General features: G+C 41.2%; 2 protein-coding genes across 6 annotated transcripts in view; one reads left to right on the top strand and one right to left on the bottom strand.

The window, feature by feature from the left end:
* si:ch211-127i16.2 (amine oxidase [flavin-containing] B) overlaps nucleotides 1-24882 on the top strand; it is a 51801-nt gene extending 26919 nt beyond the window's left edge. Inside the window, exons 6-11 of one of the 4 annotated variants that reach the window (XM_047805185.1) lie at nucleotides 1-27; nucleotides 4747-4905; nucleotides 8525-8611; nucleotides 18088-18188; nucleotides 22819-23111; nucleotides 23945-24878. The exon at nucleotides 1-27 is cut by the window's left edge and continues 74 nt beyond it. In XM_047805185.1, coding sequence (XP_047661141.1) covers nucleotides 1-27; nucleotides 4747-4905; nucleotides 8525-8611; nucleotides 18088-18188; nucleotides 22819-23111; nucleotides 23945-24354 — 1077 coding nt within the window. In that variant the 3' untranslated portion in view covers nucleotides 24355-24878. Of the gene's footprint in view, nucleotides 28-4746; nucleotides 4906-8524; nucleotides 8612-18087; nucleotides 18189-22818; nucleotides 23306-23944 lie in introns of those variants that run through there. The other 3 variants (XM_047805182.1, XM_047805183.1, XM_047805184.1) reach the window with 3 other exon arrangements.
* Nucleotides 24883-48005: 23123 nt separating this feature from the next.
* On the bottom strand, nucleotides 48006-102599 carry lrrtm4l1 (leucine rich repeat transmembrane neuronal 4 like 1). Of its 2 annotated transcripts, none has more exons than XR_007138741.1 (3): nucleotides 101927-102599; nucleotides 80736-82437; nucleotides 48006-48750 (listed from the first exon to the last, which is right to left on the bottom strand). XR_007138741.1 is itself a non-coding variant. In XM_047804449.1 (3 exons), the coding sequence occupies exons 1-3, from the start codon at nucleotides 101928-101930 to the stop codon at nucleotides 48685-48687; spliced, it is 1701 nt and encodes a 566-aa protein (XP_047660405.1). In that variant the 5' UTR covers nucleotides 101931-102599; the 3' UTR covers nucleotides 48006-48684. The 2 variants fall into 2 exon arrangements, 1 of the variants encoding a protein (XP_047660405.1); XM_047804449.1 differs by having other exon boundaries at nucleotides 80807-82437.
* Between the last annotated feature and the right edge of the window lie 41580 nt (nucleotides 102600-144179).

Below are 144179 nucleotides of genomic sequence, written 5' to 3'. Positions count from 1 at the left end.
ACCAAGTTTATCATCACGTATCCTACAGTGAGTGACATCCGTCTTCTCTAAGCCTTTCATATCGTTTAAAACTGTCTGTCCTCTGGGACAACTGTCTAAAACATCGATCGCAAACTGTCTGTCCGTCCATCCGTCCATCTTTTCTTCTCTCCTTTCCTTTGACTCGGCACCGTACTGGATCACGTTGCCTCTTGCCTTTTATTTGTACAGTATACACAAATTTAGAGGTGAGTGTACAAAGAAAAGAAAAAGTCTACACGCCCTCTCCCCCTCCCCCAACCTGCTGTGAAAACCGCAAGATTTTGTGATGTAATAAAATGAACCTGGGATAAATCACATCAGAAATAAATCACCTCCGTGTGTAATTACGACGTATAAAAATGAAGTGAAAAACAATAATAATAAAAAAAAGTCACAGTAACCTGGTTGCAAAAGTATGCACACCCCTAAACAGCCTTTTGACTTTTTATTGCACCATTCAGAGTTTTTTTTGGAGAGTTTTTTTTCTTGTTTGCTTAGATATACAATATATCACGTATCATAGAAATGACCAGCTTCTGTCTTTTTCTTCTGTTTAGTTAATGTCTAAAGTCTATTATTTCTTATATTAATTATATTATACAATTAGATTTATATATAAAAAAGGATATATTTATATTAATTAATTTCTTAAAAAACATTTAAAAAAATACATTATTTATCTATCTATCTATCTATCTATCTATCTATCTATCTATCTATCTATCTATCTATCTATCTATCTATCTATCTATCTATCTATCTATTTATTTTCCACATCGGTTGTCAGTATAACTCGATTAGAATTGACTGTCGCTTATTTATTTATTTTTCTTTTATTTGTTAAGTTCTTTTTGTAGACTGTAATTACAAAATATAATAATGAAACTTAATTCATTTTATACTTATTAATTGTATTTATTTTTTTTAATAATCTTTTATAGCTTTACTTTATATTAATATTATATAATAAACTTATCCGTATGTCACTTCACTTTAAATAAAAAAAAAAAAAAAAAAAAAAAAAACGAGTGGGGGAAGTCGTGGCCTAATGGTTAAAGAGTCTGACTTGTAACCCGAAGGTTGTGGGTTCGAGTCTCGGGCCGGCCACGACTGAAGTGCCCGTGAGCAAGGCACCGAACCCCCCCAACTGCTCCCCGGGCGCCGAAGCATAAATGGCTGCCCACTGCTCTGTGTGTGTGTGTGTGTGTGTGTGTGTGTATATGTTCACTGCTGTGTGTGTGCACTTTGGATTGGTTAAATGCAGAGCACAAACTCACAAATGAGTATGGGTCACCGTACTTAGCCGTATGTCACTTCACTTTAAATATTTTCATTTGCTTAGCAAACTTTCATATCGTTTGATGTCAAAACGTCATAAAATACCGTGATATGATATTTTTGTCATCCAGTTTAGCTCCACCATTAATTTAAATATGAAACCATACTATAAGAGTGAGTCGTGCTCGAGGGGGTCAAATTCGTTCTGAAAGCATTTTCATTTTTTTTAATAGTTTAGCGTTTAATAGGCTGTAAATGTTCTTTACCCTACATTAGTCATTTCCCATTAAAGTCGGATTACATGAGTGTTTATCAGAGAAGCTTAGCACGTTTATGACTCATCAGTAATTTATTAAGGTTTTTCCTGCGTTAATGGTTGAAGGAAGCTGCAGAGAAGGAAAAGAAACATGCTCTGATTTTAATAACGGTTCCTTTTATCTCAGACAGATCGAACCTTGCTGAGACGCCGAGAGTAGCAGCGTTCTTTCGTGTTAAATGTACACGGCTCTGACTTTAGGGAAAGGGATTTAACATTGTTTAGAAAGTAACAAGTAATGGAAAGATTTACGTGGTTATGTAACGAGCTCAGCACACATTGTGTATCCGCAGACTGAGATAATGAGAACGAATAATTTTAAATGCATGGATTTATGCAAAATTGCACATTTATGAAAGGATTGCTGAGAACGTTCTCTCTGGTGCCACTTCACCAACACTCCATATAGAGAGGAGAAAACTTTTAGCTGTCCTTAAAGGGACAGTGCAGAGAAAAATCGACACAAATTTCCTCTCACTCTGAATCAGCCAACTGCCAGGAATCTCATTCATTTATTCATCTTCTACCGCTTATCCGAACTTCTCGGGTCACGGGGAGTCTGTACCTATCTCAGGCGTCATCGGGCATCGAGGCAGGATACACCCTGGACGGAGTGCCAACCTATCACAGGGCACACACACACACACACTCTCATTCACTCACACACACACACACTACGGACAATTTTCCAGAGATGCCAATCAACCTACCATGCATGTCTTTGGACCGGGGGAGGAAACCGGAGTACCCGGAGGAAACCCCCGAGGCACGGGGAGAACATGCAAACTCCACACACACAAGGTGGAGGTGGGAATCGAACCCCCAACCCTGGAGGTGTGAGGCGAACGTGCTAACCACTAAGCCACCGTGCTCCCGTGTCAGGAATGTGTTCGACCTGAAATATTCTTATAAACGTGTGTTTGAATCTTCAGTTCCAGGTTGTTCCTTTAGTGCCTCCTTTCCACCAGAAAGAACCGGGTACTGGTTCAGAGCTAGTGCTGGTGCTGGTTCCACTGGCGAGCCTTCTAAGAACCGGTTTGCCTTTCCATGAGCCATCACAGAGCCGAGTCTTACGTCACTGTATACGTCTCATCTTTCCTGGCAAACACAAACACAACATCAACAATGCCGGATGTTGCCGTACGGTTAATGCTAATGGCTTTCCGAACATACATTGGCATCCAAACGCGGCGAATCCAACGCGTACGTGCAGCTCGAAGACTTTGTTTGGAAGCTAAGAAGGCTTAACTATCCTGTGAAGTCCTGAAGAACCCCTGAAGAACTTATGCTCTTTAATAGTCTGTGTATTAAGTGGGTATGTCGTGAAACAAGTCACATTTTTTTAATCATCATTGTCTTCACAATGTCTTGAAGCCTTATGAAGCCAAAGTTAAACTTTACAGGTCCAACATGAACCCCTACGACAGGAAACAAATCAACCTCTCAGTTTTTTTTTGGAAGCTACGAATCTCTAATTATTAAGGGCACCCTTCAAGGACCAGTGAAGAACTCCACGAGTGTACTGTAGGTCAGAAAAAGAAAATAATGCCCCATAACTTGGAGTTTGTACCACAGATTATTGTACCCAGTTATTTCATATGCAAGGGTTCTTAGCTTCCAAACATGGTTCTACATGAAACCTAAAACAAAATGTTTCCCTCTTGAACCAGATTCAGTTTTAACTAACTAATGAATCCTCTTTTTTTTGACTAAGAGTGAAGGGTTCTTCAGTCATCTATCTGCAGGAACCTACTGCAGGTGTTTACTTCTTCTGAAATACTCAAACCAGCTTATCCGGTGCCATGGAGATCTCGTTTTTTCCTTAATTCTCGTGTGAACATTATATGAAGCTCTTGACCTTAATCTGCGGGATCTTCAAACTAATAAAATAAACAACAGACAACAAATGATGTCTTAGCAGATTGCAGTAAGTGCGGAAAAGGGGTGCCGATACTTACGGTAACCCATTGCAATATGTAAGACGTGTGAAAAAGGCGGCTTTTTGGTTTCACGGCACATTTAGATATTCTTTGACAGGAAAATTAGCTACTGGAAAAAGAATGACTGAAGGTGGAAAGGACTCATTATGTGATCTGTCTTGTCAGCCAATAGAAGACAAGGGGGCGGGGCTACAGTATCTGATCTGTAACAGTGATAGTGTTGTATATAAGTAGTTATGGACATACAGTAGGAGTTTAACTATACATTCGAGTGTGTGTAATGAGGATATTGTTTGCTAAATAAATTAGATTTGTAAAGTTTGTCGCAACAAACTTTGATGTTGGCTTTGATGATGCAAGTATTTGCAACGGATCAAGGGTTTGTGTTGCTTTTGGAGGCAAGTGGACATAAGGGTTAGTGTTGCTTTTGGAGGCAAGTGGACATAAGGGTTAGTGTTGCTTTTGGAGGCAAGTGGACAGAACGCTAGGTTGCCAAACCATTTGGAGGTAAGCAGAGACAAGCATGTGACATCATACTCCTGAGGAAGTTCCGCACATTGGGCTGATCGTTTCGATATGTCCATGTTGTGCTAATTATTGATTTTCACGTGACATCACGTGACGTCATCAGAATACACGTGAGGCAGTTCCCCTCATTGTCCTGAGTGTTTTGATATGTCACATCCACTGTGCCAGACGCTGGCGCTTCAGAGGCAACGCAGGACGGTACTCGATCTGAGCTGGAAGTGACAGAAAGGGGGCGGAGTCAAGGGTTAGGGCTTTGTTTACAAAAAAACACTCATTAAATGCAGACTTTAAGCATTCAGTCGAGACACGTTTAGCAAAGTTTCCTCGATGTTCTATAAACGTAAAGAATCACCTCTTTCTGGAGGCGGAGCCTAAATGTTTTTGCTTTTTCATATATTGGGGGTGGGGCTGCAGGAGTATCGCCCTAAGGGAGCTGGCCGAGTTTGCTGTAGATAGTTCGAAAGCTTTCCAAACAAACTTCAGACCAGGGTCTACAACATCTCCGAATTTGGTGCATGTGGCTCGAAAGCTCTAGGAGGAGTTACTCTTTATAAATTTCTGCCTAAGCTTAAATAGGAAAACAGAATGTTTATGATAATGAGTAATTAGTAACGAGTTTCTTTCCCTAAATTATGTAAATTAGGCATCTGTTCAATTTCGCAGGCATTCTGGAAGCAAAAAGGCTTCTCCGGAGAGATCGTGGCACATCCCTCTCTAAGTTGCCCTTTCGGGGTCACCTTTGACGCCAGCAGTCCCCGCGGGAGCCCGGCGCTGGTGGGCTTTATCGCCGGAGTCCAGGACTGTTACTGGAACAGCCGAGAGGTGAGAGACTGAGAGACGGAGTGGGGGAGAAGGTGAAAATGTGAGAGTGATGGTGTAAGAGAGAGCAGGAATGGCAGAGTTGCAGAAACAGCACTGGGGAATTTGACGGTTTGTCCCAGAGGTTCGCAGCTTCGTACACTTCAGAGCTACAGAGCAATATTTACATGACGAGGCGAAAATGGAGGCTGTCAGGAGACGTCCCAGAACAGGTGACTTTCAGCTCCTTCTGCGTATGTTTACTGCTCCATGATTTGTAAGCTACATCAGCATTGTATCCAGAATGCAGAATTAGAGATGGAAATGTCTCGGTTTCTCTCTCTCCTGAAAAGTACAGATAGACAGGAAGGATAGAGACTGAAAGACAGTGAGAGTAGGAAAGTAAGTGAGAGAGAGAGAGAGAGAGAGAGAGAGAGAGAGAGAGTATAAAGCAGACACATATACACAGAAAGAGGGAAAGACAGACAAAAAGACAGAATTTCAGAGTAAGGGAAGCAGACAGACAGACAGACAGACAGACAGACAAAGAGGCACACACATACATAAATAGACTGAGGGAGTGAGAGAGAAAGAGACAGAGAGAGAGAGAGAGAGAGAGATACAGAGAGAGACAGAGAGAGAGAGAAAAACAGAGAGAAAGAGAGACAGAGAGAGAGAAACAGAGTGTGTGTGTGTGTGTGTGAAAGAGAGAGAGAGAGAGACAGGGAGACAGAGAGAGAGAAAAACAGAGAGAAAGAAACAGTGTGTGTGTGTGTGTGTGTGTGTGTGTGTGTGTGTGTGTGTGTGTGTGTGTGTGTGATAGAGAGAGAGAGACAGGGAGACAGAGAGAGAGAGAGAGAGACACAGAGAGAGAAACAGTGTGTGTGTGTGTGTGTGTGTGTGTGTGTGTGTGTGTGTGTGTGTGTGTGTGTGTGTGTGAAAGAGAGAGAGAGACAGGGAGACAGAGAGAGAGAGAAAAAGAGAGAGAGAAACAGAGTGTGTGTGTGTGTGTGAGAGAGAGAGAGAGAGAGAGAGAGAGAGAGAGAAACAGAGAGAGAGAAACAGAGAGTGTGTGTGTGTGTGTGTGTGTGTGAGAGAGAGAGAGAGAGAGAGAGAGAGAGAGAGAGAGAGAGAGAGAGAGGTGCAGTATGAGAACATTAGGGCGTACGGTGTATAAGAACAGTTTACTAAAGCGTGCTAAATTAATCTGCCATTTTATCACACCTCATTCTCCAACCTCGTCATCTGCAGAAAAGAGTCGGAGGTTAGAAGGTTAAAGCTTCTCAGCTCGGGTCGGTTAAGACCAGACATAAAACTTTACTCTAATCACATCAATTTTTTCACACGTGAAATGTTTCCCCTGGGTCCTAGTAAACCCCGTGTAAAGAGAATCACACCGCTCCTACTTTCCCCGGTGTGAACACTGAATCCTGACTCTTCATCATCTCACCTTCTTCCTCACTCTACGTTACTAAACCCTGCTGCAACCTTCTGCAGTCTCGGGAACTTCGGTGGAACCAAATTGGAGTGAAGTTCAACAAACTTTGTTGTATTAATCATTAGTGCAGGAAACTTCAGTGTGTGTGTTCTGACTGAGTGTGATATTGCTTCATCTGTTTCTCATCACCCACACACACACACACACACACACACACACACACAGTACTGCCCAAACTCTGACACACCATAACACAATCTCCTCTGGAGCCTTCATTCAAATTCAGCCGCATGACGGTGTTTTTAAAGACGTGCGCCGCGCTCTGATCTCCCCAACCGTTTGTTTGTCCTCCGTTACTGTTTAGCACACTGCGGCTAATCGACATTCGGCTCACCTGCGAGCGCCGGCAGCTTTACAGAGTGGATCCGCAGGGGGATTTGTTCTTTTTGTGACGCGTTTTAATCTTCGTTGTTGCCTCGATCTCCTCTCTGCAGTTGTGATCACGTGAAGAGTTTAAATGTCGACCGATCGGACGTCTTAGCATTCGCGTCGAAATGCATTTCGCATCTTGTTTGAATTTTCATAGCATTCTAGGGCAGCAAATAATCCACATTCTTTTTAAAGGTTTAAGGGGCTTTTTACACCTGGTCACTTCATGAGTTTTCTGTGATCAGATATCTACCTAATGGTAAAAAGACCAGGTCTAAATGCCCTCCGAAACGTTTTGGAGACGGATATAAATCCGATGGTACAAACCCCTTCAGGAGGAGGTCTGGGACGCGTTTCAGATGTAACTGGACAGGTGTAAATGAATGTGGTTGTTTAAGCCACATATGTCAGCGCTATACTCCTCCCAAACGGAACTACGTCACTCGCAGGTGATCTTTCACCCAGGCGTCTCGTCGGGGCTTAAAACGCGCTGCTGCCGCAAACAGTAAACGCTGTTTTTTTGTAGCATAAACGTCATAATGAGTTTTTTCGTCTTCTTTTTGATCGCGTTCTGAAAACCGCTTACACCAAAGTGTGTTCTATTTCAATTACCCCGGAAATTAGGTCAAATATATCAGCATTTTGGGGGGAGTAAAAAGATCGGATCGATATCCGATTCGCCGAGACGCGTTTATGTTTAACAAATCAGATAGCTATCGGATCAGAGACAACACACGAAGTGACCGGGTGTAAAAAGGCCCTGAGATGTTCATAGCAGACTATAAGAAATCTACGATAATTAATAAACATTTTTATTACATCCTTAATCGAAACTGTGCAACCTTTCTGCTAATTAAATATAATAATTATCTGCATTAAATCTAAGTAACTAGCAGTAAACAGTAAGAAGCCACTTTTTTAATAAGCTTCTGGTATAAATCTAAAATAATTCTGTAGGTAAGGAGTAAAACTTTTATAGTAAGTAAATCTTTTGTAGCGCAAAATATATTTTATTCCTCTCAGCCTTCAGCAATCTACCTGTGATTATCAGAAGGACATTAAAGAGCCACACGTTGTACTGTTGTTGTTTTTTTTTTATCTTTTTCTAGTCGCGTCGTAGATCATCCGCAAAAAAAATCTCACCGATGTATTAGACGAAGGAAAACCTTCACCAGATATTCGTTTTTTTTCTCGCTAGAAGAAAAAAAACGAAGGAAGCACAAACTCCCGTGTCCTCGTCCGGAAAGGTGGAACGGAGGCGGAGTTTATTATGATGAAGGAAAGCAAACAGATTCAAATTTAAATTAGGCAGAAAAAAAATGATGAGATGTTCAGAGATATGACAAATCTGGCCTTTAATATCCTAAACAAAACAACAAAATAGAGACATATTAGTGTGTGTGTGTGTGTGTGTGTGTGTGTGTGTGTGTGTGTGTGTGTGTGTAAAACATCGAACGTTGGACTTTTCATGTTTCAAGACATTTCCTGGAGGCCAAGTTTGAAGGCGTCCAGTTCCAGCTTTACCTCAGACAGGTACAAAGCCCCAAGACTCCATACGTAAATGTTTTTTCTCCGTACGGAAAACTTCACCACGTCAACGATTTTAAGAATCGGTTTATCATCACTGATAATCCGCTGTTACTATAGCAACTAGTTACTATATCGATGTTTTTCGACCGATCGGAATCCAGAATTCCGCCTCCCTGTCGTCGTTTCTTTCTATTTCTCCGTCAACGTCGTTAAATAAAGCTGCTCTCTATTCTTGCTTCCTTTCAGTTTGAAGACAGACGAGACGCCGTCGTTAGCAGCCTGGTGAAGTATCTGGGCCCCGAAGCGGCCTCCTACATTCACTACGAGGAGAAAGTAAGTGACACAAACTTCTGAGTCACCGGTACAGTCGCAGTCACCATCGCTTCATCTCCAGACCGCAGCGTCTCGTCCCCTGTTCGTTAGTCTGCTGCATAATAATCGATCGGTAAAAAAAAGCTCTCAATGAAGCAGGATTGCCGTGGAGACGTCTGGCTCGAACGCAGGTGTTAAATTTGGTAGAAAATGAGAAGGAAGAAGAGGAGGAGGAGGAGGAGGAGGAGGAAGAGTGTTTGGGTTTGGTTGCATGGCTCAGACCACATACTGGCATTTTTGACAGGGTGTTAAAAAAAATGAGTCAGAGAGCTACAGGTGAGGATCTAAAAAAAACAATGTTTTCTAGGACTGTTTTTCTCCTCATGCTTCAGGCGATCATGCTACCTGATGCATCATAGAAACATTTCTTTATTTTTTTATTTTTTTATATTTACAGTCTGATGCAACAAAATACAAGATAAGACTCAAATCTCTGGTTCCTAACATGTTCCTCAGAGCTGGCAGGATGCCAATGCTACAGTTTTAGTAAAAAATAAAAATAGCAACAAAACAGGTTCATGTTCGTTTGAGATTTGAACTCAACTTTGCAGACAATTTCAAGGTCATTGAACGCACCCACGGCTCAGAGCTCGAAGTTCTGTGGAATTATCTAAAACTTCTTACTGAAGTTTTTACACAGAATATTCATTCATTCATTCATTCATTCATTCATTCCCTACCACTTTATCTGAACTTCTCGGGTCACGGGGAGCCTGTGCCTATCTCAGGCGTCATCGGGCATCGAGGCAGGATACACCCTGGACGGAGTGCCAACCCATCACAGGGCACACACACACACTCATTCACTCACACACTCACACACTACGGACAATTTTCCAGAGATGTCAATCAACCTACCATGCATGTCTTTGGACCGGGGGAGGAAACCGGAGTACCCGGAGGAAACCCCCGAGGCATGGGGAGAACATGCAAACTCCACACACACGAGGCGGAGGTGGGAATCGAACCCCCAACCCTGGAGGTGTGAGGCGGACATGCTAACCACTAAGCCACCGTGTCCCCCATACACAGAATATAAAAAGAAATTTTTCTTTTATTCTGTTTGTACAGTTTAAAGCCAAGAATTTAATAAAAGAAAATTAAATTAAAAAGAGAATTTTAAGGCAAAGGTTTTTTTTGTAATTATAAAACACTATTTAATTTAAATAAATAGAAAAAGTAAAAGCGAGTGAACACATGACATACTCCCAAAATTGGCCCTGAAGATTTATAATATTGCATAAAACTCCTCGGGTTTCTCACAGAACATAAAGGAAATAAAATGACAATTTTAAAGTGATTGAACGAACCACATGCTTTCATTGTTCCTGACGTGATCTAATAGTTTATAAACCTCCTTGTAGTTTCTCTTTCATTTGTTCTGTATGAAGGCAAGAATTCGATTAGGAAAAAAAATTCACAGAGAATTTTAAGGCAATTGAAGGCACCTCTGGCTCTGAGCTTGTCCCTGGTGTTATATTTATATTTATATAAAACTCCTTCTAGATCTAATGGATGATTTTTTTAAAATTATTATAAAAGCACAGATTTTAAAAAATATATTTAATAAATGTTAAAAAAATAAATTTAATTTAATATTAAAGGTGGGGTCTCCGTTGTTTGAAAGCCAATGTTGACATTTGTAATCACCAAAACAAACACGCCCCTAACCCAAACGGGTCCCACCCCTGTATCGATAGCTCCGCCCACACATACATACGTAACCCAGGCGACTAACAGAAAGAAACGTGTCTTTATCATAGCTGAAGGGAAGAACAATACGATTGTAGATAAACAAACAAGCAAAAATGCCACACAAGCATAATGATGTAAAGGACAAAGGCATATATTAGTTCTGTGTAACAAAGCAAAACCAACGTTACTCACCTATCGAGAAGGAAAAAAGCGCCTCGGCGTCTCAAGTAAAGTCGGCCACATATTCACAGGTCGGAGTTTCCCGAGTCGATAACTCCTGAGCTAAACGCTGTTACTACACAAAACGCGGTTGTAGCTGCCTCTCTACATTACTACGATAGAAAAGAGGTGTTATTTGTGTAGTAACAGCGTTTAGCTCAGGAGTTATTGACTCGGGAAACTCCAACCTGTGAATATGTGGCCGACTTCCTGCTCCTTCAGTTCTCTCCAGCGCTGGAAAGCTGATCCTATATTAACACGTCCTACTTCTTGCCTTATCATAAGTCTTTCTTCTCTTTCTTTCTTTGTTTTTATCCTCCATGTCAATGTTAAAACCGCTTTCTGCTAACGTCACACACGCGCACTGAACACTCTCTCCGCCCGTATCGACAAGACACGCCCCTTTCCGCTTTCTGTTTGTCGTCCCGACTCAGTTTTCTGAAGCGTTTCTCAAACAACGGAGACCCCACCTTTAAGGCCCTGGTGATTTATAATATTGAATAAAATGCCTCATAGTTCTCATTAATGATGTTTTTACACAGAATATAAAAAATAAATTAAATTCCTGGACAATTTTAAGGCAAGTGAACGCACCTCATGCTGTATAACTGCTCTCGATTTGTACTCTATAAAGGCAAAAGTTTACTTTAAAAAACTGAACACAATTTTAGAAAGAAATTGATCACATCTTTGGTAAATATCATAAAACTCTTCTTAGATTTTTTTTTTTACAGCATAAATCTCAGACTCAGACAAAAGAAAAGCATCTAATTTGCAGACAATTTTAAGGCGAGCGAACGCACCACATGAGCCAAGATTGCCCCTGGTGTGATGTGATATTATATAAAGCACCTTGTAGATCTCGCTGAAGAAGGTTTTACGGTATAAATCATAGAATTAAAGGGCGCTCCTGCTGAAGCGTGCGGCAGAAACGTCTGGTCCTGACCGAGGTCTGATGGCGAAGATACCCGAGATGATTACTTATGCTCCGTTTCTCCGTACGGTGTTTGCCGAGCCTCGATTCAAACGGCTCACATTAAAGCATGTGAAATCACTCGCCGGTGCAGAGCTTGACATCTCAGTGAGAGTCGGATGAGGAGCGCAGAGAGCCGTTAAGGACAAGCCGTGTTCGTCACCTCGCTCCTGACGCCCTCAGAGCGTGAACTCGACAGAACTCTCAAGATCTCTCAAGATGACATGAAACTCGTTCGTTCCTCTTCTCTCCCTCTCTTCTCGGGCTCAAGGCGCTAAAGCCTGGTTCGTCGACTCATTCTGAGGAGGAACTTCTGATATCCTGCATCACTCGCACGAAGTTGTTGAGGCTATTATTCAGAGAAACTTAGCCAGCTATGCTACAGCTACATCGCAACAGGAGCAGCCATGAGAAAGACTCCTAAAGCGTTTTAATCTCAGTTATTAACATTCAGTTAAATTGTTCTTTCTACATAAACCAAACAAATTAATTAATTTTTTTTTCCAAAAAATCTTTTGTTTATTTTTTTTATTTAAATAGTGTTGTTTTGGGGGAGATTTTTTTTAGTTCTTACATTTTTTTATAAAATGTTTTATACTGCATACGTTCTTATGTTCAGAAATTATTCATTCATTCATTCATTCATTTATTTTCTACCGCTTATCCGAACTTCTCGGGTCACGGGGAGCCTGTGCCTATCTCAGGCGTCATCGGGCATCGAGGCAGGATACACCCTGGACGGAGTGCCAACCCATCACAGGGCACACACACACTCTCATTCACTCACACACTCACACACTACGGACAATTTTCCAGAGATGCCAATCAACCTACCATGCATGTCTTTGGACTGGGGGAGGAAACCGGAGTACCCGGAGGAAACCCCCGAGGCACGGGGAGGACATGCAAACTCCACACACACAAGGCGGAGGCGGGAATCGAACCCCCAACCCTAGAGATGTGAGGCGAACGTGCTAACCGCTAAGCCACCGTGTCCCCCACCAATTTCAATTTTTTTTTACTTCAGGCATAATGTTTTATCTTACTGTTTAAAATATCATTTTATTTTGTTTTTTAAATATAACATATTATTTAGACTTTGAATTAAAATACATAAATCATGCAACATAAGATTTTTATTCAATTATTATTAAAGTAGTATAATAGGGAGACCGGTTTATGTATTTATTTACTGGCCAATCAGATTGGAGAACTCAAGCGTGCAGGAATCACATGACTACAGCTTTGTGATTGCTTGATGATGTTAATGAGTCAGAGACAAACACAGTGAACTTTGCTTTGATTGTCGTGGTGATGATGGTAACGGTGCGAGCACACGGACTCACGCTGTGTTAAATACGCTCGTTAGCAACATGGCACCAGCGTGACGCCCCTTCGTCATTAACCAGCACCTCCTGTGGTGAGGACGAAGACGAGATCATGACATGTGCGAACTGTGTGGAAGCATCACCGGGTTCTGCCTGTGTTGTCATGATGCCTTCAACTTTTAATAGAACTTATTTTGATGTAGAATCGAAATTTAATGCTCATGCAGTTTTAAGTGAACGAATCTAAATATGTGTCTAAATAAATAACGGATTTATTGTTCAAGTTCTACTCTTTTTAGCAATTTATTAAAATGACTTTTTAATCATTTTCCCGAAGTATCCAAAGATTTTTTTTCAGTCGTTATGTTTCAGACCAGTGAATAATGAATACTATTTTAGCCCCGCCCCCTACACCTTCATTCACCAGTTCATTTGTGCATTAAAACAATACAGCGTCGACTCGTGTACATACTGTATAATCTATAGTACATGTGCAAAGATACTGGAATGAGAAGAGTGTGTGTGAGGGGTGTGTGGGGTGAAGAGTGTGTGTGAGGGAAGAAGAGTGTATGTGAGGGGTGTGTGTGGGGGGAGAAGAGTGTGTGTGAGGGGTGTTTGGGGTAAAGAGTGTGTGCGAGGGGAGATGAGTGTGTTTGGGGTGAAGAGTGTGTGAGGGGAGAAGAGTGTGTGTGAGGGGTGTGTAGAGTAAAGAGTGTGTGTGAGGTGTGTGTGAAGTCCACAATGCTGTTGGCTTTGCGGATGTAGCGTGTGGTGTAGATCTCCATGATAGAGGGAAGAGAGACTCCAATGATCTTCTCAGCTGTCCTCACTCTCCACTACAGGGTCTTGTGATGGTGCAGTTCCCAAAGCAGACAGTGATGCAGCTGCTCAGGATGATCTCAATGGTCCTTCTGTACTGTAGAACGTAGTCAGGAGGGGGTGGGGGGTGGGGGGTGGGGGGTGGAGATGGGCTTCATAAGAAGTAGAGACGCTGCTGGGCTTTCTTGGTGATGGAGCTGGTGTTGAGTCACCAGATGAAGTTCTCCACCAGATAAACACCATGAAATTTGATGCTCTTGACGATCTCTACAGATGATCCGTCGATGTTCAACAAACTGATGCTGATGCTGATGCTGAAAAGATTAGAACCTGACACTTCAAAATATTTTAGGTTTAACCTTAAGACAAATTGAACAGGATGATCGATGCCTGAAGGATTCTCTGTGTTAAGAAGAGATCGAGTCGAACCTTTAATTGTTTCTTTTACACTTTTGAAAACGTTCTCGCACGATTAACGTGAGAATGCAGCAAGAACAACTCACCGATCAGAGAAATGTTCAGACCATGTTTACGGATTTTTCCGAAGCACCTCGACACTCGCGCACCTCGTTACGGAGCCCAGACGAGGCGTCACGTATCTAATCGTCACCTTGTCGTCTCTGGCGGCGGTCAATTGGAGGCGAACGATATTAATTACGGCCTCCGTGCTTTGTTTATTAAACAGATTAGAAAGCGTTCACCTTTAGCTGCTCGTGGTCCGTTGACGTCTGTTACCGAATCGTAGCCCTTCATTTACACAGATGATCAACTTTAATTATTTACACTACATCGTTTATCTAAAAGTATTCCAGCACAGAAAATTCACTGAAATTCAGTATTTATGAAACCAAACGTTCGGATGTTTTGCACAAAATTCTTTCAGTAGATGTGTAAACAGAATAGAAAATGTTTAAAAAAAAATTCTCCAAATTCATATAAGAATTTATTCATGAATTTGGTGAATTTTGTCAAACAAACAAACAAACAAACAAACAAACAAACAAACAAACAAACCAAAACCTGATTTACGAACATTTCCTTAACATTCCACAACATTAAACACAGCTACACTCTTTAAATAACGGTTCTTTATAGAACCCAAACTGGTTTTATCACTTACTTTATATATTGAATCCCTTTTTTTTATATATAAAACCATTTTGAAGGGTCAATTGCAATTATTATTTTTTTTAAATACAAGTTAAATGCCTTCTGTAAGATTTTTTTTTTTATTAAGTTATTATTATTATAAGTAGTAGTAGTGGTAGTAGTAGTAAATATATAAATAAACAAATAGACAAATAAATAAATAAATAAATAAATAAATAAATAAATAAATGCAAAACTAGAAAAAAAAAACGTATGGCAAAATTTAACGTTAAATTTAATTTAATCGACTTTTTGATGTTTTTACTTTTGCGAAACCGTGACGTGCTCATCTTCCGAAAATATCGCCGACGACCCGCTACGGTGGCTGGTTTAGTCCAAAATATGCAATACTTTTTGCAGTTAGGTCTATTCGATCTCGGACCGTGTTCTCACCACAAACGAACCGTACCAGAGTTTGTTTGAAAGCGTACCGAGACCACCTCTTCAAGGAGGTCTCGGTACGCTTGTTCGGTCAGCTTTTGGTGCGCACGAGAGTTCGATCGCTGCGTTCTCACCTGCCCAAACGAACCGCACCGAACGAGCGATCGAACTCTATGTACGATTCGACCGAACTAAACAAGGCAGGTGTGAAAGCACCCTTAGGCTTTTTTTTTTAAAAAAAAAATTCTGACTGAATGGAAAGAATCACTGAAAGATGTTGTCGTGGTTACAAAAGTCTGAATTTTCCACTTTTTTTTCCTGCACTTATAAACTTTTCAGTGCAGTAACAAGTCCTTCACAACATGGAACAAAGAAGCGTGAATGCGGCGGAATGTTCAGACTTCACTGCCGTACCCAAAAGGAATTGAAAAAATCTGTCAGTCACTTATAATACAAAACCTCAATAACGAATGAAGATTATTTATTTATTTAAATCCAGCCCTATTTAAATCCAGATCTTCTACAGTTATGTGAGATATAAGCTGATCTGATAGGAGATAAAGGAGAAAATGGTGCTGAAGCTAATCAAGGATGAAGCTAGTTAATGGTGAAGCTAGTCAGTGGTGAAGTTAGTCAATTGTAAAGCTAGTAGAAAGCTATTCGCTGGTAAAGCTAGTTGCTGAAAAAGCTAATCATTGGGTAGTGGTGAAGCTAGTCAATGGTAAAGCTGGTAGAAAGCTAGTCAGTAGTGAAGCTAGTCAATGGTGAAGCTAGTTAGTGATGTAGCTATTCAGTAATGAAGCTAGTAAGTGGTGAAGCTTGTCATTGGTGAAGCTATTGGGAAACTAGTCAGTTATGAAGCTAGTCAATGGTGAAGCTAGGTGCTGGTGAAGCTAGTCATTGGTGAAGCTAGTCACTGGTGAAGCTAGTCAATGGTGACGCTAGTTAGTGGTGAAGCTAGTCACTGGTGAAGCTAGTTAGTGGTGAAGCTAGTCACTGGTGAAGCTAGTCAATGGTCACGCTAGTTAGTGGTGAAGCTAGTCACTGGTGAAGCTAGTTAGTGGTGAAGCTAGTCACTGGTGAAGCTAGTCAATGGTCACGCTAGTTAGTGGTGAAGCTAGTCACTGGTGAAGCTAGTTAGTGGTGAAGCTAGTCACTGGTGAAGCTAGTTAGTGGTGAAGCTAGTCACTGGTGAAGCTAGTTAGTGGTGACGCTAGTCAGTGGTGAAGCTAGTTAGTGGTGACGCTAGTCAGTGGTGAAGCTAGTTAGTGGTGATGCTAGTCAGTGGTGAAGCTAGTCAGTGGTGAAGCTAGTTAGTGGTGAAGCTAGTCAATGGTAAAACTAATTAGTGGTGAAGCTAGTCAATGGTAAAGGTAGTAGAAAGCTATTCGCTGGTAAAGCTAGTTGCTGGAGAACCTAATCATTGGTGAAGTTAGTCACTTGTGAAGCTAGTTAGTGGTGAAGCTAGTCAATGGTAAACCTAGTAGAATGCTTGTCAATGGTGAAGCTAGTTAGTGATATAGCTACTCAGTAATGAAGCTAGTAAGTGGTGAAGCTTGTCATTGGTGAAGCTAGTGGGAAACTAGTCATTTATGAAGCTAGTAGAAAGCTAGTCAATGGTGAAGCTAGGTGCTGGTGAAGCTAATCACTGGTGAAGCTAGTCAGTGGTGAAGCTAGTCAGTGATGAAGCTAGTCAGTGGTGAAGCTAGTCAGTGGTGAAGCTAGTCAGTGGTGAAGCTAGTCAGTGGTGAAGCTAGTCAGTGGTGAAGCTAATGGTGAAGCTACTCATAAAATATATCAAAATGAGCAGAAATCTTGAGGAAGTATGTTTGGAAATTGAAAAGATAGAATGTGTGTGTGTGTGTGTGTGTGTGTGTGTGTGTGTGTGTGTGTGTGTGTGTGTGTGTGTGTGTATTTGTATTTCTTCGGGTTGGGGTTGGCTCACAGTGTCAGCCCTCATACAGCTTCCATCTGCAGTAAAGTGGAGTAAATGTGTTTACAGCTGATGGTGAGACTCTCTCCTGCTGAAACTGATAACATCCCTGACATGAGGAGCTTATTCAGTGTGAGTCCTGAGATCATCTCAACTCTCTCACTCACACACACACACACACACACACACACACACACACACACACACACACACACACACACACACACACACACACACACAGAGAGACAGAGACAGAGACAGAGAGAGAGAGAGAGAGAGAGAGAGAGAGAGAGAGAGAGAGAGAGTACAGTCTTTTGATGGGGAGTTTTTTTGTTAAAGGTGAGGTTTTTAAAGGTGAGGTGTGATTCTCTTACTGTTGGATCTAGTGAGTGAGTGTCTACTGAGGGACAATAAGAGAGACAATACTCTCTATAGGACAATACAGAGTCCTGACCAGCTGTCTCACTGTCTCACTCTTACCACAACCCCTGTGTGTATGTGTGTATGTGTGTGTGTGTGTGTGTGTGTGTGTGTGTGTGTGGCCACCAGCTTTATGGAAGGAGCCTCCAGTATCAAACAGATATTCTCCATATCAAAAACATTATTATGGGCGTGGCCTAATCCTAAAATCACATTTGGCATAAGAATTACTTTTCATAAGAATTTTAAGAGCTCACATTGTTGTAGTTTTTTATGAGACGCTATTGTTAATGCTGCACTATATAGCAGACCATCGTTACAGTTCTGCGTTCGTGTCCTGTTTACTTATCGTTTATTTATCCATGTTGTTTATTTATCTCTACTTTTTGTGGCCGTGCGTAGCCACATGATTCGAATTGACTCGACGTAATCCGATTCTATTGTTGACCAATCAGAATCAAGACAACCGTATCATTTTAAAGTCATGTAACAGTCCTGATGTGTGTTGTGTGGATTTTAGGACTGGGCTAAAGAGGAGTATAACGGAGGATGTCCTGTCAACGTCATGGTCCCTGGGATGCTCACGTTCTACCTTCCCAGCCTCCGAACACCGTGTGGCAGGTACAAAGAAGAAAGAAAAAAAAAAAATAAAACACACAATTGTGCACTGGAATCCTTGTAAATGTTTATGGGTGGCATTTTGTTCCAGATGCCTCGACCCTCAGTGTGCCTCGACTCGCTAACTTGCATTAGTGGCCTCTGAAGGGAGCAGAGGTTAGAGGAGGGATGAGTGTGTGTGTGTGTGAGCTGAATGTGGAGTTAGTAAATGGAGGAGATGGAGAATGGAGGTGAGTGTGTGTGTGTGGCATGAAGCACAAATGCATAATGGGCCTCAAACCAATGGAGTGGAGGTCACAGGGACAGCTTTCTCAAGGGAATGCATCGGCATAATCCATTTGTAATGGCTCCCGTAAGGCTTCGGCCATAACCCGAACAAATCCAGAGAGGAAGTGTGTAAGTGTGTGTGTGTGTGTGCCAGAGAGAGTAGAGTGATGTTGCAAGGTAATGCATTTCCATAATGGAATTAAATCCTTAAAGAGGAGAAAGATCTCATCAAAGGAAGAAGGATGGAAAGCTCTGCTGCTCTCCGCTTTGTTCTGATCTGTAAACTGAAAGCGCTCTTTAATCCGTCCTTGACCCACATCCACTCCGACGAGAGCGACCGTCTTGCGTACGTCTGACACGCGACACACTGAATTCAACACCGTCTTCCGTCCATAAAATAAATAAATAAATAAAACGCAGAAAAATCGCAATGCGGAAAAAACACAGAGTGAAAATTCACGACGTTTACGGAAGGAGTCTCCAGTGTCAGAAAGTTGTATTTTTTTAATTAGCGTGACAAAATGTTCATTCATTCATTCATTCATTCATTCATTCATTCATTCATTCATTTTCTACCGCTTATCCGAACTTCTCGGCGTCATCGGGCATCGAGGCAGGATACACCCTGGACGAGGTGCCAACCCATCACAGGGCACACACACACTCTCATTCACACACACTACGGACAATTTTCCAGAGATGCCAATCAACCTACCATGCATGTCTTTGGACCGGGGGGAGGAAACCGGAGTACCCGGAGGAAACCCCCGAGGCACGGGGAGAACATGCAAACTCCACACACACAAGGCGGAGGCGGGAATCGAACCCCCGACCCTGGAGGTGTGACAGAATGTTACGATAATAAAAATGATTAGTTATAAATAATTGACTCTACATTTAAGAGATTTGAAATTATTTGAATTCTAAATTTTTTGTAACATTTTTCAACATTTTTCCCTTTAACACAGAAGTATTAAAAAGTACAAATTAAATCTTTTCAAATGCAAAAAATACAAATGTACAAAATGTGTTAAAGGTTAAAGTTAGGATCAGGGGCGGGGTTTGGATTTAGGGGACGGCCAAATCCTAATGTTAAATTGAGCTATTAAAAAAAAAATGCAATCTAAAACATTCTAATATTTTATCGTTTCTATAGCAACGGTAAGTAACAAAATAAAATCACATGGTTCAGTCGCATCGATTCGCAAAAAGCGATCGGATAATCAGTTGTTGTTTCCATAGTAACACAGTGGAAGCTTCAAATAACCAGACACCAAATAGAGGACTTTTAAACGGATGATTATTTAACATTTCATGGAAGGAGTCTCCAGTTCCAGCGCCGTGTAACAGAATAGTTTACGCTTTTTTTGTGGTTTCTTGCTAATATGACAAGCCGTGTGATTTTTTTTTACCTTAATGACGTAAAAGGATGGAAAGAAGAAGGGAGGGAAAGACGGTTTATAGCTGCTGTGGATTATGTTCCTGAGTGTTTCATTTCTAACGCGTCTGAAGCCTGAAAGCGAATGGAGGATTAGCTACAGCGAGACTCAGTAAAACAGAGCTGGAGGCGGTTTCTGGGAGAATGTGGGAGAAGGGAAGAGATCAGTGTTTCTTCTGCAGGGTTTGAGGAGCCAGCACACGCTCAGACCTCGTCCTCCCGCTTCGTCTGCTGTTTGCTGAAGCTCAGCGGGATTCAGAACCCAACCGAACCTGCTTTAATATGTCAGTGATCCAAACACAGCCACATCCCAGGTGAAAGGCAGAGTGGGTAGAAATTTGCCTGGGGCATCTCACGCATGGCTAAACTTGACACACACTCTCATATCGCCTGAAGAATAAACAGTGAGCCCGGTTACGAACCCGACGGAGAAACGGGGAACAAAATAAAACCAGGAGGATGTTACTCCGAGTTTCTTCCTGTTCTATCAACAAAAAAATGCTCTGAAGCGTCTAAAGAAATTAATTATAATGGTGAAAAAATGAGTCAATTCTAAAGAATTCAGATAATTGTTATTAGAAATTGTTACCATGTTCTGGATATTTTTACTGCATTCTACTGTTTAAAAAAAAAAAAATTCACGATGCATGTAGAACTATTGTGATGTGTTCTTTCTTTCTTTCTTTCTTTCTTTCTTTCTTTCTTTCTTTCTTTCTTTCTTTCTTTCATATTCATTTAATTTTTTAAATTATTTTTTTTTATTTTTTTTTTATTTAAAGATAAATATATTTACACCACAATATTTTTACAGCATTCTACTGTTCTTTCTTTCTTTCTTTCTTTCTTTCTTTCTTTCTTTCTTTCTTTCTTTCTTTCTTTCTTTCTTTCTTTCTTTCTTTCTTTCTTTCTTTCTTTCTTTCTTTCTGTCTCTTATTCATTTACTTTTTTTTTTAATTATTTTTTTATTTGAAAATAAATATATTTACACCACAATATTTTTACAGCATTCTACTGTTCTTTCTTTCTTTCTTTCTTTCTTTCTTTCTTTCTTTCTTTCTTTCTTTCTTTCTTTCTTTCTTTCTTTCTTTCTTATTCATCTAATTTTTATTATTTCGTTTTTTTAAATAAATATATTTTCCCGCATTACAGCACACTTTGCATAGCAATATATAAAGTTGCATTTTTTTAGTGAAAAGAAAAATATTATGAAAATTAGTTGTGAAAAATAGATTTTGGGAAAATCGTAAATAACTAAAAGAAAGAAAAACAGAAAAAAAGAGATTTTATGCCGATTTTCTGTCAATTCTTTTGCAGAACAAATAAAAAAGGGACAGAAAGAAATAATGACTAAAAAAAAAGTTTATGCGTTTAGAACGCGTCACACACGACGGCTTTGAACCCTTTCAGGAGGTCAGAGGTGAATTTTAGCTGGAAATTTGTTATCTCACTGAAACACATTTCGGTACACCGTGTTACGACACGAGTGCTACAGGAACTCTGCGTCCTTCAGCAACACGTGAAACGGGACTGCATGAATCAGATAAAACAGTATAAATCAGGGAAGACAGGAAGTTGGTGGTCGAGAGGATTTGGACTCATTAACCAGAGACACTTTCAACATAATTCAGGTTCTCGAATCGATTTGCATTTTAATTTCACAATTTGCACGATTTCTAGTTTAGTTCTGATCACTGATTCATTCATTCATTCATCTTCTACCGCTTATCCGAACTTCTCGGGTAACGGGGAGCCTGTGCCTATCTCAGGCGTCATCGGGCATCGAGGCAGGATACACCCTGGACGGAGTTCCAACCCATCACAGGGCACACACACACTCTCATTCACTCACACACACACACACACACACAATACGGACAATTTTCCAGAGATGCCAATCAACCTACCATGCATGTCTTTGGACCGGGGGAGGAAACCGGAGTACCCGGAGGAAACCCCCGAGGCACAGGGAGAACATGCAAACTCCACACACACGAGGCGGAGGCGGGAATCGAACCACCAACCCTGGAGGTGTGAGGCAAACGTGCTAACCGCTAAGTCACCGTGTCCCTGTTGATCACAAATCAGGATTTCTCAAATGTTTTTAGAGCAAAGACAAGACGAAAACATTTTCTCAGATTCATTAGAAATAATATCGAATAATTCTGGATGTTTATTTATTTCAGCTGATATTTATTTCTAGATTTTACACACGCATGTTTTTTTTTGCATTACTGAAAGTGAGCGTCCTGATCGGCGAATCGCTTTAACAGCTCACTTGTGAACATAAACATGTAGTAAAACACGTAGTATTATAAATAAAACTTAAAAAGCAGTAATTAATTTTAACAAAAGCAGTAATTGTGGATTTAAAGGAAATTGCGGGAGGAATCTCAGATCTTCACATAATCTTCTGCTCCATTTAGGAGATAAAGCTCTTCGCTCTGACGGACGCTCGAATACGGACGATACGACATGATCTAAAGCAGTCTCGTGAGGAATAAATCACACTGCGTCATGCTGCTGTAGGACAATAATCAATGACAGAGTGGTGCGATGAAGCAGCTGATGAAGCAGCTGTTACTCCTCCTAGAATTATTTAAATATTCCATGGGGAGCACGGTGGCTTAGTGGTTAGCACGTTCGCATCACACCTCCAGGGTTGGGGGTTCGATTCCCGCCTCCGCCTTGTGTGTGTGGAGTTTGCATGTTTTCTCCGTGCCTCGGGGGTTTCCTCCGGGGTACTCCGGTTTCCTCCCCGGTCCAATATTTAACCCTGTCTGTGATTATCCATCTATTCAACAATCCTCCTAATTATCCATCCATCCATCCATCCATCAACTTGTTTAACTCTGCCTATCCACCCATACCTCCATGTCTATTTATCTATCTACTGTCTTAAATCAAGAGTGATTTTCTCCATGTTTTCAGGATCTACTGGGCGGGAACAGAGACGGCGACGCGCTGGTGCGGTTACCTCAGCGGTGCGGTTCAATCCGGCCATCGAGCAGCTCTGGAAGTTCTCGCAGATGTTTCTCCAGATGTTCTGTCTGAGAGTGAACTCCAGGAAGTGAGAGCAGACCTTTTGAGGGCACCGTCTGATCTATCCCGGGTTTGGGATCTTACAGGAGGCTCCGCCTCTTTCTCCCGCTTCCTCGTCGGCCTGACCGTCATGGCGGTCGGTGTGGGCGGGGCCCTGTTCCTGCTCAAGCCGGAATTGTGCAGTAAATGTCTCAGTCATGTTTTGGCAGTGATTCAGAAATGATTGAGTTTGGGGTTAAACATCAGGAGTAAAATATCATTTATCACCATGCAAGATTTAAATGGATGAAAATTCCTGAGAGTTTTTGTGTACTGGGAAATTAAAACCAATGCAATTAAACAATTTATAGGCAAATGTGATGCCTCTGTGTGTGTGTGTGTGTGTGTGTGTGTGTGTGTGTGTGTGTGTGTGTGTGTGTGTGTGTGTGTGTGTGTGTGTGTGTGAGTGAGTGTGTGTGTGTGTGTATGTGTGTGAGTGTGTGAGTGTCTGTATGTGTGTGTGAGTGTCTGTGTGTGTGTGTGTGTGTGTGAGTGTCTGTGTGTGTGTGTGTGGGTGTGTGCGAGTGTGTGTGTGAGTGAGTGTGTGAGTGTCTGTATGTGTGTGTGTGTGTGTGTGTGTGTGTGTGAATGAGTGTGTGAGTGTCTGTATGTGTGTGTGTGTGTGTGTGTGTGTGTATGTGTGTGTGTGTGTGTGTGTGTGTGTGAGTGAGTGAGTGTGTGAGTGTGTATGTGTCTGTATGTGTGTGTGTGTGTCTGTATGTGTGTGTGTCTGTCTGTGTGTGTGTGTGTGTGTGTGTGAGAGAGAGAGTGAGTGTTAGATATAATAATACTTACATCACAAGGTCTTAATGCCATGGAAACGGATGATGCAGGACAAATAAACAGACTCATACCCAGAAAATAGCCCTAAACTCGATTTAAATAAAGAGAGAGAGAGAGAGAGAGAGAGAGAGAGAGAGTAATAAAGTGTGTGCTATTTGAGTCAAATGTCTCTCTATCTGTTTATCTCTGTTAGTTTCCCAAAAGACTTGCGGAAAGACGGACAACAAGAAAACCTTTTCTCTACACCACTTATCCTACTGGGTCACTGGGAACCCGCTGTGTATCCAAATGCCATTAAAGCTGCCTGGAGCACAAGGCAGGAGTGAGGCACCCTCAACAGGATGGGAGTCTATTGCAGTGCATCAACTCTCTCTCTCTCACACACACACACACACACACACACACACACACACACACACACACACACACACACACACACACACACACACACACACACGAACAATTTTTAAATACCAATCTGCCTTTAGTGCAGGTCTGTGGACTGGTGGTGGAAACCTGAGTGTCTGGACGAGGCCTGTGAGGCACGAGAAGAGCAGCAAGCTTCCCATTTCCTCCTCAGGGTTCTCTGGTTTCCTCCTCTAATCCAAAGACATGTACTTTATGGGGAATACCATCTCTATTGTGTGTGTGTGTGTGTGTGTTTGTGTGTGTGTGTGTGTTCTGTAATGAGTCCATGGGTCAGTGGTTGTCATGGTTGCCCGTGGGCATGTGGTAGCCTAGTGATTAATGTGTTGGGCTACTAATCGGAAGGTTGTGAGTTTGATCCCAGGTCCACCAAGCTGCCACCGTTGGGCCCCTGAGCAAGGCTCTTAACCCTCAATTGCTCAGCTGTATAAAAAAAAAATGAGATAATGTAAGTCGCTTTGGATAAGGGTGTCTGCTAAATGCTGTAGACCTCCAAGACCCCTGGAATAGACCCCTGGTTCTCCGTAGATGATGCGCACTACAGAGAACGGATGGATGGATAAAATAAATCTCCTGTATAAAGTGTATGTTTTATTGTTTTGTAGAAATGTCTTAATGTCTGTTTGCTTTGGAAACAGCCGACGTTTAGTACAGCGAGCGGTCCAAAACTCCCACACACTCGCGTATATACAGTCCATGTATGTACCAGACGATCCCCTCGATCAGCATTAACGTCCCGTCCACAGCGATTTAATCCCGAGCGCTTGATTGCGCCGCTGATGAAGAACGATTCTCCTTCATCCGAGGAAGTCTTTCTCTCGGAGGACGACGGGGGATGGGCCGGACAACCACTTATACGTCTTCGTTATCAGCTCTCAGAGAGCCGAGGCTGCAGCTTTCTCTCCGGTCGGTTTATGATGATGCCCTCTGGGGAAACGCTGCCGACTTAGACGACTCTTCATCCGTCACCTGTGGATAAAGAAAATAAGAAAAAAATCCCCTCTGATCGTACACACTGCGGTCCATTTGATCGATGGAGTCTGTGTCTTTTTCTCTAACCACATGTCAACCGGTGCCTGTTAGCCATTTGCGCTTGCTTTTATTGCTATTTCAGGGGGAAAAAATGACTCTGTGATTGTTTTTTGTTTTTACAAGACAAGCTGCTTTGTCCTTGTGTGTGAAAGCAAAGAAAAATGCCGCCTAAGAGAAAGTAGAGTGTCACGAAGTGTTCCAGTTAACACATAGAAGTTGATTAATTTTCTAAAACAACAGAACACGAAGTGTTTTATTTCTGTTTCTTAATTATTGTGAAAACACAAAGAATAAAAAAAAAAATCCTCCGATCTGAAGATGTCTGAAAAAGTCTGGAGAAAGTCACGACCGTGACGTAACGCTGACACTGGAGACTCCTTCTGAAAAGCCTCGTCTCACACAGGACACCGTGAGAGACGTCCTGAAGTCGTTTGATTTCTTTTTCTCAAGATCGTTTTATCTTTTGATTTAGATGTTACACTTAAAGGTGGGGTCTCCGTTGTTTGAAAGCCGATGTTGACATACAAAATCACCAAAACAAACACGCCCCTAACCCAAACGGGTCCCACCCCTGTATCGATAGCTCCGCCCACACATACATACGTAACCCAGGCGACTGACGGAAAGAAACGTGTCTTTATCATAGCTGAAGGGAAGAACAATACGATTGTAGATAAACAAACAAGCAAAAATGCCACACAAGCATAATGATGTAAAGGACAAAGGCATATATTAGTTCTGTGTAACAAAGCAAAACCAACGTTACTCACCTATCGAGAAGGAAAAAAGCGCCTCGGCGTCTTAAGTAAAGTCGGCCACATATTCACAGGTCGGAGTTTCCCGAGTCGATAACTCCTGAGCTAAACGCTGTTACTACACAAAACGCGGTTGTAGCTGCCTCTCTACATTACTACGATAGAAAAGAGGTGTTATTTGTGTAGTAACAGCGTTTAGCTCAGGAGTTATTGACTCGGGAAACTCCAACCTGTGAATATGTGGCCAACTTCCTGCTCCTTCAGTTCTCTCCAGCGCTGGAAAGCTGATCCTATATTAACACGTCCTACTTCTTGTCCTTATCGTAAGTCTTTCTTCTCTTTCTTTCTTTGTTTTTATCCTCCATGTCAATGTTAAACGTTTCTGCTAACGTCACACATGCGCACCGAACACTCTCTCTGCCCATATTGACAAGCCCCGCCCCTTTCTGCTCATTGGCTTTCGTTTGTTTTGATTTTTGTTTTGATTTTTGTTCATTATTCGGCCCGACTCTCAAAAATCGGAGACCCTGCTTTTAATGGATTTAGCCTGAACAACGATGAGGCTTTTCAGACATAAACCTCCTTCACATTAACTCTGATTTCTTCAGGGTTTAAACTTTAAAGTGGCTGTTCACGGTGTGACCCTCAGGGCTCGGGTGCTATCCGGGGGTCTGGTGTGATGCCACACACTGGCCTCTGAGATTAAACACTTTCTACTGAATATTTCTGGCACAAGCAGAAAGCTTTTTTTTTTTAAATCCAGCACAAAACTGCTGATGTGTTGAGTTGAAGTGGAGCGTGTTAATCTGGAGACGCGTGATGAGCGCGCTGTCTGGATTTCGAACACACTACAGCAGTCATTTCCCCCCAAATGTGCACCAAATACCTTTATTATTATCTGGAGCTCCAGGGCAGAGACTTGCGTCAGCTCCCAGGTGTGTTTGAGGCAGACGATTTTAAAGGCATGGCGTGTTCTCAGGACATAAAGCAACACAAACCTTTAATACAGCTTTTCCTACTTTACAGATCAAATCCAACAAGTGTGAGTTGTATTTTAATGGATTTGTGTGATTAAATATAAAATATGGCTTTCAATATTTTTCATGGCTCACATTTGTACTAATTATAAAGATCTCAGATTGGCTCTGATTTATTATATTGTTTATCTGTCTAAGTAACAAATCAATCAATCAATCAATCAATCAATCAATCAATCAATCAATCAATCAATTATTCATTCATTCATTCATTCATTCATTCATTTCATCAAACAATGTGTTTGTCAATCCATCCATCCATCCGTCCATCCGTCCATCCATCAAGCTAGCTATCTGTCAATCCATCAATCAATACAATACAATGAAATATAATGATTTCATTGATCAATCCAGCAACCTGTTCATTCATTCATTCATTCAATCAATTCATCGAACAATGTGTCTGTCAATCAATCAATCAATCAATCAATCAATCAATCAATCAATCAATCAACCCTTCAGGCCATTCATTCGTTTGTTCAACCAATCAAGCATTCAATCAATAATTCAGTCCATCAGTCCATCAACCTGTCCACCCATCCATTCATTTATTCATTTAAACAATCAATACATTCAGCCAATTAATCAATCAATCAATAAATTTAGCCATCAATCCATCAGGGAATTCATTTGTTCGTTTGATCGATCGATCAAAAAGTTGTTCTGATTAAAAGTGCCCAGCTTTAAATTTACTGTTAAACACCCAAGAACAATTAAAAGTTTTCTCTTCCAGTTTTAAGACCCGAAGAGTCGGATTTTTTTACACAATACCCAAAACGTTCACTTTCAAACTGGAGCTTTTTATATAAATATATAAACACATAACTATATAATAATAATAATAATAATAATAATAATAATAAGAAGAAGAAGAAGAAGAAGAAGAAGAAGAAGAAGAAGAAGAAAAACAACAACATTAAGTGGAAAATAAAATATAATTAAATGGATGAGGACAAAATATTATGCAATAAATAAAGAAAGAAAGAAACGAATAAATAAATAAATAAATAAATAATGTCCAAATAATGTCTTCAGAGATCTTTAATCATGTTGAGGTTCAGTCTGTGGTCACGCTTGCTCTGTTTTAAATAAAGAATTAATATCTCAGGCTTTCCCACGTTGTTGCCTTTTAATTCAACGTTTATAAATTCATAAAACAAATCATCTGAATAATTGAATGCTTCTGAAGCGACTAAGCAACAAGAAACGTTTAAATTCCTCGCAGTTATGTGCAGAGATGAAACTACTGATGTGTTGAGTTCACACAGAGCATGCTAATCAGGGGAAGGGATGATGTGAGCGCTGGTTTGCTAACATACGCCACCTCACGCAGTAAAGTACAAAAAGAGAAACAATTATAATCGGCTGGGAGAGAAAACCCTCGGAGATTCTTAACAAACCTCTTAAAGCATTTTTACACAGCTAAATGATCCACAATTATGGGGCGCTGATGAATGATGTGTACAAATAATATGAGAGTGCAATGAAGACATGATGTAGAAATAAATTGATTAGTAAAAAAAAAAACAACAAAAAAAATCTAAGATTCTAAATAAATAAGGAAAAACACTAACACATTTAAAATCATCTGAAAATTAACAAAAAATTAATCCATCATCTAAAAATTCTCTGAAACGTCTAAAAATCATTTAAAAATGAACAAATTCTACGAAATTTTTGTCCATACATTCATGTTTAAACAACTAATTTCATTTGTCGTTTTAAGTCGTTCACTCATTTTCGTGTCTGATTTTTAAATGTATGTTATTAGTGTTTTTATTTATTTATTTACATATATTCATTAATTAATGCTCGTTTTTTTTTTTTTTTTTTTACTAATAATCAATTTATTTCTACATTGCACTCTCATTGTCACGGATTGACACAGGCGAGTGCGGATCCATGTGCAGTTACTATTTAATACGCAAAAACAGGAAACAAACAATGACAGGACAGGACAGGACAGGACAGGACAGGACAGGACAGGACAGGACAGGACAGGACAGGACAGGACAGGACAGGACAGGACAGGGACCGGAGACATGAACAGACTAAACGACGACTCACAACCGGGAAGTGAACAAAACAGAGTACATATAGTGAACGAGAACCAATCACAAGACGGAGACAGACAAGGACTAAGACAAAACACCTGGGGAAGAGATTGAATGCAATTAAATGTCCGTGGTAACAAATAGGTGGGCGGGGTCAACAATTAACATAAGGGAATGACAGCAGACAGAAACAAGGGGAAACACAGACAGACTCGTTACACTCATATTTGTACACATCATTCATTGTACACATTGGCCCCAAAAATCGGACATGAAAATGAGCGAATGAGTAAAAATGACAATTGAAATTAGTTGTGTTTAAACATAAATGTATGGAAAATCACGTGAAACTAAAAGAATGAATCGTCTAAACATCGTGTGACTGTAAACAAATCAATCATCTAAAAATCACGTGTAAAAATAAATGAATCAATCGTTTAAGAACCTCATATTACGTAAATAATAAATAATAAATTAACGAATGATCTTCTAATCACGTTAAAAGTGAACGAGTTATTTAAAAACCACAGGAAAATAAATAAAACGTCATAAAAATCCTCTGAAAATTAAAAAAAAACTGTCTAAAAATTTATCAATCATCTAAAAATTCCCTGAAACGTCTATAAAAAATGTCTATAAAACGTCTATAAAAATGAACAAATTCTATAAAAATGATCTGAAAATTACGAAATGTCCAAAAATCATGTGAAAATTAAAAAAAAAAAAAATCTAAAAATGATCTGAAATTGAACAAATTTCTAAAAATCATCTGAGAATTAACGTATCGTCTGAAAATGATTAGAAAATTAACGAATCGTCTAAAAACGAACTAAAATTAACGAATGGTCTAAAAATCATCTGAAAATGAACGAATCATCTGAAAATCAGTTTGAAATTGATGAAATGTCAAAAAATAATCTGTCTACAATTCATATGGAAATCATCTAATAATCGTCTGAAATTAAATAAATGAATCATCTAAAAGAAATAAATACTAAAATGAAAAGAAAAGAAATGTGTAGTATGAATGAAATATGAAGCATGAGGCAAAAATTTCATGTGTAAATTTTCTTCATTCTGTGAGACGTATAGTCAGATCTCTGTACTAAAGTTTCTATCAGGAGAAAGCTTGTATGTTCCCTGAGCTGTAAGAACCTGCAGAAGCGTTGAGACATTGTTCCTCATGAAGAACATGGTTCTGTACGTCTGCAGATGCAGTTCCTCTTTCAAGCATGTTGAAGTTGTTTGTTTGTTTTTTATTCGTCTCACATGAATAAAATGAGTGTTTTAAGTAAGTGGGATTTCACCTGCTCCTGGTTCCATGTCAAAGTCTTTCTGAACGTTTTCCTGACATTGATGAACGTCCATTGTGATTCTCTCTCTCTCTCTCTCTCTCTCTCTCTCTCTCTCTCTCTCTCTCTCTCTCTCTTTCTCTCTCTCTTTCTCATTCTCTCTCTGTCCTTTTGGTGAAAGAAGGACGTCGCTGCTCTCTCTCTCTCTCTCTCTCTCTCTCTCTCTCTCTCTCTCTCTCTTACTCTCTCTCTCCTTCTCTCTGTCTCTTTGTTTCTGAATGACGGAACTCTCTTCCAGCTAATCTTTCTTCTGATTTTTTCTCTCTCCCTCTCTCCCTCTCTCCCTCTCTCTCTCTCTCTCTCTCACATGCTCCAGTGCAGAAGATTTGCTGTAAAGCCCAGCAAGGATGTGACACACTGCAGCTCCCAGTGTGAGTGAGTGTGTGTGTGTGTGTGTGTGTGTGTGTGTGTTATGGAGGTAGAAAATGACTGAATGAACTAAAGATGAACTGAGCAGGTCTGTATCACGGACAGCAGGGACAGAAGGACAGCGGTCTGATGGTGAAGGTTGTATTTATAATCAGATAAATATTCAGACCTGCGACTGCAGTGGAAATGTGAATTTGCATATTTGCCTCTCGGCCATGACGTGACCCACTGTGCCGTTTTCTGGTTTAAGTTTCGAGACGATTCATCTGCGAGATTCGCTCGTGCTTCAATACGTTTTGATGAATCAACTCATACAAGACGTTTCCATGGAGACGAAGCTCCTCCTACATTCCATTGTAAATAAATTGTGTGAAAATTGACAAGTAGAATTCGAACATTCCTCCGTCGCTAACGAGGCTTCAGACAGGAAGGAAGCTATAACAGGAAACTAATCTGACCCTGCAATGACCTTCATCCGGATTGGATCAATTCCAAAGTCACACTGTAACCGTAAATAAATATATATCACTCATCCTGATTGGTACAGGGCACAAGCCCCGCCCACTTCACATCAGGCAAAAGAAAATACTGCAAAAGTAAAGTCTCTCAGCTGAACAGATTCATTTTGATCCTCTGTAATAAGTTTTACTGCAGAAACGGTGCATCGTTAAACTGTTAATATTCATTAGTGTAGCAGAAATACATGAAGAAGCATTTATTTATATTTACCTGAAGAAAATCACAACAACCAGAGAGAGAGAGAGAGAGAGAGAGAGAGAGAGAGAGAGAGAGTAAAAAGAGAGAGAGAGAGAGAAAGAGAGAGAGAGAGAGACAGAGAGAGAATGAGAGAGAGAGAGAGAAAGAGAGAGAGAGCGTGACAGAGAAAGAATGAGAGACGCCGGCGTCAGAGAGCAGGAGAACGAGGAGAGAGAACCGACGACGAGAGTAAAGGAAAGACGAGAGCGCGAGAGAGAACGAGACAAGAGATCCAGAGAGAGCGAGAAAAACGGAGCGAGCGTGAAGAGGCGAGTGCGCTCTTCAGCTAGAGAGAAGTAACGAGAGCGCGCAGGGGCGACAGAGTCCAGCGAGCGATCTCCCACCAGCGGCAGACAGAGACAGACGCGAGAGCTAGAGCGCGAGCGCGAGAGAAGCGCGTGGGGAAGAGCGCGACGAGGAGAGAGAAAGATGAGTTCTTCAAACATTTCCATGGAAACTGCTAAGCTGTTAAACTTCTCTTGCAGTACTATTTATTTACCAGACCCCAACGCTAGCCCATTATTCACCCCGACGTCCTCACTGCACAGCGTCTACTCTGATTCCTGTGTGTTACTGAAGCACGGGGCAAAAGAGGAACAGATTAAACCCCTGGACAGTAATGAGGGTAAAATAATGAAGTGTTCAATCTCCATCGTTAAAGACAAGGGATCTGTACAACAACTTTAACATCACCGGATCTCTGTTTCACACTAAACTGCTGTGTGAGTGTGTCTGTGTGTTTGTGTGTATGTGTGTGTGTGTGTGTGTGTGTGTGTGTGTGTGTGTGTGTGTGTGTTTGTGTGTATATGTGTGAGTGTGTCTGTGTGTGTGTCTGTGTGTATGTATGTGTGTATGTGTGAGTGTGTCTGTGTGTTTGTATGTGTGTGTGTGTGTGTGAGTGTGTCTGTGTGTTTGTGTGTATATGTGTGAGTGTGTCTGTGTGTGTGTATGTGTGTCTATGTGTATGTATGTGTGTATGTGTGTATGTGTGTATGTGTGTGAGTGTGTGTGTGTGTATGTATGTGTGTATGTATGTGTGCACACGTGTGTGTGTGTCTGTATACTGTATGTATGTGTGTATGTATGTGTGTATGTATGTGTGTGCACGTGTGTGTGTGTGTGTCTGTATACTGTATGTATGTGTGTATGTATGTGTGTGCACGTGTGTGTGTGTGTGTGTATGTATGTGTGTATGTATGTGTGCGCGCGTGTGTGTGTGTCTGTATATGTATGTAAGTATATGTGTGTGTCTATGTATATGTATGTATGTGTGTGAGTGAGTGTGTGTGTGGCTGTATATGTATGTATGTGTGTGAGTGAGTGTGTGTGTGTGGCTGTATATGTATGTATGTGTGTGAGTGAGTGTGTGTGTGTGGCTGTATATGTATGTATGTATGTATGTGTGTGTGTATGTATATGTGTGTATGTATGTATATGTATGTATGTGTGTGAATGAGTGTGTGTGTGTGTGTCTGTGTGTGTATGTATATGTATGTATGTGTGTGAGTGAGTGTTTGTATGTCTGTATATGTATGTATGTATGTATATATGTATGTATGTGTGTATGTATGTGTGTATGTATGTATGTATGTATGTATGTATGTATGTATGTATGCATGTGTGTGTGTGTGTGTGTGTGTGTATGTATATGTATGTATGTGTGTGAGTGAGTGTGTGTGTGTATGTATATGTATGTATGTGTGTGAGTGAGTGTGTGTGTCTGTATATGTATGTATGTATGTATGTATGTATGTGTGTGTGTATGTATATGTATGTATGTGTGTGAGTGAGTGTGTGTGTGTGTGTCTGTATGTGTATGTATGTGTGTGAGTGAGTGTGTGTGGCTGTATATGTATGTATGTATGTATGTATGTATGTATGTATGTATGTATGTGTATGTACAGTATGTGTGTATGTATGTGTGCGCATGTGTGTGCGAGTGTGGGAGTATGTGTGTATATGTATGTATGTCTGGGTGAGTGTGTGTGAGTGTTTGAGGGAGTGTGTGTCAGTATGTACAGTATGTGTGAGAGATTGAGTGTGTGAGTGAGTGTGTGTGAGTGTGTGTGAGTGCGTGTGTGTCCTTAAATACATCTGTGTAATTGCTAACAGGAAAGAAAAATTCAAACTCCTTCTAAATCTCTGTATATTAAGAGATCTCTGAAACATTTCTTTTAATATTTACACACTTTTATGTAAATATATACTTTTGTTTCTTTTCTTTTAAAATTACCAAATTGTTAATAGCAAAGAAAGAAAGAAGTTGAGTGAAGCTGCTGCTGGTTCCTGTTCATTACGAGCTCTGAAACGTTCCCTTTAATATGTAGAATCCCAGATGTTCTGTATGATTACTCTCCGTGCTGCAGATCTGCTCTTACAGGCTAAACTACAGAATATCTAACAGTCTGTCAATTATATAAAAAAGAAAAGAGGCTCAATTTTATGATTTTATTCTCCAGTTTATCAAAGTTTAAATCATCCAAACTGCTCTAATTAACATTGGATCACAGAGTCAGTTAGTATTTCAGCTTTAAAGTGGATTTTAATGTTGCATTTAATAGCCATCTCTCTCTCTCTCTCCCTCCCTCTCTCCCAGTTTCTCTCTCTCTCTCACTGTCTCTTTTCCGTCTCTCTCTCCCTCTCTCCCAGTCAGTTTCTCGCTCTCTCTCACTGTCTCTCTTTCTGTCTCTCGCGCTCTCTCTCTCTCAGCTCAAATAACACGAGGCCTTTTACACTGCTGTATTTATTGATGAACTCAAACCAGCTGCAGGAACACACAGGGTTTAAACACAGAGGCTTTGCTGAATCAGCAGTAAACAGGCAGGAGAAAGTTAAAACCTCTGCAAACATCTGTTTATGAAATGCTGCTCACAAGCTATAAGCATCTGAACTTATTGAACTCTGGGAATTCCAGCACAGTTTGAGTTCCAGCACAGTTTGAGTTCCAGCACAGTTTGAGTTCCAGCACAGTTTGAGTTCCAGCACAGCCTCACATCTAGCACAGCCTCACATCCAGCACAGTTTTATTTCCAGCACAGCCTCACATCCAGCACAGCCTCACATCCAGCACAGCCTCAGATCCAGCACAGCCTCAGACCCAGCACCGCCTCACATCCAGCACAGCCTCACATCCAGCACAGCCTCAGATCCAGCACCGCCTCAGACCCCGCACCACCTCAGACCCCGCACCACCTCAGATCCAGCACAGCCTCAGATCCAGCACCGCCTCACATCCAGCACAGCCTCAGATCCAGCACCGCCTCCAATCCAGCACAGCCTCAGACCCCGCAGCGCCTCACATCCAGCACAGCCTCAGACCCGGCACAGCCTCACGTCCAGCACAGCCTCACGTCCAGCACAGTTTTAGTCCCAGCACAACCTCTATTCCATGACAGTCCCAGTTCCGCTAACTGCTCATTTTATTACCTGCAGAAAATTAGTTGCAGAATGACGACAATTTTTTATCTCACAGCTACAAAATCTTAAATAAATTAAACAGATAAAACAAATTTTAAATGTTAAACGAGAATCGTTCCCTCGATGGCAATACAGTAATAAAAATGTGAAAGAGGAAAGGATCGAGTTCGGGAACACAATCTCAAATTCTATCAAAAATAAATAAAACCCGCGAAAGCCGTTTGTTTGTATGTTGCCTGTACGAACGGGTCTCCGTGGTGTCTGAGGGAACTAAAGTCAAACACTACGTTAAACAAAAGATCTGATCTGAAAAAGCTAGGAGGAGAAAAACCAGGAGGGTTTTAATATTCTGTGTTCGTGAAATATTAATAACACCCCAAAAGTACTATATTTACATAGCTGTATTTTGCTCATGGCTGTGTTTAATCATCTCCAGATAACCAGATACTCCTGAGTGAACTTAATACAGAAACACTGAATAAACATAGAGCTCTGCCGGGCCCAGAAGGTCACAGGTTCAAGTCTCACAACCACCAACAGGCTACTTCTGTTTTAAATGAGATGATTAGCTTTCTGCTGTTCGACCCTTTGCTCGGGTTATTAATGAATTTAAAGTCTCACATCCAGCACAGCCTCACATCCAGCACAGCCTCACATCTAGCACAGCCTCAGATCCAGCACAGCCTCACATCCAGCACAGCCTCAGACCCAGCACAGCCTCACATCCAGCACAGCCTCAGATCCAGCACAGCCTCAGATCCAGCACAGCCTCACATCCAGCACAGCCTCAGACCCAGCACAGCCTCACATCCAGCACAGCCTCAGATCCAGCACAGCCTCAGATCCAGCACAGCCTCACATCTAGCACAGCCTCAGATCCAGCACAGCCTCAGATCCAGCACAGCCTCACATCCAGCACAGCCTCACATCTAGCACAGCCTCAGATCCAGCACAGCCTCAGATCCAGCACAGCCTCACATCCAGCACAGCCTCACATCCAGCACAGCCTCAGATCCAGCACAGCCTCACATCCAGCACAGCCTCACATCCAGCACAGCCTCACATCTAGCACAGCCTCACATCTAGCACAGCCTCAGATCCAGCACAGCCTCAGACCCAGCACCACCTCACATCCAGCACAGCCTCACATCTAGCACAGCCTCAGATCCAGCACAGCCTCAGCCCCAGCACCACCTCACATCCAGCACAGCCTCAGACAGCTACAAAAGGCGGTGCTGGGTCTTAATCATCTCCAGATAACCAGATACTCCTGAGTGAACTTAATACAGAAACACTGAATAAACACAGAGCTCTGCCGGGCCCAGGAGGTCACAGGTTCAAGTCTCACAACCACCAACAGGCTACTTCTGTTTTAAATGAGATGATTAGCTTTCTGCTGTTTGACCCTTTGCTCGGATTATTAATGAATTTAAAGTCTCACATCCAGCACAGCCTCAGATCCAGCACAGCCTCACATCCAGCACAGCCTCAGATCCAGCACAGCCTCAGATCCAGCACAGCCTCAAATCCAGCACAGCCTCACATCCAGCACAGCCTCACATCTAGCACAGCCTCAGATCCAGCACAGCCTCAGATCCAGCACAGCCTCACATCCAGCACAGCCTCACATCTAGCACAGCCTCAGATCTAGCACAGCCTCACATCCAGCACAGCCTCACATCCAGCACAGCCTCACATCTAGCACAGCCTCACATCTAGCACAGCCTCAGATCCAGCACAGCCTCAGACCCAGCACCGCCTCACATTCAGCACAGCCTCACATCCAGCACAGCCTCACATCTAGCACAGCCTCAGATCCAGCACAGCCTCAGCCCCAGCACCACCTCACATCCAGCACAGCCTCAGACAGCTACAAAAGGCGGTGCTGGGTCTTAATCATCTCCAGATAACCAGATACTCCTGAGTGAACTTAATACAGAAACACTGAATAAACACAGAGCTCTGCCGGGCCCAGGAGGTCACAGGTTCAAGTCTCACAACCACCAACAGGCTACTTCTGTTTTAAATGAGATGATTAGCTTTCTGCTGTTTGACCCATTGCTCGGATTATTAATGAATTTAAAGTCTGCGTCGCGTTCTGTTCTTCGATCCTGATCCTCCAGGACCGGAGAACTCTGAGGACAAAGCTCTGTAGCACACTTAAAGGTTCTGATCTTTCTGAATGGGCGTGTGGTGCTCAAATCGTCCTTCATTCAGTAATCAGGACTGCGCTCACGGGAACACAACAAAACCGATTAGATAATTATACACTCACTGATTCGTTCAAGTTCAAGTTCAAATCAGACCTCAGAGCTCTTTCTGTTTTCGTGTTCACTCAGAGACGAAGCCTGAGTCATGTTGCTGAACTCGGGGGGAGATGTTACAGGACCGAGCAGAGCCGGCGACTGAGTGGGGAAACATCTGAAAGGTTCTGAGATGAACAGGGAGAGCTTCTACAGAAGAGCGATGAAGTATTCAGTGATTTCTGCGGAGAGAATTTCACCATCTTCCTGCATCGTGTCTCGAGATTTCACACTAACTGATGACTGCTGGGAAAAACAAAAAACATCCAGTGAGAAGAAGTTCTGCTGGTTTTTAGTGAGAAGTAACAGAATCTCAAACATGTACAAGCATCCAAACACTCTCACAAACACACACAAACATCCAAACACTCTCACAAACACACACAAACATCCAAACACTCTCACAAACACACACAAACATCCAAACACTCTCACAAACACACACAAACATCCAAACACTCTCACAAACACACACAAATATCAAAACACTCTCACAAACACACACAAACATCCAAACACTCTCACAAACACACACAAACATCCAAACACTCTCACAAACACACACAAACATCCAAACACTCTCACAAACACACACAAACATCCAAACACTCTCACAAACACACACAAACATCCAAACACTCTCACAAACACACACAAACATCCAAACACTCTCACAAACACACACAAACATCCAAACACTCTCACAAACACACACAAACATCCAAACACTCTCACAAACACACACAAACATCCAAACACTCTCACAAACACACACAAACATCCAAACACTCTCACAAACACACACAAACATCCAAACACTCTCACAAACACACACAAACATCCAAACACTCTCACAAACACACACAAATATCCAAACACTCTCACAAACACACACAAACATCCAAACACTCTCACAAACACACACAAACATCCAAACACTCTCACAAACACACACAAACATCCAAACACATGCAGGACCACACCAACAAACACCCACAGACATCCAAACACACCCAAGTACAAACACCCACAGACATTCAAACACACCCAGGAACACACGTACAAACACCCACAGACATCCAAACACGCAGGAACACACGTACAAACACCCACAGACATAAACACACACAGGACCACACCGACAAACACACACAAACATCCAAACACACCCAGGAACACACCTGCAAACACACACATACATCCAAACACACCCAAGTACAAACACACACATACATCCAAACACATGCAGGAACACACCAACAAACACCCACAAACATCCAAACACACGCAGGAACACACCAACAAATACACACAAACATCCAAACACACGCAGGAACACACGTACAAACACACACAGACATCCAAACACACCCAGGAACACACCAACAAACACACACAGACATCCAAACACACCCAAGTACAAACACCCACAGACATCCAAACACATGCAGGAACACACCGACAAACACACACAGACATCCAAACACACCCAAGTACAAACACCCACAGACATCCAAACACATGCAGGAACACACCGACAAACACACACAGACATCCAAACACACCCAGGAACACACAGACATCCAAACACATGCAGGAACACACCGACAAACACACACAAACATCCAAACACACCCAGGTACAAACACCCACAGACATCCAAACACACCCGGGTACAAACACCCACACAAATATCAAAATATCCCAAACACACACACACACACACACACACACACACACACACACACACACACACACACACACACACACACACACACACACATATAAATAACTAACCTTTCTTTGTTTGTTTCTTGCTGCCCAAATGTAGCCAACACACAGCTGTAGATTCTGTATGTGATATTTAGATTGTAACTCACTACACATCGTATGACCTTATTATTGTCTAGCGAGCAGAAGCTCATACTCGTCTTCTGTTCTGTGTAAATCGCTATTTTGACTCTTATGGTGTTTAATATAGAATTAGAGGCCACCGGAAGCAGAGTGTACATCAGCCATCTGGAGATCTGGAGCTGAGATGCGACACTGTGATGATTCAGGAGAAGCTGCAGGAAAGCGTTCGCCTCTTTTATATCACAAAAAACGAAACACGTGGCATTAATGAGCAGAGCCGCGAGCTCTAATCAGCACGAGTCTGTTCATGCCGACGAAGAGGAGGAGGAAGAGGAGGCTAATCTAAACCAAACACACACTGCTCTTCCCCTCTGCGCTCTCGCTCGCCTGATCTCGCTTTGCGTCGCCCTGCACATCTGCTTTTATATCACACTCTTCATCTGGAGAGGTTCGGAGACGAGGTGCAGGGTTTACAGAGCTGATGAGGAGAGAGAGAGAGAGAGAGAGAGAGAGAGAGAGAGAGAGAGAGAGAGAGAGAGAGAGAAAGAGAGAAAAAGAGAGAGAGACAACTAGAGAGAGAGAGAGAAAACGAGAGAGAGAGAGAGAGCGAGCAAGAGAAAACGAGAGAGAGAGAGAGAGAGACAACTAGAGAGAGAGAGCAAGAGAAAACGAGAGAGAGAGAGAGAGAGAGAGAGAGCAAGAGACAACAAGAGAGAGAGAGAGAGAGAGAGAGAGAGAGCAAGAGACAAAGAGAGAGAGAGAGAGAGAGAGAGAGCAAGAGACAACAAGAGAGAGAGAGAGAGAGAGAGAGAGAGAGATACAACTAGAGAGAGAGAGAGAGAAAGACTGAGAGAGAGAGAGAGAGAAAGACAGAGAGAGAGAACAAGAGAGTGAGAGAGAGAACGAGAAACAGAGAGAGAACGAGAGAAGAGAGAACAAGAGAGAGAGACACAGAGAGAGAGAGAGAATGAGAGAAGAGAGAGAACGAGAGACAGAGAGAATGAGAGAGAGAGAGAGACAGAGACAGAGAGAGACAGAAAGAGACAGAGAGAGAGACAGAGACAGAGAGACAGAGACAGAGAGAGAGACAGAGAGAGACAGAAAGAGACAGAGAGAGAGAGAGACAGAGAGAGAGAGAGAGAGAGAGAGAGAGAGAGAGAGAGAGCAGCGACGTCCTGCTTCTTTCACCAAAAGGCCACTTACGTAAATGAGCTTCACACACAGACTCACACCTTCACACTTGTGCTGAGCGCCGCACACATGCAGGAGTCACGTCTTTACTGTCAGAGACTCGGGTAAAAAAAAGAAACAAACAAAAAACAGCATTTATTCAGAACAGAGAAGAAAAATGAAAGAAAAGCCTGAAAGGTGAAACACTGTAGACATGAAATCTGATAAAAATGACTTTATATCTTTAAATAAAATATACATCTTTTCTTTCTTTCTTTCTTTCTTTCTTTCTTTCTTTCTTTCTTTCTTTCTTTCTTTCTTTCTTCCTCTGTTGTGATATGACATAAGGCAGATGTTCACTGACATCCTAAACAAAGAGGATTCTTCACCGGTCCTGAAGCTGAACGACGAGACATCAGACAGAGACTTGAACTTGTTTGTGGAAGTCCTTCAGCAGGTCATCTGGTCGTTATCAGGAAATGTTCAGCATCTCGAACTACTTCTGTTCTCACTTCTAGCCTTTTCACCTGATAAGAGTTTTTCCTCGGTGAGAAGTTTCTAGCTCTGAATCTGAGTTAATTATACAGATATTTATGAGGTGAGTGAGTTCGGTCTCTGTGGCTGAAAGCAAAAATACATTACAAGCATGGACGGCCGGACGAATAAAGACCAGAAGTTCATTATTCCAGAAGCTCGTGTCCTGCCACGTGGTGTTGCTGTACGAACTGGTTGTGAGAATGAATGTTAGTTCTGATGGAGCGACCAGCCGTCGTGTCACGAAGCGCCGCAGAGCTGCTTGGGGTAATGATGTCGTTCCTCGCCTCCTGTCCCCTTTAATTACACGGTTAATTGTTATCATCCGCAGAAAAGCCCTAAAATTCATCATGCGACTCGTCTGGCTGAAGTATAACGCCGAAGGTGAAATGTACTGCTGGAGGAAAGAAACGACAACGACACGGAAACGTGATGCGTGGAACAAAAAGAAGCCCCGCGGAATCGGATGTGGGAAAGTTTTCAGTGTCCAGTAACTTTCTGTACATTTCCTGACAACATCAGGACTGGAGAGATATGAAAAAAACAGGCTTCTCTTTATAGCTGTTATAATATTAGTGCATTGTATTATATGGGGGGAGGGGGGGCACGGTGGCTTAGTGGTTAGCACGTTCGCCTCACACCTCCAGGGTTGGGGGTTCGATTCCCACCTCCACCTTGTGTGTGTGGAGTTTGCATGTTCTCCCCGTGCCTCGGGGGTTTCCTCCGGGTACTCCGGTTTCCTCCCCCGGTCCAAAGACATGCATGGTAGGTTGATTGGCATCTATGGAAAATTGTCCATAGTGTGTGAGTGTGTGAGTGAATGAGAGTGTGTGTGTGTGCCCTGTGATGGGTTGGCACTCCGTCCAGGGTGTATCCTGCCTCGATGCCCGATGACGCCTGAGATAGGCACAGGCTCCCCGTGACCCGAGAAGTTCGGATAAGCGGTAGAAGATGAATGAATGAATGTTTTGCACAATATTATGAATAATCATTGATTGGCATCTCTGGAAAATCTCAAAAAAAAAAAATTAAAGGGATGTTTTTAGTCAGTATAAAGATGCTGTGTGTGTGAGTCTGATCTAAAATGAGTCAGGACTCTGTTGTTCTTTCAGTGTGTTTTAGATCTTCATCTTACACTGGATTTTAGTGTTGAAGACAAATCTGAGCTGCTTTTTAGATGAACAAACACTCGGAGCTTCTCAGAGACCGGAAATGGGTTTGATATCAACATTTACTCTGAAGATACAAACATCTGTGTGGAAAATTTTTTTTTAATCTGGATCTGTTCTATAAATATATCGCCCCCTTTTATTGTAGAGCAAAACAGAAATACTGATAAAACACTACAAATTCCTGCAACACTAATGTTCTAAGTGTCTACATTCATTCATTCATTCATCTTCTACCGCTTATCCGAACTTCTCGGGTCACGGGGAGCCTGTGCCTATCTCAGGCGTCATCGGGCATCGAGGCAGGATACACCCTGGACGGAGTGCCAACCCATCCCAGGGCACACACACACTCTCATTCACTCACACACTCACACACTACGGACAATTTTCCAGAGATGCCAATTAACCTACCATGCATGTCTTTGGACCGGGGAAGGAAACCGGAGTACCCGGAGGAAACCCCCGAGGCACGGGGAGGACATGCAAACTCCACACACACAAGGTGGAGGTGAGAATCGAACCCCCAACCCTGTAGGTGTGAGACAAGCATGCTAACCACTAAGCCACCGTGTCCCCCCAGTCTACTTTCATATGAGCTTCATATCACCACCACCGTGGAGTGAGACACGAGGAAGACGTTCAATCATCAACACGGACACAATAAAACTCCATTTCATGGCCTTTGGCAAAAAGAAAGAAAACAGAAATAAAAGTCATAAGGAAATCTGGCTCGGTGATGATAAAACCGCCGACGTTTATCACGCCACCATGTTGTTGATTCTTTTCCTATAAGGTTGTGACACACTGATTTATTCACAGAGATTCAAACACAAACCAAAAAGAAATAAATGCTTAAATAGTTCAAAGAACCGTGAAGCATGAAGCAGGATTAGCTCATTCTCAGGGTTCATGAATTTTAAAATCCACATCAAATCGATAATAGCAAGCTGTTTTCACCAAAGGAGCACTTCCTAGAGCTACAACATGAAGCTAGCTCATGAACTCCACCGAGTGTGTGTTTTGGCTACAGATGGAAGTGTTGGTTGTAATCTGATGAGAACAAAAATCCTCCTGGCTGTGAATATCAGATTTGAATTAAATAAGTAAATAAATAAATAAATAAATAAATAAATAAATAAATAAATAAATCTGATGGTTCAGGAGCCCAAGTGAACTTCGACAGTATCGTGGGTTCTATAAAGGTGCTTTAAACAAAAACCTGGTTGCCTCTGCTAGGAGGTTACGTCTCAGTGGATTTTTTTTTTTTAGTAAGACTTTATTTAAAAAAAACAAAAAAAAACACACATGAAAATTAGGACAAAATTTACAGCAACACATTTCAGGTTTCACTGAAAGCACTACAGAGACTTTCTACGTTTATGCAAATTAGGTTCAAGTCTGTAGCATCGGCTCGGATCCTCAAATCCAATTACATTTTGACGCACCATAATTAAAAAAAAAAGATTTCGTTTCATCAGTCAACCATAATTAGCTTAATGACAGAATGCTAATCTAAATGTAAAACTACAATGGCATAAAACCCAAGAAGTGTCATGTACACACAATGGTGTATAAACCATATAGTTTAGGGCTCTAGCCGGACAGACCACGCCCACATGCGCTGACATCATCCGCCAGTGTCATGTACACACAATGGTGTATAAACCATATAGTTTAGGGCTCTAGCCAGACAAACCACGCCCACATGCGCTGACATCATCCGCCAGTGTCATGTACACACAATGGTGTATAAACCATATAGTTTAGGGCTCTAGCCGGACAGACCACGCCCACAAGCGCTGACATCATCCGCCGGTGCTAATGCAGATGGAAAAGATACATGTACGTATAACAGTCATGTTAATTCATCATGGATCTTTCACCAGATATTAACTGTCCTGGGTGCCAATACTTTTGGAAAAAAATGGCATTATATTATATAAGAATATAAAGATATATTACGATTATATGATGTTTAAAAACTACACCGAAGTCCTTTATGTTTAAATTGCATATTTCACTCACGGCACAAACGCATCTCATAGCGTCGTCTCAAGCCGTTATAAAGGAGGGTGCCGATATTTATGGAATCGACCGTTTTTTTTCCAAGGGGCATCTGGAAACCGCTGAATGTCTGAAGGTTTGTGGTTCCATCCGTCAGTTTTATGTGTGTGTTTTATTCTGTTAGAAGGTTTTAAAACACTCTGGATGGACATCAGTAGGTTTAATTCGCCGTAGAACTAAAATGTATTTACTTTGTAGAACTCTGTAGAGACCTTTAGAGAAGAACAGGGTCGAGATGCGACAGACGACTCGGGAAAATCGGATACGTCTACGATTATCTCTCCGTCTCCTCCGAATATCAGCCCGAGGGTGTAATATTCCTGTCAAACACTGACACATGGAAATGACAGATGATGAAGATTTTGAGAAATATTTTTTTCTTACTTTCAGCTTTGCACTGACAGACAGACATATTAGCATCTGTTGCATGTTTTTTAACTAAAAAGTGACATTTTTATTATGTAAAATATACCGGAGCTTTTCTGTAAAACCGATATATATAAAACTCAGACGGATGAATCCGCTCCAGGTCTCTACGTGTGTCTTACGCTTTGAGGGTTTAATTTAATTACGCTCGCTTCCTTTTAGGAAAGGCTTCCTTTAAAAATCGTCAGCTTTGTGTTATTAAACTTCAGACTCGCTCTGAACGAACAAATTAACAACAAGAGCAAAGAACCTGACACTCATGGATATATTATGTTCTAGTCAGGAATAAAAGACCAAACAACAGATTAGCATTAGCACATTAGCATTAGCACATTAGCATTCTCTCTTCCGTTATAGCAGCTGTAAACATCACCCTCGGGTCTTCTACAACCCTTCTTAAATTCCTAAACCTGTTTTATTTGGAGATCTAAATGGTTCATATGTTCTTAAAAGGCTTCTACATAGAGAGCTAAATGTTCTTATGGTTCTAAATGTGTTGTAATAGTATCCTTAAAGGGTCCTTATGCTTATAAATGTTTATAAATGTTTTATCTGGAGATCTAAAGTGTTCTTATGATCCTAAAGAGTTTTACTGACAGAACTGATGCCCCTTTCCCACCGAGGCAGTTCCAGTGCAGGTTCGGAGCCTAATTTAGAACCGGTTCTTTCTTTTTCGACAGCCAAAGCACCGGCTCTGAATCAGGAAAAGTGGTTCTTAAGTAGCACCAAAACGTCGCTGGTCTAGACTTAAGAACCGCTCGCGTCAGGAGCTGTGGGCGGGGCTGTGGGCGGGGCTACTGTTAGCGCATTTGATAATGTTTTATACATTTTTACTTTACCACGATATGATCAGTTATCAGCACACATGATAGTAGTTAGCTACATGCTAAGGCTAACTTTTTCTGTGTTAATGATAAAATAACGTTAAGTACTTTCTCCATCACAACCTCTGTTTATACAGATTACACGGAGCCGCACGTACACGTCGGATTCGCCGCGTTTGGGTGTTGATGTAGGTTCACAAAGCCATGAGCATTAACAGTAAAGCGACATCCGCCGTTGTTGTTGTGTTTGTGTTTGTCGCTGCTGCGCTAATGTCGCTGGGACATGTGACACGTATACAGTGACGTCACACTCGGCTCTGTGACGATCTCTAACCAATCTAAAGGCAAACCGGGTCTTAGAAGGTTCACCAGTAACTCTGAACCAGCACTAGCGCTAGCTCTGAACCAGCACCCGGTTCTTTTTGGTGGAAAAGGGGTATAAGGGTTCTTGTGGTCATAAACATGTTCTATTTGGAGGTGTAAAGGGTTCACAATAGGGTTCTGCTCTAGAAAGTGTTACTCTAGAAAGTTTAAAAATCTTTAATTTCTGAATTTCTGTGAGTCATTTGTCAGAATGCGTTTGAACGCCTTTGTCTTCGCTCTCTGATTAGCAAAGTGATTAGCAAAGTGACATCATGGGATATTCAAAAAATAAAAAAGCTGAATAGAAACAGTGCATTTCAAGACGACTCGAAGGGTTTCGTAAGTGTTTATTCTTCAGAGTGAAAGCACAGCGCTAGTAAAAAAAATAAAAATAAAAAATGAAGTGAAGTTAAATGATTGTGTGGATTTTAGAGCAATGAAAGAAACATGAACGGTGTAGAATCAAAAGGTTGTCGTTATTTATTCATGTCGGATGCAGAGATTTTACGTGACTGGACCAGTTTTCATCATTGTTTTCTTTTCTTTTTTTTCTTTTTTAAAACCACCACCAGTCCTTTGTGTGGAAAAAATAAAAGATCCATTTTACTCGTTTACTTTCACCCTCTTTTACCGATCTTCTCCTCTTTTCTGTAATTCGGTGGGTAACAATTCATTACGACTCATCGATACTCATTTCCATTTGGACCCGTGTATATTTCTCACCATCGATTCTGACAGCGATAGGTTGTCAGTGGCAAAAAAAAAGAAAAGAAAAAAAAAGAACATTGGAGTTCGTTTCAAAAAGGAATTACATTATTAAACGATCAGGAGTCGAGCGTGGAGAGAAATGATGAAGGACGTAAGAAGATCGAGTGAAGGGTAAAAAATGGCAGCGTAAGCAAACACACACACACACACACACACACACACACACACACACACACTCACACACACACACACACACATGCCTGAATTCATACAAGCAAGCGACAAGGTTCACACTCCACCGTCGTCAGTCGTCAACGCAGCGGTAAATAAATCTCTCGCTCTTCTTATTAACCTCGGATTCGATGTCATTTAGAATCGATTAATTCTTTATTTTCAAATTTGTTATTTCAGCTAATATCACAAATTCCTCAACACTACAATGAGGCACAAAATTTAATACTGTATATATATTTTTTTTACATGTTTCTTTCTTTAATTAAACAGACTAAGACTAAGACTAAGACTGAGTTAACTCTAAGTTCTGTATAGCAGGTGAGTCACGGGGCTCTAAAAAAGAAACAGAAAGTAAAATCCTGAATGGACGCTAATTAAAAGAGAGCCAGGGGTTAAAGGGGGTGGAGAAAAAGCTGTAGAGTGTAAACCTAAATAAAAAGAACTAAAAAAACTAAAGCGTAAAAAATTATATGGTTAGCATACAATATTATACATGTTATACGTTTTTAAGTAATAAATTACTTATTTAAATTTATTTATGTTTTATTATTTTCTTTACTACAATGTAAAAATCAGATCTATAGAAAAAAACCTAAATAATGTATTATATTATTTTTTTCCCCTACATTTTAACTTTATTGAATTTTTTTTAAATGTATTTTATTTTTTATTGTAATTCTGATATATATATATATATAAGTAAATATATAAATAAAATGATACTAAAAATGGCTAGTGCAGTTTTGGGGTCATGTGGGAAAAAAATAAATAATTAAAAAAAAAACCTTGGTGAAGAAATTTTGGAAAAAAAATATTTTTTCCGCCACACTGCATTTTTGCAATAGCAGATAATGTTTTTTTTTGATCAAATTAACACTTAACCAATGCAACAATATTTTATTTTTTGATTAAAAAAAACCACCAAAATACCAAAAATGGTTTAATGTTTTTCCTAATAATAATTTTGATATTAAAGTCAAATGATATTAAAGAATCATTGAAATGCGTTACGATAATAACCCAGTGAATGACCCTGATATTAATTTTATTTATATGTTAAAAACATAATTCATGAATTATTTATATATTAATTATTATTAAGAATTAATTCATTCATTACTATTCAATTTTGCCTTCGCTGTTATTTGCCGAAAATTTAAAACTGAAATCACAGCCGTTTTTCCTTAATATCTGAATTTGCATAAACAGTCGAATGAGAATAAATGATATTAATTATTATATAAACATGAAGTAAATGATGTTACTTTGTCGCTTGCTGGTGTGAACGCAGACTGGAACATTATACAGGGTTTAGAAGTCAAGAAACCAACAATAAAGTTCGTACAATGATGTTGACATCCGAATGTCATGCACACGTCTTTGTCCCTTGATTATGTACACACACACACACACACACACACACACACACACACACACACACACACACACACAGTCAGTGTGAAAGTGTCCGTGACCCTCCGTCTTCATGCTGAGGTTGTAAACAAGACCGCTGTGTGTTCAACCGACAACCGATCTCATACGAGGGTCATCACAAAGTCCTCACAAGATTGTTAAATAGCACGGAAAAAAGTCTGGAAAAAAAAGATGAATAAAATCCCTTCTTTTCTTTTCTTTTTTTTTTTTACTCTGACGGCAACGAAGATGAAGAAGAGTACCAGTGAAAATCCTCCATCCCGCTCGCTAGTTTACGGATCGTTTATTCCCGCCGGATAAAAAATGGACGAGAACAAAATGCACAAAAGGCACCGACGAAAACGTCCACGTCCGCGTCCGCGTCCACGCTGTCCTTCACGGGTCGGTTTCACGAAGCTCTAGTGGAGAAGCTCCTAAAAAAAATGGCAGGCGATTAAAAGATTTTTTTTTTTTTGTCATTGCAAAAATCTGTCTCGATCGTTATAATACAAAAGGATTCTGGGAAACGACGACTCGCTCGTTCGCCACTCCGATGCGCTCCTACGATCCGAACCAAAGGAAACGGGCGAAGTGTAAGGCGTTGTATGATGCCATGGAAAATCTTTACAGGAACCCTGTTACAGTCGATGAAGTAGGAATAGAAGTCCGTTTAGTGAATGGTGGGAACGTCTCCTATCCAGGCTCGAGGGAGCGGTCTGGGACACACGTATTCATTCTGGAAAGGAAAAAAAAAAAAAAGATGATTAGCACAAGACGAAGTTCCAGATGATTCCTCACTCCGACACACTTCTGCAGTGAAATGAATTCTGGTCAGGTTAATTACTGTGTCCAAGTGCAAGCATGCATGGTCGAGTTTGATTAAACAGGATGATGGGACGCGTGAAATGAACTCCCGAGGAGAAGAAGAAGAAGAAGAAGCGCTCTACAACGCCATGCTGGTCTGAGATCGCTTTTTAAGATAAAAATTAAAATGCAGGTGAACGAATGAAGCGTTTCGATCGGGACAGAGTGACCTTGCCATTGTGAGCACTTTATCTTAAATAGATTACATAAAAACTCTCCTGAATACCAATTCGCCTGCATTTCGGTTCTCCTTAATGTTTTTCAGACCCCACAGGCTCTAAAGCCTGGTTTACAAAAGCACCACCTTCTGTAGTGGACGTCGGATGTTCTAACCATCTGTTAGCTTCATCTCACCTTCCAAAACTTAACGGACAGAGTAAAAGGACACTTTTGTTACAAAGGGAACGTGTTGGATGTAACGGAGCTCGCGTGGTGCTGCAGTGGGGGAAGTCGTGGCCTAATGGTTAGAGAGTTTGACTCCTAACCCTACGGTTGTGGGTTCGAGTCTCGGGCCTGCAATACCACGACTGAGGTGCCCTTGAGCAAAGAACCAAACCCTCCCAACTGCTCCCCGGGCGCCGCAGCATAAATGGCTGCCCACTGCTCCAGGTGTGTGTTCACGGTGTGTGTGTGTTCACTGCTGTGTGTGTGTGTGTGTGTGTGTTCACTGCTGTGTGTGTGTGTTCACTGCTGTGTGTGTGTGTGTTCACTGCTGTGTGTGTGTGTGTTCACTGCTGTGTGTGTGTGTTCACTGCTGTGTGTGTGTGTGTTCACTGCTGTGTGTGTGTGTTCACTGCTGTGTGTGTGTGTGTTCACTGCTGTATGTGTGCACACTTTGTTCAATTCAATTCAAGTTTATTTGTATGGTGCTTTTTTACAATCGACTTCGTCTCAAAGCAGCTTTACAGAACGTAAACATAGAACAAAAGGTTAATATAAAGAATAATATAAAGATTAATATAATACAAAATTCTAGAGTAATATTAAATATATATATATATATATATAAATGTGTATGTATTTATCCCCAATGAACAAGTCTGAGGTGACTCAGGTGACTGTGGGGAGGAGAAACTCCCTTAGATGGTAAAGGAAGGAACCTTGAGAGGAACCACTGGGGGTGTGATTATATAACCTCATCCTCATCTGGGTGACACTGGGGGTGTGATTATATAACCTCATCCTCATCTGGGTGACACTGGGGGTGTGATTATATAACCTCATCCTCATCTGGGTGACACTGGGGGTGTGATTATATAACCTCATCCTCATCTGGGTGACACTGGGGGTGTGATTATATAACCTCATCCTCATCTGGGTGACACTGGGGGTGTGATTATATAACCTCATCCTCATCTGGGTGACACTGGGGGTGTGATTATATAACCTCATCCTCATCTGGGTGACACTGGGGGGTGTGATTATATATATACAGTCTGATAAATGTTGTAGTGATGTAAAAGATCACATGGAGTTCAGATCTCCTCTTTAGTATAGCAGAGTCCAACTGGAGCTGGTAGATCCTGCGATACTAAAGAGGAGATGTGAACTCCATCTGATCAACTGTGATGATTTTGGCTCATATTTAACAAAAAAACATCAATTCACTATCTCAAAAAATTAGAATACTTTATAAGATCAATGCAAAAAATATTTTTAGTGAGTTGTTGGTCTTCTGGAAAGTATGTTCATATACTGTACTGTATATGTACTCAATACTTGGTCGGGGCTGCGTTTGCTTTAAAGGTGCGGTCTCCGATTTTTGAGAAATGCTTCAGAAAACCGAGTCGGGCCGGATAATAAACAAAAAACAAAACTAACGTGTAGCCATTGAGCAGAAAGGGGCGTGTCTTGTCGATATGGGCGGAGAGAGTGTTTGGTGCGCATGTGTGACGTTAGCAGAAAGCGGTTTTAACATCGACATGGAGGATAAAAACAAAGAAAGAAAGAGAAGAAAGACTTACGATAAGGACAAGTAGTAGGACGTGTTAATATAGGATCAGCTTTCCAGCGCTGGAGAGAACTGAAGGAGCAGGAAGTCGGCCACATATTCACAGGTTGGAGTTTCCCGAGTCAATAACTCCTGAGCTAAACGCTGTTACTACACAAATGACACCTCTTTTCTATCGTAGTAATGTAGAGAGGCAGCTACAACCGCGTTTTGTGTAGTAACAGCGTTTAGCTCAGGAGTTATCGACTCGGGAAACTCCGACCTGTGAATATGTGGCCGACTTTACTTAAGACGCCGAGGCGCTTTTTTCCTTCTCGATAGGTGAGTAACGTTGGTTTTGCTTTGTTACACAGAACTAATATATGCCTTTGTCCTTTACATCATTATGCTTGTGTGGCATTTTTGCTTGTTTGTTTATCTACAATCGTATTGTTCTTCCCTTCAGCTATGATAAAGACACGTTTCTTTCTGTTAGTCGCCTGGGTTACGTATGTATGTGTGGGCGGAGCTATCGATACAGGGGTGGGACCCGTTTGGGTTAGGGGCGTGTTTGTTTTGGTGATTTTATATGTCAACATTGGTTTTCAAAAATCGGAGACCGCACCTTTAATTACTGCCTCAGTTCGGCATGGAGGTGATCAGTCTGTGGCACCGCTGAGGTGGTTTGGAAGCTCAGTGTTTCTTTGACAGTGGCTTTCAGCTGAATTTTTTGGTCTCTTGTTTCTTATTTTCCTCTTGACAATACGGTCTGGTGAGTTTGCTGGCCAGTCAATCACACCAACACCACGGTGTTTCCACGACATTCTAATGTATTGAGATGCACCTGTAGGTTTAATTTTAAGTTTGTGTTGCGGTATTTATTTATTTTTTGCTAGTTTTAATAGAATTTTTAACAAAACCTGATACCAAAAACTCAAATGAAAACTGAATTTAAAAAAAAGTTTATTTTTTTCACACATAGTTGTGCTCAAACATTTGCATACCCTGAAAGAAATTTTTAAACTTTGACATCCATTTGAAAAATATGATTAATAATGAATAAAAAAAATATTTTTTTCTTATTTTTTTAAGGATCGTGGTCATTAATTATCACATAGTAGTTTGACTGAAGTCACCTAAACAACTCAGATTACGTCCTTCAATGTAAACACACAGGTCGACACACAGAGCTTTAAACGGCTATTAAAGGGACGGTTCCACACCTGTGACTCATTGTAATTGTAATTAGTGTCCGTACATAAATAGACAGTGAGTTTCTCAGCTCATGAGGTGATGCACTGACTTGGCTCAATACTGCACCATGGGGAAGATGAAAGAACTGCCAATGGACCTGCGTAATAAGGTAGAGGATCTTTATAAAGCAGTAAAAGGATATAAAGAGATATCTCAACACTTGAAAATGCCAGTCAGTGCTGTTTAAACTGTGATAGAGAGGTGGAAAATTAGGGGTTCTGTTGATACTAAGCCACAGTCAGATAGACCAAGAAAGATTTCACCCACTACTGCCAGAAGAATTGTTCAAGAAGCAAAGAACAACCCAAAAACAACTTGGAGAATTATACAGGATGCTCTGGAAAAAAGTGATGGTGTTGTTTCAAGGAGTATAATAAGGATGTACCTGAACACAAATGACCCGTATGATCGAGTTGTCAGGAGAAAGTCGTTACTGCTCCCATGCCACAAAAAGACCCACCTTCGGTACATAAGAAACTGTGTTCATTCAAATGTTGCTGCACGAAATATTGTTTCCATCCATCCATCTTCTACCGCTTATCCGGGGCCGAGTCGCGGGGGCAGCAGACTAAGCAAGGATGCCCAGACTTCCCTCTCCCCAGACACTTCCTCCAGCTCTTCTGGGGGAATACCGAGGCGTTCCCAGGCCAGCCGAGAGACATAGTCCCTCCAGCGTGTCCTAGGTCTTCCCCTGGGCCTCCTCCCGGTTGGACATGCCCGAAACACTTCCCCAGGGAGGCGTCCAGGAGGCATTTGAAACAGATGCCCGAGCCACCTCAGCTGACTCCTCTCCATGTGTAGGAGCAGTGTCTCTACTCTGAGCTCCTCCCGAGTGACTGAGCTCTTCACCCTATCTCTAAGGGAGCGCCCAGCCACACTACAGAGGAAACTCATTTCGGCCGCCTGTATCCGGGATCTCGTCCTTTCGGTCATGACCCAAAGCTCATGACCATAGGTGAGGGTAGGAACGTAGATCGACTGGTAAATAGAGAGCTTCGCTCAGCTCTTTCTTCACCACAACAGAACGGTATATCGACCACATCACTGCAGAAGATACACCGATCCGCCTGTCGATCTCCCGCTCCATCCTTCCCTCACTCGTGAACAAGACCCCAAGATACTTAAACTCCTCCACTTGAGGCAGAAATAGTTTTTGAACATTCAGTACACACACAGTAAATACACCGGTCGGTCGGCGCTGTTTCTGTTACTGTTTATTGTCTCTTGTGTATTGTATTTTTTGTACTTTTGTGTATTGTCTTGTAATGTTTTGTCTACACTGTCTTTTGTCCTGCACTGTCTTGTCTGTCTTGTTTGTCTTCTCCTGCACTGTTTGCACCAGGTTGCACAGTTGCACTTTATGTGGCTAAGACGACTTACAAGTCCTTAGCCCTGTCTTTGTTTTATGTAGCACCCCGATCCTGGAGAAACGTCGTCTCATTTCGCTGTGTACTGGACTGCAACAGCTATATACCTGTATGGCTGAAATGACAATAAAAGCTTCTTGACTTGACTTGACTTGACTTGACTTGACCAGACAAAAACTAGACAAGACTCACAGCTTCTGGATCAGAGCCATGTGGAGTGATGAGACCAAAAACTGTGCTGTATAGTCACAATCATAAACACTATGTTTGGAGATTCGTCAACAAGACCTATGGTGAAAAGTACATCATCTCCACTGTAAAGAATGGTGGTGGATCTCTGATGGTTTGGGGCTGTGTGAGGTCCGGTGGCACAGGGACGGTATGAAGAATTGATAGCAAGATGAATGCAGCATGTTATAAGAAAATACTGGCAGACACTTTGTATTCTACAGCACGAAACTGAACATAGGACGATCTCGGATGTACTGACATGACAATGATCCAAAGCACGAGGCAAGGTTGACTCTCCAATGGCTACAGCAGAAAAAGGTGGAGGTTCTGGAGGCCATCACAGTCTCCTGACCTCAATATCATTAAGCCACTTTGGGGAGATCTCAAACATGCAGTTTGTACAAGAAATGTACAGGAACTGGAGGCATTTTGCCAGCTATACAATCTGAGGGGATTAAGGACCTCGTGTACAATTATTACAAAAGTCTGCATGACATCGATTATGCTAAAGGGGGCTGGGTTTTTTTTCTGTTTTGTTTGATGATTGCTCCATTCTGTTAGGCCGTACGCATTAATTTCAGTCCTATAAGACATTTTGCTTCTCAATCATGTTTTGGTCACACTTTATATACAGTACTGACCAAAAGTTTGGACACCCCTTCTCATTCAAAGAGTTTTCTTTATTGTCATGACTATGAAAATTGTAGATTCACACCGAAGGCATCAAAACTATGAATGAACACGTGTGGAATTATATACGTACATAACAAAAAAGTGTGAAACGACTGAAAATATGTCATATTCTAGGTTCTTCAAAGTAGCCAGCTTTTGCTCTGATTACTGCTTTGCACACTCTTGGCATTCTCTTGATGAGCTTCAAGAGGTCGTTACCTGAAATGGTCTTCCAACAGTCTTGAAGGAGTTCCCAGAGATGCTTAGCACTTCTTGGCCCTTTTGCCTTCACTCTGCGGTCCGCCAAGGGCGTCAGTTTGATTTTGACATTGATGGGGACATAAGTAAAATTGGTGGGGACATAAATAAAAGGTTTTTTGCCTCCATCCTCAGACAGCATCACATCACGCGTCTGTTTGTGTGTATTACGATTTGTAAGTATTTATAAACTAATAATGACATACAACAGTCGATTGTCTGTCTGATAGTCCAGTATTTAAGTGACTGTTATAGATATACACAAATTCATACACACTAATGTTTAAATTTGCAACTCATCCGGTTAATATGGGATTGTAATGTACTGTAAAAAAACACTGCCCCTGGATCGATGTGTGACACAACGTTCCCCGTATTTTGTGCATGAAACTGTTGCACAAATAATTCAGTGTTTAATATTATAAAAACAAAAAACAGCACAAACGAAACTTTTAGCGGCACAAATCAGCACAAACGAAGCACAAATGAATGAGACTATTTTGCTGACGTTTTGCGTTGGGTGGAGGGCCAACTTCACGCTGGTTTGTTTGTTTGAATACTTTCTTCCTCACATACCGGTAACCTGCATAATCACGTTGTATATTGCTTCATACGACGGAATATAGCCGCGGCCGACCTCAACACATTAGCGAGAAAGACAAAGCCAATCAAACAGCGACGTGGTTTAGAGGACTAAAAAAAAACGTCCCTACCCAAATCGACGCCCTTGGGTCCAGCTCACCCCAAACCGTCTCAAAAGTATTCAAACAATTGTCCATAAAAAAAGCCATGAATCAGGAACTCTTATTTTTGAAACATGAATCAGAGCGGAAATGTTTTAAAAATTTTTTTAAGCTAATTCACTAAATTATTCACTAAATAATTAGCTTCCCCTGTTGCTCGTTACTTTGCAAGCATCCTTTAGAATGAAATCTTTTTAATAAATGATGTGAAGTATTTTTATCCTCAAGTAGTCATTCGTTTAGATGAATTTGCCCTGTTAAGGTGTGTGATGACTTCGCAAATTAAACACACATGGGCTGTTTTACGTCTTATTTAAAGCATGAAAAGTACAAAAAAACGTCATAGCGTCATCAGGCATCGAGGCAGGATACACCCTGGACGGAGTGCCAACCCATCGCAGGGCACACACACACTCTCATTCACACACACACACACACTAGGGACAATTTTCCAGAGATGCCAATCAACCTACCATGCATGTCTTTGGCCCGGGGGAGGAAACCGGAGTACCCGGAGGAAACCCCCGAGGTACGGGGAGAACATGCAAACTCCACACACACAAGGTGGGGATGGGAATCGAACCCCCAACCCTGTGAGGTGAACATGCTAACCACTAAGCCACCGTGTCCCCCTCCTTAAAACCACCAGAGAAATTCAATTAATTAAATTCAGTTCAGTAATGTTGCCTGTATTGCGTTCTGAACCCTGTCACAAAGCAGCTTTACAGAAATAAACAAATTACAGATTTGACTTAAAAAAAAAAACAACAACAACAGAAGACCTAAAAAATATTGCTGTAAAAATTACATTTCAGCTTTATTTAGTGAAACGGGAAGTTCCTCTCCGATCCCACTGACGTACAGTTCTTCTCCACTTTTTGACCCATGAGAAGAAGAAAAAAAAAAACCCAGGCAGAATCCCTATTTTAATAGCCCCAGAGCTCAAATAGCTCAAAAAGAAAGTGTGGTGAAATCCGGTCCTTAATTACGGTGAAGCTCAGCTAAAATCTCCCAGAGGGAAAAAGACAATCTCAGCATTTCTCTACTCTCGGAAAATGTACAAGGAGTCTGAAAGGGAAGCTGGGTAACCTTCTCTGGAAGCTCTATCTATAATCATCTTTAAATGTAATATTCACGACATAATGCATAATGTATAGATATTTTTTTTGTACATTTCCTGAAGTAGCATAGTTAATAAAAGAGCATGCGTTTTTAAAAAAAATTTGTTGTATGTGTTGTACAGTAGCTAGAGAAGTGCATCGGAAACAAGTCTAAAAATAAACACTTTAAACTTTGCGCTGGAGCAAGCAGAATCGATCGGAATTCTGTTAGGAACGGGTGAAAGAGATCGGAATTCCATCAGAAGATAGGACTGGGTGTGATGTAATTGTTTGCAAGTCCTTTTGGTGTGGGTGGGAATGGTCAGGGTTGGGTCAGAATTCCATCAGGTGTTGGTACTGCAGGATTGGTCAAAATTCCTTCTTAGACTGAGTGGGATTGGCTAGAATTCCATCAGGACTGAATGTGATTGGTCAGAGTTGTTTTAGATGTAGGTGGAATTTGTCAGAATTCCTTTGGATGAAGTGGGCTTGGTCAGAATTGAGTCAGGGCTGGGTGAGATTGGTCAGAAATACTTCAGGTGTTGGGGGATTGGTCAGAATTCCTTCTGGAGTGAGTGGGATTAATCAGAGTTGCTTCAGATATGGATGGAATTTGGCAGAATTCATTTGGAAGAATTGGCATTGGGTGGGCACGGTGGCTTAGTGGTTAGCACGTTCGCCTCACACCTCCAACGGGTTCAATTCCCGCCTCCACCTTGTGTGTGTGGAGTTTGCATGCTCTCCCCGTGCCTCGGGGGTTTCCTCCGGGTACTCCGGTTTCCTCCCCCGGTCCAAAGACATGCATGGTAGGTTGATTGGCATCTCTGGAAAAAATGTCCGTAGTGTGTGAGTGTGTGAGTGAATGAGAGTGTGTGTGTTCCCTGTGATGGGTTGGCACTCTGTCCAGGGTGTATCCTGCCTCGATGCCCGATGACGCCTGAGATAGGCACAGGCTCCCCGTGACCCGAGGTAGTTCGGATAAGCGGTAGAAGATGAACGAATGAACTGGAATCGGTCAGAATTCCATCAGGACTGGGTGGAATTGGTCAGAAAGATTTCAGGTGTTAAGAGGAGTCGTCGGAATTCAGAATCCCCTGTTGATTGAGTCGGATTGGTCAGAATTCCAACAGGACTGGAATTCCAACCAAAAATCGTTCAGGTGTTTGTGAGATTTGTTAGATTTCCTTCAGGTTTCCTTTGGTCAGAATGGACTAGTTTTAGTCATTTACGGTGTTAAAGCAAAACATGTTTCAGGACCTTCCAACGTTATGCCGATTCATTAGAACATTTTTTTTAAATATTCATATATATTTACAGCATTTAGCAGACATTCTTATCCAGAGTGACTTACATTTTATTTTTAATTTCAGTTTATACACTTGAGCAATTGAGGGTTAAGGGCCTTGCTCAGGGGCCCTGCAGTGGCAACTTGGTTAACTTGGGATTCAAACCAACGACCTTCCGATCAGTAATCGAACGCCTTAACCACTGAGCTACCACATCCCATTTTTAAACATTTCGATTTTAACACATTTCCGTTAGCATCCATATGCAGGCTAACACGTGTCATTTTAAATGGCAGTGTTTCTTTAGGCTACAATTCTGACAACAAAAATAAACGAGTCGATCCAATAAATGTTCAAAATACACATCTTTGTATCGTATTTAAGTAAGACTATTTAAGGACATTCTTTTTATCAGTGGTGTGTAATGTCTATAGCAATATCTGGCTCTTTAAAGGTGAGCTCTTTGCTGTTATAATGCATATACTGTAGTAAACAAGAAATATGACCCGGATACCATTTTCATAATTACTAATTATATTTATAATGTGTAAAATGATTAGAACATATTTATATATATATATATATACAAGACATTGTGTATTTTCACAAGATTCATGGTGTAGAAAAGGCCACAGATGCAACAAGCTTGGGTCTGTTTGTAAACAGGAAGCATGAGTGTGATGCTAGAGTTTCAGATCGCTGACGCTGGCGAACAAATGAACACTCACGAACGCTCGTCACTCTCTGGCCTTCAGATAAGCTTCGGAATTTTACTGCACTCCAAGTTTATGACCAGGTGTTTGCATGTGATATGGACCTGCTGAGAAGGACATAAAAAATCTGGTAGCTGCCAGTTCACAGTGTGGTGAGAATCAGAAAAAAGAATTAAAAACCATGAACAGAGTTTTAGGTTGATGGTTTCCTCCGTCTGTAGCCTAGTGAACCAGTGTTAATGTATTCATCCATACAGACTTAAAAACGCTGTCGTGCGTCGCTCTGGATAAGGCGGATACCGTAAACGTGAAAGTAAAATCAGAGGTATGCGTTTGGACTGGGGTAACTTCTACTCTGACGAAACAAAAAAGCCACGTTCGTGAACGAGTGTACTGGATGTGCTGGATTAGTGCATTCATTCATTCATTCATTCATTCATTCATTCATTCATTCATTCATTCATCTTAATCTTGTAATCTTGCACCCTTTCACTCTGCACATTCCTCCTCAATGCCATAGCCTTAGAATCATTTATGTAATAATGTAATTCTTAATGATGTCCACACACTGTTAACTGTACTCCTGTATGTCCACACGTCTCTGCACTGTTATAGCCTTTATATGTGTTAACTGTACTCCTGTATGTCCACACGTCTCTGCACTGTTATAGCCTTTATATGTGTTAACTGTACTCCTGTATGTCCACACGTCTCTGCACTGTTATAGCCTTTATATGTGTTAACTGTACTCCTGTATGTCCACACGTCTCTGCACTGTTATAGCCTTTATATGTGTTAACTGTACTCCTGTATGTCCACACGTCTCTGCACTGTTATAGCCTTTATATGTGTTAACTGTACTCCTGTATGTCCACACGTCTCTGCACTGTTATAGCCTTTATATGTGTTAACTGTACTCCTGTATGTCCAGACGTCTCTGCACTGTTATAGCCTTTATATGTGTTAACTGTACTCCTGTATGTCCACACGTCTCTGCACTGTTATAGCCTTTATATGTGTTAACTGTACTCCTGTATGTCCACACGTCTCTGCACTGTTATAGCCTTTATATGTGTTAACTGTACTCCTGTATGTCCACACGTCTCTGCACTGTTATAGCCTTTATATGTGTTAACTGTACTCCTGTATGTCCACACGTCTCTGCACTGTTATAGCCTTTATATGTGTTAACTGTACTCCTGTATGTCCACACGTCTCTGCACTGTTATAGCCTTTATATGTATTAACTGTACTCCTGTATGTCCACACGTCTCTGCACTGTTATAGCCTTTATATGTGTTAACTGTACTCCTGTATGTCCACACGTCTCTGCACTGTTATAGCCTTTATATGTGTTAACTGTACTCCTGTATGTCCACACGTCTCTGCACTGTTATAGCCTTTATATGTATTAACTGTACTCCTGTATGTCCACACGTCTCTGCACTGTTATAGCCTTTATATGTGTTAACTGTACTCCTGTATGTCCACACGTCTCTGCACTGTTATAGCCTTTATATGTGTTAACTGTACTCCTGTATGTCCACACGTCTCTGCACTGTTATAGCCTTTATATGTATTAACTGTATATGCTTTCATATATACCACTTGCTGTAAATATGCTAGATATTTACCTGTACAATGCAATGACAATAAAGTTCTATCTATCTATCTATCTATCTATCTATCTATCTATCTATCTATCTATCTATCTATCTATCTATCTATCTATCTATCTATCTATCTATCTATCTATCTATTTTCTGTAACTGTTTTATCCTGATTAATGATGCTGTACTCAAAATGACTAATCTGTTAAAAATGTGAGACATAGACAGTCAAGATCATCCAGAGCAACTAACCCTTTTAGCTCATGTTATACAACTGAGAGTGAAAGGTCTTGTTCAGGGGTAGCTTGGTGGACCTGGGATTCAAACTAATGACCTTCCGATCAGTAGTCCAAAATCTTAACCATTAGGCTACGACATCCCACCGAAACACTCACTCACTCACTCATCTTCTACCGCTTATCCGAACTACCTCGGGTCACAGGGAGCCTGTGCCTATCTCAGGCGTCATCGGGCATCGAGGCAGGATACACCCTGGACAGAGTGCCAACCCATCACAGGGCACACACACACTCTCATTCACTCACACAGTACGGACAATTTTACAGAGATGCCAATCAACCTACCATGCATGTCTTTGGACCGGGGGAGGAAACCGGAGTACCCGGAGGAAACCCCCGAGGCACGGGGAGAACATGCAAACTCCACACACACACAAGGTGGAGGTGGGAATCGAACTCCTAACCCTGGAGGTGTGAGGCGAACGTGCTAACCACAAATGCTTCATTAGTGGGTAACATTATTTAAAATTCCTTCAGCAGTTGTGGGAAACATCACTCTTTCTTTGGGAGTGAAAGAGATTGGTCAAACTTGCTGCTGGAACTGACAGGATTGTTCAGAATTCCACCAGGATTATGTTGGATTGGACAGACTTGTTCAGGGCGTGGTGGGATTGGGATTGGTGAGATCGGTGAGATTGGATTTGTGAATGATTCAGGCCTTATCATAGCACAGAGAGAGCACTGGTTAAAGTGGTAAATGACCTACTGCTTGTGAAGCTTTTGCCACCATGGATCATTTTATTCTCTTCAGTAGAGTAGAAAAGGTTGTGGGAGTTACAGGAACAGCCCTCTCCTGGTCCAGGTCTGATTTGACTGATCATTATCAGTTTGTAGATGTAAATGGTGATTGATCCACACATACTAAGGTAAAAGTTGGTGTTCTGCAAGATTCTGGTTTAGGCCCGCTAATTTTTCTTTACACGGTATTATCGTCGCCGTCGGGCGGAAACCTCGTATGTCCAAATTTTGTCAATTTCATATTATTTCATATATATCGATGCTGTCGGTCAGTCCCCACATGGGTCTGTTATTTTTTACAAGTTATTAACCGATCTAAAGTCTTGAAAATAGCTTGAGCGCAAATCTCTGAACTCCATCGGACACTTCAACTGTCCACCTCTTCCTCACTCCGCTTCTACACTCGATCGCGGCATATCCTCAAGATTAAGAGTCGCAACGAATCGACACGTCTTCTGAGGTAAATGTCTTCAAAACACTGGGCTCAAAGAAAAAAAAAAATCTTGACCCCCTGCTAGTTCCACTGCAACGCGGACTAAACCCTGTGCATTGCAGATAAGATACGGCGTTTTTTTTTATTTCCTGAAAAATAATGGTTTTGGAGATACGAGGATTCCGTCCGACAGCGACGATATGCTAACTCTGGGTAAAATGATCTGTAAACATGGTATTATATGGTCTTTTATTTAAAGCTCATGTATATAATACTTTAAGGAGAGCCTTCTTTCATCTTGGTGTTCCAGTAAAAACGTACTTTCTTGGTGTTCCAGTAAAAAACGTACTGTCTTGGTGTTCCAGTAAAAAACGTACTGTCTTGGTGTTCCAGTAAATGCATAAACAAGCTCCAGAATGCAGGAAAGTCCTTACTAGAACCAGAGGATACGACCGCATCATCCCTTTCTAATCCTGTATATCGGCTCCTAATAAAATTACTCATTTTGGTGAACTGGAATGTTTTTGAGGTTGTCCTTTCCCCCATTCTAATACATTCATTCAAGATTGTTGAAGGTGGAGTAGCTGGCTTCTTTATGTCTGGGATACAGTAAGTCTTCATGTCTGTGTTACCTTCAGGCTCTGCCTTTAAGTTTGTCATAGCTAGTTTTGCCCAAAGCCCTGTTTGCACTTTGCACACAATGTACTGTACATTGTCCTTAACCATGTCCTGATAATAAATGTATCTAATAATCTCTCTCCCGCCTCCACCTTGTGTGTGTGGAGTTTGCATGTTCTCCCCGTGCCTCGGGGGTTTCCTCCGGGTACTCCGGTTTCCTCCCCCGGTACAAAGACATGCATGGTAGGTTGATTGGCATCTCTGGAAAATTGTCCGTAGTGTGCGTGTGAGTGAATGAGAGTGTGTGTGTGCCCTGTGATGGGTTGGCACTCCGTCCAGGGTGTATCCTGCCTCGATGCCCGATGACGCCTGAGAGGCTCCCCGTGACCCGAGAAGTTCGGATAAGCGGTAGAAAATTAATGAATGAATGAATGATAATAATCTCTCTCTCTCTCTCTCTCTCTCTCTCTCTCTCTCTGTTGACCTACATAAGCTAATCCTGAAATTCCAGTGATTATGACCCATCGATCATGACCCCCCCCCCCCCCCCCCCCGATCCATCCTGATACTCTTCTTCTGGTTGGAGTGTCATCACTTGGAAACTGATTGCTGCTGAAGATGGACAGCCTGGAGTTACAGGAGATTACCATGGATGGTAAAACTTAGAAAGCAATTAAGATGTTGGTTGTTAAAATTCAACCGATCTGAGGTTTTGGGGTTGCCTACTGTACAATTGCTGCGGAATTGGATGAAAGGGCAAGAGATTGGTCCACCAGACATATGCAGGGTTGCTACAAGTACAGGCTGAACAATCATCAGATCATGATATCACAAATCCTCATGACATGCATTCCAGTGGTGTCCAATCTTCTCTGGAAAAGGACAGTGTGGATGCAGGTTTTCATTCCAACCAAGCAGAAGTCATATCTGAGCCTATCGACAGCCAAGATGATCCGATTAAACAGGTGATGAACCGGGGTGTCTCCTGCCTGAGCGGGATGAGAGCCTGCACCCACGCCGGCCCATTGCGGATAAGATTGGACAACCCTACCTTAGACTGTTATCTCTCTGATGTTGCTACTTTTCAATTTCTGGTCTGGTCTCCACCCGTTTTGTCATTTATCTGTCTCCTGATCGTATAATCGCTACTGTATGTCTTGTTCATTACCAAGTCTGGGTTGATGATGATGCTTGTTACTACAATATGGATTTGCCTTTTAGCCGCTGCCTGTTTTTGACCTAGGCTTCGGATCGTGATGATTATTATTTAACCTGCCTCTTAGTGCACGTTACAATAATGATGTGCTTTTTGGGAAACTGAAAATCTGCTGGAAATCGTCTCGATTCGAGTCGATGAGATCATGTTGAATCATACGCGTCCTACCGAGTGAATCACCACAAAGATGAGGTGGTGACAATAAGGACAGGGGAACAGTGAGATTCCCGGGCTACAGCGCTGACCTGAATAATTAGTGGACTCAGACTTCCTGTCAGCTTGCAATTATGGCCACACACAGAGAAGACATGCAATGATAATATTTAAAAAAAAAATAATAACTAAAAAGACACTCACAAAACGAGCTCTGGCCCTTATGAGAAACCCGAGACAGGCAGTAATTAGAACATAACTGTGAGGTTTAATTGCCTGGAGATAAACATGGAGCAATTAGTTTGCACCGTGTCAAGCATGTACAAAAGCCAGAGCAAGACATGTGTCAGGCTAAAGTCGTCCCTGCAGCGTGTCTCCTGTCCAGGGCGCCAATTATCTCATTGTGTCTTGGGTATGACAGGCTCCTGGCTGCTGAGCGGCCTCTCCTCCCCGTCTCGGCGCAGGTGGAGGAAGTGATGTTTGGAAATATCCCTGAGCGTTTAATGAGGTTTTATGTCAGCGCTTCGGATTTAAATGGTGCATGTTGCACGATATAAGAACTGTGACTGACAAGACGGGAGACTGACCTTGGAGCTGTGTTTCGAAAGACAGAGAGTGAGAGGGTGGTAGAGAGAGAGAGAGAGAGAGAGAGAGAGAGAGAGAGAGAGAGGGAGAGAGAGACAGATGACAAATAAACCCAGGCAGGAAGATGGAAGAAGAGAGCGTGGGTGAGAAAGCGATAGAGCGAGAGCTTTGTGTTAGCAGGAGTGCTCTCTGACTCACTGTGTATAACAAATGACACTAAGTCACTCATTCTGTTTCTCTCTCTCTCTCTCTCTCTCTCTCTCTCTCTCTCTCTCCATCTATCAATTCAATTCAATTAGCTTTATTGCCTTGACCTGTACAGCAGTTACGGCATGTCATTTTCTCTGCTCTATCTATCTATCTATCTATCTATCTATCTATCTATCTATCTATCTATCTATCTATCTATCTATCTATCTATCTGTCGATCTATCTATCTATCTATCTATCTATCTATCTATCTATCTATCTATCTATCTATCTATCTATCTATCTGTTACCATTTCCATATTAACAGTTCTATCTATCTATCTATCTATCTATCTATCTATCTATCTATCTATCTATCTATCTATCTATCTATCTATCTATCTATCTATCTATCTATAATTCCATCGAAGCATGGTATCTATCTATCTATCTATCTATCTATCTATCTATCTATCTATCTATCTATCTATCTATCTATCTATCTATCTATCTATCTATCTATCTATCTATCTATCTATCCCAGTCATATCCATCCATCCATGTTTTCTTTGCTGCTTTCTGTATATGAACAAACCCTTCGATAAAATGACTATAACTTTACAAACATAATCCGTAATAAAAGCATACGGTCAACATCAGAATTATTGGCACCTTTAATTACAGGTTGTACAGGAAGTGAAACCTATTAACAGTGTGTGTATCGAACCACAACACTACACAACACACTGGTTACAAATCTATCGTCTCTCTTACATTTTTTGGCATTTGCCCTGATCCAGATCGCCTTACATTTTTATATCATTTTATACAACATAAGGTTGAGGGCCTTGAGTGGCAGCTTGGTAGGTCTGGGATTCAAACTCACAACCCTAAAATCACAAACCCACAACCACTAATCTACCACATCTCACAAACTCTCCGAAATAAGCGTGATGATTAGTTTATAGAAATCTTGCAACACGCAAACACCAACTTTTATTTCACTAACAAAACCTTACTGGGGGGCATGATGGCTTAGTGGTTAGCACGTTCGCCTCACACCTCCAGGGTCGGGGGTTCGATTCCCGCCTCCGCCTTGTGTGTGGAGTTTGCATGTTCTCCCCGTGCCTCGGGGGTTTCCTCCGAGTACTCCGGTTTCCTCCCCCGGTCCAAAGACATGACATCTCTGGAAAATTGTCCGTAGTGTGTGAGTGTGTGAGTGAATGAGAGTGTGTGTGTGTTCTGTGATGGGTTGGCACTCCGTCCAGGGTGTATCCTGCCTCGATGCCCGATGCCCTCGAGGCACAGGCTCCCCGTGACCCGAGAAGTTTGGATAAGTGGTAGAGAATGAATGAATGAACCTTACTATTTGCTATGTTCAGGGTAACACTCTATCATCTCTCAGAAAGGTGTGTTGGTGTTCCCCGTCTGATACGATGACGACGCGAATGGACACAATGTTGTAAATCACCCCCCCCCCCCCAAAAAAAAAAAAAAAAAAAAACAAGAACCATTTTCCTTAAATCTCTATGGGATTGTGAACTGATCCTACACCTCATGAGTAAGTCTGGACTAAAAGAAACTTGGGAGGAGATTCAGAAGAAGAAGAAGAAGAAGAGGAGGAAGAAGAAGAAGTCTTCTTTCCCTTGTGAGAGAAAAAAACGAGAAAAAGATGAATTTTCTTTCAGCAGCCCAAGTCAGCAGACTGCAACCATTCGAGTGCCTACAGGCTAAGAAATGCAGGCTTCAGGCTTCATCTCCATCCTCTCCTGAGCTCCAGGCTTCAATAATTCAATCGTTAGCAGAGGGAATGCGAGCTGAGGTGAGGATCTGGTGTTCCTGCTAGCTGAGTGAGACGGTCACGAGCACGAAGTAACGTCAGCTTTTAAGACTTTTACCTGTTGAGAAACTCTGCGTCGTTATTAATCAGAAACCGAATCAGGATTTAAATGAAATAACGGCTTTATGTTTAGACGTCGGTTCTAATTATTCATCGTTTCCATGGTAACAACTCACAACTTAATCATTTAGCCTTTAGGGAAGGAGTCTCCAGTTTCGCTGCTGAAACAGTCAGAGGTAAAGCTACGATTTTGTACTCGCGATTCATTAATTATCTTCCTAACATAGGGGGCTTTATTATGAACTTTTTTAGCATCTGAAAGAAGAAACGTTTGATGATTATTACAAACCTTGAACGCTTTCAGAAGGTTCGTTCGTGCCTTTGCTCAGTCCACCTGAATCGACAAGGGTTCAAATAAATCACACAATAAATTAAAACCCTCATTTCTGCAGTTCTTCTCTATAAAGATCCCGGGAGTTCTGTATCTGTGTCAGACATTAGCACAATGAGCTGTAAGCCTCAGGAGATCGTTATCTCTCCAGCTGAGTTGAGTACGCTGAAAACGGCGCTCTTTTGTGTCCTGGCTGTCAATCAACACGCCTGCTTGCGGATATTTACGCCTGTAATTGATAGTCGAGTTAGATGGGCTTTGTATCTTCATAAACTGTTCCCTTTGTAGCTTCATAAACTGTTCCCTTTGTATCTTCATAAACTGTTCCCTTTGTAGCTTCATAAACTGTTCCCTTTGTAGCTTCATAAACTGTTCCCTTTGTAGCTTTATAAACTGTTCCCTTTGTAGCTTCATAAAGCTTCATAAACTGTTCCCTTTGTAGCTTCATAAACTGTTCCCTTTGTAGCTTCATAAACTGTTCCCTTTGTAGCTTCATAAACTGTTCCCTTTGTGGCTTCATAAACTGTTCCCTTTGTAGCTTCATAAAGCTTCATAAACTGTTCCCTTTGTAGCTTCATAAACTGTTCCCTTTGTGGCTTCATAAACTGTTCCCTTTGTGGCTTCATAAACTGTTCCCTTTGTAGCTTCATAAAGCTTCATAAACTGTTCCCTTTGTAGCTTTATATACTGTTCCCTTTGTGGCTTCATAAACTGTTCCCTTTGTAGCTTCATAAACTGTTCCCTTTGTATCTTCATAAAGCTTCATAAACTGTTCCCTTTGTAGCTTCATAAACTGTTCCCTTCCAGTTCACTGTCTCAGATCTGATGATTTTACTCTAAATCTGGAGTTTTTGTTGTTTTCACGTTGATGACCGAACGTCTTCCTCACGTCTCACTCCACACTGGTGTTAATATGAAGCTCATATGAAAGGAGACACTCAGGAATTTGTAGAGTTTCATCACTATTTCTGTTTTTCTCTACAATACTAGAGGTGATATATTCATATAAAAGATCCACACAAACGTTTGTATCTTCAGAGTAAATGTTGATATCTATCTATCTATCTATCTATCTATCTATCTATCTATCTATCTATCTATCTATCTATCTATCTATCTATCTATCTATCTATCTATCTATCTATAATTCCGTTGAAGCATGGTATCTATCTATCTATCTATCTATCTATCTATCTATCTATCTATCTATCTATCTATCTATCTATCTATCTATCTATCTATCTATCTATCTATCTATCTATTAAACCTTCATTTAATTACAGAATTACAGAAAGGATAAAGAAAAGCCTGGATAAAAAGTAGTAAAAAATTAAAATACAATTTTTCTGTTTTTCTAAAAAAGCTCTCAGCTTTTGAGTTGTCACTATGGAAACAATAATATTAGAATGAGCGCATAAACACGGAAATGTTACCGTCCGACGCCGAGAACAACGCGGTGTCCCACAGGGTCCGGTTCTAGGCCCGTTATTGTTCTGTTCTAAACTCTAAATAAGAAGATTCATTGTTTTTGTATTTCGAGAAACCTCCGATGCTTTCTTCCGCTGATTATTCCGAGGTCTTAAATCCAGATCTCTCATCACTCCACGATGCTCGTCTGATCAGAAAACGGACACGGAAAAAAAACAAAAAAACGCTCTAAAGCTCTGAGGTGGACTGAAACTGAAATGTGTTGTTTGCCAGGTCTCACTTTTTTTTTTCCTTTTGCTTCTTTTTCTCTTTTTCTCTCTCATCACAGCAGATGATCAGATTCCAACCGTGTCAAATCTCTCTTTTCAAATCTGTCTTTGTTTTTTGTATAAACCCTTCAGGGAATACATCAGGAATACTCACAGCGTTGTGAAGGGGAAGTGGCAGCTGCGGCTATTAATACACAACTCAATCAGACTGCTTGTGCAGGAGACAGTGGGAAGGAAATCACACGGAGAGGACGGGTTATTAAACCGCACTCACTCACTGCTCGTGTGTGTGTATGTGTGTGTGTGTGTGTGTGTGTGTGTGTGTGTGTGTGTGTGTGTGTGTGTGTGTGTGCATATAACGGTCCATTTAGGGCCTGAATTTTCTCCAGCACTCATGATATGTTGCTTGATTACAGCAAGGAAAAGTAACCACACTCTGATTTTCTCTAAGTGTCATGGCGTTTCTCAGGTACAAGCTACAGAAACAGAACTTTTTGTTCATTTTTTTTTTTTTTTTTTTTACTTCTCCCTGTTTAAAAATCCATCCGGATGAAAAAATTATCAAAAAAAAATTACTTGCATGTAAAAGAGTTATCTCGATTAAAACACACAGCTAAGAAAGAAAAAGAGAGAGAGAGAGAGAGTGATAGAGAGAGAGCAAGAGAGAGAGCGAGAGAGAGAGAGAGAGTGAGAGAGAGAGAGAGAGTGATAGAGAGAGAATGATAGAGAGAAAGAGAGATAGAGAGAGAGAGAGTGATAGAGAGAGAATGATAGAGAGAAAGAGAGATAGAGAGAGAGTGATAGAGAAAGTAAGAGAGAGAGAGTGATAGAGAGAGACAGAGAGAGAGCGAGTGAGAGAGAGTGTGTATGAGAGAGAGACAGAGTGAGAGTGAATGAGAGAGAGAGATAGAGTGAGAGAGTGAAAGAGAGAGAGAGAGAGTAAAGAGAGAGAGACAGAGAGAGTGAGAGAGTGAAGCGGGAGAGAGAGAGAGAGAGAGAGACAGAGAGAGAGCGAGTGTGAGAGAAAGTGTGTGTGAGAGAGAGAGACAGAGTGAGAGAGAGAGAGAGAGAGAGAGAGAGAGCGAGTGAGCATGAATAGAGCGGAGCAGAACGTTCCTCATGAGCGGCTCGGAGAAACGCTGAGCGTTTAAGATGTGAACGATTACATTCATCTGAACACGAGGAAAATATGTGTCGAGGGAATGAAAGAGGAAACGCTCGACATCTCCTGCAGGACTAAGTTTTACCTCAAGAAAAAATCTCCTTGTTTTGTGTGGAATAAAACATTTTCTGTTGTGATGTAACAGGAAAATAATTCACATCGGAACGCTGGGATCGATTTAAGGAGTTACTGATACCACACAGGATGTGTTTTTATTTCTCTATCCTGTTTTTTAACCATTTATAGCTACGCTATGTTTAACGCTAAATGCATGTGTGTGTATGTTTATTCATTCATTCATTCATTCATTTTCTACCACTTATCCGAACTTCTCGGATGACGGGGAGCCCGTGCCTATCTCAGGCGTCATTGGGCATCGAGGCAGGATACACCCTGGACGGCGTGCCAACACATCACAGGGCACACACACACTCTCATTCACTCACACACACACACACACACACACTACGGACAATTTTCCAGAGATGCCAATCAACCTACCATGTATGTCTTTGGACCGGTGGAGGAAACCGGAGTACCTGGAGGAAACCCCCGAGGCACAGGGAGAACATGCAAACTCCCCCCACACAAGGGAGGAGGTGGGAATCGAACCCCCAACCCTGGAGGTGTGAGGCGAACGTGCTAACCGCTAAGCCACCGTGTCCCCCTGTGTATGTTTAATTCTATAAAAATATATACAGAACCTATAAACTACTTACTATTGAAAATGTAATAAAAATGTATTGCTTCTGATTCTGGAGACTTCCTCGAGAATAATAAATGTCATTTATAGAAGAAGATCATGTGACATTGTAAAAGATCAACTTTCCTGTCACAAAATTGTAAAATACGGAAAGCAAACAGGAAGCACTTCCTGCTGCTCCCATCTTCTTGAACCTCCGTGAACATGTGACTAAAATAAGCTGAACCTCGGTGTGTAATTGTATAACAGATTTAAATAAAATAAAAAAAAACATTCAGGGTTAAATAAACCGGTTTAAATCTGACACAAAGATTCTCGATAGGTACAGTTTCTGTTTTTCTACTCACACAATCCATTTCCTTCCCTTCGTCTAAACGGGTTCCTCTGAAGGAGCCGGTCGAATGCCTCTTTTCCACCGGACAGAACCGGGTGCTGGTTCAGAGCTAGCGCTAGTTCTGGTTCAAAGTCGGTTCCACTGGCGAACCTTCTAAGAACCGGTTTGCCTTTCCACCGGCTAGAGAGCATCATAGCGCCGAGTGTGACGTCACTGTATACGTGTCACGTGTCCCAGCGACGTTAGCGCAGCAGCGGCAAACACAAACACAACAACAATGGCGGATGTCGCTTTACTGTTAATGCTCATGGCTTTGTGAACCTACATCGGCATCCAAACGCGGCGAATAAAACGTGTACGTGCGGCTCCGTGTAATCTGTATAAACGGAGGTTGTAATCGATAAAGTACATAACGTTATTTTATCATTAACACAGAAAAAAAATTAGCCTTAGCATGTAGCTACCTACTAGCATGTGTGCTGATAATGTATCATATCGTGGTAAAGTAAAAGTGTATTAAACATTAGTAAACTTAAGGTACATTATCAAATGCGCTAACAGTAGCCCCGCCCACAGCTCCTGACGCAAGCGGTTCTTAAGTCTAGACCAGCGAAGTTTTGGTGCTACTTAAGAACCACTTTTCCTGGTTCAGAGCCGGTGCTTTGGCGGTCGAAACAGAAAGAACTGGTTCTAAATTAGGCTCCGAACCATCACTCAAACTGCCTCGTTGGAAAAGGGGCAATAAACATTTGACCTTCTGTGGCCTTCTGACCAATCAGATGAGAGAATAGGAATAGAGCGTCTGATTAGAACGTGAACCGTAAAATGACCCAAATTTTACTTCAGATCCTTTTTTGCTGTTTGCTTTTTATTTTCTTCACTCAACATGTTTGTCGGTGATGATGATGATGATGATGATGATACCTTTCGCCTCTATGTGGACAATCATGCTGGTGGATAATCTGCATTCGATGACCTTTTCCAAATTTTCCGTTTTTTTGGCAGTAAAATACTCGACTCGTGAAATCACAATCTGTCGCTGCTACCGGTGAAGATTCATAAGTAACGACTTTTTATAAACACTGATCGTTAATCAGATTTTTTAAATAGAGTTTGTATAGTGTTGTATTTATTGTGTGGTAAATGAAGTAAAATTCTACACTAAAAGCCTTAGACAATAGAAATCTTGTTTTTTTTTAATCAAAAATACAAACATTTTTAGCAAAACTTCTGACTGATTATCAAATGCGCTAACAGTAGCCCCGCCCCCAGCTCCTGACGCAAGCGGTTCCTTAAAAATATTTTGGTTTGCAGTAACAGAAAAAAAAAAAGGGTCAGTAGGTAGGTCTATATATATTTTTTCAAGTTTCAATGTAAAAAAAAAAGTACAATGTTGGTGATGGTGATGACGTAGGTATGACTTTAAACAAATTAGCATATCGTGACGTCACTGACCGGGTCTTCAACCCGTGCCTTCGGGCGAATCATTGCAAACCTTATTTTGATGCTGGACAGTTTTTCCAGAACTTCGTGCCAAGTTAAAGCGTGTCGAGCTGTTTTAATGAATATTTTAGACGTATTATGGCGCCCGAACCTGTACGACTTTAAACGGTGACGGCGAACATTTTGTTTACTGCAGCCGCAGCCGTCATTACCGAGCGCGAACCGTCGACTCTGACAGTGAACGAGAGAGAACGAGACGAAGCGATCGCACAGGCCGTAGTGTGACATCCGGTAACCGATAGTGTAATCATAGATGACGTCACTGGTTTTTATTTAAAAGAAAGAACGTAACCTTCGTCTGTATGTAGGCTTAGGCGATTTATATATTTACAATACTTACTAAAATATAATTCATATTATTTTATTGCTTTTGTATTAGTTGTTTGAAGAGTAGAAAAAAAAAATTGGTAACGCAAATTTACAACCGGCGAGTAGGTCGGACTTAAAGCAAAATAAATAAATAAATAATTTGAGTCGGTCCTAAATTGACACGGTCGGTCGGGTTACGGCAAACAAGACTATTTTTAAGGATGGAAATACTTTATTTTCTATTTTCAGAAGATTATTCTGGAACTGACGCACAACGTCCAGGACATGATGATGGAAATCAGCTCAAGTCCTGAGTCTAAACTCGTCGCTTCTTCATGGTTGGTCACGTCTGTTTGTTTCTACAAAACTAGAAAACAATCCACACCAAATTACCGGATGTAGATCCCAACAGTTGAAGCTTTTATTGGTGTTTTTCAGCTCTGCTCATGCAGAAATCCCAGATAACACATGACCACAAATAACATGTCGGAACTGAAGACTTTAGAAAGGTCCCGAGGTGCTAAAATCTCGGCGACGACGGACGCCACCGACGAGGAACGCAGGAAGAGACTTCAGTGGTTACGTCCTGAAATCACTCTAACTCGAGCGAAGCGGTTTCTGTTCTCTTTTACTCGGAGAGATCGCTATTAATCTTTTATTCTGTGACGCGTGAGTGACACTTGAATGGAGATCGTTGTTTAGAGCGAGTCACTGTTATGAAGCAAACAGTAACGCATTCTTAAAAACAATGTCAAAAGTGAAGCTTTGGGAGATTTCTATGAGCCTAAAATTCTCCTTTTAAGGCCAATCCAGAGGAAAACTGCTGGATTTTTTCTTCTGTAGATTGTTTCAAACCTCAGACATCGACAGACTCGTTTGCTAATTCAGAAGAATTTAGCACATTGACAATTTCATGCAACCGATTTTGAGTTTAACGTGTCATGCTACGTTTAGGTTTGCTCAGAATATGAGCTCATCGCCCTGGAGAGGTTCATGCTAAGATTTATTCCTCCATGTCTTGTCTTCTCTGTTTCTTCTCTTCTCTTCTCTTCTCTTCTCTTCTCTTCTCTTCTCTTCTCTTCTGGGAGGTTTACCACTAGATGTTGGAGTGCCGCTGTGTGGATCGTTGTTCGTTCATTCGTTCAAGACAAGAGCATCATCGAGATCAGACTCTGATGTTGGGATGGTGATGAGACTCCAGTTCATCTCAAAGAAGTTCAGTGGGGTCGAGTCAGAGTCCGAGTCCGAGTCCGAGTCGGGGCTCTGTGCAGGTCAGGACTCTCGAGTTCTTCCACTACAACCTTGACCTCCACACCATGTCTTCCTGGAGCTCAGGGGCTTTGTGGTGAAACAGTGAAGTGAATGAGATGTTCTGCACAACTGCAGTAACAGTGTAGAGAAAAAGCATATACGGATGTAGAGCAGGATATTGTTGAATTATGAAACTGTATTGTGTTTCTTCTATTTGATCAGTTTAAGGTTCAAAGTTTCTAGAGTGTAAGGAACCACGAAACAACCAAATTTAGCTCAAATGTATTTAATCGCTCTCGTTTAGCCGCTAACACACACGGCCGGCGTATTTCCACCGGGCTAATGGCTAAAGCTAAAATCTATATCATTTTAAAGCATGTGTATTAACCGTGATCCAGTACATTGTTGTTTTCAGCATTTGTTATAAAGTCCAAGTTCAAATCAACTCCAATCATTTTACTCTGAACACAGGGTCTACTTTAGCCGTTGATATGACGTGCCAAACGTTTTTAATTTAATTTGATTTCCACAGGCTCTGATTATTATTTTTATCCTGCTGTGCAATCATGCTGTTAAGCTAAACAAGGACAAACAGGGTCACCGACGTGAGCGCGGACTCCACTTACTGCGAGTGTTTATCTCAACGGGTTTTTCTGATGGAGCTATTTGGCTGCTTCTACTTGTCTTTTTTTTTTTTTTTTTTTTAGAAATAATGAGAAAGGCTTCAACTCCTTTAAAGCTTGTTAAGAGGTAAAGATAAAACAACGACAACAACAACAACAACACATGCTAATTCCCGTCTAGTCAAACCAAAGTCAGACTAAATGGCGTCGCTGAGCTTCGACTGGAACTCAGTCAAGGAAGTTGTGGAAGTGTAATTAACCGAGACGTGTCGTTTCACCGCAGACGTCGTTTCAGCGTCTCTTCGTGCTTTGCCGCTAGCTAACCGAGCATCACCTGCGAAATTAAAAAAAATCCAAAACAGGAACTCAAACAGCATTTTTTTTTCATGTGCTGCCGGGACAAATTCGGTACAGCTAAGTAACTACAGATAAGCGCTAATGAACTCTCTCTGTTTCGCATCTATGTCATGTCATTTCGCATAATTAGCCGATTATTCCAATTATTCATCGGTGCTGGAGCTTGAGCAACAGTCTTCAGGAAGACTGGCTTGAAAACAGAGATAATTATTACGCCAAACCCCCTCACCACAAAAAATATGCCTTGAGGAGCTGAAAAAAACATCTCCTAGAATGAGAGATTATCCAGAAGAGAGCTTATTCGAAGCATTTCATGACCAGTGCACAGGATTACCGATGAGTTTGGGACTCCTCAATTCTGATACATTAAAAAAAAATTTTGCTTATGGAAGTTATGAATGCGATGGTTGTAACAAAGAAAAAAAAACAACAGTAGTTTTTGTTTTGTTGCAGAAAACGACTCAAATCGGTATAATCGCAAGCACAGGATTCGTCTTGTAAAGACACCCACACTGTACGGAACGACTTTATGTGCTAGCTGTACTGACGTTCATGGCACGTGGATAAACGTTTGTCTGAATGCGTGTTGCGATGATGTCACACGACGTTTCTCGAACTGTACCTCATTTTAAAAAACGCGATTTTACGAGCTCGAGTTTACCCTCTATATTAAAGACACCGTTTAAAAGCCGTAAAGACGATTTTATCGGGTTAGTCGTGTTGAAGGAAAATGTCACTCTAAACACTCTAGAGTTTCTATTTGTAGTGTAGTGAGTCAAGTACACTTATACATAAAAGGTAATAAAATCTTTTAAGTTAAATGTCAATTATATATAAAATAATTACATAATTTTATAATTGTAATTATGTTTTTAGAATTATAATTATATATATGTTTTTATAGTATATTCTTTAATTATATATATATATATATATATATATATATATATATATATATATATATATATATATATATATATATATATATAGTTTTGTTTGTTGTCTGAAATTTCATTTAATAAAACCAACCAGATTTTTTAAACTGTCACCATTTTTATTAAATAGATAATAAAATGTTTACATTTTTAAAATGCATTTTTCCTCTGTTCTGTTCAGCCAATTCCATTTGATTTGATTTTGTTTTGTATTATTTTTTTCATTTATTTTTTTTTACTTATTTTAGTTTTATTTCTATTTTAAAACTGCATTTTTGACGTTATTCAGAATTTTAGTCTAACGCAGTCAGTCCTGAAAATCGCTGCAAATCGTCTGTGTACGAGAGCGTACTTGTCAGACCCCGGACGGAGGAGGATCGGAGACAGACCCGTACGCAGGATAGCTTCAAATGAAAGGAGTTTAATACAGGAGGAAGACAAACATAATCCACACATACACAGGGAACTAACGAAACTCATTAACATGTAATGATATTATTAATATGGCAACGCGGCTCACATATATAGGGAAAGGGACAATCACACACAATGGGGAACAGGTGTGATGACCGGGAGGAGCAGACGAAGGCGGGGCAATCACGTGACACAAACAAACACAAACGCACATGGCCAAAAGTCTGTGCGGATCCATGACGGTACTTGACTAATACAATCGGAATTCAAAGTTTTTGTTTGTTTGGTTTTGTTTAATGTTCCCATTTTTGCAAAAATACTGTATTTGTTTGGATTTAAAAAAAGAAAATCTTTAATAAATTAACTTCTGTCTAAAACATTCCAAACAGACAAAACAAAACAAAACAACAACAAAAAAACAAACAAACATATATTGCAATCTATTATTATCAGTGAGTCTGATTAATATTCCTCATCTGTGTCAGGGTTCAGCACGGACTATCGGCCACGTGCGTTTGTTGTCGTTCCTCGTCACGTGTCTGCCCCGCCTTCGTCCGCTCCTCCCTGTCACCACACCTGCTCCTCATTGTGTCATTATTGTCCCGTGTATAAATGTGAGCCGCGTTGCCGATGGAGGGCGGATGCAGGGCGGATTCATCGGTTACGTCTAGTCTAGGTTGGTTTCGTCATGTGTATCATTTTAGTCCTCGTTGTTGTCCCGTATTTGTCTTTATCATTTATTAAACCCCCTTCATTTGAAGCTATCCTGTGTGCGGGGTCCGCCTCCTTCCTCCTCTGGCTGTGACAATCTGCTTAATAAACATCAATTTTGTAGCTTGTCGATTTGTTTTGTTTGTTTGTTCGACAGTGTTGCATGAATTCTAAACTAACTGCTTTTAAAAAGAAACACAACACGGAAAACAGAGAACACTAACGAACAAATTTCTACTTCTTCGAATTCGAAAAAGATCCAAACAATCGTCGATGGATCTGAAATAACAAAACACAACAACAACAACAACAACAACAACAACAACAAAACACCTTTAAACTTCTTGTTATCTCTCTCTACACGATGCTTTCACGTCGGGAACCGAAATGTTCAAATGGACGTTGATGAGCGGTGTGTCAGCGGCTCCTTCTTTCTGTTCTGTCTTTTTTTTTTCCTTTGGTATTTTTGTATTTTTCTGTTTATTTCTAGATATTTCCAGCAGAGCGCTACATGACTCCACCACGCTTCCTCCCCGTGTCTGACCAGCCTCCACAGGGATGTCTGCCACCGGCAAAGTAAAAATGAATAACGGTGAGCCGGGGTCTGGCTGCAGCGCTCTTTCATCAGCCTAACCATAACAGACACTTGTTCTTCTATTATTAAAAACTCCTTTTGCTCGGAAAAAATACAGCACCGCGGTGTAATCGTATAAAATTCGTCATATATATATATAAGGGTGCAAGGTGCAGATTTTCTCAGGTAATTGAATTTCTTTCCTATCCAGCCAGCTTTTATTTCAGAATTTACCTTCGGTATTCCATTCGCTCTCTGCCTTATCAGCCATCCGTTTCTGGTGTTTTATTTAAATATGTATGTCCATATGGTAGAAGTAATTATATCTGAAGCAATATATTCCCTGTAAGCATGCTTGATCTCCCTGGATTAGATACATAAGGTGCTAAAGATATTCGAACGCATTAGTCATGCTGCACAGATAATTTGGCGGTCAAGCTAGCAATGAATATGTATTTATATTAGATTCACAGGAGTTCAAATAACCTCGTAAAGGTTACGTTTCGAAAAAGAAAGAATCTAATCGGACGGATCCGACGGACGGCGTTTTTTTATTGCGTGCATTTGTTTACACATCCGTTAGGTAATTAATGTGATCCGGTCACCTTCGTTACTCGTAACAAACATTTACCGGCTTTATTTATGTGTTTGTTTTTATTTCGCTCCTCGCTCGTTCTCGGCTTTGCTCTGTTTAATACACGGATTTCATGCCTCGAAATGCAGAACGTGTAAATAATGACTTTTTACTGCAGGAAACAAGCCCCAAATCTCAGTGGCAGCATGTATTTGTATCAGAACGCGCTTTGTAACATGGAAATTCAAATCTCAACGTTTTTTGTTTTCAACTTTTTTCCTGCGTGAGATCTAACAGTACTTACTGAGATTACTGAGTTCTTTTTCTGGCAAGAAGATAATGAGCCATGTTGTCAGATTTAGTCTTCACTTGAGTGAGACACGGTTGGTCACAGTTTAATACACGGTTTGTATTAAAGTTAATTCACTCATTTTCTACCGCTTATACGAACTTCTTGGGTCACGGGGAGCCTGTGCCTATCTCAGGCGTCATCGGGCATCGAGGCAGGATACACCCTGGACGGAGTGCCAACCCATCACAGGGCACACACACACTCTCATTCACTCACACACTCACACACTACGGACAATTTTCGACGGCACACAACAAACATAGCAACATGTGGACATCGCATTGACAAACATTCGGCAGACGAGGGAGTGTAGAAATAACAAACCACGTTAGAAGTAATGGGAAAGAGGTGAATTTTTACAAGAGATAATCACATGACGATAACAACGATACACCTGCCAACGCCCCATAGTGCTCCAGCAGGGCATAGTCCCAGTCACTGGCAGCTTTTTTTGCTCTTTATACTGTAGAGCAGTGGTCCCCAACCCCCGGGCCGCTGACCGGTACCGGTCCGTGGACCAAATGGAACATTAAATTATTTCCATTGTATTTACTGTGGTGTATTTCTCTCGGGTTTGTGCGACTTTCCATGGATGAGAGGTTAATAACCGGGAGCTGAGAGACGTCACCTAAAGCCGCACCGATACCGCGCATGCACAAAATATCATGATATCGGGCCGGGTTTAGGTGACGTCTGGAGCTGAGCGGCTGCGAGAGGCAGTGGTGTTGTAGCTTTGGTGGAGAGAGAAGGTGTGTATCGCTCTTCTCTCTGTTCACTGGTACTTTGTCATGTTTAACAGTGCTTGGTGTACGTGTATATTGTGTTTGCTCAAATTTAACCCACAAATTAGCAACAATGAGCAGGAAACAGACGTCGTTAGAAAGCTAGAAACTCTGCCGGTGTTCTGGATTAAAGTCATGGCGGAATACCCTGAGATTGTCACCACAGCACTTACATCCCTATCGCCATTTCCGACATGCTATCTGTGTGAACCGGGGATTTCTGCAGTGATGGCAACCGAAACAAAACAACAGAATAAACTAGACATAAGCAACACACTTCGGGTGTCATCGTCTCCTATTACCCCAGATGGAACCGTCTCGTTGTAAAGAAACAAGCTCAGGGTTCTCATTGATTTAGCGTTGTAGTGAGTTAAAAAGGCATGTTTAAATACAATTACATTAAAATTATTAATTGTATAGCCGCCAACCCCCACCCCCAGTGGGCCGCGGTAAAATGATCAAACATTGACTGGTCCGCGGCGAAAAAAAGGTTGGGGACCGCTGCTGTAGATGATTAACATATACACATGAGTATAGATAATATCAGAGCATTTAACATTTTTGTAAATAGTGTTTAACTTTAGAAGCTAAATAGGTTTATTTCATATTTGTAAAACAAATTGTGTTTAATAACATGTTTGTAAATGGTTATTAATGCCATGATGGTTTTAGAGTAGATTATCATAGTGTGGATCTGTAACACAGTCAAACACTCCACCAACCCCACATCAGATGTCCTGCAGTGTCTTTGTTTACTTTCTAACTTTCTAAAATTGGCAGACGATGTTGTGCAGAAGGAAGTAAAAGAGAAAAAAAAATCCATCTTCTCCAGTAGATACAACTAATTATAGTCAGGTAGCGTGGTAGGTTTTCACTAATGAGCCTAGAGAAATCTATATCTGTATATCTGTCTCCATCTATGCTCAAATTTAATCATCTGTTTTTATAGTAATCCAACAAGGAAATTGGTTTAACATCAAGTATGACCTTTCATTTGAATGTTTTTTTTTATTATACATGCGCTAATGCTAATTCTAACCACAGTAAGATAACACTTTAACGCTCAATAAATAAACGTTTCCCGGAGCCTCGGGACGTCATAGCTTTCTCGCTAGTGCCGAGCAAACAGAATAAAATAATGAAGTGCAAAAAAAACAGTGAGTGAAGCTTTGCTGCAGTCGAACCAGGTTTGGTTAAGTGACCATTGACTCCTGATCATCAGTGACTCTAACGCATCTTGATGCAAAATGCAACAGTGGAGGATCGTTAAATGTTAGCCGGGATTACACTGTGTGATTTTAGATGTCCGGCTCTTTTATATATACGAAATGATAATCTGTGTGAAAATTTAAAGAAAAACTTTTCTTTCTCGAACGAAAACGAAGGCGTTTCTATGCAAATTTCTACAATATAATATGGGTAAGTTTAGAAAAAAAATTCTTCACAAAAGAAAATTTCTTACGTATTCACATACTCATTTGTAATGTCTACAATTTTGAACATATTTTGGACTTTTTAAGTTTACAATTGACCATAAAAATGAAACTAAAAAGTCAAAATGTTTAACATTGGCGGCTTACAATTAGTTTGTAATTATTTTCTTAAAAGATATTAACAATGTATTTTTAGGAGTATATCGATATTATTGGCATATTGCGCAGCTCTTACGCTGATAGTCTTAGATTTTAAAAAAAATTTCTGAAGGGCCACAACACTTCGAATTCTAGGACCACGAACCTCAACTTAGTACCAAAAGATTTAGTTTACGATGAGCTACTTTTTGACTGTTGAAGTAAAGTCGGGCCGCAAATTTCACAGTGTAAAGCCGGGTTTAAAGACAAAAAAGGAAACAAGCGATAAATAGACTAAAAGTACTAAAAGGAGTCAAGGGTGCTTATCCTGACGCTCACTCGAGTGAGTACGGACGGAGTACACAATGAAGATGTTTACCTCTGTCGTCCAGAGTCGTTTCATTTGCTTTGATTTGTTTTGATTTTAGGCTGCCCTTGACATTGTCATACCTCACATTCCCTGGAGCCGGATATGGTACATGTGCAAGTACCAGTCCCGTTGGCCAGTACATCCATGGCTTCTGGTGTAGCAGCAGGGTTGTAGCTCATGTAATATTCCTGCAGTTGGGAGCTCAGGTTCTGTTCTGGCTCAGGACTCTTTTTCCGTCGCTTCCGTCCGACCACAGAGCGCTGCTGTAACAGCCTTGTGGCTCCAGGGTACCGTCTACAGGACACGTATATAACCATTAAGATGAGCGACGTTGTAAAGAAAAGTGCCACACCACCAACCACAAACTTATGGAAGGATAAGTCCTCTTGTTCTGGAGATGGCGTTACTAGCAGACTGTCAGAAGGTGGTGGTGTATCCGCAGGGGTGTCTCTGTGGTTAGTTGCAGGGATCGTAGGGTAAGGAAGAGGTTGAACCACCAACGGTGGAATGGGTGCTTCAGAGGTGGCGGGAGGTAGGGGTAGGTCGGGCGTTGTCAAAGCCAAGATTGGCTCAGGGGTAGTTTCCATACTTGACTCCCAATTGTGGGGAGGAAAAGGTGTTTGGGGGAAGAGTTCAAAATCTTCACAATCTATATAATTTTTTGTTGCTTCCATAACCTTTTCCCCTTGAAGATGTTTAGGGCTGCTGCAAATGATACTCGTGTCCTTAGTTCCACGGAAATTCTTTAACCAAGCGACAAGAGGACAGATACCTGGCCCACAATCCCAGACATTCCCAGCAAGGCTAATTGTTGCGAGGGAAATCCAGGATGCCACCGTCTCATGGGACACATTAGCAAGCTTGTTAGACTCCAAGTTAAGAACCTGAAGATTTGGCAAGCATTGGAACACCACAGGATCCAGACTCTGAATCTCATTGCCAGACAGATCCAGCTTCTGTAGGGTATTCCACATCCAGGGGAAGCCTTGGTTCACTGCTCGGATACGATTCCACTGGAGATACAGCCCACGGAGGTTTGCAAGGCGTGGAAAAAGAAAGAAGTTTATACGAGAGAACTGATTGTGCTCCAGGTGCAGTTCCATCAGCCGAGATAAACCCAAGAATGTGGTACGTGTGAGCACACGGAGTCGATTGTACCCCAGATCCAAAAACTCCAAGCTTCTACACTCTATAAAAGCCCGAACAGGAATTGTTGTGAGCCCGTTGGAGCGTAGATGCAGATTTTGTAGCTTTCGAAGGCCATGGAACTGACCCGGCTGCAATTCCTGGAGCTTATTATAGGACAGGTCCAGGCTGCGGAGATTTGGCACGCCGTGGAATGTAGCATTGTGTAGCTGTGAGATCCTGTTGGTGCTCAAAACCAACTCCTTTAGCCGTCGTACGCCCTGGAAAGCACGGCTGTCTACAAATGAGATCTGATTGTGGTCCAGGTAGATCCAGAGGAGCTGGTTCAAGTGGGCAAACTGGTAAGGGAGCATTGTGTGCAACTCATTGTTCCGTAGAGACAAACCCTGGCAAGTTACTGAAATGTTTTCTGGGACGTCGATGAAAGATGCTGAGTCACAATGGACGATTTTACCCTCGCATCGGCAGCTGTAGGGGCATGTTTTCTCCCCGGAGCAAAGAAGAAGGAGAAAGGATGCAAGGAGAGAGAAGAGGCATGCTAATCTCTTGGCACAGTTCGACAGACCTGTAAAAAAAGAAAACAAAACAACTCCATTTTAGTCTACATCAGAACATTTTTAAATTGCAACTGAGCTGCAAGAGGTTATTTAGAGTAATGAAAATACCAGATCCTTCCACAAGATTAAAGGGTCTGGTTTGAGGTTATTAATATAAACAGTGTATAAAGGAGTCTGGAATCTTTTAAAAGTTTCTTCTTGCATTAGGCTCTCACAGTGTGATCCCAGTTATATGATGCGCTATCTTAACCCTCCGTTATCAAAAGGTTTATTTTGTTATTGCGTTCTTAGGATCTTTAATGTCTGTTCAACCAGTGTTCCATTGGTGGAAATTTCAGGAATAAATTTGTTTGTTGGCTGTGTTAAATATTCATTCATTCATTCGTTCATTTTCTACCGCTTACCCGAACTTCTCGGGTCACGGGGAGCCTGTGCCTATCTCAGGCGTCATCGGGCATCGAGGCAGGATACACCCTGGACGTAACCCACCACAGGGCACACACACAGTCTCATTCACTCACACACTACGGACAATTTTCCAGAGATGCCAATCAACCTTCCATGCATGTCTTTGGACCGGGGGAGGAAACCGGAGTACCCGGAGGAAACCCCGAGGCACGGGGAGAACATGCAAACTTCCACATACATATAAGGTGGAGGCGGGAATCGAACCCCCAACCTTGGAGGTGTGAGGCGAACGTGCTAACCACTAAGTCACCGTGCGACCCCCCCCCCCCCGCCTTGTGATAAATATGCAGAATATTATTAAGTGCATTTAAGTAATGAGTAAGTTTAAAGCTTAAATAGATGGATAATGTTCATGAAATAATTTTCTACTGACAGGGTCCCTAAAACTTAATTTACAGGCAATGTGACATTTGACATTCCATTATTTGTGGGAAGTCACTGCTCAGAAGAAAGTTAAGATATTGGCCTGCTGTTCAGAAGGTTGTGAGTTCAAGTCACGTTAGTGCCAATCTGCCTGTTCTGGGGCATTGAACACAGTCCTTAACCGTCAAATGATAGGTTTTAGAAAAATGAAATTAATGTAAGAAGCTTCTGATAAGAATCTTGGCCAAATGGCTAAAATGTTTTTAAAGGGTTCTTTGGTTTGTCCTTCTGGGAGCAAAGTGTCTGTTTAAATTTTCTTTCTAATGTAAGATAGAACCATTATCCAGACACTATAGCACCACTTTCAGTACTGAAACACTTGTACGTGAGAGGACAGCAATACACGATGCAGAATCCGAAAGCTTGTAAACTAATGAAGACGTTTATGTTTTTGAAACAACCCTCTCAGACATCATCTCTGAGATAAACACGTATTAAGAGTTCAAAATCAAGTAGAAGGTCTATGAGATCAGAGTTAATAGCATACCGTATCTCAGCAGGTAATCCCACAGCATTAATTCCTGAGAGCAAACCTCTTGATCTATCTCCTTCATGAATTATGAATCATGAACAAGAAGGCCAGGTGATGTTATGATTAAGATACTATGTTGTATAAAGAGCATAAATATCTTTGTCTAAGACCAGAGACTGTAAAAAAACACCTTAGTGGAGGAGTAAGAGTGTAATTAATCATCAAAATAAATATAATGCAGTCCTGAAAAACCTGGTGGAACTTGCCAAAGCTGCATTTGGGAAAACAGCCAAAAGGGACAAAAAAATAAGGGGCCAACGTAAATTAAGTTTGTCTGCCAATAACATACTTTGATATCTTTACTATGATGAAACATAAATATATTTTACTGAAAGGACATGGGGGGGGGGGGGCACGGTGGCTTAGTGGTTAGCACGTTTGCCTCACACCTCCAGGCTTGGGGGTCCGATTCCTGTCTCCGCCTTGTGTGTGTGGAGTTTGCATGTTCTCCCCGTGCCTCGGGGGTTTCCTCCGGGTACTCCGGTTTCCTCCCCCGGTCCAAAGACATGCATGGTAGGTTGATTGGCATCTCTGGAAAATTGTCCGTAGTGTGAGTGAATGATAGTGTGTGTGCCCTGTGATGGGTTGGCACTCTGTCCAGGGTGTATCCTGCCTCGATGCCCAATGACGCCTGAGATAGGCACGGGCTCCCCGTCACCCGAGAAGTTCGGATAAGGACATGGAAATATTTTCTAACGTCGTCTTGCTGTGTCCCTGCAAAAAGGCAGCGCTGTCTAAAAAAAAGCCTGATTTTAGATTTTAGAGAGAATCAACTCGTTTTTAATACGTTTCCGTCCACGATGTGTCACGTCACCATCAAAACAAAGAAAAGAGTTTACGCGTTCTGTACGAATGACGCAGGACCGAAACGTCCAAATGACCCGATTAAGAACAACGAAAGATCAACGGAGCGAAGAGTCACTGACGACGAGTGAGTGATTTTTACCTCAAGTGATGAGGTAAAAGAGACGGTAAGACAGAGATGTGCATGATTTTCATCACTGTTGGAAGTTTCTAAAAAAAAATTGGCAGTAATGTTGCTTTTCCATTAGTACATTAGGTAATAAATGTGAAGGTCAGTTTGGCATCTGTCAGTGGAATGGGAACGAAATGACAAATAAAAGGGATTTTCTCTCTTTTTCACTTGCAAACACTTTTTATCTGCACAAGAAAAATGTAATGTAAACGCTAAGTAACGACAGCTTTATTGCTAATCTCTTTGCCTGTTAGCTAGCACGATAACAATACATGCTAGGTGAAATCCCTTCGGAGAGAAAGTCTAGGTACTGAACGTAGCAGCAGATCCTGAAACTTTTCAGATAAACACTTACAGAGAAACGAGCAGAAAGTAATGAATAGAAAGACTCTTGAAACGAATTGAAAAATAGCAGTCAGGTAAAGTACAGTATAGATAGATAAAAACCGCGGAAATAAATGCGGTAACAAAGGAATTTTGTTCTCATTCTCATCCTTCTACCACAACAAACTCTACAGGAGAAAGTCCTTGGACTCGATTCCTCCAACACCACTGCAGTGTTTTTCTCTCTCGCTAACTGAAAATTACCATTAATGTGTTTTTTTTTCTTCTTCGAGGTTGACTTTGCAGGAACTTTTTGAAACCTTGCCGCTCTCTCGCCGGCTTATTAACATCATCTGTTACCGTGTCTAGTTTGTCTAATTACTAAACATAATCAATGAATTAAATGTAAACATTATTAAATATATAAAGACATTATATGTATATAAACCTAATGGGGGGGTTGCCAAGTGATTTAAAAAGCACTTTAATACTCTCCGAAATTAATTATCATGAATGCCCTGAAATTAAATTATACTGCAAATACCATTTTTATTGTGTTTCATTAAAAGTGATTGGCTTAAGCTCGGACAATAAATCAACCTATTGTGTCTTTTGAACCATTAAATCAAGCTAATAGCCGCGTCGGTTTGCTTCATACTGTGCGATTCATGCCAGAAAGAGATTGGGGTAAAGTGGGTGATTTGTTTCCGTGTTGGCTCATGTCCAAAAAAAAAAAAAAACCCACTGAATCATCATATAGATTAAAGCAGGATTCTGTGGATTCAGTGCACATGTCTGTAACCCTGAGAGTGATAAGAGCGAGGTCCAGGAGTCATCCATATACTCTACGTTATACTGCATATAGAACGCATTAGAAATGATGTTGAAGTCATCAAGTTTTGGCTTAAAAGCCTCTCCGTGTGATTGCTACAATCCTTACGGTTCCGCTAATCATCTAACACATTCAGCTCAAATCACCAGCAATTGTCCGTTTACGTACTAAATACGATAGAAATAGCAATCATGTTTCCGTGGAAACGGTTTGAAATCTTCTCAGATCTGCAGCTCGTCTGATCAGATTTTATAAAGGTTAAAGTTTGTAATAAAAAGCAAGTTCTACTTTTTGTTTTCTTCTTAATAATATGTTTATTGTCATCAGCCTCTGTGTATTTATGGTTCTTGAACAAACTCAATAAACTCCTCTGGCCTGAAAATGCTTTACTTCGAACTGTAAAAATGCATCGACACCTGAGACTCCTTCCGTAAACGTCGTACATAAACGTCACGTCAAAGAAAAGGTCAACAAAAAAACTTTTTTTCAGACCTGTAGATCTGCACTTTCTTCCGTAATGATGGGTTTTAGAAATTCTTATTTTCTCCTCGGCTCAATTTGCCCCAGAACCCTGCACTTTGACCAGTGGAAGGGCGGTTTACTCACATGTGACCTGTAACAGGCAAGTCTGTAAGGTTTTATTTTTAACAAAGAAACCTTTATTTTGTCACCAGCACAGTGAAATTCTTTCTTTGCATAACCCATCTTTGGAGGTTGGGGTCAGCCTTTGCCCCTTTCCCACCGAGGCAGTTCGAGTGCAGGTTCGGAGCCTAATTTAGAACCGGTTCTTTCTTTTTTGACAGCCAAAGCACCGGCTCTGAACCAGGAAAAGTGGTTCTTAAGTAGCACCAAAACGTCGCTGGTCTAGACTTAAGAACCGCTTGCGTCAGGGGCTGGGGGCGGGGCTACTGTTAGCACCTTTGATAATGTACCTTAAGTATACTAATGTTTAATACACTTTTACTTTACCGCGATATGATACATTATCAGAACACATGCTAGTAGGTAGCTACATGCTAAGGCTAACTTTTTTCTGTGTTAATGATAAAATAACGTTATGTACTTTATCGATCACAACCTCCGTTTATACAGATTACACGGAGCTGCACGTACACGTCGGATTCGCCGCGTTTGGATGTTGATGTAGGTTCACAAAGCCATGAGCATTAACAGTAAAGCAACATCCGCCATTGTTGTTGTGTTTGTGTTTGTCGCTGCTGCGCTAACGTCGCTGTGTAACGTGACACATATACAGTGACGTCACACTCGGCTCTGTGATGCTCTCTAACCGATGGAAAGGCAAACCGGTTCTTAGAAGGTTCGCCAGTGGAACCAACAATGAACCAGCACCAGCACTCGCTCTGAACCAGCACCCGGGGTACATGAGTAATAGTGCTGGAGCTTGAACCCTGATCCTCCAAACAATAACCCAATGCCTTAACCACTTGCGTCATTACTACCCCACTGCTGCAGTTGTTATAATCGATCAGTTCAAGCGGACGGTTTCATCTGGACAACATTCATCTGTTTCGTTACAGAGACGTCATTTTAAAATGAATAGATCCTTAAAGAAATCCACATACAAAGAATTCTTCATCTCTTACGATCGATCTATGAGACACGTTCACCTTTGATTCATGTTGCACAACATTAGCTAAAGTAACACACTATATAACACGGTTCCCATCATGCATTGGGAGATTTTTGTGAACCAGGTGTGAAAAGCCCTGAACCTGGTTACGTGGAGTGCCTGTAGTACAACAGGCTGTTATTACAGGCCCCATTCACACTGCAGGTAAAAGTGGCCCAAATCCGTGACCAGGGGTCAATTGACCAGGTCACATTTCTTCAGGAGTAGTGTGAACACTCAAATCCATATGTGGTCCTGAATCAGACCCAAATCTGATTTTTTCCAATGCTGCCGCAGTGTGAACAGCCGAGACGGATGTGATGCGACTTTTACGTCGATCTACATCGACATTCGCATTCGTCACAATTATGCGCCGGCGAAGCCTTTTTTTTTGCTTAAAACACACACGTTACCAGTCGCCACGTTTGTGGCACGTTTTTAAAAACGTGACACGAACGTGACCGGTAACGTGTGTGTGTGTTAAGAGTGTTATATAAAGTGGTTACGTGAACCAGCTCATAACGTTTGCATCGAATACATCACATTATAGCATTAAATGATACATTTGCTTGCACAAGATGATACGACACTTCCTCCGTAACCTCGCCGACTTCTTAGCGCGACGGCGTTTCGCGTGCGACGTCATCGTTATCGTTCGTTTGCGCACGTGGATCAGTTCGAAACAGCAAACGGTTCAAGATGGTATCTAATACAGGCCACATTTTAAAAGGTAATGTGAACAACCGAACAAAAAAAAAATCAGTTCTGAGCAAAATATCCGAATTGGGCGTTAAAAGACTTGCGGTGTGAACGTGGCCAGAGAGATGATAAGGAAACGAATCGACATTTTCTGACCAAACAGACCAGTCGGTGTTCATTAATGCATCCGACGAAGCAATCAGGCTTTGATAATTATAACACAATGAAACGATGTGAGCGACAAGACACGGACGTGACACTAATTTTACGTTTATTTCGACGTGGTTCTGAGCTGAGCTAACTCGATCGGACACGGCGATCCTCTGATGGTGGCTGTCGGTGTTTTGTGTGTTGTCACAGTCACTGAAGCCACTGCCAAGCTTCCTCTGTACAAAAGCTCCGCATGCGTTGGAACAATTTCCAGAATGAAAAGTGGCTCTTTGCACTCGCCAAGCCAGACATCTCGCTCACTTCCCCCTTTTTAAACAGTCAAATAATCCCTAATAGCTTTCTTTCTTTGCACCGAGAGGCTCTTTTTCCATCATGTCTTCTTGTGCTAGACAAAAACTCCGCATGCGGGCGAGCCGAGGCTTTTATACGGTCGGGTGAGAGAAATTGCGAATAATTAAAATACGGCCGTATTTATGCACGTTAAGTGCTCTCCTAATTGAACTTTGCTGCACCTCTAATTAAGCCGTCCTTCCAGTTTCCTCTAAAACCGAAATGATCTACACTTTAGCCTCTGACCTCCGCTTTCTTTAAATATTTAATGCACTACATTTATTTTATAGGCTCCGTTCTGTCCTAACAACTATGCTTTTAGCATAAATCCCTCATTTTGTCGCACGCCGCGTTCCCGCTCTTGTCAGTCGGCAGGATGACACTCGGGTGCAGGTTAGATGTACTGTACATCCGATAACGGTGCTGACTCGAGCAGGTTCTTCACTGCAGTAGTGAGTCTTTCATCACGATCCCGTTATACGCCGATAGTCGTTTTAATATGACGCGACACCACGGTACATCTCAGTGGGTTATGGTGCTCTCAGGATGAACAGAAGAGCTGATTTTGATCTCATCAGAGCACAGAAGATCTCCCTCTGGAGTAGGGTTGGGAAACCGGTTCTTATTCAGAACCGGTTCTGTACTTCAGAACCGGTTCTGTTTTATAACAGGAACCGGAACCGCGGGGAACCGGAACCGCAGGGAATTTTTAAGTTTCGGTTCCAAACGTGGTTCCAATGCGATGATGGGCAAATAGCCACTTTAAATAGCCGCGTCTTACCTCATGAATATGAATTGTTTACACTGTTTACAATCACGCAACCAATTTAACGCAACTTACCACAGAAATCAGTCACTCGCGCTGCTGTGCTGAGGTTCGCTTTGTGATAAACATGTCTAAAAAAGGTCTAAAGTGTGGATTCATTTCCATTCATTACAACAGTGAAGCAAATCTGATTAAAAATTTGATACCCAAGCCCTACTCTGGAGTCTCCATCTCGACATCTCAGCATTGTAAAGTGTCCACGGTTTGGACTTTTAGGATTTATGCAATTCTAAAATGTAAGTTTCAGGTTTGTAAATAATTGTGCACGTTTTTTTTAGTGACCTCATCATCACATAGTGGTCCGTTCATGACGTTTAAAGTCCATTTCAGTTCCTGGCTGAAACACCATTTTACACATAGTGTAAAATATGGGAGAGGTCGGGTGAATAGGGTGTGAAAACTTATGCAATGCATTTTAGTTTCTGGCAAGTGTTTTTCTTTTTGCAGATCGATAATGTGTAAAAAAAAAATCACTGGTAAAGTTTGACGGGTTTGACGGAACACACTCCAGCGGTAAACGGCGTGGGCGGAGCCGAGGTCCATCACGCCGATGTTCAGGAAGACGGAGAGGAAGATAACGGTGAGTTTCTAAAAATCTATAAGAACGGCTCACAGCGAGTCTACTGTACATGGTGTATCAGGTTCAGCACGAAACACACGTCGGCAAAAAAAAATTAATCTCCTCCCACTAACACGCCTGCAACTAACCAGTAAACAACATCACCGTAACGTTATAATCCTGCGGGAGACGTGACGATGTGCACCGAGGGAATAAAAAGGTGTGAAAGTGTGTGTACATTTCTTTTAAATCACTGCATCGGCTGGATTATGGACTGATTACTAAACTACACTCACGACAACCTCTGATTAGGTTCGGTTACGCTTCAGCTTCCAAACCTGAAATGTTCAGAAAAGCACTAACAGAGACCTGGAAATGGTTTCTAATCTCTCGACTAGATCAGAACAGATCAGATCAGATCGTAAGGCAGGAATCGAGAACGGAGAAAGAAAAGAAAAGACGGACGACAAAATAAACGAACGTATTTGAATAGTCCGATGGAAAAAAAAAAAGCACGTTATGTCTGTTTTCTGGCACATGATCTGACTCTGACTTCAGCTGTCGCCATCTTCATCATCCTCATCATCCTCATCAGAATTCTACACTGATCTCCACTGCACCTGCATTACAGCATACAATATTCTGATGCTAGGCTAGTTAGATAGATGCTGGTAAAACTTTTGCTATAGTATAATAAAATGATTTTAATAATCGTTAAAAAAGAAAGAACAACAAGAAAAATATCTTTTAGTAAAAAACGTGTTTTCCAGAGATGCCAATCAACCTACCATGCATGTCTTTGGACCGGGGGAGGAAACAGGAGTACCCAGAGGAAACCCCCGAGGCACGGGGAGAACATGCAAACTCCACACACACACAAGGTGGAGGCGGGAATCGAACCCCCGACCCTGGAGGTGTGAGGCAAACGTTTCACACAACTTGATAAATGAGGTTCGGTGACAGTAACCTGGTTCATCTCCGGGGTTCAGATGACACGAAACGAACACGTTAATGTCACGAATATGCTGCTTCGTGTAATTCGACCTTAAAGGAAACCGAAACGAAGGTAATTAACATATTTATGGTTTGAACTGACGGTGAATAAACACAACCTCTTGTATTGCTCAGCAGCAGAAATGACTCTGGAGTTAATTAAAGAGGAAGACGTTGGGATTAAAAAGCTGCTTCTTTTTTTGATGATGACAGCTTGATTTGTTTGTAAGGAGATATCATGATTAATCGCTAAGGAAGAAAAAAAAAAGACTAGGCAATTGCAAAAGTCTTGTGTCTGAGTGAATATCTGAGCGAACAACTTTCTCCAGCTGCCGCTGGGATTTACAGGGAGCTGAAATGATCCGGCTCGGTGCTCGGCTGCGCTTGCGAAGGTTTTTGCTCCCTGGAGGCTTAGCATGCGGTCTCCGAACAGCAGCCGTCATTAAACCGGTGATGTTGTGTGTTCGCTGTGTAAGAGCAGTGTGTCAGGGGGTTGTGCTGTGGTATCGGAGACCTGTATTCTGATCTGAAGCTTAAATTAAAAATATCTATTTGTCCAACATTCATGATTAAAAAAAATTGTACAAAATTAACAAATACTGTTGACTTTCAAAATTATTTACTGAATTTTTGACAAAAAAAAAAGGAACAAAAAAATGGTTGTATCTGATGTCTTACCGAATTCCTAAACTTTTCTCTTCCAGTCCTAGGGCTTGGGCGATAAAATGATAACGATATGTATCACGATAGACACGTGAACGATAGCGATATAAAATGTGCTCGATAAAACGTTCGATATTAAACATTAAAAATGTTTAAATGTAATATATTTTTCTCCTGGTCCTTATTTTGAATGGGTCATAAAAATATCAATAATTATCGATATCGACCGATATGAAGCACCGATATCGTGATATAGTTTTCAGCCATATCGCCCAGCCCTATCCAGTCCACAGTCTCAGATCTGATGATTTTACTCTAAATCTGGAGTTTGTTCCTATTTTATTGTGTTCATGTCGATGATTGAACGTCTTCCTCGTCTCTCACTTCACAGTGGCGTTAATATGAAGCTCATATGAACGTAGACACTCGGGACTTGTAGAGTTTCATCTCTTCATATCATCTCTACATATCTCTTTATTCTTCACAGAAAAAATCCAGATAAACGTTGATATCGAACCCATTCCTGCTCTCCGAGAAGTTCAGAGTGTTTGTTCGTCTAAAAAGCAGCTCAGATTTCTCTTCAACACTAAAATTCAGTGTCAGATTATCAACAGAGGGACAAACACACGTCTAAAACACGCCGAAAGAACGACAGAGTCCTGACTCACTTTAGATCAGACTCACAGACACGACATTCGGTTCTTTACACCGATTAATAACCTCCCAGAAGTTTGTCTCTGTTCCTCTGAGAGAGCAGAATTCGGTGTCCTGGTAAAAAAAGGGTTAAACTTAATCGGTTATATTCTCAAAACGTCATTCTGTCGTCCGTTCGGATCACGAAATGAGTCACGTACAAAGTTTTATGTGATTATTGCTCTTCCAGGTCTCACCTCAGGCAGGAATTTCATTCCAATTTACCTCCATCGCTTTACATTAGCGTTTTTTTATTCGATCGAGCTCTGAGTTCAAATCAGAAACATTGAATTCGAGTTGCTTTAATGCCCCTTTCCCACCGAGGCAGTTCGAGTGCAGGTTCGGAGCCTAATTTAGAACCAGTTCTTTCTGTTTCGACCGCCAAAGCACCGGCTCCAAACCAGGAAAAGTGGTTCTTAAGTAGCACCAAAACGTTGCTTGTCTAGACTTAAGAACCGCTTGCGTCAGGAGCTGTGGGCGGGGCTGTGGGCGGGGCTACTGTTAGCGCATTAGATAATGTACCTTAAGTATACTAATGTTTAATACACTTTTACTTTACCGCGATATGATACATTATCAGCACACATGATAGTAGGTAGCTACATGCTAAGGCTAACGTTTTTCTGTGTTAATGATAAAATAACGTTATGTACTTTATCGATTACAACCTCCGTTTATACAGATTACACGGAGCCGCACGTACACGTCGGATTCACCGCGTTTGGGTGTTAATGTAGGATCACAAAGCCATGAGCATTAACAGTAAAGCGACATCCGCCATTGTTGTTGTTGTGTTTGTGTTTGTCGCTACTGTGCTAACGTCGCTGGGACACGTGACACGTATACAGTGACGTCACACTCGGCTCTGCAACGGCTCTCTAGCCGGTGGAAAGGCAAACCGGTTCTTAGAAGGTTCGCCAGTGGAACCGACTATGAACCAGCACCAGCGCTTAGCTCTGAACCAGCACCCGGATCTTTTTGGTGGAAAAGAGGCATAAGTGTCTAGAAGAGAAAAAAAGGGTTTCAGGTCAAAACCCTGAAGCTTCCCGGATCTATGACTGACACCGAGTCTACAGACTGAATCTCATCACGTTACCGGAATCCTTTGAAGATTTCTGGCAATCGAAACACAAGAACCCTTCAGAAGTGTTTTGAAACATATTCAGGAAGTGCTTTGCGTCGTTTAGAAGAGGATTTCACCTCGTTTTAATGAGTGTTCTGGGACCGAGACGGTTACGGCACTGACATTTGTGCTGCGTGACTCATGTGTAGTTTCATCTGGTGTAGTGATGAAAGATGTCACTGCAGCTCTGAAAGAAAACAACAAAAAACCAACAATAACGTAATAAATAAATAAAACCCAACAAACGCAACATGACTAATCAGACCAGGAGAACCGGCAGATCGGTGATGACTGTGAAGGATTTCAGGAAATCAGATTGTAAATGAATGTTTTTTCGGGCTGAAATAAAATTTGAGTTGACGGATAAATTCTAGATTTTGTGGATGAGAACCCTTACTAACCCCTCCCCCGGTCCAAAGACATGCATGGTAGGTTGATTGACATCTCTGGAAAATTGTCCGTAGTGTGTGTGTGTGTGTGAGTGAATGAGAGTGTGTGTGTGCGCTGTGATGGGTTGGCACTCCGTCCAGGGTGTATCCTGCCTCGATGCCCGATGACGCCTGAGATAGGCACAGGCTCCCCGTGACCCGAGAAGTTCGGATAAGCGGTAGAAGATGAATGAATGGATGGATGAATGAATCTGCCTGATTTTGTGTCTGCGTTTAAAATTTAAGATGTAACTTGCAGGATTTTTGTGCTTTTTGTTTATTTGCTATTCAACTACAGTATTTGCTTTTCAGCTCAGATTTCTCTTCAACACTACAATTCAGTGTCGGATTATCAACAGAGGGACAAACACACGTCTAAAACACACCGAAAGAACGACAGAGTCCTGACTCACTTTACATCAGAGTCACAGACACGATATTCGGTTCTTTACACCGATTAATAACCTCCCAGAAGTTTGTCTCTGTTCCTCTGAGAGAGCAGAACACCGGTGTAAAATGTGGTGTAAAATCCGTAAGCACAGGATTCTCCTGTTAAACTCCTACAAGGGAAAACACACGTTCTGATTGTCTCTGGTAGCTGTGCTCACGTTCCTCACACGTGAATGGAAGAACGGACGTCACGACAATTTCGTTGAAAATCGTTGATACCGCGAGATAAAAACGAGACGTCGATGACGTCGCTGAGGCTGAATTATATATCGTTATATCGTGTGGTGCGTCATTTTTTGACATCCCGAATAATTAAAAGCTTATACATGAGTTCCGTCCCAAATGACTCCACACTACGTACCCCAGATTAAATAAATTACTCAATCCTTCATCATAATCAGAATTAATATTCAAAAAAAGACAAACAACAACATCGACACAGTAATGAAGCGTCGCTAATAATATCAGCAATCAGTCTCACAGGGATGGAAATAGACTCGCTCTTTCTCTCTCTCTCTCTCTCTCTCTCTCTCTCTCTCTCTCTCTCTTTCTCTCTCTCTCACACACACACACACAGCTCACAAACAGAGAGCCAAAATCAGTGAGAGTCGAATTAACCCTTTCGTTTCCTTAAAATTCTGGAAGGTTCTAATGATTAATGACTGAAGTCTCATAGAGAATTCTTCTTCTTCTTCTTCTTCTTCTTCTTATTATTATTATTATTATTATTATTATTATTATTATGACAATGCTGATGAGTTCATATGAAAAAAGTGGAAGTATGTTGATGCAGAATAAAAAGTTTCCCACATAATGTTTTTTTTATTTCTGCTGGATTTCAGGAATCAGTTAAAAACCCTGAAACTGATTAAATAATCTAAAACTTTCTTATTTTACAAACATTAAGGTTACATTTTTATTTCATTCATTCATTCATTCATTCATTTCTTACCGCTTATCCGAACTACCTCGGGTCACGTGGAACCTGTGTCTATCTCAGGCGTCATCGGGCATCGAGGCAGGATACACCCTGGACGGAGTGCCAACCCATCAGAGGGCACACACACACACACACACTCTCATTCACTCACACACACACACACACACTACGGACAATTTTCCAGAGATGCCAATCAACCTAACATGCATGTCTTTGGACCACCACACAGTACAGGAGCCCCTCAGGGCTGCGTGCTCAGTCCACTGCTGTTCACCTTGCTGACTCACGACTGTGCAACAACACACATATCGAACCATATCATCAAGTTCGCTGATGACACGACCGTGGTGGGTCTCATCAGCAAGAACGACGAGTCAGCATACAGAGAGGAGGTGCAACATCTAACTGTCTGGTGTAGAACCAACAAACTGTCTCTGACTGTTGATAAAACCGAAGAGATGGTTGTTGACTTTATGAAAGCACGCAGCGACCTCTCGCCCCTGATAATCAGTAGAAATCGTCAAGAGCACCAGATTTCTTGGTGTTCATCTGGTGGAGAACTTCACCTGGTCACTCAACACCATCTCCACCACCAAGAAAGCCCATCTCCATCCCCCCATCCTGACTACGTTCTACAGAAGGACCATTGAGATCATCCTGAGCAGCTGCATCACTGTCTGGTTTGGGGAACTACACCATCACAAGACCCTGCAGTGGAGGTGAGAAGAGCTGAGATCATTTGAGTCTCTCTTCCCTCTATCATGGACATTTACACAACATGCTGCAAAGCCAACAGCATTGTGGATGACCCCACGCACCCCTCACACACACTCTTCACCCTCCTGCCGTCTGGAAAAAGATTCCGAAGCGTTCGGGCCTCAGACTGTGTAACGGTTTCTTTCCACAAGCCATCAGACTCCTCAATAACTGAACTGAATTGTACCGAGCACAACACACACACACACACAGACACACACACACACACACACACACACACACACACACACAAAATCAACTCTATGCTCTGCAATGACCCACACCAAATACACACTCTCCCAATATACATCCATGGACACAGCACAATCATATCAAACTGTTCAGTCGATTGCTGTTTTGCACAATACTTTACATTACCTAATATAACTGATGCTATTGTTTCTTTGGCGCTTGGGGTCGGAGCACAGGGTCAGACATAATACAGCACACAGGAGGAGAGAGGGTTAAGGGTCTTGCTCAGGGGCCCAAAAGTGGCAGCTTGGCAGTGAAAGATCCCAGAGTCTTAACCACTTGAGCCACCACTGCCCTTGAGATTAAACCAAATTAAAACTGCCTGAGGGGGGGCTTAGTGGTTAGTATGTTCGCGTCACACCTCCAGGGTTGGGGGTTCGATTCCCGCCTCCGCCTCGTGTGTGTGGAGTTTGCATGTTCTCCCCGTGCCTCGGGGGTTTCCTCCGGGTACTCCGGTTTCCTCCCCGGTCCAAAGACATGCATGGTAGGTTGATTGGCATCTCTGGAAAATTGTCCGTAGTGTGTGAGTGAGTGAGAGTGTGTGTGTGTGCCCTGTGATGGGTTGGCACTCCATCCAGGGTGTATCCTGCCTCGATGCCCGATGACGCCTGCAAGCTGCTTAACAGTTGTAGCTATCAGTTTCGGTCGAAGGTTTGCTCTATTAGCTTTATTTAGCTCAACGAAAAGATAACTCAACACAAGTGATCAGTATACAGTAGATATCACTCCTTCCCGGGAAAAGGCTAGCTCATGCGCGTTACGACCATAAACAAGAGTGTTTGATTAGCATCAAGCTAGTCAGCTAACATGAGTGAGCTTGAGTTTTGGTGTTTCGCTAATTTTTTCAGAATCTACAGCCGATGTGTCCGTATGTCGATGAAGCTAATTTAAATACTTGATAAACTCACAATCACCTGTTAGCTCCCTAGCTCGTTGATGTTGTGATGTAGCCATAGTGCTGTACAGTAAGTGAAAATCTGGGACTTTTCCCTGAGAAGGAATTACAGCTCTAAAGGAAGGTTCTTTTTAGCTTTTCTCCTAATTAGAGGATTGAAATTCTGAGCTTTATTCCAAACACAGTGTTAGCCACGTGCTCACAGTCCGTAGCGCTAAAGGAGACATCGTCTAAAACAATCAGCTCCACAGGATGAACATCTAACTCTCGCTCTCTCAGATACCGGCAGCTGTTCAGGGTGAAAATGGGAATCTGAAATCTCTCACTGCAGCTTTCACTGACAAAAAAAAAAGCGTATTTTTATTTTTATCGTCACAAACAAAGTGCGCAAACAAACGCAACGTCGATATGTGTTTGTTAAATTAAAAAAAATAAATAAATAACATTTGTATTAAATTAAAAAGATGTAATCTCTTGGTTGTTTTGTGTTGTGTTATTTTCTGTTGCTTGTTTTGTTTGTGTTGTGTTTTTTTTTGTGTGTGTGTGTGTGTGTTGTGTTCTGTTACGTCTTGTTTGTCGTGTATGCGTTCCGAGGGGATGTGTGCTAATATCTGCCATGAGCGTAGCGCACTAAAAATGATGAATCACTGCAGCTTTCCCTGACTAAAAGAGGAGCTTACTTTTATTTTATTGTCACAAAAATTTTCATTTCCATCAAGGGAAAAAGTATAAAAAAAAAAAACAACACTGAGGTAAATTGTTTAGAAATGTTACACACTGTTAGGTTGCATGCTAGCATATATTATTTAGCATTGTTGTGGTGCTAGCAGAAGGTGCATTTTCCCTGTGAGGGTTAGCTAGAAGAAAAGAAAAGAAAAAAACAGAAAGTGTAAACCAAAAGAAAAGGTGAAAAAATATAATCAAAAAATATAATTCGGATAATTTCGAGTAACAAAATGACAGAATTGAACCTTGATTAGTTTTTTTTTTTGCTTCTCTCATACAAGTTTAAACAAAATGAAATTCTTGTTCCTGATTGGCTGATGGAAAATGCATTAGCAAGAGGAAGTCGTCAGAACCGTCATCTTCTCTAGCAGGAACTCCCAGAATCCTTCAATACCCATAATCCTTAACGCTCCAGTTATGGCTTCCTTTTTTTTTTTTTTACTTCCTTCCTTCCCTCGTTGTCGATTTGTCGACCACTCCAGATTTGCCCCGCCCCTTAATTTAACACTTATACATTTTCATAATTTATTTATCCGGTTCCTTGCTGATGCTAGCGCACATAGCTCACTTGCTAGTCAGGTGATTAGCTTATTAAATCTTCACTTGAGAGACTTATTACAACACAACAACTGAAAAAGTGGAGAATTGTTGGATTTGTGCGTAGAATTTAGACCGAAGTTGGATTAAAACACTTTTCATAAATGTGTGATATTTATTTAGATTAAATGATTAAATAAATAATATTCTAATTAAAGTATTTCTCCTGAGAATTTGTTGTTTCTGAGATTAAATGTCAATACAGTATGTGTTTATTTAACTAAATATCATTTTTATTAAATAAAACAAATTGCTTTCTGTTTGTGTTGTGTTTTTGTTTGTGTTTTGTTGTGTGTGTGTGTGTGTGTGTGTGTGTGTGTGTGTGTGTGTGTGTGTGTGTATGTTTGTGTTGTGGATGCGCTCTGAGGAGATATGTGCTAACATCTGCCATGAGCGCAGCATGCTAACAATGATGTATAAGGACGCTGACAGCAGTCCTGAAGGGAAAACCAGAACAGGTTTTGTGTGTGTGTGTGTGTGTGTGTGTGTGTGTGTGTGTGTGTGTGTGTGTGTGTGTGTGTGTGTGTGTGTGGATGTGTGCGTATGTGCGTGCGTATGCATGTGATGTTTTGTATGTGTGTGTATGTGTGTGTGAGAGTGTGTGAGTGCCTGTGTGTGTGTGTGTGTGTGTGTGTGTGTGTGTGTGTGTGTGTGTGTGTGTGTGTGTGTGTGTGTGTGTGTGTGGATGTGTGCGTATGTGCATGCGTATGCATGTGTTGTTTTGTATGTATGTGTATGTGTGTGAGAGTGTGTGAGTGAGTGCCTGTATGTGTGTGTGTGTGTGTGTGTGTGTGTGTCTGTGTGTGTGTGTGTGTGTGTGTGTGGATCTGTATGCATGTGTGTGCGTATGCATACTGTATGTGTGTATGCATGTGTGTGTATGTATATGTGGAGGTGTGCTTATGTGTGTGTGTATGCATGTGTGTGTTTGTATGTGTGTGTGTGTGTGTGTGTGTGTGTGTGTGTGTGTGTGTGTGTGTGTGTGTGTGTGTGTGTGTGTTACCCCACAGCAATGTTGCATTCTGGATTCTGATTGGTCGTTGTACAACGTTACATTCTACAGCAACCTCAGGGACGTGTACGGGGCAGACGCTCCACATAAACGTGTGTAACTGTTGTCATGGTAACATTTTTCCTATTTTACCGATTGCGGAAGGAGTCTCAGCTGTCAGAAACGTCTGTAAAGTTTACAATTTTTTTGTTGTTGTTTTATTTTCATTTTGTTTTATTATTTACTACAATTACGAACAGATAACAATGAGAACATTGTAATCGTGAGCAAATCGGTGTTCTGCAGGATGGCGGTGTTTCTGTTACTCCAAGCCGAGAAAGCGATCGTCTCTCCGGTTCCTCCGGCAAAAAGCCACTAGGATTTTTACTTCGATGGTTAGATTATTGCAAAAAATAAAATAAGTCCAATCGAGACTCTAAACAAACTCCAGCACACACACACACACACACACACACACACACACACACACACACACACACACACACACACACACACACACACACACACACACATTCCCATGACTTCAACATGACCAGCAAGAGTCTTTCAGTCTTTATTTAATGCCATGTTCCCTGATCAGGTTCCACTGGGTTCTTTTATAGCTGATGAGGCTAAATGAATGAACAATTGGAGTTGGAAGTGTATAATAGTGTGTTATTAGTACAAACACCAACTTCCCTGACACCCCACAACCTCCGTAGTCCTGTTTAGCCACATGTTCATGTCACGGCCACCTTAACCAAAGACACATAAATGCTTTTATTTTAACTAAAGTTAATGTCTGGTCCAACGTATTCGTCCCCAACCTTACTAGCATATAAGTAATCTGTTAAATCATAGAGACTAGCAGCTACACACAGCTATATATAGCTATAAAGAACGTACAACATATTCAGAACGTGTTACATATCTCAAGCCACGCCTCCTCGTTTCCCACCCTACAGGTGACACAATCATCAATCAGCGCTAGTTAGAGGGTACGACAAGGCAACACACACGAATCTCACACTCCTAAGAGGAGGCATCAGTGCAGTGCCTTTAGATATCAACAGGAAATGGCTCACAGGCGACTTCCTGCTGCTGCACAAACAGACGAGCGGATCAGACGCCGAAATGAGATCTGAAGCCTTGAGATGGAGAGCTTTTAAAGCCGGTTCGGTGGTCAGCGGTGTGCCGACGTACTTTACAGCTCTTCATAATGTCATGGTTTTTTTTCACTTTTAATTAACTGTAAAATTCTAATAGGACCAGAATGTTTTCCACTATGCTCATGAGTTCCTTTGGTTTTCATCTACGAATCATACCCAGCTGAAGGAAACACACACACACACACACACACACACACACACAAACCCACTAAATAAATAAATAAATAAATAAATAGAAATAAATCTGTCAGTGTCCAGCGCAGCTCCAAACCCACAAATTCCCTTCATGCACGACCGAGTCAGCTCAGCAAAGCCACCCACACCTGAGCTGAGCTTCAGAGAGGCTGCCATGTTGTCAGGACAGTGAGGAGGAAAATACTTCCAACAGCTCAACAAACACCACGGTGCAGCAGGGACCCTTCATGTGAGCAGGGACCCTTCATGTGATCAGAGACCCTTCATATCACTCATATAACACAATTGCACAAAAAAAAACATACAAAAAAAACAAACAAACAAGAAAAAAAAAAACACCCCACACATTATTACACCAACCAACAATAAATAAATAAATAAATAAATAAATAAATAAATAAATAGTCTTTCTGCGCATTTACAGCTCTGGGTGAATTTAACACAGATACTTTATTAAATAATTCTTATTCGAAGAACTCCAGCAGTGTTGAATTAATGATGAATAGCTACAGTATTAAACCCTCACAGTGTTGCACAGATTCCAACTGTGGATTATTAACACCGACAGTTACACACACACACACACACACACACACACACACACACACACACACACACACACACACACACACACACACACACACACACACCAGCTCGCGCGCTCGTGCACGCCTGACTTAACACCGTGACATCGTGGGTGTTTAATTTTTTTTTTTTTTTTTATAACAATCACGAGCACGCGCGAAATCACGACTTAACTTAATGCAACACTGCAGCTTCCGATCAAATCACTCTCGGTGCTCTGCAGTTAATTATTCAACTAAATATCTTTTTTTGGCATAAAGTACACACTCACCCATCTCTGCAGCGTCTCGCTTCCAGTCTCGTGCACTTTGTGTCCCTCCGGTTCCTCGGTTTATTCTCCGGCGGTCCCCTTTGCTCGGGTGCAGACGTGATGGAGACGGCGGTACGCGCGCGCGTCTCTCAAGTCTTAAGTCGTGAGGTCTCAATGCTCAAGTCGGTCCTTCATCGGAACGGAGAAGCTTGCAGGGAGAAATGAATACACATAAAATACATTTTTGTTCTAAGGTGCCCAAAAAGCGCGCACACGGACTAACCGAGCGGCCGCGCGCCTCCCCCGGTTGGGTCCGAATGCACCGGAAAAAAGCCACGTGAGCGCCGGAGCGCTGAGCAGCATAGTGCGCGCGCCAAAGTAACACAGCGGATATGAACGCGGTGCGAAAAAACAAACAGTGAAACGCAAAGAAAAGTTGTTTTGCGGAAGCTCCGATAAACGGTCTAACCTATTATTATTATTATTATTATTATTATTATTATTATTATTATTATTATTATTATTAATCCTGATCAGTCCTGCACGCGCCGCGAGAATCAGAAGAAACCAGATCCACATCGACGGAGAGAAAACGCGCGTTCACACACGTCTCCATCCGAGTGAAGCGCAGGAGACACACACGCGCGCGCTCAACACACACACACACTCTCTTTCTCTCAAACACTCTCTCTCTCTCTCTCTCTCTCTCTCTCTCTCTCTCTCAAACACTCTCTCTCTCTCTCTCTCTCTCACAAACCACCGCTCTCCTCTCTCCGCTCTCCTCTCTCTCTCGCTCTCCAACACACCACTCCTCTCTCTCCTCCCCAACCACTCTCTCCTCTCCTCTCTCTCAACACACACACACCCTCTCCCTCCTCCCTCGCTCTCTCTCCGCTCACACACACACACACACACAACGCCACCCCCCACTCTCTCTCTACTCCATCTCTCATTCTCCTCTTCTCTCTCTCTCTCTCTCACACACACACACACACACACACACACACTGCTCGATTCACGATGGATGGGCAAAACTGCACTCGCGTACGTACACACACACACACACACACACGCACACACACATACTCTCTCTCTCTCTCTCTCTCTCTCTCTCTCTCTCTCTCTCTCTCTCTGAAATCAGATTCAAACCAAGCTGATGTTCACGAAGAGTCGCAGATCCACGCATACAAGAATGTGTGTGTGTCTGTGTGTGTGTGTGTGTGTGTCTGTGTGTGTGTGTGTGTGTGTGTGTGTGTCTGTGTCTGTATGTGTGTTTGTGTGTGTGTATATGTGTGTCTGTATGTGTGTTTGTGTGTGTGTATATGTGTGTGTGTGTGTGTGTGACTTTGTGTGTGTGTGTGTGTGTGTGTGACTTTGTGTGTGTATGTATGTGTGTATGTGTGTGTGTGAACACCCTGAAGGAAAAAGTTTCCCTGCCTTGTTTACATTTTCCAGCAGTAGCTTATGAACTGTAATCTACTGTAACACGATGACACAAAACATCACAATATCACAACGCCTTCATGAGCAAATGTACATTAATACAAAAAAAAACGTTTTACAGGTTTACAAACAAACAAGTAATGAAATGAAGGTCATGTAAATAGATTCTTTACTATTTCAATTTCAAACAACAAGAAGAAATCCCTCAATCATCCATCCAAGTCTTATCAAAGCATATTAAAGCACTAATCAGCTCGTATCCATGGTGATACCAGGTCAGAAATGTAATTTATTATCTTAAAGATCTTATAGATCATCTTATTTACCCCTTAATCAGTTTATACTGTTATTATTATTATTATTATTATTATTATTATTATTATTATTATTATTATTATTATTATTATAGAACTTCTCCTGTGAACAATTCATTGAATTGCAAAATAAATCCAAAAAATAAAACTAAATATGTACTTAAAGAAAAACAGAAAAATAAATATGTTTGATATAAATAATAGATAATATAAAAATTATTTAACTTTAAATGATTAGTAAACAAAAAAAACAACAACAAATGAATAAAATTGTATAATTTATAATAATAATATTATCATTATTATTACTACTACTACTACTACTACTAACAACAACAACAACAACAACAACAACAATAATAATAATAATAATAATAATAATAATAATAATAATAATAATAATAATAACTCCATCCAGGGTGTATCCTGCCTCGATGCCCGATGACGCCTGAGATAGGCACAGGCTCCCCGTGACCAGAGTAGTTCGGACAAGCGGTAAAAAATGAATGAATGAATGAATAATAATAATAATAATAATAATAATAATAATAATAATAATAATAATAAATGAAGCTCCAGCTCTTCTGTCATTTTAACCCTTGTTAATAATACAGAAGTCTATTTCAGAGACAAACCTACTGTCTGTGTACATGTTCTTGCGCCTGATAACTACATCCTAAACACAACCTAATCAATGTGTGTAAACAGGAAGCAGTTCATTGTTCTCATATTAAGATCTCATGAGGATTTATGGATCTGATCTGAAGCACAGTTCATCACTCATTATAACACTGGTGTCAGATTCTATATGAATTCAGTCTTCAATCTTTAAAGAATTGACTGGTTTGAGGTTCAGAATCATCAGTCATCGTGTTGTACAGTATGGCATCTAGTTAATAGTCACATTAGCGGTTTCTCGCTAGCGTTTTAATAAGTCATGTTATAATCTTTAATATAGAGAAATCTAATTATGATGCATGGCTCGGGCCGGGGTTCTTGTCCGAGCCGAGCGCACCGTCGTGTTGCGTTTGGAATCGATTCTTCACCCAGGAACATCAATAACGAGGACGATAACGGCCTTTTTTGCTTGATGCTTAGCTGAGTAAGAGAAATTGTAAAAAATTTGAGAATTTTTTTCTGTTTTGGAAAGGAAGGACTACAAAAGGCTAAAGCAACGACACATTAGCCGAGAAACCTCCCGATATGCAGATGACTGAAACGTGATTTGGATAGTAATACGTTAGCATGTATTACGTATTAGCATGGCAGATTTGATAGATGCATTTGCGTGATGCTACACCAGCTACAGCGTTTTTTAATTTGCTGCTGTTTCTTCTTTATTATTCACAGGAGGACAAATCCAGTGTGTTGCAATTAACCGGGACGCCGGGGTGATCGATTGGTCATTACCATGATACACAATAGCCAAACATGTCATAGTAAAAAAAAAAAACATACCTCGGATAACAATTTATCATTCGTTAAGGAACAACATGACTTAACATCGACTACTGTACTGTATGTGGAACGTCCAGTCGTTCGTTTCATCAGCTCGTCATGTGACCAGAAAAAACTTGTCTATTACAAAGCTCTGACACTGGAGACTCCTTCCCTAAATGTTACATAGATCAAGACCCCTTTTCACAAAACATCACCGTATCGGTGATAACGCAGGTCCGAGTCCATGCGAATGAGTTGTTGCTATAGAAACGATATCGAGCCAATTAAAAAAAAAAAAATAGCTGTGATTTGCTGCTGCAGTTGTCAGAGAACTGGGTAGCTTCTAATCAACCACGCAGTGATGCTCTGCTTATGTAATCTTATGTCTTTTTTTTTTTTTTCTTTCATGCTTGTGGTGCTCAGGTAAAGATGTACAGCATCTGGAGTCCGATAATCCCCGAGCTGCAGAAGAAGGGGGTTTCGTCAGAGGGTTAATTGTTAGTTGCAGCTTCCCACCTGCATGTTCAAAGACACCCTGAGATGGAAGTCACGGTTATTTCACAAGATTTCACTGAGCCAGAAAATAAACTGTCAAGAAGCTCACCTGATGACGAGGTACTGAAACAGCAAAGCCTCCAACAGCAAGGATAAAATTTCTGCTGCAGACGTTTTATTATTTGTTTTTCTATTTCCGGAATAGAGTCATTTAAAGGGGACGGATTTCGAACTTAGAAGAATCTGTGAGTTGAGATGATGATGATGATGATGATGATGATGATGATGTGAATTTAATAATAATAATAAAAATAGAACAAATTGTACGGCACAGTTTTCATTCTTCAGTGCAGAACCGGTCTCTATTCGTTAATCAGATAAGCGTACGAGCTCCCGGTTTATTTTCAGAGAGCTGTACTGCAGGACCCAGAGGCAGCTGGTTGTAGGCGGTGGGATTTCACCTCTAACAGAAAGGAATGCTCTCAAGCACCTGGATGGTGACTTGTGCATGCCAAGATCTTCCAAACAAGATACCTAATGATGTATGATGCAATAACAAAAGTCAATACTCCTGTCAGCAAAGAATATCCTCGTGGATACTTCAACATGAACCAGACGTTTTAAATTCCATCGAAATACTAGAGTTTAGATTTGATTTGAAAATAAATAAATAAATAAATAAATAAATACATGGTCAGTGCAGGAACTTTCACCATTTATAACCAGTCAGAGTTTCGGAAAAAGTGCAACAAGCTCTAATAGAGGTCCATTGGGGAGGGAATTGGGTTACCCCATTGCTCAAGGGAGGAGCAGTGTACAGAAGAGGTTTGACAGGATCGATGGCATTTTTTAAGCTTTTAAATACTCTCAGGGGCGGTTCTAAAGGCGGGGCCACAGGGGCCCTGGCCCCTGCTGAAATCTGATTGGCCCCCGTTCCATCATTCGTCAACGAGAAGAGCAACCGGAGATGCAATTCCACCCCCGAACAATTGGCGGCACTCGAGCGTTTGAAAAAGGAATGACTGCCGAAATGTATTTGCACCGTACTGAATAAATTATTTTGTGTGCATGAATGTACCCTGTACTTGGTCCCTGAATGTAACATGTGGCCCCTTAATGGCCCCTGTTACAGAAAAATCCTAGAACCGCCACTGAATACTCTGCATCTCCCAAGATCTTGTTTTATAGCAAAAGTAGAATGAAAGGAATAAATGAATGCAAACAAATGCAAAGGCAAAGTGTAAGCATACAAAGTGTGTGTATAATGTACAGAAACACTGCTATGGCAAAATATATTGATTACTAAAGCGAAAGGGGGAGAAATTTGATATTTTTCTAGCTTGTTATACCACCCGTGAGCCACTAAACTAGCCGTCACGCTAAACATTGACTGTAACCCACATGGCCATGATCCATTTTCTCTCAGCATCTACTGTATTATGATGTTAGAGTTTACGATGGCGTAGGTCTCGTTGCTTAATTCTGATGAATCACAAGCAGGTTGGGGTTCAGATACACGCCTGGCATCGATGCTTCGTCCTCCTGTGAACGGCCGGAATGCTACGTACATCAAAGCATAACTGAATTCTGCTGTACTTGGCACACACTGTGAAACGGATAAAATGGTGTTGGCCCAACATTATCACCCAACCTTGATCAACTGAGTCACTAAACGTCGGCCCAACGTTGGCAATGTGCCTGAAGGTCTGCTGGCACTCTGGTGTCCCAATGGACAAAAGTACATTAACACCCAACCGTGAGCCATCTGACTGGCTCGTCCAGCATTGGCAGCACTGGCAATGTGGATGTAAAGGGATGTGGTAGCTCAGTGGTTAAGCTGTTCGAATACCGATGGGAAGGTCATTGGTTCGAATCCCAGGTCCACCGTGTTGCCACTGTGCAAGGCCCTTCACCCTGGATAAAAGAGTCTGCTAAATGCTGTAAATGTAAAAGACGTCTGAGGTTCACATTGTTGCCCAAAGTTGACCTAATGGAAAAAAACAACATTAAAATAAAAAATGACCCAACTGCTCACCAAGGTGGGTTTATAGATATGTCTTAAATTATTGCCCAACAATGCCTCAGTGGCCAGTGGGGATCAGTGGGTAAGGCTTTGGGTTACTGATCAGAATGTTGCCGATTCAATCTCCAGCACTGCCAATCTGCCGCTGTTGGGCCCTTGAGCAAAATCCTCAACCCTCTCTGCTCCAAAGGTGCTGCATCTTCTTCAAGGCTTCTTCTCCAATGAACAAAGCAATGTTGTCCTGATGGTTTTTTTTTGCTGTTGGAATTGAAACACTCCCTCTAACATTCACAAAGGAGCCCATTGATATTTTCTTCACCTAAACCCATCTGTATTTGACCTAAGATTGATTCTTCTCTAATCACCATTTCGAAAACTCCTAAACAGGTCACTGACCTGATCTAGCTTAGCAGGGGTCCCTAGCCACAGGTACACCGGTTGAATTGGATGGAATCGGGTGGTGTATTTGATCTGCAAGTGACGCTGACCTCCGGTTCTGTGCTTTTGTGCTGCATGGAGATCTATGTGTACAGGTGCAGTCTTCATGAGACCTGCTTCATTATTTGATGTGATAAATGCAGCTCACAGTCAGCACCCCGATCCTCTCCACCCTCCGCTTGATCATTAAACGCTGAATCGATATCCCCCTGTGACATCGGAGCGACAGACAACCGCTAATTTCTCCCAGGATTAACAAGAACACAACATCGATGCACAAGTTAGCAGCAGAATCGCTAAGCACATCGGACTTCTTCCAATATAAACATATTTAATGCGGTTCAGACTAGACGCTTCGGCCACCCACGTGTGATTTTGTTAAATTAAGTCCCGAGGGTAAAAAACGGAATGTCAGAGACCATATCATAACATATTAACAGTATAAACCCCAGCACCTCTTCCATCTCAGTGGAACCCCAGGGCACAGAGTGGTATTGGATTTTCTGATATGTTTTGTAAGATGTCATGTGCAGTATACATGTAAGTCATATATCTGATATTCCTGATACCCAACAGGAGTTAATACATCTGCCTATACAACGCCAGGGTTGGGGCTTTATATTCCTGTGTCCTCCATGTGTGGAGATTCCATCTTCTACCTTTGAATGAGGGTTTTTTCAGGTTCCCCTGCTTTCATCTCCCAGTATGAAGACATGTCCAGTTTGTCTTCTGGACATGTCCCTGCTTTCATCTCCCAGCCTGACTGGCATCTCAAAATTGTCCGTTGTGTGTTAGTATGACTGAGGCCTGTGATTGGTTAGCATACCCTCCATCCAGGGGCAGTGGTAGGGCAGTGGAGGCTCAACTGGTTAAGGCTCTGGGCTGTTGATCGGAGGATCGGGGTTCAAGGCCCAGCACAGCCAAGCAAGGCCCTGCTCCAGGTGTGCTGTATCATAGCTGCCCCTGCACTCTGACTCCAACCTCCTCAGTTGGGGTATGTGAAGAAAAGAATTCCAGTGTGCTGTAATGTATATGTGGCTTCTATGCCCCCATTCTATCTATCTATCTATCTATCTATCTATCTATCTATCTATCTATCTATCTATCTATCTATCTATCTATCCCCCCACCTTGTACTTTGTCAAGTCCCATAGGATAGACTCCAGGTTCCTGTGTAGTAGAAGTGCTACAGAAGATGGATGGATGGACAAGAAGAGATTTTGTTCCTAGCAACAGAGACTTTGTTCCTAGCAACAGTGATCCTGAGAAACAAACCTTTCCTTTCACCATGTTGCATTTATCCCGTCGTAGTCCGTCTGCACGATGGTCCAGTCCCCCGAGAATCTTTGAGATGCTTTTCTCCTCATCACATTTGTACAGAGTAATTACTTAAGTTCCCGAAGCCTTCATCTGTCAGAAACAAGCTTTCCGTTTCATCCGAACTGGTGATTTTTGTTTTTTTGCACTATTCTGTGAGAAAATCTGAATCCCAAATGTTTCTTCTCAAAGATTCAATCAACGTTAAAGCTTTGTTTTCAGTTTCGAATAAAAGCATCTGGCAAATTACTAAAAACTTACTTAACAAAAAATACGACAACAAACGAACAGGACGATCATCCCGTAATGGTGCTTTTGCTAATTAGCAAAAATCACTTAGTCTCAAAATCTCAGCCTTTCAACTCTTCCCTCGTTAAAAGGCTCAATTTTTTTATGAGAGAAAAAAACTTTGCTTTATTATGTTTTTTTGGAGATATTCGGTCCTCACAAAGGCGCCGTGGGGGTAACACAGCTTGGCAGCGGGAGTGGGAGTGTATTTACAGTCCCCTCCAGAGCTGGGAGAGAAAGCGAAGGAGACGGTAATTGCATTCTGCCGACACCGTCTTGTACGTATCGATCAAGCGAACATTACAGTGCGCTCCTTCTTCGTCGTCTTCTTCGTCTTCTTTTTCTCAGCATGCCGTGCACAATAAGTTTGATAGGAATCGAGTGACGGGAAGAAAGAATGGAAAGGAGGCGAATCAAAAGCGAGAGAAGCAAATTGAAATCCTCACAGACTCGATCGGTATCAGCGCTCTGGAGAGTTCCTGCTGAGACACGAACCGCCGTCCCTCCGACCACGCGTGTGTCAGCTGGAGTCCTGCAGAGGATTAACGCTTGGAGCATCCTGACATGTGACCTTTCAAAGGCAAAGCATGTCAATCAGCACTGAAATTTCAAATCCAGACATTTTTTTTGAAAGCCATTTTGCTGATCTGCATTGATTTGAATTTCTCTCACAAAATGACTGAAGTCCATGACTGAAAAGCTTTTTATCTCAATCCCAATTCATTCATTCATTCATCTTCTGTCATGGGGAGCCTGTGCCTATCTCAGGCGTCATCGGGCATCGAGGCAGGATACACCCTGGACGGAGTGCCAACCCATCACAGGGCACACACACACTCTCATTCACTCACACACTCACACACTATGGACAATTTTCCAGAGATGCCAATCAACCTACCATGCATGTCTTTGGACCGGGGGAGGAGACCGGAGTACCCGGAGGAAACCCCCGAGACACGGGGAGAACATGCAAACTCCACACACACAAGGTGGAGGTGGGAATCGAACCCCCGACCCTGTACGTGTGAGGCGAACGTGCTAACCGCTAAGCCACCGTGTCCCCCTCAATCCATTCTGTAATATTCTTTCGAGTTCCTGAATTAACACGCACCACAGACCTTCGTTAAAGTTCTACGATGATTTCGGATAAAAATTAAACGCCAACACAAAATCTACTTTCTGTTCAGGGTCCGGATTTGATGAATAAATGTGATGAATTAATTTCTTTTAGTATCGTTTCTATAGCAACAGCTCGTTCACTGGGACCCGTGAGTCAGATAAGCTGTGTTTTTAACATTTATCTAAGGAGCATCAGAGTCACCGGAGTGTAACGGTCATGAAGATAAAGCTGCGGCTTCGGGATAGAGGAGTCCGTGCCTCACGCTTCGTCACTAACATCCTCACAAATGTTTCAGTATTTGTAGAGTAGAAAAAGAGAAGATTGCAGTGTTGAAAAAAGTCGTCGTCACGTCACATCGCCATCCTCTGCTCTTTGTTCCCAAGTCATTACATATGTGTCTTCACTGATAGTTTAGAGGAAGAATCCTGTGATTGTGATTTTAACAAATTTGAGATGTTTTCTGTAAAAAAAAAACACAAATTGCAGCAAAATCACACATCTTTGGCTGAAACAATCACAAAAAACCCCTAAAAGAAGCTTCTGGAGTGACTGATACGAGCAAACAGCAGTAAATCCACAGCCCTGTAGTGTTAGTGTTGGACTCCTGAAACCGATGCTGTGCTTTGTTTTGTCTTTCATTTGGTTCAATTAAAATGAAATTAAAACCAGAGGATATGGAAACAAAAATGAACAACCAAAATGCACAAAAACGTAAAAAACGTTTCTCACACAACGAATATAAAGTAATAGAATAATAGAAATATTTAATACTGTATATTAGAGGGGTCTATACTTCTCGGGTCTAAAGAAACGTACGTAAAGACCCGACCCGAGACAAACCCGAAAAAATTAAGCCGCCTTCACGCTGCACACGACAAACGACCGCCGATAAACCGGAAGTCATTCATTTCCTACGGAGAGTCGCGAGGTCACCGCGTGAGGTGCCGACCATCTGCGGATCCGTAACTTTTGCGACTACACCGCATCCGATATGCCGACCGGATGTGATGTATTCCGATGTTATCCAATCAGGATCGTGTGCGTGAGGTGATAAGAATTATTAAAAAGTATCAACATAAACTTTAGTCATTTTTAAACTTTATCCAAAACAATCTTTTTGTTTTAAATACAGTGTTATTGATAAAGTAATAAATTATTAATATTTATATCGTGTTATGATACGTGTTATGATATGTATTATTTTTAATCTTGTTCCCATGTTTCCTCAAAAATGATTCGCGGTCTTTCTGGATTGCATTGATTGTTTGTACTCCTAACTTCATTCACCATGATAAATGCTAATTAAGTTTGCAAACATTTAGCCCATTTCGGTAACACGCTTCCATAGGGTTAAGGGTGTTCGGAGACCGCGAGTCTCACGCTTCTCTCCCATGTTGACGTCTGCATGATCATATCGCGCATTATTTGCGACGGTCACTAGCCGCGAAATGCGACAGTCGTGTCCGTTTTTCGTGTGCAGTGTGAAAGCGGCTTTAGACCCGAGTCCGAATCGACCCGTTGGCAATTTTAATTAACCCGACTGGACCCGAATGTTGCGTAACTCTACACTAAAGTAACCGCTACAGCGTGGATTCAAAATTGATTGACAGGTCTGTTTCAACGAAGATTAGCTTACCGCCAGTCACATGTCACCAGCCACATGTCGCAAGCGGTCTTGGCAAACAGAGGAGCGGTTGGAAAAGGACTTGAGTCGATGCACACACATCGATCCACACAGATACAGTAGTTCGGGTCTTCTCGGGTCCGTTCGGTAAAAACATATTCGTTTTAAATTACCCGAGACCCGACGCCGCTATTATTATACCCGACCCGTGTCCGAGGCACACGTCAAACTTTTAGACCAGAACCCGTTCAGGTCTCAGGTCAGACCTCGGGTTTTTGGATCGAAGTGGACCCGTGAAGACCTCTACTGTATATTAGCATTTAAACGAATAACTCCGCCCACCAGAAACACTCCTCTACCCTGAAAGCTCTGGACTCAGCGATGGATAAAGCTAGAGCGCATTAATCAAGCAGAGGCTCGAACACTTTGTCTCTTTGACTTTGTGCATATTGCAATTTGGTTCATCATGAAGCTGATAATCCTTGGCAGCATGATTCCAGCCTGCTGTGGATATCTTTATTTAAACGTTGGCACACTTCTCGCTGCTTTTCCCCCGGCGAGGAGGCGAGGTCGTGATTCGTTTTGTTCATAAATCTCAAGGCCAAGTCTTCGAATTTAAAGTTGGGTGTCAAATCTTTTTTTTTTCACCCCTGAGTGTGAAGTCAGCGAATTTGTGACTGTGGTTTCCACCTCTGTGTTTACTTGCGGAGCTCGGGGGGAGGGGGTAAGGGCAGGGCGGGGCATCTCCTACCAACGCTTCAGCAATGCTACAATGAAAAACTAGCACATAAAATCTATACTAATCTCTGTTTCTGTCTTTTTGTAGCTCAGCTTCTAATCACAGGGTTCTATTAATGTGCTCTGTTATTAACGGTAAGGTTATGGTTTCTATAGTAACGGCTCATTCACAGGGACTTGTGCTGCGGCGCTTCTACAGATCAAGCTTTAAAAACTGTTGATATGGTGAAGTGTTCAGAATGGAGAGTAAATATTTATGTAACGTTTATGGAAGGAGTCTCCAGTGTCAGCGTCAGAGGTAAAGTTGTAACTTTAACTTTTTTTTATCTTCTTTGCACTTTTAAGTATAATAAAATTAATGATTTAATAAATTGTAATTGTTGGTTTAATAAAAGGAAGAAAACTCACCACCCTGTTGTTGATTATTTTCCTGTAATTGAACAACACAGAGGGTAGAAATGTATTTAATAAATAGAAATTGATTTCATTAGTATTAATTATTATTATTAGTAGTATTATTAGTATTAATTATTATTGTTATTTTTAATAATAATAATAACAATAATAATTAATACTACTACGACTACAAATAATAATAATAATAATTAATACTAATGAAATTTGTTTCATTAGTATTAATTATTATTATTATTATTAGTAGTAGTATTAATTATTATTATTATTATTATTATTACTATTATTACTATTACTATTATTATTATTATTATTATTATTATTATTATTATTATTATTATTATTAAACCAAAAATATAATATATATATATATAAATATATATATATATTTTGTATTTTTATATTTCCCTCATTGTGGTTTCCATAGTGACAAGCTCCACCTGCTGCTGTTTTTTCCCTGTTTCGGTTTAGACTCCGCCCCCATTTCATCATTGCCATATCACCTGATCGTGCATTCGTTCTTGATTGTTGTTTTTGTGAAATCTTATCATATATCTGGGAAAGTTTTTATATATGGAATCAATGAGCCCTAAAATGGTTCTAATTTAAATCCCACTTTCTGTGGACTGTTAGATGAAGCTTAATAAAAGAATTTCAGATTAATGATGAGAAGTTGGATGTGATGGAGGTCTTTTTCTTTCTGGAGAGATTCCTGTTTAAAAGATATATATTTTGTCTATATATACATGTAAGAAAGAACAGTGTGAGCTGTTGAAACCCTCCACACTACACCTCCACACCTCCACACCTCCACACCGAAACCTTCAAACCTCGTCCTGAAGAATAAACGTCAGCGCTGTGAAACAAATTGTGAAGCTTTCCAGAGTTTTGCTTCTCTCTCTCTCTCTCTCTCTCTCTCTCTCTCTCTCTCTCTCTCTCTCTCTCGCCCCCCCCCTCTCTCTATGTTTCTCTCTCTCTCCCTCTTTCTCCCCCTCTCTCTCCCTCTCTCTCTTTTCTCTCTCTCTCTCTCTCTCTCTCTCTCTCTCTCTCTCTCTCTCTCTCTCTCTCTCTCTCTGTTTCTCTCTCTCTCTCTGAACTTTTCCCCAGAGTTCAACTAATCACCCATGTTTTAATCAATGTAGAAACCATCTTAACATATTTATTTATTTATTTATTTATTTATTTATTTATTTATTTATTTATTTATTTATTAAGTCGCCATGAATTTTAATATGTGACTTGTATAAATAAAGTGTTGAAAAAGTCAAAAAGTCTCTCTCTCTCTCTCTCTCTCTCTCTCTCTCTCTCTCTCTCTCTCTCTCTCTCTCTCTCTCTCTCTCTCTCCCTCTCTCAGCACCACAGGGTCAGATTCCCAGCCTCTTGTGTCTAAGACGAGATGGTTAGACTTCACAATGTTGAAAATCCTTACAAACATCTCTCCGTTTTTTTCTCCCTCAGCACCACCAGGCACGACATGGTGCTTATTTAACCACATCTCTACATCCACAGCTGAAGAACGGCTAAAAAGAACAAAGTTTCCTGAAGACATAAAGGTGTTATAGAGAAGAGCAGCCAGACGCTACCGCTAACAGCTAACATGATACCTTTCATCTCATTTGGTCATATTTGGGTTGGAAATACTGAAGCTTTTTTCAGTAATGTGTATGTTTTTCTCTGTGTGCTAACAGGCACTGAGGAGGGAGACGAGGGACGCTTTCCTGCCGGTCAACAACACTTTACTTTCTTTTTAGCAGAAAGAGAAAAGTTCCTGAGGATGGAATAAAAATAAAAAGAAGACATTCATAAATGTGGGTTTCTCTTTTCTCTTTGGATGGATTTACAAGAAAGCTTTTGTGAATCAGGAGACCTTCAGTGATACTTTACAGGATTTTCCCAAAAGGCAAGCTGACCCTCTATCCATCCATCCATCCATCCATCCATCCATCCATCCAACATCCATCCATCCAACATCCATCAGTCCATCAAACATCAATCCATCCATCCATCCATCCATCCATCCATCCATCCATCTATCTATCCATCCATCCATCCATCCATCCATCCATCCATCCATCCATCCAACATCCATCCATCCATCCATCCATCAAACATCCATCCATCGATCAGTCTCAGGAACCTACAGTCTACCCCCGGAGTGTTGGTGCACATGGTGGAGGACACCATGGACGGCGTACCAACCCATCACAGGACAAAATCACAATCACAGGCACACACACACACACACACACACACACACACACACACACACACACACACACACACACACACACACACACACACACACAAACACACACACACAAAATACATCATCCTACAACTCATTCTTTGGATTAAAGGAAACCCAACCCAACCCTGTAGGAGCCACCATACTGTACATCTCTGCTAACTGAGTGTTGTGGTGAAAAAACTTCTAATAATATCCTCTTAAATAATGACTTGATTTACAATTACTTTACTTATTACACTTGAAGTAAAGTTTTCTCCATACTCACCTGGATATCTTGATAAACACCAATCATCTGTTAGTTACCAACTAACATCATGTTATATTTACACTTAGCTACACCCACCAAACCCCATAACCACACAGCTAACAACATGACAACTAATGGAAAGTGAAAAACAACGAAAAATCCTTCATGTCCAACCATTTATTCTCTGCCGAGTGTGTGAGATGTGTGTGTTAAGACACACAACCAAAAACACTCCAGAGGAATGAGGCTCAGCCCTGGGAGTGGGACAGAAATGTACTAGAAAGCTTTTAATTGAACAACACAAGATGAGTCATTCAATTTATTAACTGCTTTCTTTATGCGATGAAATACTTTTTTTTTCCATTTTGGTATCCAACACTAAGGGGCTTCTGAAGAAATGGGGCGATTTTGATATCTGGGGCACTTTATGTAATATTTCATTGATCTGATTATGTATAAATCGTTCTAGAAGTTCATAATGATTTATAAATTCAAAACTTTTAAAGTGCCAAAACTTTATTTTCTTAATTTCTAGCTCCATAACCTAGAGGCAAAAAATATAAGAATATAAGAATTTCTAGACAAATTAAATTGAAAATAAAAAAATAAAAAAATATAAACAAACAAACAAACAAACAAACAAACAAACAAACAAACAAACTGATTAATTAATTAATTAATAATAATCAGGCTGCAACATAACAAAACTGAAAACAATGACGGAAAGTAATTCTGAATACTTTCCATATCCACTGTATATAATAAATAAATAAATAAATAAATAAATAAATAAATAAATAATAATAATATGTTTAATTTATATAACGCCTTCCCCAAGCTCAAGGACGCTTTACAAGGTGCAATATAGACAAATGAAATATAGTGTAACACACATATACATATTCGTCGGACATTTGCCCAGGACGAAGGATCGCATGCAGCTGCATGAGATAATAACAGAAGACAGGAATATACACAAAAACATACAGTACAAGAGATAGGACTCGACATAGTAAACGATACATACACCACATTTCAGAAAAATGAAGGACTCCTAATACATGTGCATTTACTGATAGTGAAGGTTGAAAAGGTGGGTCTTAAGCCTGGATTTAAATTCAGACAAAGTGGTGATGGTTCTGAGCGTAATGGGTATTGGGCAGGGAGTTCCATAGTGTTGGAGCAATGACAGAAAAGGATCTGCCACCCGCAGAGGATAAACGGTATCTAGGAATACAAAGAAGTTCAGAATTTGAAGAGCGGAGTGATCGTGAAGGTACAGTACATAGGATGAGAGAAGATCGGAAAGATGGGGGGGGGGGGCATTTAGTGCCTTATAAGAGAGCAGTATGATTTTATATTTTATGCGAGATGAGACTGGCAGCCAGTGAAGATCAAATAATATTGGGGTGATGTGGGCAGATTTTTTATTGGAGGTTAACATTCTGGCAACCGAGTTTTGTATGTATGTATATATGTAAATATGTCCTGTATTGAGTGATCAAAAGTGTGAAAAGGTGCTATTATTTAAACAAACCGATACCTGGTGTTTCCGATCTAAACTCATTTTATTACTGAACGTCCTAACTGTCTGTCACCATGAGATGTTGAGATGATTTCCCTTCTCTCCAATTTACCTTTCAGAGTTCTGAAAAATCCCACGCTAACATTATCCACTCCAAGCTTTTATTATTATTATTATTATTTTTTTTATTTAAGGCTGTGGACTTCCCTGAGCGAGTCATCTGGAGATGGAGTATTAGCATAAAGACAAAGGCAGGTGTGCACTTATCCATCTGCTAGCCTTGGACTTTCCGCTTGATCTGCTTGGATTACTGCAGAAATATAACAGGACTATATCGGCTCACACCGATTGGACGCTATTAGCTGTTAACTTTGGCGCGCTCTATAACCTGAGCATCCTTTTCTGAAGCACAACATCTTCATGACCTCAAATATTGTATTTGGCATTCGGGTCTGTGGGGAGTAGCGGCGGCGGCGGCGGTGCGAGAACCGTGCCGCCGCACCAGAAGGGATTGTTTAGCTCTCGAACTGAGTTTTGCTTTTGATTTATTTATGTGCACATCCATCATATTCCTCTTATTTTCACTCCTCATTTAATTCACTTGTCTGGTTTTATTTCCAGTCTGTAAATAAGGGAGGTAAAAAACAGGCAGGTGGGAGGTTTGTGTGTAAGAATAGAAAGAACAATCGATATTTAAAAGGCTTGGTAAGAAATGGTGAATGTCAACACATGGTGAAGTGAAGGTGCGGTGAAGGGGCTTATACAGTGTGTGGGTGAGTGTACAGGTGAGTGCTGTCGGTATGTCGGCATCCGAATATCCCGTACGCTAAAGGACTAGTGCGTCCAAACAAACGTTCGAAAAGACCTGCTAGGGCGTCAGATGAATCCTGAACCCTGAGGAACCCAGAGGAACCCAGAGCCCTGAGGAACCCAGAGATCAGAAGAACTCATGATTATTCTTGTCATTCTGGGGCTAAGAAAAAAAATATGTCCAGAAAACACCTACACAAACGAGAAGCCATAACGTGGTTCAGGAGGAAGAAGTACCCATGAACGCTATTCGTCTTCTGCAAATGATCCAAAATGCAGCTGCACGGCTTGTGTTCAACCTGCCAAATTCTCGCATGCCCCCTGCTGATTCAATACACTGATGTTGGCCTACAAAGCCAAAAAATGGACCAGCTCCTTCTTACCTCAAAGCCCTCATCACTCCTCGCACTGCACCCCACACCCTCCGATCTACCAGCACTGCTCGACTGGTTCCACCATCTCTCAGGGTAAGAGGCAAGTATACTACAAGACTCTTCTCTGTGGTGGAACAAACTTCCCCTAGAGGTCCGGACGGCTGAGTCACTGGCTATTTTCAAACCACGGTTGAAGACCTACTTATTCAGGAAACACTTCAACTAGCACTTCTTTCCCTATTTTTTGCATTTATAAAAAAATAAAAAAAAACCTAAGAAACTTTTTCATTGTAACTTTGAGCAATGTTTTAAACTCAGTGTAACTTAGTGAGCCAGCATTAATGTATCCGATGTTAGAGATTTAAGCACTTCTGTACGTCTCTCTGGATAAGGGCGTCTGCCACATGCTGTAAATGTAAATGTAAATGTAAATGTAAGTAGCCATGGTGTTTATAATGATCTGAGTGAAAAGATGTTAATGTTTATGCTAGCAGAACCGGCTTGGAGTAAATGTTGTGTAATAGGACACGGTTGAACCGTTACATAATTACCAAATGATTCAAACTGCAAAATAGAGTAACAGATGCGAGCAAAACCAAAGTAAAGCCTCACAGAATGACAACCGAAACCAAGAAGACCAAACAAACGCCTCATGTAAATTAGTCAGAAGCTGGAAAATGCCAAATCCGGAGCATTAAGACCGGCGAGATGAGCGGCTCTGCGGTGAAGCAGCCATGTGGAGGAGGTCAATACGGCAAAGTGGCATCACAGGGAACTCAATGAAAAGCGGCAAAAGCTGAACACACGAGACACGACTCAGATCGGCAAAACACAACAGGTTTGATGGAGTGTCGCCGGTGTAGCAGCTCCCTCATAAACTACACAAAACCTTAACTTTATGTCACAGTGAAAAAAATCTCAGTGCCGTAGTTCTTTCACACTGTGACATGTTATAACACATCTTATAACACGTCTATGTCACGTTGTTGCTGAATTCTCAAATCTGATTGGTCAGGATTTATACAACTGCAGCTCTGACAGTAAAGTAACTACAGTCACTTCACTGTTTCTATAGTAACCACTCTATAGTTACCGTTTCTATAGGTTGATTGATTATAGTTACCATTTCTATAGTAACTGTTTCTATAGTAACTGCTTTACAGTTCTTTTGTCTATAGTAACTGTTTCTATAGTAACCGCTCTATAGTTACTGTTTCTATAGGTTGATTGATTATAGTTACTGTTTCTATAGTAACTGCTCTATAGTTGCCATTTCTATAGTAACTGTTTCTATAGTAACTGCTTTACAGCTCTTTTGTCTATAGTAACTGTTTCTACAGTAACCGCTCTATAGTTACTGTTTCTATAGGTTGATTGATTATAGCTACCATTTCTATAGTAATTGTTTCTATAGTAACTGCTTTACAGTTCTTTTGTCTATAGTAACTGTTTCTACAGTAACCGCTCTATAGTTACTGTTTCTATAGGTTGATTGATTATATTTACTGTTTCTATAGTAACTGCTCTATAGTTACCATTTCTATAGTAACTGTTTCTATAGAAACTTCTCTACAGTTCTTTTGTTTATAGTAACTGTTTCTATAGTAACCGCTCTATAGTTGCTGTTTCTATAGGTTGATTGATTATAGTTACTGTTTCTATAGTAACTGCTTACAGTTCTCATTTCAATAGTAACTGTTTTTATAGTAACTGCTCTACAGTTTTTTTGTCTATAGTAACTGTTTCTATAGTAACCACTCAATAGTTGCCGTTTCTATAGGTTGATTGATTATATTTCTGTTTCTATAGTAACTGCTCTACAGTTCTTATTTCTATAGTAACTGTTTCTATAGTAACTGCTCTGTAAACTACAAACACATTAAAAATGATTTTTCTTTCGTAAACTAAACTAAGAGGAATCCTGTAGCTGATATAAATGGAATCAAACACTCAATGCTTTTTATAGGAAAGTAATCCAATTTGGACTTTGTTCTCAGTGACCCGTTTAATCACACCACACCATCATGAAACATGTTCTTATCTTCCAGCACAAAACAGATGCTGTTTATTATTGCACACTCAACGAGGAAAATATTCCAAGACGGTGAAGCAGAGTTTCCACCTGTTCCCACCCTGAAGTTCCATATTTTACCTTAACGCTGTAAAACATGGTGTTTTATTTCTGTCTTAAAAAAATATTAGTGGAAAGCAGTCAGTTCCAGGATGGAGTAATAAGGGACTTATGGATAGCAGGTAAGAGCAGGTGAGTATTATAACAGCCTGAAGCATTAAATATAAATGATGCATTCAAGCTACTGCAGAGGTTTTTATTTTTCAGGGGATTGAGGTGCATAGATCTAACTCTGGATGTAAAATTTATCACAATATGAGCTACACAAGCAAAAAAAAAGCCCACAGCCGAGATGCTGGTGTGCATCGTTTTACACCACAACTACAGAAAAGTCTTTTCCATATGATGATCTACATGATTAGCTAACATGTGTGTCATATTCTTCCCATTACAGCACGTTTTTTTTTTTTTTTTAATATGTGCCCCCTGTCTGCTATCTAGTTCACCTTTCCAATCTGCCCGAGTAATTTAGGATGGATTAACAGATAAATTCTGTTCATAAATGGACGCATCGCTGCCAGTGGGTTTGTTGTACCCATAGCAACACGGACCTTCAGCTCCCGGAGGTTTGTGTAGGTGCTTGTTGGTCTTGGAGAAATTAGACTCAGGCAAAACAATGCAGAAATCCTTCATTTCTGTCTGCTTCATGGCTCCGAGAGAGAGGATTATCGTCTCATTAGGCAGGCAGTTCGGTTTGAGAGTTCCGTGCTCTGTATTATAGGATTCAGAAGCTCCGCCTCCTTTTGTAAATCTCGGATTATGCTTCTTTCCGAATGGGAATCAAAGTGAAAATCAAAGGTCCCTTCTCTAAAACATCTAAATGCTCTAACTCTGAATTCTCAAATCTGATTGGTCAGAAGGTGTTACTTAATATTCTATACTTAAGTCATAATATAATAATTATGGTTATTATAGTAACGGATCGTTCACAGGGACAGCTATTATAGGAAATGAATCAATTATTTCTACAGAAATGAAAAAAGGACTATAGAACGGTTACTATAGCAACAGTAAATTGATTTGCCGATACATTATTGTCAGAATTGCTGCTCTGGGAAATTAATCAACCATTACTATAGAAATGGTTACTATAGAAACGATAAGGGATTTGTAGCTACGCTATTGTCTGAGTTGGCATTATAGACAGATATTGTTACTATAGAAACGGGTACTATAGCTTATAGAAATATAGAACGGTCTCTATAGCAACTACGACAACATTATTTCTTTGTCATGTATTATTTTCTTTTTTTAGTGTCAGAGATCAAACTTTTTTTTTTGACTTTCTCTATAACATTATACAGCGTTAACTGTAACAATAAACAGATAAAAATCATTCAGGTTCAGTGGTACAAGAGGAATAAAACACCTCTGGATGTGCTTTTATAGGAAAAAAAATAACTTCAATGTGACAAGTACAACCTCGTTACTTCGAGCAGTATATCGATTTGTTTAACAAATTAACCCCGCCCACTATTCGTTAGTGGGTTACAAGAAAAATAAATACACGTAATATCCCATGGGGGGACACGGTGGCTTTCTGATGGGGGGTTTAGTGATTAGCACACTCGCCTCACACCTCCAGGGTTGGGGGTTCGATTCCCGCCTCCGCCTTGTGTGTGTGGAGTTTGCATGTTCTCCCCGTGCCTCGGGGGTTTCCTCCGGGTACTCCGGTTTCCTCCCCCGGTACAAAGACATGCATGGTAGGTTGATTGGCATCTCTGGAAAATTGTCTGTTGTGTGTGTGTGTGTGAGTGAATGAGAGTGTGTGTGTGCCCTGTGATGGGTTGGCACTCCGTCCAGGGTGTATCCTGCCTCGATGCCCGATGACGCCTGAGATAGGCACACTGGGAAATGTTTTAAAGGAATGATGCAAACCTAATACATGAGAAGCATCAGGTCAGGAGATGAAACTGGATTTGGATGGAAATACAGTTTTTTTAAAAGCTCAAGCAGTCGATCCAGAAAGCTGCGCAAACTCAGATGACAGAAGAAAGACGACGTCACAGATAAAAGGAAAGCAACGAATCAGCAATGAGATGAGAAAATAATACGGGAAAATAAAACACTCATCCGTTACAGGCGTCACGAGGAATACGCGATGTGAAAAACATCGAGCGACATCGTGTAAAGAGGAAGCGGATAAAACCGTCAGACACGAACACGCAAAGAATGAAGACACAAATAAAAAGAGAGAACCTGGAAATTTAAATCTGGAATATCCCAAATATTTTCTACAAAAAGATGGAAAGGATTTCAGACACACACTGGATTTATATCTCTACTGTAGATAGATAGATAGATAGATAGATAGATAGATAGATAGATAGATAGATAGATAGATAGATAGATAGATAGATAGAAAGAAAGAAAGAAAGAAAGAAAGAAAGAAAGGCGGGGGTTCGATTCCCGCCTCCGCCTCGTGTGTGTGGAGTTAGCATGCTCTCCCCGTGCCTCGGGGGTTTCCTCTGGGTACTCCGGTTTCCTCCCCTTCGGATAAGCGGTAGAAAATGAATGAATGGATTTCAGACACAAGACATTAAAAAGATCGAGACATCGCTGCAAAAATAATATGATTTCTGATTGAATTGATTCTGAGGTACAGAAAAGATCAAAGTGTTGTAGATTTTATGCTTCCATGCTATAGCTTGTATTTATTTATCGAGATGAATCACAAATCAATATGAGGATGCTGTAGATGAATCATATAGCAGGCTCGAGAGCCGCAGTGCAGCGGGTTTGTTTGCAACGCACCACCGTCCTTCACTCGCTCAAGGACGCTCGGAACGCACTACATCTGGGTGTCATTGACAGTGAATACGTTCTCCTTAAGAACGTTCATTTCACCTCTCATGCAAACGGACGGATAAAACCACGTGTCAAATCCCGACATGCGAAAATGACACATGACCATGATTAAATAAACAAATATATATTTTTAAAAATTTATTAAAATCGGCTGTTGAATATAATATAAAATAACTAAATAAAAGAATTAACAAGTTTAAAAAAAAAAAAATCCGGAAAATAACAACAACAAAAGACTAAACAATAAGTATGAATCGAATCCTTCGGAAAATGAATCAAATGCAAAAATGACGAACAAGCTTTTCATGTCAATGAAATGAAATGATTTTCATTTCATTTTTTTCATTACGAACAAGATTTTCATGTAAAATAAAATCACATATGAATCACAAATAAATCATGTAAATATATAAGAATAAGATGTTAAAAAATGTATTATTTTAGACTATAAAAATCACGTTAAACCGGCTAAGCCGTGCGTGAAAAGGTGAAAAATAAATCTACGGACGTGAAAAATAAATAATGTGAAAAAATTAATGTAAAAATAATATTGCCTGAGAACAAAATTTGTGAAAATACACAAATCAACTAAAAAAAAAACACGTGAACAAGAATGAATCGTAAAAAGAATCGGCTGCAGAAATGAATCTAGTGAAAAATAAAATGACACACTGGAATAAATGAATCGAATGAAATGGTTGAGACATGAATCTGAAAATTGTAGATGATGATTTACATTTAAAAGCATTTAAAAGCCACGTGTGATGATTCATGTGACTTTTCCGTAAGGAGAAGATTTATGGTATGTGACTTACACCCCCCCCCCCCACCCCCTGTCAGATGGAGTGAGGAACCAGGAGCAGGTTTCTGGAAAGATTTCATCTGCTCAGAGTTTATAAAATCTTGTTCTTTTTGTGAAGTTGACTGTTTTACTGTGTGTGTAGAGTGTGTGTAGAGTGTGTGTAGAGTGTGTGTAGAGTGTGTGTAGCTGTTAATGACACACTCTTTCACATGTATTTTATTTTCAGTGTAATAAAGCAGTCGTCCTTCTGAGGATTCGGTTATTGTTATTATTCTCTTTAATGGCAGTAAATAATGTGTTCACAACTAGCTTAGGGAAAAAAACAACAACATAATGATGCTGTTTACGGCGTCAATGAGAGAGGGAGAGAGAGAGAGAGAGAGAGAGAGAGAGAGAGAGGGTGTGTGTGTGTGTGTGTGTGTGTGTGTGTGTGTGTGTGTGTGTGTGTGTGTGTGTTGAAGGGGATTGTGGCTGTGTTTCCTTTTGACACTTTACTGAATAGCTTTTCCTGTTGAGTGGATTAGATTCATGCACACACTGGCTTTATATCTCTACTGTAGACAAATAGACAGACAGATACTGTAGATAGATAGATAGATAGATAGATAGATAGATAGATAGATAGATAGATAGATAGATAGATAGATAGATAGATAGATAACATGTTCGATAGATGGATAGATAGATAGATAGATAGATAGATAGATAGATAGATAGATAGATAGATAGATAGAAAGAAAGAAAGAAAGAAAGAAAGAAAGAAAGAAAGAAAGAAAGAAAAAGTGACAGATAGACAGATGAACAGATAGATAGATAGATAGATAGATAGATAGATAGATAGATAGATAGATAGATAGATAGATAGATAGATAGATAGATAGATAACATGTTCGATAGATAGATAGATAGATAGATAGATAGATAGATAGATAGATAGATAGATAGATAGATAGATAGATAGATAGATAGATAGATAGATAGAAAGAAAGAAAGAAAGAAAGAAAGAAAGAAAGAAAGAAAGAAAGAAAGAAAGAAAAAGTGACAGATAGACAGATGAACAGATAGATAGATAGATAGATAGATAGATAGATAGATAGATAGATAGATAGATAGATAGATAGATAGATAGAGAAAGAAAGAAAGAAAGAAAGAAAGAAAGAAAGAAAGAAAGAAAGAAAGAAAGAAAGAAAGTGACAAATAGAAAGATGAATAGACAGACACAGTTAGGAAGACAGACAGACAGACAGACAGACAGACAGACAGACAGACAGACAGACAGACAGACAGATAGATAGATAGATAGATAGATAGATAGATAGATAGATAGATAGATAGATAGCATGTTCGATAACTGGATAGATGGATAGGTAGAAAGAAAGAAAGAAAGAAAGAAAGAAAGAAAGAAAGAAAGAAAGAAAGAAAGAAAGAAAGAAAGAAAGAAAGAAAGGAAAAAGTGACAGATAGACAGATGAACAGACAGACAGACAGATAGATAGATAGATAGATAGATAGATAGATAGATAGATAGATAGATAGATAGATAGATAGATAGATAGATAGATAGATAGAAGCAGACTGTTGATGAGAGAAAGTGTTTAACCTTCAGTCAGCGTCACTTTTCACACCTCCCGCTGTGGCGTCACTGCAGTACGACGGGCTCGAGACGCACATCAAGCACACGGACACGTCAGTGCCAGAAACCCGCTGTGGATTATTTTCATTTAACAGTACGACACCATGAGGACTTTATTCCTTTAAAATGAACAATTCTTAATTTCCCAAAGGCAGTGAGACATTAAAGGAAAATTTGGTAAGAGGATCTGTTTATGTCTTATTCATATCACAGCAAACTGCAAGGACTTTTCATTTCATTATTTAGTTCAAAACAACACAGCATCAGCATGGATTCATGTATTTAATACAGAGATTTTTAAATATATTGGTGTGTGTGTGTGTGTGTGTGTGTGTGTGTGTGTGTGTGTGTGTGTGTGTGTGTACTGTATATGTGAGTGTGTGTGTGTATGTGTGTGTGTGTGTGTGTGTGTGTGTGTGTGTGTGTATACTGTATATGTGTGTGTGTGTGTGTGTGTGTGTGTGTGTGTGTACTGTATATGTGTGTGTGTGTGTGTGTGTGTGTGTGTACTGTATATGTGAGTGTGTGTGTATGTGTGTGTGTGTGTGTGTGTACTGTATATGTGAGTGTGTGTGTATGTGTGTGTGTGTGTGTGTGTGTGTGTACTGTATATGTGAGTGTGTGTGTGTGTGTGTGTGTGTGTGTGTGTGTGTGTGTGTGTGTGTGTGTGTGTGTGTGTGTGTGTGTGTGTGTGTGTGTGTGTACCCACAGGCCACTCAGGATATCGGTCACAGCAGAAACACTATAATACATTATTGATGGTTGTTTTGTTAGCTGGGATGAGGAAGTCTTTGGGGAGGTTAGGGGTCATGAGCTTCTCACACACTCTGTGTGTCCAGACACTTGGCTTAAGGCCACTGCTGAAATCCAGAAATACCTACTGAAAAAGAAGAAGAAAAAAATCGTACTACTGCTCATGCTGCATGATTTTTATCTAAAGATATGAAGGATAGACATTCAGAATAAATTCACAAGACCAGCACAAACTGGTTCAGACAACAAAACCAGCTCAGACCAGTACAAACCAGTTCATATAAGCACAAACTGATTCAGACAACAAAACCAGCTCAGACCAGTACAAACCAGTTTATATAAGCACAGACTGGTTCAGACAACAAAACCAGTCCAGACCAGTACAAACCAGTTTATATAAGCTCAAACTGGTTCAGACAACAAAACCAGCTCAGACCAGTACAAACCAGTTTATATAAGCACAAACTGGTTCAGACAACAAAACCAGCCCAGACCAGTACAAACCAGTTTATATAAGCACAAACTGGTTCAGACAACAAAACCAGCTCAGACCAGTACAAACCAGTTTATATAAGCACAGACTGGTTCAGACAACAAAACCAGTCCAGACCAGTACAAACCAGTTTATATAAGCTCAAACTGGTTCAGACAACAAAACTAACTCAGACCAGTACAAACCAGTTTATATAAGCACAAACTGGTTCAGACAACAAAACCAGCTCAGACCAGTACAAACCAGTTTATATAAGCACAAACTGGTTCAGACAACAAAACCAGCTCAGACCAGTACAAACCAGTTTATATAAGCACAAACTGGTTCAGACAACAAAACCAGACCAGTACAAACCAGTAGATTTTTTATTGTCATTGCACAGAGAACAACATTATGTGTCTCTCCTTATGATGTAAAAAAGAGAATAACTTAAAATAAAAGATAAAAAAGAAATAAAAAAGAGCACAACTACTGAACCACCTGATCAGATTCGACTGTTCCATTGAGATATAAATAAATAAATGCTAGTTATCACAATTAATACTGTAAATATGAACAGTGTGATGTGACACCGTGATGACACCAGTTCAGACCACAATAAACCAGCTCAAACCAGAAAGAAATCATAGCAGAATCCATGGAAAACCAGTTCAGACCGGCAGAAACCAACTTAAGCCAGCAGAATTCAGATCAGACAAAAAAAACCCAGCTCAAACCAGCAGAAACCAGCTCAAAGCAGTTACAAAACAGCGCAAATAAACAAAGTGTAGTAGCTTAGACCATTTCCAACCCCCCAGCTCACACGTGCCTGGTTGTCAGTAAACCTGCCCCCTAACTCCAGAGACACCAGCTGGACTCCTTTTGTTGATGGCGTTTCAGCGTACAGACTGTCTATCCTGTAGACTGTAAAACCCTATCATTTCAGACAAAAAATAAACCTTTGCCTTAAACTTGTGACTCAGTGCTGAGAAACATTTACAACATTCAGCCAGAGTGAAGACGAATTTCAGCTCTCTATAACAAGCAGCCTGTCGCTAACTGAGAGCAGCTGCAGAGTTTCAGGGTGTGAATTGAAAGCTAAAATATTTACTTCCTGCTGCATGGTGTGGTAGAAGTTTCTCTGAGCTTTCAGACAGTGTAAGGAATAAAACATTTGGAGTGCTATGATGAAGTTCCATCCTGAAATGGAGGTTATTCTTCAGGTTATTTTCTATAACTGCACATTTATTCCCAATATGAGATGGCAAGTATATAACAATAACAAGTTTTTTTGAAACAGCTCAGACCATCAGAAACAAACATAAACCAGCTCAGACCATCAGAAACCAACATAAACCAGCTCAGACCAGCAGAAACCAACATAAACCAGCTCAGACCAGCAGAAACCAACATAAACCAGCTCAGACCAGCAGAAACAAACATAAACCAGCTCAGACCATCAGAAACCAACATAAATCAGCTCAGACCATCAGAAACCAACATAAACCAGCTCAGACCAGCAGAACGCAACATAAACCAGCTCAGACCAGCAGAACCCAACATAAACCAGCTCAGACCATCAGAAACCAACATAAATCAGCTCAGACCATCAGAAACCAACATAAACCAGCTCAGACCAGCAGAACGCAACATAAACCAGCTCAGACCAGCAGAACCCAACATAAACCAGCTCAGACCAGCAGAACCCGACACAAACCAGCTCAGACCAACAGAAACCAACATAAACCAGCTCAGACCAGCGGAACCCAACATAAATCAGCTCAGACCATCAGAAATCAACATAAACCAGCTCAGACCAGCAGAAACAAACATAAACCAGCTCAGACCAGCAGAACCCAACATACACCAGCTCAGACCATCAGAAACAAACATAAACCAGCTCAGACCATCAGAAACCAACATAAACCAGCTCAGACCAGCAGAAACCAACATAAACCAGCTCAGACCAGCAGAAACCAACATAAACCAGCTCAGACCAGCAGAAACCAACATAAACCAGCTCAGACCAGCAGAACCCTACATACACCAGCTCAGACCATCAGAACCCAACATAAACCAGCTCAGACCAGCAGAACCCAACATAAACCAGCTCAGACCAGCAGAACCCAACATAAACCAGCTCAGACCAGCAGAAACCAACATAAACCAGCTCAGACCAGCAGAAACAAACATAAACCAGCTCAGACCAGCAAATACCATCTCAGACCAGCAGAAACCAGCAAAAAACAGTTCAGACCTGCAGGAACCACCAGAAACCAGCTCAGACCAGTTAAGATCAGCACAAACCATTAAAAAAGGAACAAACCGACCCGAATGAGTGCAGAAAACAGTTCTCACTTACATTCTAGGAGCTGTAAACCCTCTTTCCTTCACTTCTCTCTCTCTCTCTGTCTCTCTCTCTCTCTCTCTCTCTCTCTCTCTGTCTCTCTCTCTCTCTCTCTCTCTCTCTCTCTCTCTCTCTCTCTCTCTCTCTCTCTAATAAAAACCCTACAGTTCTCTGTCATTATAGTGTCATAAAGAAACCACAAAGAAAATCTGGGGCCATGCTGTATGTTAGCAACAATTATATATGTTTTAATCGATTTACGCAGAGCATCTGGGAAACGATTCCTCGAGTAAAAGCTGTTACTATGGAAACGGTCATGTGTCATATTAAGTGTATAGTGCTGTTGTATAAAATATCTAAAATATTTAATGTTTGTTGTGATCTCTAAAAAAATCTCCATCTGGTACGAGCATCTCCATCAGTCCAAGCGTCTCAGACTCTGCCCCATGAAGCGGTGTTTTGTTGGTGTTCGGTTCACAACCGCATGAAAGATGAACGTTTGGTCTGTGTTTCCGTGACAGAAACAAGCAGTACGTCCAGTTTCTGATGATGTAATTCTGCCTTGGGGGGAACAGAAGCAGCAGCCTGTAAAGGAAACACATTTCAGCCCCACACCAGAGACGGGACTTCCTGCAGGAAGCTAGACGACCTCCTGGCACTAGTGACAGCTCAGATTTGTTGAGTTCTTTCAGCAGGAACTGATCCAACTGCCACCAAGATGCTCACCAGATTATATATTCACTCATTCATTCATTCATTCATCTTCTACCGCTTCTCGGGTCACGGGGAGCCTGTGCCTATCTCAGGCGTCATCGGGCATCGAGGCAGGATACACCCTGGACGGAGTGCCAACCCATCACAGGGCACACACACACACTCTATATTTTTATACACACACACACTCTATATATTTATTATATATAAATATTGTATTTAATATAGTAGTAAAAACTCCGCCCCCTGTGCATTGATGTCTCAGTAGTGCTGTAGTCAAACTGGAGAATCTCAATACATGTTTAATTTTCTGATTAAATCTGAAGAACTGAATTTTGAACACAAGCCACGCCCCCAAGCCTGAACACTGATCATGTGATTTAAATATGCTAATGGTGATTGAGTTAAAATAAAGACGTCTGTTCTAACACACACACACACACACACACACACACACACACACACACACACACACACACACTCTCTCTCTCTCTCTCTCTCTCTCTCTCTCTCTCTCTCTCTCACACACACACAACACACGCCACACACCACACACACACACACACACACACACACACACACACACACACGCTCTCGCTCTCGCTCGCACACACACGCTCTCGCTCTCGCTCACGCGCTCTCTCTCTCACACACACCACACACCCACAACACACACTCTCTCTCTCTCTCTCTCTCTCTCTCTCTCTCTCTCTCTCTCTCACACACACACTCTCTCTCTCACACACACACACACACACACACACACACACACACACACACACACACACACACACTCTCTCTCTCTCTCTCTCTCTCTCTCTCTCACACACACACACACTCTCTCTCTCTCACACACACACACACACACACACACACACACACACACACACACACACACACACACACACACACACACACACACACATTTCTTTCTGAATCCACAGATGCCATAATACCTTTAACAAAACCATGAGGAAAAGAAAACCTTGCCCTCTGGAGCACAGGCCAAATGACACTTGCAGCAATGAGTCTCGCTTCACCTTCTTTTTCCCTCCTCCACAACTTATAAATAAAATAGCCTTCTCCTGCTCGAACTGCCATCTGTGTGTGTGTGTCTGTGTGTGTGTGTGTGTGTGTGTGTGTGTGTGTGTGTGTGTGTGTGTGTACATTCATAAAGTGCCTTTGGCGGAGAACAGCTTCACGTCCAGACTGGAGGTGTATGGGGTTCGGTTAAGACAAGAAGAAACTTTACCACACTGCAAGTTCAGTCCACAAACTCAAACCTCAAATTGTACACTGGAAGAATTTTCCGGGTGTTAAATGTTTTATTTAATTATTTATTTATTTTTTCTCTGCCTGAAACACACTGCACAATTTCAGTTAGAAAAAACTAAACACACCCACGACAGCGCCTCGAATTCTGGTCTCTGTTTGGTCGGAAAGTGCCGATGCCATACCCGTAACCTCGGCGTTTACAGTAACGCAATGCTTCAGAACGTTACGGTTGCTATAGCAACAGCTCGTTCGCAGGGGCGTTGAAGTTTCACGAGAACGAGAGAAGCAGGACTGATTACATACAGTATGTTTTCACACACCCCCGCCTCGCCTTAAAACTTTTAGGAATAGATATGTTCTGGCTAGCTCGCTAATTAAGAACTTAGCATGGTTTTGTCTGAAGTTGAGTTTTTAAAAGCTTTTTTTAAATCATTAAGTTCGATTAAAAATCCACGACACGATTTTAACATGGAGCACAGATTCTGAGAACCACGAGCAGTAGCTTAGAAACCATTCATCCAGACTGGATGTAGACAACGTCATCGATTTTTATGCTAACTTCATTAGACTCATTTTTTGGAGTATGCTGTTTAAATTAGATTATACTGGCATTTGTTTATTTCTTTGCTCTTTGCACACACGGTCTAATTATTTCCGTCTTTTTGCACGTACTGTACGATATTTCAGTCGTTTGCTGTTTTTGCACAAATCCTATACATTATGTCAGGGACCTGCTGCTAAGAAACTGTGTTTATTCTAGTATTACTGTATGCAATATTGTCTGACATTACAGTATTTACATACAGTATTTACTCTGGTCGGTCGGCGCTGTTTCTGTTTATTGTCTTTTTTTGTAGTTTTTTGACTTTTCGTCTGCATTGTCTTTTGTCCTGCACTGTCTTGTTGTCTTGTCTCACACTGTTTACACCAGGGCTTAGTGGTTAGCACCTTCGCCTCACACCTCCAGGTTCGATTCCCGCCTCCACCTTGTGTGTGTGGAGTTTGCATGTTCTCCCCGTGCCCCGGGGGTTTCCTCCGGGTACTCCGGTTTCCTCCCCCGGTCCAAAGACATGCATGGTAGGTTGATTGGCATCTCTGGAAAATTGTCCGTAGTGTGTGTGTGTGTGTGAGTGAATGAGAGTGTGTGTGCCCTGTGATGGGTTGGCACTCCGTCCAGGGTGTATCCTGCCTCGATGCCCGATGACGCCTGAGATAGGCACAGGCTCCCCGTGACCCGAGTAGTTCAGATAAGCGGTAGAAGATGAATGAATGATTTGAATGTTTGCACCAGGTTTCACAGATTATACACTTTATGTATCTACGACTAACTTACTAAGTCCTTAGCCCTGTCTATGTTTTATGTAGCACCCTGATCCTGGAGAAACGTCTCATGTCACCGTGTACTGCGACAGCTATATATGGTTGTAATGACAATAAAAACTTCTTGAATTCACTTGACTAAGAGAATATTTTCTGTATATTTACAGGAATTTTTTATTACAGCACGTCTCTGTCTCTTTAAGCCGAAGTCACGCATCCAGGCGATCGTTGCTATATCAGAAGCATGATTTATTTCACTTTATGTACTTTTTTTTATTGTTTTGGTTTATGATTTTTCTCTTTATTAGTTTTCTTGTCTTCATCGCGCTGTACATCTATTTCTGTCATGTTCTTCTTCCTCGCCCAGTTTGTTTTTTCCGCTTCTGTTCTTTTTCTCAGGTTCAAGATCTTCCTTAAAACATGGTTTATTTTAAATCAGTCGTCACCTTTGTACATTTCTATTCTTGTTACCTGTGAGATATTAAACTCTCTGTACTCTTCACTTTTTTTTCTTTTTCTTTTTTTTTTTTTGCTGTTCTTCATTTAATCGATTCTGACATTCGTTGAATATTCGACTAAGAAAATGGCTAATAAAGGTCAGGATTAAGGCTGAGATGCTGCTCCAATTCCTGGTAGGTGATTTAACAGTAAGTTAAACACTCTGTATCCTTTCTCTTTAGATCGCTCTGTAGCTCTATCTGGTTTAGTGTAAACTCGATAAAATCGGGACGAAAAAGGTCCGGACGTAATTGTTCGCGTTTGAAGCGGCTGTGGAAGATATTGATTGTGTGTTCTGGCAGGAACACGGACGGAGAACTTTACGCATGCGGCCGTCTTAAGCTCTGAACACACTTTCCCCCGTTCGTATTTACAGAGTGACTTTGCTTAGCTAGAGCACTTTGTTTACTCATAATTACGTTATCGTCGGTCATCAGTAAAGCAAGACGGCTGCGTTCGATCGTCCACGTCGGCTGTGTTTTTGGGATAGAGGAGCTTTACGCAGCTCAGACAGAAGCATGTCAGGCACGAACTCCATATAAAATAGAAGTAACAGGACAGAAATATTAATGAAACACTACAAATTCTTAAAGTTCTTATTGTCTACTTTAATATGAGCTTCAGGGAGGCACGGTGGCTTAGCGGTTAGCACGTTCGCCTCACACCTCCAGGGTTGGGGGTTCGATTCCCGCCTCCGCCTTGTGTGTGTGGAGTTTGCACGTTCTCCCCGTGCCTCGGGGGTTTCCTCCGGGTACTCCGGTTTCCTCCCCCGGTCCAAAGACATGCATGGTAGGTTGATTGGCATCTCTGGGAAATTGTCTGTAGTGTGTGAGTGTGTGTGTGAATGAGAGTGTGTGTGTGTGTGCCCTGTGATGGGTTGGCACTCCGTCCCGGGTGTATCCTGCCTCGATGCCCGATGACGCCTGAGATAGGCACAGGCTCCCCGTGACCCGAGGTAGTTTGGATAAAGCGGTAAAAGATGAATGAATGAATGAATAAGAGCTTCATATTAACACCACTGTAGAGTGAGACATTATTAAGACGTTCAATTGTCAACATAAACACGATAAAACAGAAGGAAACATTTTTTGTCCTTTAAAAAATGAGTTCATGTTGAAATAAGATGTCATTGAAGATCTAAACGGTGATCAGTCTGTAGTCTGTTTCTCACACTCGGGCTTAAGAAGACAATAACGCAGACAATAACTGTACGATGCTCCTCTGTGTGGAAGATGTCGTTAAACCGACCGACTGAAACGCAGCTCTGAGACCGGAGACTCCGTCCATAAATGTTATTTAAACGTCTCCATATGTTATGAATACTAACAATAACAGGGCTCTCAAGTTTTGAAGATAGGCAAGTGTGACTCCGACCCCCCCCCCCCCGCCGCCCCCCACAATAATGAGGAGTTTGGTAATGATCGCTGAACGCCGAACGCAATTTAACCAAATACAAAACATTTGTTTAATTTCCATTAATTAATTTGTCTGTGTGTGTGTGTGTGTGTGTGTGTGTGTGTGTGTGTGTGTGTGTGTGTGTCAGTGAGTGAGAGAAAGAGAGAGAGAGAGAGAGAGAGAGAGAGAGAGAGAGAGAGGGAGAGAGAGAGAGAGAGACTGAGAGAGAGTGAGAGACTGAGAGAGAGGGAGAGAGAGAGAGACTGAGAGAGAGAAAGAGAGAGAGAGAGAGAGAGAGAGAGAGAGAGAGAGAGAGATTATGATTGGTGGTGTTTATTGTAAGTGTTTGTTACCTTTTTGGACCCCTTTATCATGTGTAAAGTTGCTCCCATATAAAACAGTTCAGCACAAGCAAAGACATGTTTAGGGACATGATTGAGGACAATGTCCCGTCCAGAGACAAACTGTTTCGTGTTGAGGTTTTGTTCAAACCGACCATCGGAAATACCCTCGCTAATGAATACGTTTTTTTTTTTTCATTGGTTGTTGTGTTAAATCTTACCCAGATACAATAGTGCTATTTTCTGATTGGCTGTTGTGTAGCCTCTTTTTTTTTGATTGGCTGATAAGTGTCAGGCTCGACTAAGAACTGAGATGCGCTTGATTCTTGCCCGGTTCCATAGAGACGGCGGTGCGGACCGATACGTTTTGGGCGCCGCAGCTTATTAAATATATGATAAATAGTCAAAAAGTTTTTCTGCGTGAGAAATACGACGTGTGACGGGAGATCTTGAGAAAAGACCCAAATGCGTGACTGTCACTCTGAATGCGTGACACTCAACGGCCCTGCAATAGAATATTGATATAAGTCTATCAGAGTCTTACAGTAAATGAACCAACATTTCAACCTTCTACCTAATCAGGACTTTGGCATCAAAACCACTGAGGTGTAAAATCTAATCCAATTTTTTAGTGGGTTTTATTTTAACACCTGAAATGGTTCGATCTGGAGAAACGTTAACGCTGCCCTTTAATTAACATCATTATATTCTAATTATTACCTGAAAAACAACGTTATTCAAAGTGCTTCAGAGGCACTTTGCTCGAGTGTTTCCAAATCTCCTACACCGAGACCTGTTTTTCTCGACGTTTGTGTGCTTTTCTCTAATTCAATCTCATCAGATTCCACTTACGCACTAATTAGCAAGTCCTTCATGAGCGGAGATAGAGAAGGCAAAACACTGAGATGAGTTCCACTGAAATCAGGAGTAAAGTAATAAAACACACGGAGAGATAATGGAGAGAAACGTCTGGAGACAGTTCCTTCATGCTGGATCTGAACCTGAGGAGCTGCAGTACCCAAGGAGCATCTTCAGGGTTTTCCCCCAAAGCACTAATTAAGAACGTGTGTTGTAATAAATTAAGGTTAATTCACAGAGCTGATAAGTTCTGGATTCTGATTGGTCAGAAAGTGTTGACTCGGTTTCTGTAAAAGAAATCCCAGGTTTTTAGGGGTCTGAGCACATATTTCTTTTCCTTCTTGTTTGTTCAGAAATATACAAAAAAAAGGCTGTAATGTTTGAACCTTATTTCTGCTTAATACAAAAAAATGTAGGCTAAATCTTAGAGTTCATTTCCATCGTGAAAAACATTGTCAGAATTTCAGCAAATTTTGCTCAGATCATCGTGAACCTGGGATGTTTAGATTCGGTGAAACTTTTCTATTCGAACATGGTTTACAATGTGTGGGGACATTCGAGCCTAGTGTGGGAACGTGGTAGCCTAGTGTGGAGATGTAGTGGCCTAGTGCGGGGACGTGGTGGAGTAGTGTGGGGACGTGGTGGCCTAGATTGGAAATGTAGTGGCCTAGTGTGGGGACGTGGTGGAGTAGTGTGGGGACGTGGTGGCCTAGATTGGAAATGTAGTGGCCTAGTGTGGGGACGTGGTGGAGTAGTGTGGGGACGTGGTGGCCTAGATTGGAAATGTAGTGGCCTAGTGTGGGGACGTGGTGGAGTAGTGTGGGGACATGGTGGCTTAGTGTGGAGACGTGGTGGCATCGATTGTAGATGTAGAGGCCTAGTGTGGAGATGTAGTAGCCTAGTGTGGGGACGTGGTGACCTAGTGTGGGGACGTAGTAGCCTAGTGTGGGGACGTAGTAGCCTAGTGTGGGGATGTGGTAGCTGAGTGTCTTGACGTGGTAGCCTAGTGTGGGGACGTAGTAGCCTAGTGTGGGGATGTGGTAGCTGAGTGTCTTGACGTGGTAGCCTAGTGTGGGGACGTAGTAGCCTAGTGTGGGGACGTGGTAGCCTAGTGTGGGGATGTGGTAGCCTAGTGTGGGGACGTGGCAGCCTAGTGTGGGGACGTGGTAGCCTAGTGTTGTGACATGGCAGCCTAGTGTGGGGACGTGGCAGCCTAGTGTGGGGATGTGGCAGCCTAGTGTGGGGATGTGGTAGCTGAGTGTCAGGACGTGGCAGCCTAGTGTGGGGACGTGGTAGCTGAGTGTCTGGACGTGGTAGCCTAGTGTGGGGACGTGGTAGCCTAGTGTGGGGACGTGGTAGCCTAGTGTGGGGACGTGGCAGCCTAGTGTGGGGATGTGGTAGCTGAGTGTCTGGACATGGCAGCCTAGTGTGGGGACGTGGTAGCTGAGTGTCTGGACGTGGCAGCCTAGTGTGGGGACGTGGTAGCCTAGTGTGGGGACGTGGTAGCCTAGTGTGGGGACGTGGTAGCCTAGTGTGGGGATGTGGTAGCTGAGTGTCTGGATGTGGTAGCCTAGTGCTTAAGGTGTTGGACTACCAGTTGGTGGGTTGTGAGTTTGAATCCTAGATTCACCAAGCAGCCATTGCTGGGCCCCTGAGCAAGGTCCGTAAATGTTCCATAGCTCATTTGTATAAAAATGAGATTATATTTAAAGTCTCTCTAGATAAAAGGTCGTCTACCAAATTCTGTAAATGTGCTATTTTGGGTGTTGGCCATATTGTTCGCTGCATTTTATTATCATTCTGTAATTTATTAGCGTTCTGAAATCATCTGAAATCATTGTCTTGTTCCTTCTTCAAATCAAGCGGAATAATTATACATCTTTATAAACATACACTTGTCATTAAAGTGCTTGAACCATCATAATTGCTGTGCAGAGCTTTATTAATTATTATTATTATTATCATTATTATTATTATTATTATTAGTTGTAGTAGTATTAATTATCATTTCTATGCTGTAGTTGCAGCTCATTTTCAGTGACTCTGATACAGTCTTATTTTTAATTAAGCTGATGATAAATAAGGCGACACGGTGGCTTAGCGGTTAGTACGTTCGCCTCACACCTCCAGGGTTGTGGTTCGATTCCTGCCTCTGCCTTGTGTGTGTGGAATTTGCATGTTCTCCCCGTGCCTTGGGGGTTTCCTCCGGGTACTCCGGTTTCCTCCCCCGGTCCAAAGACATGCATGGTAGGTTGACTGGCATCTCTGGAAAATTGTCCGTAGTGTGTGAGTGAATGAGAGTGTGTGTGTGCCCTGTGATGGGTTGGCACTCCGTCCAGGGTGTATCCTGAAGTTCAGAAGTTCAGATAAGCGGTAGAAAATGAATGAATGAATGAATAAATAAATACAACAATATTATAACAATATAGGGTTAAAATCTATGACTTGTCATTGTTAGTTCTATCAGTCATCGTAACTGTTGAAGAATTGATGTGATGTAAGATAAAACTTGGGGATACTTGGGGACACGCTGCTTCTGGAGTTGACCAAGGAAACACTTCACGCCGCTTCATCACACGACCACGTCGTTGATTAGATCGATGTCCTGTAAACGTACAATACACAGCATGTGTTTTTCCGTATACGACAAACCCGAGTTATCCTCTCTCGCCCTTATCCAGGTATGCGGTAATGAATCCGTCCTTGTACGGTCGGATTATTTTTAAAAAAATTCTCAAAAGCAGGCGCTAATATTTATAAGGCTTCATTTGTGAATATATGTTTTATGTATTGAATTTTTTTAAAGAAATGTCCTGCAGTGCCAATCAGTCCTCACTAAGGTAGCAGTTAGCTCTGGATGTTAGAAACTCCAGCAGACACCTACTACAATTTTAGAATAATTACCTGCTACTTGCTAATATTCCTCCCTTCCATTTCTTAATGGCTGTCTGTCAACCTTACATGGGCTATACGATAAAAGCTGCAGGCTGTAGTGGGTACAAAGAGGGCTATTGTAAGTTCTGCATGAAAGAAATTGATGCCTTGACATATATAATTTGTGTCATACGGCTTTTAAAGCCATTACGACCTTTAGCTTAAGCGTTAGCTGTCTACATAGGATTGCTTCAATGAATTCAGAGGCAGGACCATTTCATCTCCTTCTGTGAGAAACGGATCTTCTTTCTTTAACTTCGTCCTCGTGGATGCAAGGTGAAAAAGGATGTGACATCAATTCCAGCTGATTAACACTGGTAGAGTCAGCGAATGTCAATGTAGCTTTGGAACAGCTCCGGGAATTATGATTGTTGTTCGACAAACCGGAATAAGATGAAGTGCATCTGTAGAAATCTGAAAAATTGTGTACCAGGAGTTTGGCACAAAAAGGCAAGTTCGTGCCTACAGTGGTCCGAAAATAGCTTTGCTCTAAAAACCATCAGAAATGAAGAATGGAGAAGGAATATGTTATATACAGATGATACTTAATCCTCCTCCGACCCATCCGTCCCTGATTCCTTTCATTCACTTACATGACTAATGCAGCTGCTTGTCTTTCATGTATATAAATGCCGTGAGCTATTCCGAGACCCCTCGGGCCACAAATCTTCTGTTCCACTGCTGAGAAACCAACACCAGCTCTCTCGCTCTTCTCTTTCTTTTCTTCATGGATTTAAAGGGATAATGGAACGTTTCCAAAAACTCCCACAGGAGGAATTTGTATATTTAATCAGAGGTGGGAAATACCTCAGGAAATGTACTGTGTTACAGCTGTAATGAAAGATTATTTTGAGGTAAATATCGAATTTGAAGTAATATTTTTGGTCATTTGTAATATTATTAAAATCTCTACTTTAAAAAAAGTCATTTTTTACTCCTAATGACTTTCAAAAATGAAAAAAAAAAAGTGTTTTGATGCCATATGAGCCAACAGTCGATGGGCGGGGCTTCCCTCTCTCTCCTGTCAATCATAGCAACACTAGCCAATCATAGCTATCGATGAGTTCGTGAATGAAGACGTGGTCTCGCTACACTTTTCATGATAAATGATGGAGACCGGAAGCTCAATACTTGCTTTATTCATTCATTCATTCATTCATTCATTTTCTACAGCTTATCCGAACTTCTCGGGTCACGGGGAGCCTGTGCCTATCTCAGGCGTCATTGGGCATCGAGGCAGGATACACCCTGGACGGAGTGCCAACCCATCACAGGGCACACACACACTCTCATTCACTCACACACTCACACACTACAGACAATTTTCCAGAGATGCCAATCAACCTACCATGCATGTTTTTGGACCGGGGGAGGAAACCGGAGTACCAGGAGGAAACCCCCGAGGCACGGGGAGAACATGCAAACTCGACACACACAAGGCGGAGGCGGGAATCGAACCCCTGACCCTGGAGGTGTGAGGCGAACATGCTAACCACTAAGCCACCGTGGCCTCCATTTTGTTGCTTTATAAAAATAAATTTTGTTTAAAATTGATTTGAAAACTTTAAGCATGTGTAAATAGTAAAAGATCGACACATTATGGCGTGACCTGTAAAAAAAAAAAAAGCCAAGATGGAGGAAGCATCGCTTATATCTCAGTTTCACTGAAGAAACAAACTCCTAAACATATAATCATTCAGTTAGCCGGCTATTAGCGAAAATAAATAAATTCACTGACCTTTGAATTAGTTTTCTCATTTGCATTTGCTAGATAAACCAACCGTTCACACATGATGCGAATTAATCGACTCTTAATTAAATTTCTTATTAAATTCTGAAAACATCTGTGGTAAATTAAAGGTAAATAAAGAAATCGGCTTTCTTACCAACTTTAATGTTGTCGTTGCTAATTCCACATGATCGACAAGTACTTTTTTACTTGATGTTTTTTTATTTATAAAACTATATAATTAGAAATAGAGTCTCAGTTTCTTTGGTGAAGTGAGGATCAGAGAACAATATAGAAATAAGTTAAAAAAAGTATCTGCATCAACGACCTTCAGCAAACAGAGAAACTAGTCTATGCTAAACTCCAAATTTTACAGCTTTAATCAACTTTATATATATATATATATATATATATATATATATATATATATATATATATATATATATATATATAAAGAAACTCTGAAAAATGTGTTGTCTTGGAGACTAGCAGCAGAACAGAGGACACTGTATACACAAGATTATGCATTTCAAAGTATTTGTACTTTTTTAGTGTGCTAAAGCAGTAAACCTAAACCAGACTGCAATAAAATGAGATAAAAAAAAGAGACAAGATTCTCATGCGTAGAAGTAAACATACTAAACTTACTCACGTATTCAAGTGTTAAAAAAGAAAACAGATGTTTTTTTAACCTGATGAAAAGACGCTTCATCATGAGCTAGCTTGCTAATCAGTTTAAGTCAAAAAGCTTTTGTCATTATGACCATACTGTATATAGCTGTCGCAGTACACAGTGAAATGAGACAAAGTTTCTCCAGGATTGTGGTTCTACATAAAACAAAAGCTCTATTCGGACGGGATTAGTTTTACGTGGGGACGTGGAGTAATGCAATTTTACCTCAGGACGTGTGTAATATTAATTGGCCAATTCGCACGGGACAAGACATCTCAGTAAAACTAGCAGAAGTGGGAGGGGTAACTCGCTTTACGCACCACAGTAACCTCCTTGTCGTCATGTGCGTATGACGTCGCTTCCTGTTTCAAGCGCGTCCATGCTTGTAAAATGCGCCAAAAACTGCTTTTAAACAGGAAATGACGGAATTTTACTGTACATATTTACAGCGGGTCTATTCGCACGGGATCAGTATTACCTGAGGTAATTTTTCCGGACCTTTTTACAGAAGGTAAAAGTCGCTGTAATCTTTACTGACATTGTCCGTAATGATTACCGAGATGGCGCATTCGGACGGGACTAAAATCACTGAGAAGCTCTGGTAATAATTACTTTTACCGAATAGGGCTTAAGACATAGCTAAGGACTTACATAAAGTGCATCACAAGACAATATACAAAGGAAATACACAAAAGCAGCTCTGACCAGATAACATACTGTGTAATCTATAGTACAGTACATACAGTGGCAAGAAAAAGTATGTGAACCTTTTGGAATTTCATGTTTTTCTGAATAAATTTGTCATAAAATGTGATCTGATGGGGGGCTTAGCACACTTGCCTCACACCTCCAAGGTTGTGGTTCGATTCCTGCCTCCGCCTTGTGTGTGTGGAGTTTGCATGTTCTCCCCGTGTCTCGGGGGTTTCCTCAAGGTACTCCGGTTTCCTCCCCCGGTCCAAGACATGCATGGTAGGTTGATTGACATCTCTGGAAAATTGTCCGTAGTGTGTGAGTGTGTGTGAGTGAATGAGAATGTGTGTGTGCCCTGTGATGGGTTGGCACTCCGTCCAGGGTGTATCCTGCCTCGATGCCCAATGACGCCTGAGATAGGCACAGGCTCCCTGTGTCCCGAGAAGTTCGGATAAGCGGTAGGAAATGAATGAATGAATGAATGTGATCTAATCTTCATCTAAGTCAATGGTATTGACAAACAACATGTCTAACAATAATTACACAAAAAAAGATTCTGATCTTTCATGTCTTTATTGAACATTCATTCAACATTCAAGATGGCAGTGGAAAAAGTAAGTGAACCCTTGAGATTAATAACCGGGGTCTCAGTAAATCAGGACCTGAGTATATTAGTGCATCAAACTGCAGTTAGCATCATGTGGCAAGCTGCAATAATGCAATGAAAACCGTCCTAAAGAGGAAATATATTAAGAGAATCAGGGCATTCGGCAGCCCACACACTTGGTGCATTAAATAAATAAATAAATAAATAAATAAATAAATAAATAAATAAATAAATAGATCAAATGTGACTCTCTTGTTTTGTCCCTAAAGTCCTTCGTGTACAATGTCAACCATTTTATTTTTCTGTTTCAGCATTGAGACCTTGACGGGAACTTTGTAAGAACATTTCTTTTTAATGTTTTTGAACAGAACTGACCACACACACACACACACACACACACACACACACACACACACACACACACACACACACACACACACACACACACTCCTATACCTGCATTACTCACCAGTTAAATAACCTATGAGTTCTAAGGGAAAAACTAAACTGTGTCTCTGGCTAGCTAATGTTTAAAAACAAATGCTAGGTACGATTAGCAACAACAACAAAGAAAACTTATTCAAAACTAGCTAGATGAATTAACCCTCACTCACTCTCACTCATTTTTTACCACTTAACCGAACTACCTCGGGTCACGGGGAGCTCAGGCGTCATCGGGCATCGAGGCAGGATACACCCTGGACGGAGTGCCAACCCATCACAGGGCACACACACACTCTCATTCACTCACACACACACACTACGGACAATTTTCCAGAGATGCCAATCAACCTACCATACATGTCTTTGGACTGGGGAAGGAAACCGGAGTACCCAGAGGAAACCCCCGAGGCACGGGGAGAACATGCAAACTCCACACACACAAGACGGAGGCGGGAATCGAACCCCGACCCTGGAGGTGTGAGGCGAACGTGCTAACCGCTAAGCTTAATAGCATAAGCTTGAAATAAAACATTAATCTTAAAGTTAACTCAATCTACTTTTTTATTGATGAATTTTAAAGTTTTCTCATCCTTTATGGATTGCAAACTTTGCTGTGCAATAGACAATATTTTATGTGGAAAAATAGAAAACAACCAGCGTTTGAGAATTGTCTTAAGAACTAATGATGGTACAGTATGAAAATCAAGTGTTTGTTTTGTGAAATTCATTTAAAGCATTTAAAGCTGCGGTCTCTGTTGTTTGAGAAATGCTTCAGAAAACTGAGTCGGGACAAAAAATAAACAAATGTGTAGCCAATAAGCAGAAAGGGGCGTGTCTTGTCGATATGGGTGGAGAGAGTGTTCAGTGAGCATGTGTGACATTAGCAGAAAGCGGTTTTAACATCGAGGATAAATTTGAGGATAAAAACAAAGAAAGAAAGAGAAGAAAGACTTACGATAAGGACAAGAAGTAGGACGTGTTAATATAGGATC

This window comes from Tachysurus fulvidraco, chromosome 20 (genome assembly GCF_022655615.1).
Source record: "Tachysurus fulvidraco isolate hzauxx_2018 chromosome 20, HZAU_PFXX_2.0, whole genome shotgun sequence".
Classification (NCBI taxonomy): Eukaryota; Metazoa; Chordata; class Actinopteri; order Siluriformes; family Bagridae; genus Tachysurus; species Tachysurus fulvidraco.
This window is presented reverse-complemented; position numbering and strand designations above follow the sequence as displayed.

Coding starts and splice junctions, on each gene's coding strand:
- lrrtm4l1 (XM_047804449.1), bottom strand. Junction 48,751..80,806: donor CCGGCTCCAGGGAATGTGAG/GTATGACAATGT, acceptor TTTCCTTTCCAG/AATGAATACGTGTGTCCCAG.